The sequence below is a fragment of the Cornus florida genome, unplaced genomic scaffold (assembly GCF_030987335.1).
Source record: "Cornus florida cultivar Cherokee Brave unplaced genomic scaffold, ASM3098733v1 CherokeeBrave_3.0.0_Hap2_Chr05, whole genome shotgun sequence".
Classification (NCBI taxonomy): Eukaryota; Viridiplantae; Streptophyta; class Magnoliopsida; order Cornales; family Cornaceae; genus Cornus; species Cornus florida.
In genome coordinates this window covers 87,467,469-87,611,647 of record NW_026775575.1, presented here as the reverse complement: position 1 = coordinate 87,611,647, position 144,179 = coordinate 87,467,469, and the positions used below count along the sequence as shown (strand labels likewise).

Below are 144,179 nucleotides of genomic sequence, written 5' to 3'. Positions count from 1 at the left end.
AAATACACCAATTTAAATTAAAACACATAACCTATTACAATTAAATAATTAAAGTAAAACAAATAAATAATTCACAATTAATCAATTACGCAAATAATAAAATAAATAACAATTTCAAATGCACACAAATCAAATAATCAATTAATCAATTAAAATGCATATAAAATAAATAAATAAATTCCAGTTATATCCTTTTGAGAATTAGGGATATTACACAAATGACCCTAAAAATCTTATTTTTTTTTTCCATTTCAGGCAATATCCATCAAATCTATTAATTGTCATAAAAGATCAATAGAATTAATTAGCTTGTGTTTAACCTTTGGAATGCCAAACTGTAACGACCCTGAATTTTACAAACCCAGTGTGTCATGTGATGACCCGAGACGGATTCAAAAAAGATGCGGAAGCTAAAAAGAACCACGGCCTCTAGAGATGTACATCCACCCAAAGACACAAAAATGGCTTCTCGAGGAGTCCCATGACTCAATGGAAGTAAGAAGGAAACAAGAGTTTTAAAATCCTACAAGGAATGAACCAAGGGTAAAATGATCATTTTACCCAGAAATGGGTGCCATCGTGCACATCATTGGATAGACAATGAAAAATTAATCAAGATGGACTCAAAAATTCTCTACACTAGTTTTTTTATATTAATTGCATGTCTATGTGTGGTTAATTGAGAATCTAGTGATGGCTAGACATTAGTACTTAATGGAATGCTCTTGTTATGTCTCTTAATGGTTCATACTTATTCCTTGATAGATTGTGCCTCTCCTTTAGTTTATTTTCATGCTAGTAGTGTAGTTGTAGTGTAGTGTTAGATGGGAAGACAATTCATGCTTGTTCTTTGATGTTCCATGTTTTTGAATGCAAGAAGCATATGCTCTAATATTGTGGTGTAATGGAATTTTGAGCTTAATGAAGGATTAATGACTTGTTATGATGTATTGTATCTTTCACATGTGTTTAGACAATATATTCCTCTCCCAATAGATATATTGTGGCCTCTCACATGATGTTTAGACAATACATGTTTAACTAAGTCATCCTTGTGAATTATTTGGACTATGAGCTTAATGAAATGTTTAATGATTTGATTTGATATTTTGTTCTCTTCACATGTTGTCTAGACAATATATTCCTCTTCCAATAGATATATTGTGGCCTTTCACATGTTGTTTAGACATTATACACTTGTTGAGTCACCTTTGCTAGTCGAACCAATTTTGTTCACGATAATGTATTCCCCATTAATGGAAAACAAGTGGTTAATTACATGAGCTTAGTGGTGATTCCAACACCCTAAGTCCTCTCTTCTCATCTCTTAAATCCCTATCTCTACTTAGTTTTATTTTTATTGCATTTTAATTAATTCTTTTCTAGAAGTAATCAACCAACCCAACTCTCTTTTGCAATCATTTGGTACGCTAAAGTCGAAGTTGAAATTCCAACACGTATAATCCCTTGGGACGATCCCTACTCACTCTTGCTACGTTAGTAGTGGTGTTGGTAGTGGTTTTTATAAATTTAAATTTGACATAAAAGGCTTTTCTTGAACCACACATTCACTACATTCAGTTTGGTGTATTGGAACGGCCGTCGTCAAGTTTTTGGCGCCGTTGCCGGGGATTAACGGTTTTGTTGGAATTAAACTAGACAATAGTGTTCATTAGATTGCTTCTATTTTTATTTTATTTTCCATTGTATATTCTTTTCTCTTGATTCTCATTATTATTTGTTCAATTAGGTACTTGACTACAAGGAAGGCGAACTTTAGAACTTAAAGCAATCATTGGAGCTTAAAAACTAAATTTGGAATTGAAGTGCTAAAGGACCATTGTGACCAATTCTTGGCTCTCTTGTATTTTAATTGTTTCACTTCTTTGTATGCTTGTGATAGCCCTTGTTGAGGCTCATTTTATTGCTAAATTTTTGTCCAAGCATAGGCCCTTGTTGAGGCCAATTTTTTCTTGCATTTGGGTTTTAATTGTGAATAGAGGAATTGGTTGATCCAAGTTTGGGGGGGAATTACATCCCTTCACCTTATGCTCCTCCATCACATTTTAATCCTTATGAGATTGAGTCCAATTCATTTCATGCATCATCTTATCATGGATTTGATCACTCATTTAATCCTTCTTATGACTATTGCCCTCCACCACCATTTTATGATGAATCAATTCCACCACCTTCTAAGTACTCACCCGGATTTGAAGAAAAAATGTTAGCTTTACTTGATGTGCATATTTCACACACTTCACTTATTAATTCTCATTCTCAAGCTTTAGCTAACTTAGAAGCTCAAGTTGAGCAAATTGCAAGTACTCTTTCTCATCAAGAGGAGGAGGAAGAGGCAAATGAAAAAATGGCAAGAACTTCAATGTATATAGATGAGGATGATGAGAGTGAGGAGAATGAAATAAGTGAGCTAATGCCTAGCACTCTATCTTGTATAGAGGAGGAAGTGGCAAGTGAATTAATGGCTAATCCAATAGAACATAACATGATTAATGAGGACTTTCCTTGTTTTGATTATGATTTTATCTCGGACATGGCTACTCTAGAGAGTGAGGAGATGTTGACCACACTTGAGGTAGGAGAGAAGGAGGAGGAACTTGTTGAAGAGGGCCTTCCTTCTATTATCTCTAATGACCCTCTTGAGGAGTGTCTTTTGGAAATGTATAAAAATTATGGTTTTGACTTTAAAAGCTCTAAAAATGAAATAAACTCTCTAATGGACTCCTTAGCTTACTTAGAATGTGAGGAAATGGTAATTTATGAGGAGGAGAAGAGGGATGAAGAGAGGGTGTTTCTTATTAATCCAAATAAGTCTTTGAAAGACAATGCCTCACCAATTATCAATATGGATGATCATTTGAATGTGTTTCAAGAACATAACAAAGAGGCAAGCCTAACTATGATTGATTTTGTTTTCAAGACCGTGGATGAAAGGAACAATATCATCTCTTTTATTTCTTTTCAAGTCATTCTTTTGGAGGATGATTTTATTGTCATAAGTGGGACATTAAATGAGAAAAGTGAAAAGAGGGTCAATAAGGATGTTTCATATCCAGTTTTTGATTCATTTGATTAGTGAGTTGACCTAACGTCTTGCTAGAGACGTTAAACACTAAAATTCGTAGAGTTTCACAACTCTATTCCTCCCTCATTTCTTTTTATTTTTCATTCTTGTGTACATTCTTCCATCTATTTTTCAAATTTTCATTCTTGTTACCATCATTAGGGCTTAGCATATGATTTTCTGCACTTTCAGTTCAAAATTAGGCATTTGGTGCCAGTTTGATCGATCACAAGAGCACCTTCGATCGATCGAACATTGGTTCGATCGATCCAGCTCTCATTTTGCACCCAACACTTAGAAAAATTTTGGACCTGCATCCAAATTCCAAAATGCATGCTCTCGGGATCTCCAAATTTTCAAAAGTTCGATCGATCGTAAACCATTTCGATCGATCGAACTACCTTTCGATCGATCCAACATGTGGTTCGATCGATCATGAGTCCCAACACTTAGAAAAATTTTCAGGCCTCATCCATTTTTCAAAAATACATGCTCTCGGGATCTCCAAAATTTTACATGTTCGATCGATCGAATTTCATCTCGGATCGATCACAGCTATGTTCGATCGATCGAACTTCATCTTCGATCGATCACAACTTTGCCCCTTTGACCCTTTCACTTTTTGACTTTTTCCTATTTCTATTTTTATTTTATTTTATTTTATTTTATTTCATTTAGTTACCTCTCTCTCTTGACTAAAAAAACAAAAAAAAAAAAAAGTTTTTGGAAATTTGTTAAAAACACAAAAATATTTTTGTTAATTTTATTTTATTTTCAAAAATTCCAAAAAGATTTTTATTTTATTTTCATTTTTACTTTTATTTCCAAGCTTTATTTTTATTTTTATTTCAAATATTTAAAATTAAAAAAAAAAATCAAATCCCAAAAACATTTTTCTTTTATTTTATTTTATTTCCTTTTATCTTATTTCCAAAAATCCAAAAATATTTTGTTTAACTTTAATTTTTAATTCTTCTAACTTGTGAAAAAAAAAAAAAAAAAAATGAAAAAAAAAAGTAAGAAAATTTTGTATATACTTGCATTGTACATATTCTTTCCATTTTTTTTTGCATTGTACATATTCCTTTTCATTTCTTGCATTGCACATATTGTTTTTCATTTCTTACATTGAACATATTCTTTCATTACATTTTACCTTATTTAATTTTCTTTTTATATTTTGTTCATGCATTTTATTCTTTGTTTTTCTTGCATTTTGTATATACTTGCTTTCATTAAATGAAAAATATAAAAGATTCATCATTGTGCCCTTATGTGTAGTCATATATACTTTATGCTTTAGTTAGGGCTTGATCTTATATCTCTCTTGCATCATGTGTTACATTGCCTTAGAATGCTTGATTTGATTATTCTTATCCCATTTGATATTTGATGTGAGTTTGCTAGCATGGTTATTCAAGTAGGTTGTTGATTCCAAGTTTGGGGGAGACGTCTTTCGAATTGGATCATGACCGGGCTTCATGTCTACACCACCACGGTATACTCTTTCCACTTTTTTTCCATTGTTCTCATTGCACATTGAGGACAATGTGCGGTTTAAGTTTGGGGGTAAGGTGTCTTGTTGCATTCTACTTAAGATTTGAGCTTTAAATGCATGATTGAGATTTGAGATTGATGTTAGCTATGATTTTGATCTTTTGAGGACTATATTGCTTAAAATTTAAAAATTACTTGATTTGAGAGTCCAATACTCCTTGTATGCCTTGTGAATGCCATTTAGGAGTAAATTTTTCAAAAGATTGATATCTTGCTTGCATTTGTGGTCCACATCATCCTGAATTTGTGATTGTTTTAAGATTCATTCTAGGATTCTACACTAGCACCGGTGCACACTAGCATTCATTTGTGGGGTACATGCTTTGTTGATTATTGAATTGGTTATATCCCAATTGGGCTAGTAGTGCATTGAAAGCTTTCATTCTTGATAAAGGTGGATAACAACCCCTTTTCATCGAGTAGCCGGGATTCTTGCCTCATTAAGCAGTGAACTTCTCGCGCCGAAAGGTGGAGGGCCCAAACTCTAGGTTAATAATTGATTAAAAAAAAAAGAAAAAAAAAAAAGAGAAAAAATTGCAAAAGTAATAAAAGTGAGGACTTCTCCCAAAAGGTGAGAAGTAGGAAATGATTAGATGGTTGTTGTCTTGATTTGTAGCCTAGTTGATTTGAGTTTGTAAGTCCGTTGGGGTGTCTTAACACCTAATGCCCTAAAGCCATCTGGTTTGGGAGTCATTGACCTAACGCTCGCTACATGAATCTTCTAGAAAGTTTAAGAGATCAACACATTGCACCATACTTCCATCTTTGATCCTAAAAAAAAAATAAAATAAAATAAAATATTTTTGAGTGAAAAGAATAAGCGCACCTAGAACAATAAAGTTTTAATAAAAGGTCCACTTTTTTCTTGATGATTGGGACTAGATTTGTATGCTAGTTTGAGGGTAAGGATGTGATTACTTCTCTAGTTGGCTAAGATAGCAACACACTTGATGCCGGACCTCTCACATGGATTCTAGACTTGTTTCGATTTTCATGATCATTTTCTTGATATGTGGAGGACCATACTTGCTTGCTTGATATTGAAATTTTGGGAGATTGCTTAGAAACGGTTGAAAAATTGCATACTTGAGGTAGTTTTCTCCCAATGCTTGTTTGTAATATTGGTGCCTCTCTTGAAAGAATGAGCTTAATGTTTGTGGGTATCATTTCTGGAAACCCTCACGAGACTTCACTCGTCCACTAGGGGTAACCTAGGGGTTTAAAAGGCTTGTTGCATATGCTAAATGCAATCATGTTCCCTACGAAAGTGGCGCTATCATTTTATTGCTTTCTAGTTCATAGTTGTTTAGTTGTTCATTTCATTCCTTACTTCATAGTTCATTGCTAGGGACTAGCAATATTTAAGTTTAGGGGTGTGATGAGCGCTGAAAAGTACACATTTAAACCCCTTAAGCTTGAGTATTCTAGGACCTTTATCTATCTTATTTACCCGTGTTAGTAATTATTTGTGTTTTTGTCTATTTCAGGTCAATAATGTTAAAATGGGCTAAAAATGAGTTCTTAAGGCCTTTTTGGAGTCAAACTAAGTCTTAGCGATGATCCGGAGCAAAAAGAGGCTGATTTAGAGCAAAAAGAAGCTGATACTGAAAAGCTGAAAAGTTGGATGGATCGCAGAAAATTTGGATCGATTGAACTTTTAGTTGGATCGATCAGAAAAGTTGGATCGATCGAAAAATAAGTTGGATCGATCGAAAAAGTTGGATCGATCGAAAATAAGTTGGATCAATCGAACTGGACATTCTGGCAGCAAGCTGTCATTTTTTCCGTGCGCGCCCAAAAGTTCACCTACCAAAAAGTTGCAGGATTAGATATTTTGGGCATATATTCTAGACTTAGTGACTAAGAAAAGGACCTTCTATATAAAGGGAAGCAACCCATTTGTAAAAAGGGGATTCTTTAGGCTTTTTATCATTTTTATTTTTTACATTGTAATTTTATTTCTCTCTCTAGAAAAATTAAAGATTAGGGTTAGACGAAAAGAGAGAAGTGGAGGCACATCTCAAGAACACATCTCTAAATCCACTATCTCTCCATCTCTAGAGCTTCAAAGAAGAAGAAGAAGAAGAAGATGGAGCCATGTTTGGAGCTTGATTCCATGACTACATCCACCTCCTCCATGATTGACTAGATCTACACTTAGGGCTTGGATGAGTCCTAAGTCTTGTGTAATCTAAACCCTTGTATTTCTATTTTTGGGGATTTTTATATATATTGTTGTGATTAGTGCTCTAGCCTTGTGAATGTCATGAATCTTGGTATATATCTATGATTTCCATGGTCTAATTCTTCCTATTAATTCTCTAGTTTATTTACATGTCTATGTGTGATTAAATTAGGAATTATGTATCACATGATTCATATGAGTTAATTCTTCCATTGATTCTCTATTTTAATTACATGTTGTCTTATGTGTGATTATTTGGGGAATTGATCGCTACACTAGTTTTTCTATATTAATTGCATGTCTATGTGTGGTTAATTGAGAATCTAGTGATGGCTAGACATTAGTGCTTAATGGAATGCTCTTGTTATGTCTCTTAATGGTTCATACTTATTCCTTGATGGATTGTGCCTCTCCTTTAGTTTATTTTCATGCTAGTAGTGTAGTTGTAGTGTAGTGTTAGATGGGAAGACAATTCATGCTTGTTCTTTGATGTTCCATGTTTTTGAATGCAAGAAGCATATGCTCTAATATTGTGGTGTAATGGAATTTTGAGCTTAATGAAGGATTAATGACTTGTTATGATGTATTGTATCTTTCACATGTGTTTAGACAATATATTCCTCTCCCAATAGATATATTGTGGCCTGTCACATGATGTTTAGACAATACATGTTTAACTAAGTCATCCTTGTGAATTATTTGGACTATGAGCTTAATGAAATGTTTAATGACTTGATTTAATATTTTGTTCTCTTCACATGTTGTCTAGACAATATATTCCTCTTCCAATAGATATATTGTGGCCTTTCACATGTTGTTCAGACATTATACACTTGTTGAGTCTAGTCGAACCAATTTTGTTCACAACAATGTATTCCCCATTAATGGAAAGCAGGTGGTTAATTACATGAGCTTAGTGGTGATTCCAACACCCTAAGTCCTCTCTTCTCATCTCTTAAATCCCTATCTCTACTTAGTTTTATTTTTATTGCATTTTAATTAATTCTTTTCTAGAAGTAATCAACCAACCCAACTCTCTTTTGCAATCATTTGGTACGCTAAAGTCGAAGTTGAAATTCCAACACGTATAATCCCTTGGGACGATCCCTACTCACTCTTGCTACGTTAGTAGTGGTGTTGGTAGTGGTTTTTATAAATTTAAATTTGACATAAAAGGCTTTTCTTGAACCACACATTCACTACATTCAGTTTGGCGTATTGGAACGGCCGTCGTCAGCGTGCTTACAAGTTCTATATGCTCATATAACAATCAATACAACATTAATATAACCCTAAGACATCCCCTACCTCATTTTGAGATGAAATCTCAAATCCCCACCGAAATGAAACCGCTCCGAATCTGACGAAACTTCTAGGTTTTGTCGGGGAAAACACGATAATCATGAACCCCAAGGAAGCCCCATCAAAATCATAAATTGACTTTAAACCCGAACTCAAAAATTGGCCAAAAACGGGTTCTAATAAAAGGGAAAGATGTGCGTCGTCAAGGCGAGCATTAAACATTAAGGCCGAAGAATTTTTACCAAGGAAAAGTGGTTCAAAGGAGAAGAGAGAAGGTGGCAGCCCCATGGTCTTCCATGGCTGCCGACCAAGAGAGGAAGAAGAAGAGAAAAATCTGATGTTTCTTCTTAAGTCACCCTATTTATAGAAAAACCTTAAAAGTGCCCCGAAAGGGCCCCGCCGGGTCCGGAAAAGTGAAATTTGAGCAAACGCGCTCAAACGATGAAACTCCGTGAACAAAAAAGATTCAAAATGAGAAAATATGAATGAAGAAAGAAACGGCGTCAAAAACTAAGCCCCGAGCAGAGAGATATGCCCCAAACAAGTTCGGCGGCAACTAGGTCCAAAAACCCTGAAACTGGAGAAAAATGACCAGAAGAAAATTCTATGAGTACACGACTCAACGAAATATGAAAATGAATCCCGTACGAGGATCCAGGCTCAAAATAAGGTATTTTGCAATAACTTTCGTTAATTGCGCAATGGCCCCTACAAAAAGGGTTAACTGTAAAACTGCTCAAGAATGAAAATATCTTCCAAAAGATATTTTCTTAGATACCCCTAAAATAAAATATCTTCAAAAAATATTTATGAAAAATACCCCAAGAAAAGAAAAAGATTCTAAAGAACTGTGCATCCATACCCCTATGGATACCAAGAGCAATTAGAATACTTTTACTCTGCAAAAATAAAGATACGTATTTCATGGAAACCACTTAGAATGAAGGTACGTGAAGTCAAAAACCAACTCTGAACACAAGGAGTGAGGTTATGCCGACAAAGTGACAAACCGGGAAAAGACAAAATAGGGAAAATGATGAAAAGTGAATAGTGTCAAAAACGAAAAATGTGGAAATGACTTGGTCCTCAAAGGAAGTTGTCAATCCAAAGTAAAGAGTCTTAGAAACCATTTTTGAGCACTCGAGACGACATTAAGCGACGAGAAACTGAACTCAGAAAAGAAATTTCAATGAAAAAAATTCATCCGTAAAATTCTGAGGAAAAAGGAAAGGAAGGAAATGACCGGATCATTACACAAACTGCCTCAATTAATGGTTACAAATTAAAGGTTGTAACGATTGCCGACTTCAACTTAGGGAGGCAGGTCACTCAATCAACATTAAGTGAAATCGTGACAAGATGTTGACACTTACATTTATTATATTCCTACTGTAAATTTTAGAATAAATTGTTAAAAAAAAAAAAAAAAAAGGCAAAGTACAAAAAACCCCCCTCGACTTGTAACTTTTTCCAATAAACCCCCCTTATCTATTTTTTTACCAAAGAATCTCCCTCGACTTGTAACTCTTTTCCAATAAATCATCCTTATCTAATTTTTTACCAAAGAACCTCTCTCACCTATCTTAAGAGGGTAAAAGAGTTAATATTTGGACCAAAATGCTCTTTTATCTAAATCTTAATTCTTCTGAATTACAAAAATTCATATCTCACAAACCATACATTTAAAAATTATAAATAATATATGCACAGAAAGCTTATGAAATAAGGATTCCAGAAATATAAGATTTGTACAGCAAACCTTCATAACCAGGGAGAAATAGGCAATCCAAAAATCTACTCCAATAATCTTATTTTATTTATTAAAAAAATAAAATAATCGAGATATTTGCAAGAAAATTTTCAGAATTATCCATTTACATATGGAGCCGACTATATAAAAAAGTTAGCACCAACAGAGATCAATTTCATTAGATATCATATTTTGCGTCAAAGTATTTTCATTCTTTTATAGACTCACCATTTAAAAAATAAATAAAAATGAATATTCGGTCTCCATTAGGGCTAATTTTTTTTTTTTTTTTTTTTGTTAATAACCTGAGTATTTTATAAAAATTAAGATAAAATAAGATTGTTACAGTAGATTTTTAGATTATCTATTTTTCTCTGGTTATTAAGTTTTGTTAAATAAATCTTATATTTCTAGAATCCTTGTTTTATAAGCTTTCCGTTCATATATTATTTGTAATATTTGGATGTACGGTTTCTGAGATATGAATTTTTGAACTTCGAAAAAATTAAGATTTAAATAAAAAGGTATTTTAGTCCAAATATTTACTCTTTTATCCCCTTAGATAGTTAAGGGGGGTTATTTGGTAAAAAATTAGGTAAGGGGGATTTATTGGAAAAGGGTTACAAGTCGAGGGGGTTCTTTGGTAAAAATTAGACGAGGTGTGTTTACTGGAAAAGGCTACAAGTCGAGGAGGATTTTTTGTAAAAAAAAATTGACTGAAATTCCTTTAAAGACATACTCGGCTAATTTATAGAATGCATGTTCACATCAAATTTTTTATTCACATAAAATTAGTTGGCTAAATCAGATCCTATCATTACTCAATAAAAAGAAAAATTAAAATTTCACACTTTTATGAAATACCACCTTAGGAAAAAATAGCTCCTCAATGTTTTAAAAATCACTATATAATTCTCAGCCGAGATTATGAAATTACAAAAGTACTCTTATATGTGAAAACAATTTCTAACACTTAAAAATATAGATTATGAAATTACTAAAGTACCTATATATATGAAAACTTAAAAAGAAGTAAAATGCAATAATCTCCCCTACACTATTGACATATTACAACAAATTCCCTTAACTACAAGAAAGTTGAGAAACCCCCCTAAACTAATAATTTGTTACAAGAAATTCCCTAAACTATTAATTTATTGCATTCTGACAGATGACTTGGTCGGAAATATTAAAAGACAAATTTACCCTTATTTAATACTACGTAGTTTTGAGAGTTATACTCTTAACTTGATGACGTGACATTTGATAATTTTAGAAATCAATCAAAATGCGACAATAAAGCCAATCTTATATTCAACAACAACAACAACAATAATAATAATAATAAGGGTTAAAATCATAAAACCCCCACTACAATCAAATTTTGATCATAAAACTTCAATCTATTTTAGAAAATTCCTACACTTTTAAAAAGTGATCACATAATCAGTTAATAAGGCGGTGAAATGTCGAATTTGACCTTGCTATTTAATATTAAATTAAAAATTTTAATTATCATTTTTGAAGTTACAAAAATACCCCCATAAGCAGTTAACCGAGGGTGAAGAGGAGGATGAATATGGGAATATTTTTGTAACTCAAAATTAATAATTATATTTTTAATTTAATATTAAATAGTAAGGTCAAATTTGGCATTTCACAGCTCGATTAACGAGTTGGATATGAATATCGGGACAATGTGATCACTTTAAAATTAAAGAGTAATATGTAAGACTTAAATTACAAAAGTATATATTTTACAACTTGACTAGTAGAGAAAAAAAGGGGCCTTTGTTAGCACTTGATAGCTCAAATCGTGAATGGCCTTCTACCCTTTTCATTAGTACCATCACTATGTGTTTGTATATCATATCTATGTATTGTAATATCCGTAAAAATATCTCTGTAACAGTGGCATTCTTTAACACATTTAAATCATGTTACATTTTCAACTTTCAACACATTTGTTTTATATTTTAATACAATTTCAACAAATATATATATATATATATATATATATATATATATATATATATATATATATGTTGAAACACTGTTTAAGTAAGTTAAAAGTAGAAATAATTTTGTTAAAAAGAATATTTAAACAAAATTAAAAAAAACATGTTTCAACACGTTTATTTTACATTTAAACGCATAAAATATATATTGAAATTTAGAACAAATGTATTAAAAAATAAATTTAAGCATGTTAATCTTTATTTTATTCATGAGAAGAACAGAGATGCTGATGGAAATGATTAAAAAAACAAAGGCAATCATTACAAAATTTTCCATTACGAAATTTATTAGTAGTAATATGTTGACTTAAATTAGAAAAGTATCTATTTCACAACTTGGCTAGGAGAGAAAAAGAGGGGCTTGTTAACAGCTCAAATCATGAACGGCCTTCTACCTTTTTCACTAGTACCGTCACTGTGAGTTTGTATATTTTGACTTTCAACACATTTGTTTTATATTTCAATACTATTGTAAATATAAGACAGAATATGTAAAGTGAGAAGAGGGAGAGAACTTTATTAATTCACTAAAAGATACAATTTACAGAATACTTAATCACATATATATATAGTAAAAGTCACAGCCTAATGGAGCAATCAATTCTATTGCATACACATCACTAAGTTAATGGGATGTAAACACATCAATGGACCAATGTCACTTCATTATCTGCATCACCAAACCAATCACAATTGTTTACTTCATGTAAACACTGTTTGGCATCATCATTGCAATTGCAAATTGTATGCCACAATTTGCATAGTGGGCCCTAATATATAACACGCCCCTTTGAATCCTTAATACTACATTAAGAATATGCCTCATTAAAACCTTACTAGGAAAAACCCTGTGGGAAAAAACTATAGCGAAAGAAAAAGAATACAATATTTATGTGTGTCAAAAAAGAGTATTGCATAGGTTAGAACTGCCTCATTAAAACCTTGTCAGGAAAACCCATTAGGACAAAACCTGTGTGAAGGAAAAAGAGTACAGTATATGTCAATACCTTTTCAATGAAGAACTCCCCCTCATCAGTACCAAAGATCTTTAAGTTATCGCATCCCAGCGTTGTGTACCAATTTCTTAAACGTCGTGTTTAGCAGTGCCTTAGTGAACAGGTCTGGTAAATTTTCACATGAACGTATTTGCTGAATATCAATTTCACCATTCTTTTGGCGTTCATGTGCGTAAAAGAATTTTGGTGAGATGTGTTTCAACCTGATAAATGTTCAATTTGCAATCCAAGACAAAAAGTTCTCTTTCCGAGATCTTTCATCTCGAATTATTTCTTTAAATAAGTAGCCTTACTTTCAAGCTATTTATGATTTAGATTTATCAACAAATAATGTAATAATAGCAAAACCAGATTATGATAAAAATGCATGGATAAATTAGATTATTCACATATCTTTCTTTGAGTAATTATTCACTAAGACGATTGTACCACATTCGCCCAGATTGCTTCAATCCATATAAGGATCGTTGTAATTTTATCATGTACATATTATGTGGTTTTGTTTCAAGCATTTTGAATCCTTTTGGGATTTTCATATAAATATCATTATTTAGTGATCCATACAAACATGTCATAACCACGTTCATTAGATGCATATGCAGTTTTTTTGTGACTTCCAAATTGATTATAAAGTCGAATGAGATTTCACCTATCATAGAAGAGTATCTCCTTATAAGCAATATCAGGTTTTTGTGAAAACCTTGAGCTTCCAGTCGGGCTTTAAATCTTATAATTTCATTATTCTCATTTTATCTTTGTACAAATACCCATTTATACACAACAGGCTTTACACCCTCAGGTGTCTGGACCACAGATCCAAAGACTTTTCATCTAGATAATACAGTTAGCTCTGCCTGTATTGCTCTTTTCCATGATGGCCAATCATGTCTCTGTCAATTTTTTTTTTTTTTTTGACATTCTAAGGTTTCGGATCCTCGATATTTATATTAAGAGCAATTGTATAAGAAAATATAGTGTCCATGACAATTTTATTTTTATTCCATTTCTTTTCATAATTCATTGAGATCTCAATATTTCTAGGTACCTTTACAACATTGTTACAGTTAGATAACTTAACCTCGTCAGGTCCCTCTACCATATAAAAGGGTATATGTTTTATCAAAAGCAACTTTATCATTGTTAGCTAATTGGGTCTCTACACGAGCACCCATTTCATTATGCACTTCTTTCTAGTGCTTTTTGCTTTTATGGAATAGAATCTTTTATACCGACTAGTCTGTCACGCTTCATGCGTACTTTAGATGCATTTGTAACGCTGACAAACTATCCCATCGGGATGTCAATTCATGGTGACATTGCTTTTTCAGTTGGCACATATGATATTATTACTTTCTTTATGTCAATCATACATTTTGTAATTGATTTACAATAATTTAATGAATAATCCTTTGATCTTCTTGTTCATATAGATAATTTCAAAGCATTCCAATAATACCATTTTGCATTTCTGATCTTAGCTTTTCTCCTCCTTAAGGTGGGAAAAACACTCTTATTCAAAGGATAATCAATATTACCTCTTCTTTTTCTTTTTTTTTTTTCCTAGTTGGGACTCACACACACTGCCTCCACTAAGGTTCGAATCCCTGACCTTCTTTTGGAAAGTAGGAGCCCTGTACCGCTAGGCCACAGGCCTGTTGGTTCAATATTACCTTTTCTCCCCCTCAAAGTGGGATAACACTCTTATTCAAATGATAATCAGCACATCATGCTATAAAGACGTTGCATATCAGGGGTTCAACTTATTTCGTAAACAAATAAAAGAAAAAATTTAGCAAATGAAATATTATGAGTATAAAATAAGTAAATATACTTTTGACAGTATAATAATACCCGTAAGATAATAAAGTTTTTCTAGTAAATATTTCTTATATTAGGTAATAGAAGTGAGATAGATATATTCTACATTACCTTCATCTTGTTGGGGAAAATAATTTCAATAACGAAGGATTGTGTGTGATGGTTTTATTGTCCACAAGACATATATCTTTACCTTTAGTTATAGTTCTGCCTACTTAAATATGCAAACTTCATATTTGGATAACTTAAAATAAACTTTGGCATATGAAATAAAACATGCTTAACAACAGAGATGATAAAAGGAAATATAAATAAGATGTATGTATATTACTAATTAATTAAAAGATTAGTTTACCTCATAAATACTAAGATATTCACAAGCATCATATAAAATTTATTTTTATCTTTGTCTCCTTTTCTTGGATTATGACTTGGTAAAAATCAGATAAAAGCTTTGAAGCATACGGTAAGAATCAGATGAATGCTTAGAAGCATATTGTGCAACCTTTTTCTCTTCGATGTTACACTGATAATAAGTAATTTCACATTGATCAAATTTATCATCGACACACTAATCAATTTCGAATTGATAACAAGCAACATGTGCCATAGGGGTTGAGACAAATTCTCCCCCTTTGCTTGTTTCATATTATTTTGGTCCCACCTTTAAGGATATAGTGTAAAATTCGAAAAATAATCCCCATGATGTTGGTAGTTAATTCTACCATGACTATACCCACAACCACATCCATGATCGCGAAATGAGACACTATTCGCTTAAGGGATCTTTTTCGATCCGGTCGGATTGAAAATTTCTCAATAAAAATTATTTATTTTGTTCTACCATAAACATACATGATATCAGTTTTAAATATTTTATAAATCTATGCACTTAGCGTGATTAATGGAATATCACTTGTTCAATATATATCTTTTTCACATAAAATATTTCATCAATTTACGCCCTCGGCGTGATAAGTGAATGATATTCTTTTCAGCATATACTCATTAGTAATTATTTCTCCACATTATTGCAATATAGCTGATTATAAATAAGGGTAAATTATATTCGCCAATAATTTCATAATCCTACAACCATAGTTGCATTCATTCATACTGAGCTTTTTAAAAAGATCACAATACTCTGTGAATAAGTGAGTCTTACGCCGTGAGATATTCAATTTTCAAGTTATCATATACTTGATGCAGTTCCAAAGGACGCTGAAATTTATATATTTATTTTTATTTAGTTGTAATCTCAATATCCATAAAATGAATCTCATCAAGGATTTATGAGAAATAAATTGTGTCCACCACAATTTATTGATCCTGTAGTGATATTATAATTATATATTACTCAACAAACAAACTGAAATTTAGATAATGAAAGGTACATAGTGATATATATATATATATATATATATATATATATATATATATATATATATGTATGTATGTATATAAATGATTGTATGAAACCAAAAAGACGGAATGGGCGTGAGTAAATTAAGAGACAGAAAACAATTCTACTTTCCTCTTTACACAGAACATATAATATACCAAAGTTGCAAGTTGATTAAGAAAGTCATATAGAATAAATATAATAAAGGTGGTTAAACTATGAACCAGTCATACCACATATAGCGGTTAAATCATAAATCAGTCATATTCAATAAATTGTTCAATAATAAACAATAGAGGTGGTAGAATCGACCTTTATGAAATAAACAATAAACAATAAAGGTGGTAGAACCTACTCTTATAATTATGTGTAATATCACTAAAATAAAAATAATATTAATATAAGGAGTGCTTACCCTTTGGAGTGGGAAATAAATTTTCTTCAGCAAAGCAAGCAAACCCATCAATCTATCAAAACTAATATCACAAGTACGATATATGAGTTGAGATAGAGAGAGGGAGTGAGAGCTTCTCGTTCAAGTCTCAGTTGGTTAAAGTCTCGTGCTGATAACGTGTTGTAAATATAGGACAAAATATGTAAAGTGAGAAGAGAGGGAGAACTTTATTAATTCACTGAAAGATACAATTTACAGAATACTCAATCACATATTAGGGATGTTTAAAAAATCCGATAAATTGAAAAATCGAACAGGACCGGACTGAACTTGGCGGTTTGGGCTAGTTGTATAGCGGGTTGGTTCGGTCCTGGTTTGGGGTCTGGACTAGCCTGGCCCAGACCGAACCGTTATATAACTTATATATATATATATTCCTTTCAACTTCATAGTGATTAGTGAACTAAGTCTATATACTTTTAGCCATGACAATAAATAAATATGATAGTTGAGGACTTCAAACATTAGCTATTCCATACTTGATATCTCTTGTTTTTTGAAATTTTGAGATTGTTGTTGTTGTTGTTGTTTTTTTTTTTTTTTTTTTTTTCCCCAATACCTCATAAATGATAAACAGGGAATGCTGTATTTTTTTCCTTGTGGTCATCTGGTCACTCTCTGTTTATTTCTTCCACAAATACCTGATATTATTAACAATGCAAATGTGATTGCCATCTGGTCACCGTTGGTTCCCTGATGTATCATATATACGGAAAATAAGATATTTTGTTTTAAAAAAAATAAAATAAAAAGGAAATCAACATAAACCGACAAACCAAACCGAACCGAACTAGTTTTTCGCGGTTTGGTTTGGTTTGGTTTAGTTCCATGAACATTATGGTTCGGTCTAGTTTCAAAAATAGCGGAACTATTATAAATGGTTTGGTTCCAAAAAAACTCCCAATCCGATCCAAACCTGACCGTGTGCACCCCTATCACATATATATATAGTAAGAGTCGCCGCCTAATGGAGCAATCAATTCTATTGCATACACATCACTAAGCTAATGGGATGTAAACACATCAATAGACCAATGGCACTTCATTATCTGCATCACCAAACTAATCACAATTGTTTACTTCATGTATAAACTGTTTGGCATCATCATTGCAATTGCAAATTGTATGCCACAATTTGCATAGTGGGCCCCAATATATAACAAATACAATTTTAACATATAAAAGAAATTTGTTGAAACTTGGTTAAAATTAGAAATAATTATGCTGTAAGGAGATTCAAACATAATTAAAAAAGTATTATAGTGACACTTTCTGATATTTGCCTTATTAACATGCAAATTAAACTTGGCCAATTTTTGGACATTCACACCCTCCGTCAACTTTTTGATTTAAAAGGGATTGTTAAATGTCTAAATTGTCCCTTGATATTTAATAATTTTAAATACAAATATTAGAGTTACTAAATGACCTAAATGCCCTATTATTAAAGTTTGGGAAAGACAAACACGTTTCCCCTTTATTTCCAACATCCTCTATCTTCCATGCCGGTGATGGATTTTTTTTCTGGTGGGAGGTAAACTGCTGAGGGCGAGGAGTATGTGGGGTGCAGAGGGGTAGTGTTGAGGAGAAATTGGAAGAAAGTGAGAATCTAGGTTATTGTGGCCTCCACGAGAGGCGGTGGCTAGTGGCAGTGATGGGTTGATTATCAATCACGTGTTAGGGTTGTCAAGAATTCAAGCTTCTCATCGTTAATCTCTCGTATCAGGATTCGGTAATTTGATATATCGAATGGTCTTATATCTTTAAATGAATTCCTAATATCTTCAATGATGCTACAATCACAAAAATTCCCAATCAATGATCTGTTTTGTGAGTTGCTGATGTATTATTATTTATAGAGAAAAGTGCAAAAAAAAAACCCCCTGAACTATTGAGAAATCAGCAATTAACCCCCTAAACTACTAAAGTTGCAACTAACCCCCTAAACTATGCATTTTTATTGCAGATTACCCCATCCGGCAAGGCTCCAGTCGGTTCTTACTGTTCACATGGCACACCCTATGATTTAATGACCATAATGCCCTTATGAGAATGAAAAGACACTAACACCCCTTACTGTTCATCTTCTTCATCTTCTACTCTTTTTTCATCTTTTTCTAGTACGTGTCTATTCTGAAACTTTTTCTACTCTTTCTTTTCTGTTCGGCGAAGGATTGAGGATGGATTTTTTTTTTTTTTTTTTTTTTTTTTGGCAGTGAATGTTGCGATATAGGCCGATGGGTATTGATTTGGGGCTGTTGGAAGGCTCTTGTGAGGGTGAAGCAGTGGTAAGTATAGGGTTCTAATGGGTGTAGCCAAACACTCTACAACAAATTCTCATACCGCTCAATCGTCAATACTCACCATTATATATACACACCCAAAATCCTCAGAACCCTAACCCAATTTTATAAAAATACTAAATAATCTCCCAAATCAACTTCATACCTCTCAATCGCTCTCAATATCTGAACCCGGTGACGATAGATCCACCATTGACGGGCACCACGTCGACCTTGGTCAGATTCATTGTTTCCTCTGGGTTTTGTATCTCCATGGCCACTGTAAACCCATTTAGAAAACAACAACACACAACCTTATATCCACACACATACATAATGTAAGGATGTGTTTCGAAGTAAGAGTTTTTTAAAGATGTGTATTCAATTTATATTCAATCATACATCATCGGACCCAATTAAACCTATAATCGGAGAGATTGATTTTTTTGGATGTCATCAATTGACCACAAAGATACAGAAAGAAGAAAATCCTAAAAAGAAACCCTATATCAACAACACAACCCACATATCCTTCACAAATTCTCACCACAGACCACACCTTGAACACCACGTTCGTCGTGCGTACGAACGCGCAGGTCACAGCCGAGCTCTCCACTATCTGAGCCGCCGCAGCCGAGCCCGTCGCCCACCGCTGCACCAACCATCGCCCACCGCTGCGCCAATCACGCCGTCGTGAACCACCATCAGTTCCGTCCTCGCTACCTTACCCGCCGCAGTTCCTCATCACAGCCGACCACCACCGCTGCCACCACTTCAGCCAGCGAGCTCACCGCCTCAGTTCTTCCATGGCCGATTCAATCCATCATCCACTGAATTGCTTTCTCTCCTCGTCTTTCCCTTCTTCTGTCTATATATATATATATCACTGTTTGTATAATGCTTCAAACTATGTCGTTTTAATCATGGGTAATGTTATCTTTTGGCTTTTCCGGCACCCTCTTGTTGAACTGATGGGATTAAATGCAACAATTTGTTAGCTCAGGAGGGTTTGTTGTAGTTCAAGGGGGGTTTGTTGCAAAACCTCAATAGTTGAAGATGGTTTATTGCATTTTTCTCTTATTTATAATATAGCTTGAATTTGAATGAATTAATTATTATTTTTGTTAAAATTGAAGAACATGCATGGAGGAGATTTATTTATTTTCTCTCTCTCTATTCTCACTTTGCATATGAATTCAATTGTAAACCCTTGGTTTTTTTGCCCATTAGCCCTAAAACAGACACTAAAGATCAACATATATATAATTGATTGTTATGCTTTAACATGAACATATTCATTGGAGAACAAAATACATCAATGTGTGTGTATATACATCAAGAGCCGGCTCCAACATTAGGGAGCCGGCTCTAAGGGTTACAGAGCCAGCTCTGTCCCCTTTTTTGAGCCCGCTCTCACTCCTTTAGACGCCGTCGACTGTTTCTGTATTTTCTTCTCCAATTCCGGTGATTAACGAAGCTTCTATGATGCTTTTAAATCTCTGTTCTAGGTTTAACCCCAGTCATAGATAAATTTTAAATCACTTATACGCAATGATAGCATGCATAGAAAAATAGGTTTAGAATCTCTGATCATAAAAACTTAGTCTGAAATTTATAAGCAACCCACAACAGAGTATTTTGGTGAATTCAAACTCTGTTTTAAGTACTTATTTTAAAGCTCATTTAATGTCTCAGACTAATCCTCCAACATTAATATACGATCCCAATAGGCATCTAACACCAGATTTGAAAGCAATCGGCAACAAGTATCCAGTTAATACTTTTAAGCAACAATGAGGCAGAGTACTACGATGGAACTAGAAACTGGTTTAAACATGCATACAGAATTAGTTTCATCTATTTTAAATCTTTGATTAATCCCTGCAGTCTTAACTAGACATGCACAGAACACGAATTAAAGGGAAAGAGTAAGAACAAGACTTGCCTTTGAAACCCAAACTTGCAAAGCTAATTCCACGTCCCTGAGTGTTAAACCACCCTTGCTGCTCCTACTACAGTCCAGTAATACACACCAAACTTCCGTCCTTGATTCTGTTTTGTGAACCACCCAAACTCCCACTCCGGTTCTCTCTGTATCTTTCTGGTTTTCACTACCAATTTAGGGCTCTGTTTGTAGTTTACAGAACATACGTTTATTCTGTTCTCCAAACCCTAAACCATGTATTGCTTTATATTTATAGGTGTATACTAATACCCTAGTCCACGAATAATCAAAGACTAAGCCCTAATCCTTATCCTAACCGGCCCATGAAACTATCTCAGTTCTAACATACGGCGGCTCACCTATACGTGAATTATTAGCCAAAAAATATAACTGTAACCCAAAGTTACCATACAGAAAATAAATAAACATTACATTAATTAAATAAAACAATTCAATAAGTATAGTAATTAAACAGGTAATAAATCCAAGTTACATATTATTAAGGCAATCAATTTAAATAAATTCAAATAATATAATTAAATCAAACTCAATTAACATGTAAATTAAATACACACAAATATTAATTAAATTAATTAAACAGACACAATTAATCACTTAAGAAAAACAAAACAACTAAGTCACATAACAAAATCAATTAATCAATGAAAAATAAAATTAAATTTCCAATCCTATCAATTAATCAATGAAAAATTAAATTAAATTTCCAATCCTATTCTTTTGAAAATTAGGGGTATTACAGGGAATGACCCTAGGCCTACAGTGGCTCTATCAAAAATGATGATGTTCCCTCTCTCAAATACAGAATTATATGTTATATATAATGTATGAACAACACATTATACCAAATTATATAACTTTTTTGATAGAAAAATCTAATAGATCTATTTTTATTGTTTTTATTTGGTGATAATCATTTTTAAACAATTAAATTTAGATACAAAAGAAAAGAAGATGCACATGGAATGTTTTGTAATTTAGGAGAGATTAAGATGATAAAAGAAAAGAAAAGAAAAAGAAAGGAAGATGAGCATGAAAAGTTTTAAAATTTATATATAACGGAAAAAAAAAAAAAAAAGGGAAAATTTTAATTTCTATATCAATGAAAAAATCTAGAAAAACAAAATTACTCACGATTGGTATCATAAAAATAAATATATATATATATATATATATATATATATATATATAAAATATTTTTCATGAATTTATAGTGATTATTTGTCTCAACTCTCTTATATGACTGAAAAATGCCAATTTAATATTTATATATTTTCTTCAGAACAATGTTTGATTTTAGATTCAAAACACAAAAATGATATATATATCGTTGCGTGAGAGAAAAAAAGGTACGGGTCAGTTTCTATTGTCTGTAGTTATCATTTTCTTTTCTTTTAAAATTTAAACACCTGTTGATATTTTATTGGGCCACCTCACCATAAGGAGGAGGTTCCTTCCTATGCGGCCTAAGGCAATCATTATTTTATAGTATATATATATATACACACACACCCATTAACAGTGAATAAAATCCTAATACACACACAAATAGGTCAATTCACACCGATACACACACAAATAGGTCAATTCACATTGATACACACGCGTATAGGAAGTTATCCTAAGCTGAATTTGCTAAAGATTGACACTGACATTTAAAATCTATCTAGGTGTTAAACCACGTCAACTAATTTAAAAAAAGTTTGAAAACTGCACTGTTTTGAGATAAGGAAAATTTACCAAAGGTTAAAAACTACACTGTTTTGAATTAAGGAAAATTCACCATACTCATTTGAGATAAGAAAAATTTACCAAAGTTTAAAAATTTCACTGTTTTGAATTAAGGAAAATTCATATCTCTCCCTCATCTTTTCCAAAAAAATATCCTCTTTCTCCTCTTGCTCATTCCCATTATTGGCGGAATTTTTTTATCGTTTTTTTCCTGAATGCAGTTTTTTATAAAAGAAAAATATGAACAATACAAGTGCATAAGGAGGTATACATGATTGGGGGAATATTTCGCGCCAAAAATGAATGTTCATCGCTACTGTTGAGGCTGAAATTCGCGCAGTCCGATACGATACTGCTTTCCTGCAAGGAAGAGAAGAGAAGATTGATGAACCTTGACGGCACCGGTGTGGTGCCTGCCAAGAGCTCTCTGACGATCGAATTAGTCACGGAAGTCTAAAAAGAAGGTAGGGATTAATAATAGTTTTTACGTCGTACCTTCTTTAATGGCTTGATGCCCTATTTATGGCTGTCGATTGGAATCAAAATCGTTCTGCTGATATCGATGGTTAACCTTATCTTCCGCTTGTGCGAAATCATAGGAGATTTATTACCAGATTTGTCGGGATATGATTTAATCCATTTGACCTCCTCTAGTTATAGTAGGATTATTCTTACTTGTTGAACCACGTCAGATTTGATTTCATTATCCTTGATAATGAAATCTAATCAATCTTATCGAGGGTAGGGTAGGTTTATATTTTTCCCTATCAGTTGCCCCCCATTCCCAAGCTTGCACGTCTAGCTTTGGGAATATAATAAATAATAATAATACTTTTTCTTTTTCTTTTTCTTTTTCTCTTCTTTTTTTTTTTTTCCAACCCCGGTGAACAGTACCCGCTGGTACTATTCCTGCGGGTACTATTCACATAAATAATAACTTAGGGAATTTTTTTTTTTTAATACCCCTGTGAACAGTACACGCGGGTACTATTCCAGGGGGCACTATTCATGTGAATAGTAACTCAGGGTTTTTTTTTTGCACCCGAGGGAACGGTACCCTCGGGGTACTGTTCCTGAATAGTTTTTTTTTTTTTTTTTGCACCCGAGGGAACAGTACCCTCGGGTACTGTGCATGAACAGTACCCGCGGGTACTGTTCATGAATAGTAATAATAATAATTTTTTTTTTCAACCCTAGTGAACAGTACCCGCGGGCACTATTCATGTGAATAGTAACTCAGGGTTTTTTTTTTTTTTTTTCCCCCGAGGGAACAATACCCTTCCTTTTATAAGGGAATAAATTATACGAGTTTCGTCCCTTTAGTAAGGGAATTGAACTTTACGAGTTTTACTCAGCTCACCTCTTTAATAAAGGATTTTTATTTACTATCCCTTATTGTAAGGGGATATTAATTATGGGATTCATCTAACCCAGGTCCTTGTAATACAGGACATTCATTTATTATCCTTATATTACAGGGATATGGATTACGGGATTCATTCAACCCGGGTCCTGATAATACAAGATACTTATCCCCTATAGTCCAGGGATATGGATGACAGAATTCATTCAACCCGGGTCCTTATAATACAGGACACTCATTTACTATTCCCTTATAGTACGGGGATATGGATTACGGGATTCATTCAGCCCGGGTCCTTGTAATACAGGACACTCATTTACTATCTCCTTTGAGTACGGGGATACGGATTACAGGATTTATTCAGCCCTGGTCCTTGTAATACAGGACACTCATTTACTATCCCTTATAGTACGGGGATACTGCACGTATAAACTAAAAGGAATTTTATTAAAGACCATCATTATTAAAAACAAAATAACACGTGATGGAGCTACCCTCCATTTAAAATGATTAACTAAGATGCCCCCAGTCTTTATTGTGAATGACTTGATAAGGCTAATTCCAGCCGCGAGACAATTTCTAGTCGATATACTCATCTGAGTCATTCTCATGATATGTGCTGTCACTCTGGCTGAAGAACGATTTCTTATATTTGGTATTATTTTCATCCCTGGCGAGAGCGGCTGGCCTGTTCTTGTCCTCTCCTTCCTTTCGTGCACTCATGGTGTCTTCAGCGTTAATATGTTTTTGCGCTCTGACTAGCAACTCTATCATGCTGGTGGGAGGTTCTTTTGATAAGGAGAACAAGAATCTGGAGGTTTGGAGTCCTCCTATGAAAGCGGTCAAAGCTACCTTGTCGTCCGCCTCTTCTACCTGCAACATCTCTGCGTTGAATCGGGTGATGTATTCCCAAATCGACTCTTCCTTTTGTTGCTCCACGGTAAACAGGTAGGTAGCCGGCCTCCTATGCCTCTGACCTGCAATGAAGTGGCTCACAAACTACTTACTCAATTCTTCGAAGGTGTTGATGGTTCCTGGCTTCAACTTGTTGAACCAAACTCTTGCTGATCCCTTAAGTGTAGTCGGCACATGATTTCATCTGGCACAACGTGTAAATGCATAAGAGCTTGAAAAGTTTCCAGGTGATCGAGGGGATCTTTGGTCCCATCGAAGCTTTCGAACAAGGGCATCCTGAACTTGCTAGGTAGTGGACATTTCATAACGGTGGGGCTGAAAGGCAAGTTGGTCCTTTGTACCAGATTATCTACAGCGGCAGGATCTTTCCCTTTCATAGCCTGTATTACATCTTCCATTTTCCCCTTGAGATCCTTGATCTGCAAGTCGAGATGGGTAACTTTCTTTGTCTTTTCCTTAAGACAGAAAACTATGCTTTCAGGAGATAGGTGAACCACCTCTCTATGTCGGGTTCCCACCTGGCTTTGTTCCACTTCAGTCTCATTTTGGGGGGAATGATTATCCCTCTCTTCAAGATTTTCATTACCTCCATTTGGACTTGAGAGATCTTGTCCTGGAAAGTTTTGTTGAGCCGGTGGAACAAGGTGTTGCAAGAGCGTTGCATTTTGCTGGATCAACTGGTTCATACCCTGACTCAGAGTTTGAACCTGTAGTTCCAACGCTGCAAGCCGTGCTTGGTCGTTTGGGACGTCCAGGTTTTCACTCGACTCTACCCTTTGACCAGATCCCTGCGACGGTGTTCCTTCGGTAACCATACCGGACTGCAAACGTATATACCCAAAGAGTAATTAATTGATTCAAGGGAATCGTGATTCCCACAGACGGCGCCAACTGTTGAGGCTGAAATTCACGCAGTCCGATACGATACCGCTTTCCTGCAAGGAAGAGAGGAGAAGATCGATGAACCTTGACGGCACCGGTGTGGTGCCTGCCAAGAGCTCTCCGACGATCAAATTAGTCACGGAGGTCTAAAAAGAAGGTAGGGATTAATAATAGTTTTTACGTCGTACCTTCTTTAATGGCTTGATGCCCTATTTATGGCTGTCGATTGGAATCAAAATCGTTCCGCTGATATCGATGGTTGACCTTATCTTCCGCTTGTGCGAAATCATAGGAGATTTATTACCAGATTTGTCGGGATATGATTTAATCCTTTTGACCTCCTCTAGTTATAGTAGGATTATTCTTACTTGTTGAACCACGTCAGATTTGATTTCATTATCCTTGATAATGAAATCTAATCAATCTTATCGAGGGTAGGGTAGGTTTATATTTTTCCCTATCAGCTACGAAATTAAGATGGATGAAAATGTGATCGAAAAACATACAACTTAATGATTGGAAAAGATATATATATATATATATAAGCATGGATATTGATGGAGTTAGGAAAATATAAAGTGAGGTTAAAAGAGAAACAGAGACCATCGCAACTTGTTTAAGATAAGAACAAAGAGGAGAGACATGAATGATCTTTTTTTTGGAAAAGATGAGGGAAAGAGAACGACGTTAAATGTCGTTAGAGTATGGTGAATTCAAAACGGTGCAGTTTTTAAACTTTGGTAAATTATTCTTATCTCAAAATAGTGCAGTTTTTAAATTTTTTTTTAATTAGTTATCATGGTTTAACAAGGGCAGTAGATAGATTTTAAATGTCACGTGCCAAATCTATAGCAAATTCAACTCAAGATAACTTAAAGAATATTTAACTTAAAGGATCTAAGTCCCGCATATAATGCCCCAATTTAATTCTTTTATTGCAAGAACTATGTCTGTATATATTTTTGGCAGTAATAAGTGGCCTTGGTTTGGCCACGTTTTACTCCACTTAATAGACAGTAAGAGTGTGTTTGGCAATTGTACCACTGTTTATAACTAACATTTCACCATCATTTATAAGTAACATCATAGAAATCTAAAAGTAATATCACATAGTCTAAAAAGTAACATCACCACCATTTATAAGTATCTTTACCCTCAAAACGTGGTGATGTTACTTTTTAGACTGTGATATTAATTTTAGACTTCTGTGATGTTACTTATAAATGGTGGTGAAATATAAAAATAGTCATCACTACCATTTATAAGTAACATTTCACCGTCATTTATAAGTAACATCACAGAAGTCTAAAAGTAATATCACATAGTCTAAAAAGTAACATCACCACCATTTAAAAATTTCAGAATCTGGGAATTGTATATTGTCATTAATTCTTTCTGTTAAAACAAGTAGTACTCCTTTATTGAATTATTATAGTTAACGCCTCTAAAAAAAATTGTATTTTTTGAAAATGCAAGCACTACAAGTAATTTCATAATTTGTTGAATATATGCTTAATTTGATTAATTTATTTGTGGAAATGCTAAAAATTATTCTAACCCTGGTTGATTTCTTAATTTTATTTGAATTTTCTTAGTTGAGTGCTCAAAATAATGTCCAGTATTAAAATTGCACAATTAGATCGATTTTTTCAATGGGTGTCTAAAATTTAGGCCAAAACTTGAATTTGCTGAACTGGGAGTTACATATTTAGATTTATATATATTTTTACATTTCACCACAATTTATAAGTAACATCACAGAAGTCTAAAACTATTATCACATAGTCTAAAAAGTAACATCACCACGTTTTGAGGGTGAAGATACTTATAAATGGTTGTGATGTTACTTTTTAGACTATGTGATATTACTTTTAGACTTTTGTAATGTTACTTATAAATGGTTATAAATGGTGGTGATGTTACTTTTTAGATTATGTGATATTACTTTTAGACTTCTGTGATTTTACTTATAAATGGTGGTAAAATGTTACTTACAAAAAGTGGTACAATTGCCAAATACAATCTTAGTGCCTATTATATGGAGTAAAACAAGGCCAAACCTAGGCCACTTACCTCTCACTGTAGGAAATATCATGGGAATTGCATTGCAGATGATGTGCGTCCCTTTAAAACCTTCCCCTGGTCCAACTCAGCCGAAGCCTCCTCCTTCCATGACGCGGTCGACGAATTGCTCACCACCAATCGTGGCGGCCGAGAAGTCCGTCGCCGCCTGGCCGGTGGATCAAAACGTCAACGTAATAGACCTTCAAGTCTCTATCTTCTCTCTCTAAAACCCTCTCCATCTGGTCCGATTCAGCCAACGCCTCCTCCTCCTTCCTCCACGAGGTCGACGAATTGCTCCGCTATTCGTGGCCGCTGAGAAGCCAATTGTAACCTGCGCCTCATACAGTGAGGGAGAAAATTCTTTTGAGGGGGATTTTTACCCAGTTTGAGAAGCATTTTAGGAAGACAATGAATGGGGATATTTGGGCCCACTTACTCACTTCTTCAAGCTCTCTCTGCTTGCTATCAATTCATTCTCCTTACTGCGTGAACCCCTTGACTCTTTGTTTTGTGGGTCGTATGCGCTGTCACTTTAATGAAAGGAGATCTTAGGAAAACGACTGAACCCTGGTCTGCAGATCAGTACTGTTTGGGATTCAGTTAGGGATTTAATGCCTGGAATAGAAGTTCTGTTTTCAGATCAGTACTGTTTGGTTCTCAGAAATGAAGCGATGGCAATTTGGAAAAGATTAGGAAAAGCCATTAGAAGGATTTTTAAGGAGTTAGATAATTCAATCTGCCGTGACCCGACAAAAGGAGACGTGATGAATTACCCTTAGAATAGGTCGTTGTCTGTTGAAATGGCTTTGATTTTGGAGTTGTTGGAGAGCTGGGTAGTTGGGTCATTTTGCAATAATATGGAAGGGCAGTTTGAGAATTAAAAGATAATCTAAAATTCCAACGCTTTTTTCTTTTTCTTTTTTTAACCCTGGTAAGAAAATATGCCATACGCCATACGGCAACTACAACAAGATCATCGGGCAGATACAGAAGATCAAAAACACATAAAACACCATTCCAAACTAACTAACACCTCTTATAGTCAAGATCAACAATCTTGACAAGCTAAAGAAAAGGTGCCAGCTATAGAAGGAAAACCATCACAACAAAAGAAAAAAACCACCAGCGAGAGAACAAAACAAACCAGCGCAGGCACTAGATACGACGTAATCCAACAACGGACGCAGATGCATCAGATCTACTTCCAGCCCAAAACACCAAAAAGCTCCATAAAGGAGCAGACAAACAAACCCAACTCTGGCGACCCAGCAAACATCTACCCTCGGAAACGACGCAAATCAGGAAATCGGGAACAAAAACTCACGATGAAACGTGAGAGACGCTGCTTAAAGCGAAATCTCGACGACAACAAGGAAAAACAACAAAAGACGGCATGATTCACTCACCAAAGAAGCTATGTACAGCACGCCAATATTATTAATTAGTGGGTGGTCGAGATCGAAACCTCCCCACTCCCATGGAAGGGAGTAGGGAGGAAGCAGGGGATGAAGGCAAGGAGTGGTGGCCTACCGCTTAAAAAAAAAGTCTATTAATTTAAAAACCTAGAATTTGACTTAATTTAGACCTTCAAGACGCGAAATTTTTTTTTAAATTATCCATAACAACAATCTGTGGGTCCTCTTGTCCTTGACTAGAAACCATGGCCGTAAGTTCATCACGCGTTGTATTGAGGCGCTATTGGATCAGTTGTCATGTTTAATTATTACGAATATAATGGTTTTCACTAGTCAACTTCTAATGCTAATGACTTTCTAATAAGTCTAGTATGGTAATTATTATTATTATTCTCCCCATAAGGGTCCATTATATAATTTTAAAACTGTTCACTGGTCTACGTGGAAAGAATTAATCCACAATTAATTCCTCACAACTGGATACAAAACACACAGACGAGGGCTGCTATCTATTTTAGGCCCACTGATATTTGTTTCTGTGGATCATCCCGTTTCCTTGTTTTATAACTACAATACATATATACGTTCAGAAAACTATGGCAGGGTCAAACACAGGCTGAAAAGTAATAGCATTAGTGTTTCAAATAGCTTATATATATGCATTTGGAATGTACAACTAAAGTCATAACCACCATAACTATATTTGAGCACATAATCATCTAAGCTTCCTTTTTATCATCATATAAGCCTCAGGTGAGAAGCAGATTAAAGAAAATGAGTGTAGAAGTGTTAGATGGTGCCACCATTGTTAGCTTTGTGGAAGATGAAGAAGCATTCAACGGTTCAATCCATGACCGCTTCACCTGCCTTGACACAGACCATGACGGACTCCTCTCCTATGCAGAGTTGTTGAAGGAGCTGCAGAGTCTCAGGGTGTTCGAGACCCACTTCGGTATTGATGTTAAGACCGAACAAGATGAGCTCTCCCGCGTGTACACTTCCCTCGTCGTGCAGTTCGATCACGACTCGAATGGATCGGTGGATTTTGAGGAGTTCAAGGCAGAGACGAAGCAGATGATGCTCGCCATGCCAAACGGGCTAGGATTCTTGCCCGTCCAAATGGTCCTGGAAGAAGACAGCTTCCTCAAAAAGGCAGTTGAACGCGAGTCCTCCAGGATAGTTGCTGCTGAACTTGTTTAAATCATCTGAAGTGACCTGTTTTCCTTGCCTTTGTATTTTGAATTTTACATGAATAAGAAATGACTTCCGTGTTAATTTCCAGAGAAGCATGAGAATTTTTTCTTTATTTCGTAAAATACTAAAACTAATTCTTACAACTGCTGTTTTCTCCAACTAAAGTCATAATATCTTAAATGAATTTGATTCGGTAATTTGATATATCGAATGGCTTTATAACTTAAATGAATTCCTAATGCCTTCAATGATCTACAATCACAGAAATTCCCAATCAATGATCTGTTTTGTGAGTTGCTGATGTATTATTATTTATAATATAGCTTGAATTTGAATGAATGAATTATTATTTTTGTTTAAATTGAAGAACATGCATGGAGGAGATTTATTTATTTTCCCTCTCTCTATTCTCACTTTGCATATGATTTCAATTTTAAACCCTTGTTTTTTTTGCCCATTAGCCCTAAAACAGACACTAAAAAAACCCTAATCAGCATATATATAATTGATTGTTGTGCTTTAACATGAACATATTCATTGGAGAACAAATTATTTCAATGTATGGGGACTTTCTCTCTCTACCCAACTTTTCTCTCGCCTCTCTCTACCGCTCCTCGCCTTCATCCCCCTGCTTCCTCCCACTCCCTCCCATGGGAGTGGGGAGGTCCCGATCCCAGCCACCCACTGATTAATAATATTAGCGTGTTGTACATAGCTTGTTTGGTGGGTGGATTCACGCCGTCTTTTGTTGTTTTTCCTCGCTGTCGTTGATGTTTCACTGTAAGCAGCATCTCTTACGTTTCATTGTGAGTTTTTATTCCCGATCTCCTGCTCTGCGCCATTTTTGAGGGTAGATGGTTGTTGGATCGCCGGAGTTAGGTTTGTTTGTCTGCTGCTTTACGGAGCTTTTTGGTGTTTTGTGCTGGGAGTGGATCTAATGCATTTACGTCCTTTGCAGACGTACGATGTATCTGGTGCCTGCGCTGGTGTGTTTGGTTCTCTTGCCAGTGGTTTTTTTCTTTTGTTGTGGTGATTTCCAGAGGTGAAGATGTTTCAATTTTTTTTTTTTGGAGTAATTACTTTTTATTATTGTAATTAGTAATATTGATAAATATTAAATTTAGAAACTATAAATGGTAACAATGGTTTTGTATTAAAAGGAAATGATGTAAGTAGGTTTCTATAATGACTGTTAGATTAGATCTAATGATCACTATAGAAAGTGCGGATGAATTTTCATGCTCCATATGGAGCAAGAGATTATTACTCTCTCTCTCTCTCTATATATATATATATATATATATATATATATGAATATTGATGGAGTTAGGAAAATACAACATGAGGTTAAAAGAAAAACAAACTTGTTTAAGATAGGAATAAAGAGGAGAGAGATGAAGGATCTTTTTTTAGAAAAGATGAAGGAGAGAGAACAACGTTATAGTATAGTGAATTCAAAACGGTGTAGTTTTAAACTTTGGTAAATTTTTCTTATATCAAAACAGTGCAGTTTTTAAATTTTCTTTGAATTAGTTGACCTGATTTAACACGAGCAGTAGATATATTTTAAATGTCATATGTCAAATCTATATTAAATTCAACTCAGAATAACTTAGGGAATATTTAACTTAAATGATCCAAGTCCCGCATATAATGCCCCCATTTAATTCTTTTATTGCAAGAACTATGTATGTATATATTTTTGGCAGCAATAGGCGATTTTTCTAGAGATTGATTCACATTTTAAATGCTAATCAATTGTTGGCCAGTATATGTGTTTGTCTATCTATGTGTGTGTGTGTATATATATATATTTATCTATGAATATATAAAGGTTAAAATAGTAATTTTAGAAGTCAAATAAGTTAATTCACAAATCAAAAGGTATAAAAGTCCATTAACATTATTAGGGTGTCAATGTTAACTTTAGCAAACTAAATGGGTGTAATTGTCAAAAAAAAATGGCCAAGTTTCATCTAATTGTCAATAGGGCAAATCACAGGGGGTGTCACATTAATTAACCCTAATTAAAAATATATATTTTAACCTAAGGCTCCGTTTGTTTAGACGTAAAATATTTTTCAAAAAATATTTTTTATTTTCTGTTTGGTTGTTGTAAAATATTTACAAAGAAAATAAATATTAAAATTTAACAAAAATAGCTTATCTATCAATTTTCGCCAAATTATTTTACATGTTCGGTTTGATGGACTCGATCTCAATCTCGATATAGACCTTTGTCAAACACTGAAAAAATAAAAATAAAAAAATATTTTACCTGAAAAAAATATATATTTTCTAAAAAGAATATTTTATGTCGCTCAAATTCTCATTGCTTAAAACTTAATTGTGCCGCTCAAATTCTCAGACTTAATTGTGCCGCTCTCACGCTCCCGCTATTAAATTTCCTTTCGCTCCAGTTTTATGTGACTTAGATTTTAACACATTTATTTTAGATTTAAACGCATTAAATATATATTAAAATTTAGAACAAATGTACTAAAAAAATAAATTTAAGCATGTTTAAAAAAATAATTAATGTACATTGGAGTGAAATTCTAATTTTTCAAATTAATGGAGTTTTCCCGAATGAGATATGGAATTTTACTGTAAATTATCTTTTTATTCCTTAACGGCCCGGCAGACCCTTAAGTCTCTTTCTCTTCTCTCTCTATCTCTCTCTCAAAGAAAGAATAGTATTAGTCATAAGAGAAAAGAAAAGTAAAGATAGTAATAATTTCTATTTAGTGTTTGGATAAATAGTAGAGAAAATAAAAAAAATGATAGTTATTCTTGTTTGGATAAGATAAATGAGAGAAAAGAAAAGAAAGGATAGTTTTTATCCTTTCATAACCATGTGACTTGAATGAAATAATAAATCTGTATATTGATTTATGGAGGCTAATTTTGATATTATCAAAATATTACTTAAAATCACTATACTTTCTCTCCCTATCTCCTCATACGTTCTCTCCCTATCTCCTCAAAATTGAAGAAAAACGCAAATAAGAGAAAGGAGGAATAGCTATCCCTCTCTATCTCTCCCTATCCCTCCACTTAACTTACTCAAACACAAACTTACACTATCATCTCTTTTCTTTTCTCTCCCTATCCCTCCAAATCAACCCTACCAAACACACCCCCTGTCTATCCAAACACACCCTAAAACCTTCCCCTGGTCCAACCCAGCCGACGCCTCCTCCTTCCTTGACGCGGTCGACGAATTGCTCACCGCCATTCGTGGCCGCTGAGAAGTCCGTCGCCGCCTGGCCGGTGGATCAAAACGTCGACGTAACAGACCCTCAAGTCTCTGTCTTCTCTCTCTAAAACCCTCTCCATCTGGTCCGATTCCGCCGACGCCTCCTCCTCCTTGCTCCACGCGATCGACGAATTGCTCCGCCATTCGTGGCCCCTGAGAAGCCAATCGTAACCTGCGCCTCATACCGTGAGGGAGAAAATTCTTTTGAGGGGGATTTCTACCCAGTTTGAGAAGCATTTTAGGAAGACTTGAGAAGCATTTTAGGAAGACAATGAATGGGGATATTTGGGCCCACTTAACTCACTTCTTAAAGCTCTCTCTGCTTGCTATCAATTCATTCTCCTTACTGCGTGAACCCCTTGACTCTTTGCTTTGTGGGTCGTATGCGCTGTCCCTTTAATGAAAGGAGATCTTAGGAAAACGACTGAACCCTTGTCTGCATATCAGTACTGTTTGGGATTCGGTTAGGGATTTAATGCCTGAAATCGAAGTTCTGTTTTCAGATCAGTACTGTTTGGTTCTCAGAAATGAAGCGATGGCAATTTGGAGAAGATTAGGAAAAGCCATTAGAGGGATTTTTATGGAGTTAGATAATTCAATCTGCCGTGACCCGGCAAAAGGCGACGTGATGAATTAACCTTAGAACAGGTCGTTGTCTGTTGAATGGCTTTGATTATGGAAGGGCACTTTGAGAATTAAAAGATAATCTAAAATTACAGCGCTTTTTTTTATTTTTATTTTTATTTATTTATTTTTTTAACCTTGGTAAGAAAACATGCCATACGGCATCTACAACAAGGTCATCGAACAGATACAGAAGATCAAAAACACATAAAACATCATTTCAAACTTATTAACACCTCTTATAGTCAAGATCAACAGTCTTGACATGCTAAAAAAAAGGTGCTAGCTATAGAAGGAAAACTATCACAACAAAAGAAAAAAAACTACCGGTGAGAGAACAAAACACACCAGCACAGGCACCAAATACGGCGTAGGTCAGCAAAGGACACAGATGCATCTGATCCAATCCCAGCACAAAACACGAAAAAGCTCCATAAAGGAGCAGACAAACAAACCTAACTCCGGCGACCCAGCAACCATCTATCTTCGGAAAAGGCACAGATCAGGAAATTGAGAACAAAAAAAACTCACGATTAAACGTGAGAGACGCTGCTTACAGCGAAATCTCAACGACAGCGAGGAAAAACAACAAAAGACGGCATGAATCCACCCACCAAACAAGGTATGTACAGCACACCAATATTATTAATCAGTGAGTGGCCGGGATCGAAACCTCCCCACTCCCATGGGAGGGAGTGGGGAGGAAGCAAGGGATGAAGGCGAGGAGCGGTGGCCTAGCGCTTAAAAAAACCTCCATTAATTTAAGAAACTAGAATTTGACTTAATTTAGACCTTCAAGACGAGAATATTTTTTGTAAATTATCCATAACAATAATCTATGGGTCCTCTTGTCCTTGACTAGAAACCATGGCGGTAAGTTCATCAGGCGTTGTATTGAGGCGCTATTGGATCAGTTGTCTTGTTTAATTATTACGAATATAATGGTTTTCGCTAGTCAACTTCTAATGCTAATGACTTTCTAATAAGTCTAGTATAGTAATTATTATTATTATTCTCCCCATAAGGGTCTATTATATAATTTTAAAACTGTTCACTGGTCCACGTGAGAAGAATTAATCCACAATTAATTCCTCACAACTGGATAACAGAAACACACACAGACGAGGGCTGCAATCTATTTTAGGCCCACTGATATTTGTTTATGTGGATCATCCCGTTTCCATGTTTTATAACTATAATACATATATACGTTCAGAAAACTATGGCAGGGTCAAACACAGGCTGAAAACTAATAGCATTAGTGTTTCAAATTGCTAATATATATATGCATTTGGAATGTACAACTAAAGTCATAACCACCATAACTATATTTAAGCACATAATCATCTAAGCTTCCTTTTTATCATCATATAAGCCTCAGGTGAGAAGCAGATTAAAGAAAATGAGTGTAGTCTGTGTCGAAGTGTTAGATGGTGCCACCATTGTTAGCTTTGTGGAAGATGAAGAAGCATTCAACGGTTCAATCCATGACCGCTTCACCTGTCTTGACACAGACCATGACGGACTCCTCTCCTATGCAGAGTTGTTGAAGGAGCTGCAGAGTCTCAGGGTGTTCGAGACCCACTTCGGTATTGATGTTAAGACCGAACAAGATGAGCTCTCCCGCGTGTAGACTTCCCTCTTCGTGCAGTTCGATCACGACTTGAATGGATCGGTGGATTTTGAGGAGTTCAAGGCAGAGACGAAGCAGATGATGCTCGCCATGCCAAACGGGCTAGGATTCTTGCCCGTCCAAATGGTCCTGGAAGAAGACAGCTTCCTCAAAAAGGCAGTTGAACGCAAGTGCTCCAGGATAGTTGCTGCTGAACTTGTTTAAATCAACTGAAGTGACCTGTTTTCCTTGCCTTTGTATTTTGAATTTTACATGAATAAGAAATGACTTCCGTGTTAATTTCCAGAGAAGCATGAAAAGTTGTTTACTCCAACTAAAGTCATAATATCTTAAATGAATTCGATTCGGTAATTTGATATATCGAATGGCCTTATATCTTAAATGAATTCCTAGTATCTTCAATGATGCTACAATCACAGAAATTCCCAATCAATAATCTGTTTTGTGAGTTGCTGATGTATTATTATTTATAATATAGCTTGAATTTGAATGAATTAATTATTATTTTTGTTTAAATTGAAGAACATGCATGGAGGAGATTTATTTATTTTCCCTCTCTCCATTCTCACTTTGCATATGATTTCAATTGTAAACCCTTGATTTTTTTTGCCCATTTGCCCTAAAACAGACACTAAAAAAAACCCTAATCAGCATATATATAATTGATTGTTGTGCTTTAACATTAACATATTCATTGGAGAACAAATTACGTCAATGTGTGTATATATGGGGACTTTCTCTCTCTACCCAACTTTTCTCTCGCCTCTCTCTGCCCTAGTAGCCGCCACTCCTCACCTTCACCCCCCTGCTTCCTCCCCACTCCCTCCCATGGGAGTGGGGAGGTCCCGATCCCGGCCACCCACTGATTAATAATATTGGTGTGCTGTACATAGCCTGTTTGGTGGGTGGATTCACGCCGTCTTTTGTTGTTTTTCCTCGCTGTCGTCGAAGTTTCATTGTAAGCAGCGTCTCTCACGTTTCATTGTGAGTTTTTGTTCTCAATCTCCTGATCTGCACCGTTTTCGAGGTTAAATGGTTGCTGGGTCGCCGGAGTTGGGTTTGTTTGTCTGCTCCTTTATGGAGCTTTTTGATATTTTGCGCTGGGAGTGGATCTGATGCATCTGTGTCCCTTGCCGATGTACGCCATATTTGGTTCTCTCGCCGGTGTGTTTGGTTCTCTCGCCGGTGTTTTTTTCTTTTGTTGTGGTGGTTTTCCTTCTATAGCTGCCACCTTTTCTTTGGCTTGTCAAGATTATTGATCTTGACTATAAGAGGTGTTAGTTAGTTTGGAATGGTGTTTTATGTGTTTTTTATCTTCTGTATCTGCCCGATGATCTTATTGTAAATGTCGTATGGCGTATGACATGTTTTCTTGCCAGGGTTAAAAAAAAAAAATGTGTATATATATATATACACACACCCATTAATAGTGAACAAAATCCTAATACACACACAAATACACACAAATAGGTCAATTCACACTGATACACACACAAATAAGTCCATTCACATTGGTACACATATGCGTATAGGACTTGGATCTCTAAGTTAAATATTCTCTAAGTTATCCTAAATTGAATTCGCTAAAGATTGATACGTGACATTTAAAATCAATCTAGGTATTAAACCACGTCAACTAATTTAAAGAAAGTTTCAAAACTGCACTGTTTTGAGATAAGAAAAATTTATCAAAGTTTAAAAACTACACTGTTTTGAATTCACCATACTCGGTTGAGATAACGAAAATTTACCAAAGTTTAAAAATTTCACTCGTAAAATTCATATATCTCCCTCATCTTTTCCAAAAAAATATCCTCTCTCTCCTCTTGCTCATTCTCACTATTGGGGGAATTTTTTTATTATCTTTTTTTCCTGAATGCGGTCTTTTATAAAAGAAAAATATGAACAATACAAGTGCATAAGGAGGTATACACGATTGGGGGAATATTTTGCGCCAAAAATGAATGGTCTTCGCTATGGAATTAAAATGGATAAAAATGTGATCAGAAAACATGCAACTTAATGATTGGAAATTAAATTCAAAACGGTACAATTTTTAAACATTGGTAAATTTTTCTTATTTCTAAAGAGTGCAGTTTTTAAATTTTCTTTGAATTTGTTGACGTGGAGCAGCAGATAGATTTTAAATGTCAAATCTGTAGCAAATTTAACTCAGAATAACTTAGAGAATATTTAACTTAAATGATCCAAGTCCCGCATATAATGCCCCGTTTAATTCTTTTATTGCAAGAACTATGTATGTACATATTTTTGGTAGCAATAGGCGATTTTTCTGGAGATTGATTCACATTTTAAATGCTGATCAATTGTTGGCTAGTATGTGTTTGTCTATCTATATGTGTGTGTATGTATATATATATTTATCTATGAATATATAAAGGTTAAAATAGTAATTTTAGAATTCAAATAAGCTAATTCACAAATCAAAAGGTATAAAAGTCCATTAACATTGTTAGGGTGTCAATGTTAACTTTAGCAAACTAAATGGGTGTAATTGTCCAAAAAATGGCCAAGTTTCATCTAATTGTCAATAAGGCAAATCACAGGGGGTGTCACTGTAATTAACTCTAATTAAAAGTATATATTTTAACCTAAGGCTCCGTATGTTTGGATGTAAAATATTTTTAAAAAAAATATTTTTTTTATTTTCTGGTTGTCGTAAAATATTTACAAAGAAAATAAATATTAAAATTTAACAAAAATAGCTTATCTAATCAATTTTCGGCAAGTTATTTTACATGTTCGGTTCGATGGATTCGACCTCAATCTCGATATAGACCTTTACCAAATACTGACAAAGTAAAAATAAATGAATATTTTACTATCCTTAAGATATAGACCTTTACCAAATACTGACAAAGTAAAAATAAATGAATATTTTACTATCCTTAACAGTGTCGCTCTCACACCCCGAGCGCGTTCCGGCTTTCAAGCTCCGCGCTCGCTTTCGATCAAATTCTCATTCGATCAAATTATCACTGCTTAAGACTTAATTATGTCGCTCTTATGCTTCCGCTATTAAATTTCTTTTCGCTCCCGTTTTATGTGACTTAAGTTTTAACGTATTTATTTTAGATTTAAATGCATTAAATATATATTGAAATATAGAACAAATGTACTAAAATAAATAAATTTAAGCATGTTTTAAAAAACTAATTAATGTACATTGATGGAGTGAAATTCTAATTTTTCAAATTAAAGGAGTTTTCCCGAATGAGATATGGAATTTTACTGTAAATTATCTTTTTATTCCTTAACTGCCCAGCAGACCTTCAAGTCTCTCTCTCCTCTCTCTCTCTCTCTCTCTCTCTAAAGCCTGCCCCTGGTCCGACTCAGCCGACGCCTCCTCCTTCCTTGACGCGGTCGACGAATTGGTCACCGCCAATCGTGGCCGCTGAGAAGTCCGTCGCCGCCTGGCCATTGGATCAAAACGTCGACGTAACAGACCCTCAAGTCTCTGTCTTCTCTCTCTAAAACCCTCTCCATCTGGTCCGATTCCGCCGACGCCTCCTTCTCCTTCCTCCACGCGGTCGACGAATTGCTCCGCCATTCGTGGCCGCTGAGAAGCCAATCGTAACCTGCGCCTCATACCGTGAGGGAGAAAATTCTTTTGAGGGGGATTTCTACCCAGTTTGAGAAGCATTTTAGGAAGACAATGAATGGGGATATTTGGGCCCACTTACTCACTTCCTCAAGCTCTCTCTGCTTGCTATCAATTCATTCTCCTTGCTGCGTGAACCCCTTGACTCTTTGCTTTGTGGGTCGTATGTGCTGTCCCTTTAATGAAAGGAGATCTTAGGAAAACGACTGAACCCTGGTCTGCAGATCAGTACTGTTTGGGATCGGTTAGGGATTTAATGCCTGAAATCGAAGTTCTGTTTTCAGATCAGTACTGTTTGGTTCTCAGAAATGAAGCGATGGCAATTTGGAGAAGATTAGGAAAAGCCATTAGAGGGATTTTATGGAGTTAGAGAATTCAATCCGCCGTGACCGGCAAAAGGCGACGTGATGAATTACCCTTGGAACAGGTCGTTGTCTGTTGAAATGGCTTTGATTATGGAGTTGTTGGAGAGCTGGGTAGTTGGGTCATTTTGCAACAATATAGAAGGGCAGTTTGAGGATTAAAAGATTGATGATCTAAAATTCCATGCCTAGCGCTTAAAAAAAACTCAATTAATTTAAAAAACTAGAATTTGACTTAATTTAGACCTTTAAAACGCTAATTTTTTTAAAATTATCCATAACAACAATCTATGGGTCCTCTTGTCCTTGACTAGAAACCATGGCGGTGAGCCCTTCACGCGTTGTATTGAGGAACTATTGGATCAGTTGTCTCGTTTTAATTATTACGAATATAATGGTTTTCACTAGTCAACTTCTAATGCAAATGACTTTCTAATAAGTCTAGTATTCTATACGGAGTAATTATTATTATTATTCTCCCCATAAGGGTCTATTATATAATTTTAAAACTATTCACTGGTCAACGTGGAAAGAATTATTCCACAATTAATTCCTCACAACTGGATAACAGAAACACGCACGGACGAGGGCTGCAATCTATTTTAGGCCCACTGATATTTGTTTCTGTGGATCATCCCGTTACCTTGTTTTATACCCATATACATGTTCAGAAAACTATGGCAGGGTCAAACACAAGCTGAAAAGTAGTAGCATTAGTGTTTCAAACAGCATACACATATGCAGTTGGAATGTATAACTAAAGTGAACCACCATAACTATATATATATATATATATATGAGCTTCCTTTTGATCATCATCATATAAGCCTCAGGTGAGAAGCAGGTTAAAGAAAATGAGTGTAGAAGTGTTAGATGGTGCCACCATTGTTAGCTTTGTGGAAGATGAAGAAGCATTCAACGGTTCAATCTATGACCGATTCACCTGCCTCGACACAGACCATGACGGCCTCCTCTCCTATGCAGAGTTGTTGAAGGAGCTGCAGAGTCTCAGGGTGTTCGAGACCCACTTCGGTATTGATGTTAAGACCGAACAAGATGAGCTCTCCCGCGTGTACACTTCCCTCTTCGTGCAGTTCGATCACGACTCGAATGGATCGGTGGATTTTGAGGAGTTCAAGGCAGAGACGAAGCAGATGATGCTCGCCATGGCAAACGGGCTAGGATTCTTGCCCGTCCAAATGGTCCTGGAAGAAGACAGCTTCCTCAAAAAGGCAGTTGAACGCGAGTCCTCCAAGATAGTTGCTGCTGAACTTGTTTAAATGACCTATATACATTCCTCTACATTGAATTCAATCTACTGCAAATGTTTGAATTTAAGTTTTACATGAATAAGAAATGACGTGTTAATTTCCAGAGAAGAATGCGAATTTTTTCGTTATTTCGTCAAATATTAAAACTAATCCTTACAACGGCTGTTTACTCCAAATTGTCACAAAAGCAATGACATCTCAGAAGTTGGAATGAATGAGAAAATGCTTTCACCAAATAGCTCAAACAAGGACGACAAAAGATGGCCAGAGTTCAGGTCATCCTTCCAAGCCTGAGCAAGGAAAGCCGACATCTTCAAAGACTGGTTGTCCCCCTTGTCTCTTCTACCTCTGCTACTAGAAATGTTGTCGTTCGGGTATTGTCGAAAAGATGAAGATGGCCCCACATCAGAATCAGATAAAGAAGCAGGAACACTTGTTTCTATCTGCATGTCAGATGTTGAGGAGTTGTTTGACAATGCAACCATTGGGCCATCCGTTGCAACTTTCTTCAAGGGAGGCTGCTGCTCCAACTGCTCGTCGCTTGCCTTGCGTTTATCTTGATGAATTAAAAAGAAAAAATAAGGACCGACCTGAATAAATTCTTTCTATTCCTTAGAAGGTATCATAATAAATCTCATTTAAACAATAATAACGAAGCCACCAAACATTGGTTAAATACTTCAATGTCTAAACTGCTGTAAGGCATATGAACAAAGTAAAATTGTACGTGTAGATGGTTTAACAGTTCATGAAACTCTTACCCAGTCTTCTGGTTATAACCCTTCCATTAACCCTCCAGACAGCATCTGTGGATGGGGGTGGTAAAGGGGGAAACATCTTGAGCCGATCATATACACATTGACCGGAAGCACGCTGAAAAGTGAGCAGCCTCGTCGTATCAATCACATACCTAGAAGACATCATACCATAAATTAATACAAGCAGTGTACTAATAGTATACTCACCAGCAAGGCCCCATAAACACGCCAAGCTTCATGCCGTTTCATCTCATTTTTTTGCTTCTCAAGAAGCATCTCTGGTTCAAGAAATTGCAGGTATGTTTCAAGATTTGGCAGTATAAGAAGGCGGACCTGCTCATGACTTGAGAAGCATCAGAAACTGCTTAAAATTTTATGTACAAATGAAAAAGATGTCACCACTTTCCTCCCCCAAGAAAAATTTGAACAAAAAGCACATATACTGATGTTAATCAGTACTTTATTCATGAGAACAAAGATACTGATGGAAATGATAGGAAACAAAGGCAATCATTACAAAATTTTCCATTACAAAATTTTCCATTCTTATTTCTGTAATTTGATGGTGGCAAAAGGAAAAGAGGAGAAGATACAGAAGAATTTTTTTTTTTAAGATATTCTCCTTTCAGGTTAAAATTATATTCCAAAGCTAGAGAGTTTTTGAGAGAAAAGAAGGAAGAAGGAAAAACACTTCAAAGTTTTAGAGTTGTACAAAATCTTGCACTATTGTTTTCCTTGGTACAACATGGGAGAAATTCAAAAACCACTTCCCTTCCTCTCTTCTTTCTCTCTATTATTACTCTTCTCCTCTTCTTCACTTGAATTGAAAATGGGTTCACTTAATATTAATGAATATCACAAGCAGGTTTGAACAATGTTCCTTACAACTAGCTTCCAAATAGACATTAACAGTTAGAATTATTATTCATGACAAGAGTATGAAAGCAGAAAATACCACATTAGGTCCTAGAGCCGCTAATCCTTGAATAGCACCATAGTGTTGTGTCAATGCCCGTTTTGGGTCCAAGAAAGCATGAAGCAATGTTTTTGTCAAACGTGTCTGGAGATTATTATAAACGTGTCCAAATCTGCAAAATGATAGAAATTAAATTCCAAGAGCAAAACATCAAATCTAAAGATAAGATTTCTGAATAGACACGAATGGCAAGTATATTTTCTTTCTTTTATAAGTAAAAGACATGTACCTGTGTTTTAAATGTGACAAACCCTAAATTTCCACTTTGGGGTGGCAGGAGATACCACTCAAGCTATGAAACACAGATATGAACACAAGACACAGGTATGACACAATATGTCACGGCGATACGCCAAGTCCCAAAAAAATAGGACACGGCCACAAAAGGGATCTAACAAGAAAATAATATTGTATATATATATATATATAATGATTTTCTCTTCTTTTTTTTCTTTTGATAAGTAAAAATCATTAATCCAATAACTAAGTTGGAGCTTAGAGTTGGATGGGTGTTGTTTCTAATTTCTAAATTTTATATTATTTTTAATTAACCCATTATATGTTCTAAAATTGCATTGGAACTCTATTACTTTTAAAATAATTACAAAATTGCCTCGTCATGTCCAACTATAAAATAAATACATAAATAAACAAATTCAAACTCAAAAACACTCCAAGCATTATCTGAATCCGCCACAGCACCCACTAGAGGAGTGCCTTTGCTTCCTAAGCTAACAGCTGATGGTACAAATGGCAAATATATATTAGAGCGCTATTTTTTTTTTTTTCTCTTTTTCGTTTTTCCCAAATCTCTCAAGGCTAATTTATGCAGTAGTCAGTAAACCAGTTAGGGAAGCATGTTGGTTGACTGAGTTTTGTCGGGTCAATTAAAGCATTTGTCTAATTCAGTCTTAACATATTTAGACAGTGGCATAAAGACCTCGAGTTGGTTCACCATTTGAACAAATTTTATTGTTTGGGTCACAAAAAGCAGTGTAGTTGCGCCAGATTTATTTGAACCGATCATGGCATAGGACAATTGACGGTTCAACGATCTGTTCATTCTGGAATTATATCACTGACAAAGATAAAATTTAAAATCTTGGCAAGTGAAGAAGTTCTTAAAACTTATGGACATTTGCACAAGGTCAAAAGCGAAATCACAATCAAGTATACTATATTAGATCTGTTATATTAAACTAATGCCCCGTTTGGTAGGAAGGAAGGACAAGGGGTATAGGAAAGATAGAAACAAAGGAACAGGCTTCCATAGTTTGGAAGAGTGGAGATCGGGTGGGAAGAAATGATGGATGAGCCATCGTTCCTAGCCCACCAAATTTGATCCATCCAAGAGTGGACGGAAGAGAGGAGAGGAGTAGCAAATCTATTATAAATTTATTTATTGACATTACTACCCTTCATAATTATCTGATATAACTAACCCCTATTACTACCTCGTACCTTCAAATGAGTACCATAGATATTGATGGATGTAATGGTAAATAGATTTTAAAACTCTCTCTTCCCTTCTCTCCTAACAAAGAAAGTAAGTTATTACCTTCCCTTTCCTTCCATTCAACCAAACAAAAAGAGGGAAAGTCACTATCCCTTCCCTAGGGATGCCTCGTGCATCCCTCTTTCTCTCCCTTCCATCCATGTCTTTCTTTCCTACCAAATGGAGCATAAGGCACTCACTTCCTCTGTATGCACAAAATAAAACAAATAGTCTCACCTTTTGCATATTGAAGCAACAAGGTTTGCCGTGAAGTCTCTAAGTTCCCAGTGGTTGTCTGCAAATCGATTCCCTAATCTTTTTGCAACAAGGCAGGTAACAACTGAAGGCATCAACTGGTGAAGCTGATAAAGAAAAGAATGCCTGATAAGATAGATATGGTAATTGGTGACAGAGTATATCAATTTTCTATTTTGTTTATTTATTATTTTTTAATGCTCTTATAGTTGGTATGTGAACTTTACTACTAAATTTGTTCACTTAAGCACATCTAGCTTGATCAAGCTTTAAAGTCAGGTATTGCTCACTGACTTGAGCCCTGAAGTTGACTCAGTTGAGCAGTATCAGATCGGCATCAGGAGATGCGCAAAGTTAAACTACATAAAAGGCAATTATAGAAGAGAAATTATGAAAATTTCATCAATATTACAGAACAGTTGAATAATCAATTACAAATGCAATCCCAAACTACAAAAAATGTGATGAGCTAAATAAATACAAATTAGTAACCATCCACATAATCTTCAATCCTCTGACCATCCTCATTATTCCCCTCAACCCCACTCTCATCTTCAATTCCCTTTTCAGAACATAACACCATGCTCGCATCCAATGTCAATTTTGAAGCCATTTTATAATATTGATTACAAATGAAAACCAACTATGAGAAATAATTGTCAACATTTGTTCACACTTCACAAACATAAGTTATAAACATTTTTCAACAAATATTACATTTATTCAACTTTATTTTAGTCTTATTTACCTTTATTTAATTTTTCTAAATAAACAAAAAATAATTCAAAAGATCAAATTCTCTAGGAAATACTAAACCAGAAAAGAAATTTGCTAGCGATTGATGCGCGTGTGTGTTTTCCTAAGTGATTGATGTGTGCTTTAAATAATATATTTTTTATATTTAATTAAAAAAATTGAACAAAGAAAATCATAAGTTAGGAAAAATTTAACATTTTTTTGAAAAGATTACAAATTGAAATTTGAAACTTGGTTCCATATCTTTATTACATAAACATATCATAGATCTATAATATTAATTGAAATTTAGTATAGCTTTTACTTATAAATGGATGGAAATTTCAACAATATATATATACACACATGCGCGCGCAGAGAGAGAGAGGGAGAGAGAGAGAACTTCAATAATCTACCTAAATCAAAATTAGACTACTAGGTTATACCTAGATCTAAGATTATAATTTCACATAATGATATTAGGTAAAAAAAAGTTGAAACAAAATCTTACCTGCACGTTTGATGGAAGAGAGTAGTAAAACCTAACCTAAAAGAAGGTTGATCAAAGCTTCAATCAAGATTTGGACTCAATGAATGAAAACAGAACCTTTATTTGGTTCTCAGCCTTATACAGTAAAAGAGAAAAGAAAGAGAATAGTGAAGAGAGAAACCAAAAAGGGTGTTTGGGTGGCTGACCAATCAGGATTTTGTGTCTAGTGAAAGACTTCCAATGCTGCAAATACATATCACAAGTCTCAGCTACGTCATTTGATATAAGCTATAAGTATCATTAGTTACTAAATTATTGGGAGAACATCGCACCAAATCATGATACTGTGTCAAAGTACAAGAATTTTTTTTTTTTTTGATTAGTATTGTACAAGATTTAAATTCCTCTATTATTCTCACTTATATATACAACAATACAGAGCAACTCTTTTTTGGTGTTCTCCACAGTACTCTTAAAACAACCATTCTTCTTTTCTTTAAATAAGTAAGAGGTAAATTTCACTTTCTGGCACGTCATCCATAACTAACATTACCAACATAATTCTGTCTTCAAAAACAAGAGACTGACAGAAGCTGATAATAATTAAAACAAAACCAAAGATTATGTAAGGTAATGAGAACAAATATGGCTGCATGCCAATCTCACCATCTAAAACTCAAAAATTTGGAAATCGGTAGTGAGTGCAAAAAATTATCAAATTGTTCCCAAGAGTACTTGCCTTTCTTTTTCTTTTTGATTAAAAAAAAAAAAAGTATGTCATATGCAAGAACAAAAGCAAATTTTTCCCTTTGGTTCTAGCACTCATAAACAATCGTGAGAAACCTTTTCAAATTCTTTTTAGCATTTTCAACTTGGTCACCAGATTCTCATTGAAATTCATTGTCACTCAAACTCCCAGCTTTGTATAGCATCTGTCAAATGAATTTCCTAGATTCCAAATCACAAACATCCAATATTCCAAATCATTATGAGCAGCTAATGACTAAAGTCACTGAACCATCCAATAGTGGTTAAAGTCAGAAATCCCAACCTGATGTGTGACATGCACACTCTAGTGTAGAACAGAACCTACTGATGGTCATCATAGACATGTTGCTTCAGGAACTAACATGTCAATATAGAACCTTCTGTATATGCACATAAAAAGATAAACCAAACAAATGACCAACGGACTTACATATGGTTCTATGTGTATGTGAGGATTCTGGAGAAGACTCAAAACAATACGCATCAAAGCAAACAGCAGAGGAAAATCACTCAAACCACGAGAAACCTGATATCATCGGGAAACAAAAATGTGAATGAACAAATAACTAAAAGAATTCAAATCTCAAATTTGTTTATGTTCAAAATGTAGCCTCAAAATACCTCATCTGCAATAAAGCATGTGAAATAAGGAATTAAAGGATGAAGTCCTGAGTCTGTGGCCAAGCTCACTAAAGCTTCTTTGAAAAGGTCTTCATTCGACCTACTCATAGTAAGCTCAGTGATTTTTTCAAAGTATAGCTGCATGGATAAAAGTAAGAATAATAGAATTAAATAGCAGAATGAAAGGGGGAAAAAATGTATTTAGGAAAAGAATGGTAAATCATATACCTGGAGCTCCCTAGATAACACGTGTTTAATGGGCAATTTAATGTCAAGAGGAAGTCCATCGTCCTTTTGCTCAGTTTTTTGGCTATCAGGAGGAGCAACAATAACTGTAAAATATGCACAATCAATTTAGCCCTCCAGCATTGGTGCTAGAGAAGGTAAAACTAAAGGTTTTCAAGTAGAGAATATTTCACTCAGATCTATCACTGGTGCTTGAAGATTAGAGCCATTTTTAAATTTGCGAATAAAAAGTCAATAATCATGATATTGAAGCCCAAATTTATTGTTTAATTTTCTCTTTCTTCTGATATTATTTCCAAAAAGAATTTAAAACTAAAAGTTTCTGATGCAAAATTTAGCATTGGAAATTCGGTCCTGCAGAAGAAAAAGGTATAATTTGTTTAATTCCAAAACCAAACACTTCACACAACTCAGACTGATCCCTGAACATCTTTTTTTTTTGTTTTTTTAATAGGGCCCTATACTAGTTTAATTAAAATATATTAAAAAGATTTACTTACCAAAAAAAAAAAATTATATTAACAAGTAAACTTCACAAAGCTAAAAAATAATCTCAATTTGGAATCTTTTAAGGTTTAATTTTGAAAATCCACATTTATAAATATATAATAAAAAGATATATATAACCCATATTTATTTTCTCTCTGTTTTACTATTTTGTAACTTTATAATTTTTTGTCCATTTATATCTTTATATTATATTTGCCCAATTAGACAAATTTATGCATGGATTATGAAATACTTTTTATTTATACATTTTTTATCATAGTCTTTTTTGTTATTATTATTATTATTATTATTATGAAGAATCAAAGATACAGAAGGCTTCTATCTAAAGAATAATATATTATAATTTATTTCTATATTTTCTAAATTTTATTTTCATCCATTAGTTCGGCCCCGCAATTATAAGTTTCTGGATCCACCCCGGCACCCTACCACACATACTTACATAAACCTTAAGTGGGGCCAAAAACCATCAGAATGACTTAACTTCTATTCCATCATTACTTGTATATAAGCAGATTATTAAAATTTCGGACTATTCTACATACTACGTCTGCATGAGTTGAAGTATTAAACTATGCAGAATCTGAATGTGAGCAAACTAATGTTGGTAATACTCCTAACATTATAGACAGACCTTCAACAGGAGCATTTTCAGGAATCGCTGGTTGTACACCTTCAATAGCTAGCCAGTGACAAACAATTGAAGTATCAAGTGGTGCTTTTGGTAGAGGAGTTTCAATCACCTAGATATCAATAAATAAATATAAAAACAATGAAGTGCTCAAATTTAATAAGATGGAGCATTGGCATAATAAGCAATTTCTTACATCTTTAAAATCTACATCTTTGTCATCAACATAAAACAAATCCTTGTGTCCGACAGCTCTTCTGAACCGCAAAGGATCCCCAGAGGTGAAGCCATAAATTGGCTGAGGTGACAAAGTTACTGAATTAGATTAGAAAAGATGAACTTTACTAAATCAACAAAACTGGAACTGGAAGTGTATCTTTTGTTCTTTTTTGGTAACTATCAGAAAGAAGTACTACGCATCTTTTTTATTTTTTTTCCCCAACAAAAAAAAAAAATATATATATATATATATATATATAAAGAAACAAAGAGAGAGAGAGAGAGAAGACACTTCCAGAGTTCCACATAAGAAGTTCATTTTATTACATAGGATTCATCAATCAACCTTCTCTATTGATGCATAAAGCAGTGGCAAAGCAGAATTTTTTTTTTTGTTTCATTTGTCCATATTCTTAATCATGCACTCGGAGAAGAGCCATGCACAGATGAAAATAAAATAATCAACATTGCTCTCATAACCAATGGCTGCCTAAAATTTAAGTACAGAAAATACCTGACAAATAAACAAGACATTCGTTAAACAGTTTTTCCGAACCAAACGCCTCTCCAACTGCTTACTTGCTAACAAGACTTCTTATTTTCTATGGAAGCCTATTTTATAGACAAATTATTAATAATAAACGTGTTTCATTCTCTTCGGTTGCACATACCAACATGTTACAAAATCGAAGGAGTAACGAGTGAAATATCATAGACGCTAAATTTTTTTTATTGTGACATATTCTTCTTTTCGTTTCTTTTGCTAGGTGAGCATTGTGTTGTTAGGAACACAAAAATACAATTCTTTGAGGGCACATCTCCTCAATAGACAAAAATAATGAAATATGAACAAGACCTCAACCCACAAACCCCTTATATGATGTTGTCAGTGATATTTTTCTTGCTTCTTGATTTGCTTTTCACATGGTTCTTTGCAACTTATTGATCCACAATCTGTCATTCAAATTTGCGAGTGATTGTTAAGTTTCCTCTACATTTGCTTCAATGTGAAATAGTTCCTAAAAGGTTAAATGGGAAATTTTCTTATGTCGGTTGGTCCAATTATATTGAAGAAAGATCTTTTACAGTGCGGATTAGAAAAAACAGATCAAAATTCTTCAACTATCTTCCAGAAATTCTCTTGACATCTGAAATTTACAATTTTTCCCTATAAACATCAGAATTTAACTTAATTACTTTGCTAATTACAAAGACTTTATGCTTAATAAAATCGAGGAATAAACTTGTTTCATTAACATGTCAACACCTCCAACTATGCCTTGTTTCAGTCAATCTTCTTAGAACATGGTTTGTGTCAGGATTCATGAAGTGAATTACAACCAGAAAATATGGTTATATTACAAGTCTCATTGGTCATTAGCCAAATGATTAGAAGATTCACATGTTAATTTAGCACATTTGACAAAGAGGCTTTTCTCGGGAACAATGCATAAAAAATGTATATAAGAATTTTCACTTTTAATCAGTATCTGAAGATTAATCCAAAATACTATCGTCCTTGTATTTCCTTGACCCTGCAATACCAAGGTCAAATGAACTATATATGGAAAATCCTTCACAATGTACCAAATCGTTATATAACGAAAAAATATATATGTCCTCGCATTGGAAGTTTACACTACACATAAGTAACTGTAAGGCCATACCATTAAATGTTCTTGAATTGGAAGTATACCTCAACATTTCTTAGGCTGAGTGCACTATCAACATCATCTGTTGTCAATGTAGTTCTCTTTGAATGACGCATGCATTTGATTGCTTCCTGTAGTTTCATAACAAGAGCTCCTATTAGGTCATTAATTATCTTGATCTCCTTAAAAATACTCTGCTTCTACTTCAGAAAAACTCCTCATTATCATACCAGAAATTAAAAGAGAAAACAAAAAAAAAAAAACTCTCATCATCCCACTACCGTACCCAGTAATTTGATCTAGAAACTTATTCCAGACAGCATAGCAATACAACATAAAAGAAATAAACAATTAAGCAGGCCCATATTTTACAATATTTCACAAACTAGTTTTACCTGCATTATCTCACGCATACGATATTCCACATCAGAAGCAAGAGCAAGTGCAACATCTGAAGACAAGTTATTAATCCCGATGCTTTGTGCTATGACCTCGACCGTCTCCTTAGGCACAATACTCATTTTCTTCTCTCTAGCAATATTCATGAACACAGCGCATCAAATATCAACACAATTCTATTATGGAATACAACAATCTTTAAAAAAAACCACAAATTTATGCAAATCCAAAAACTATCCATCCTCCCTTCTTTTGACTTCTCTTAATTATAAATGAATTCCACTACGCATGAGTTACAACTCCCCAGGCTTTGAGTATTGAGTTACCATTAGTTTGTGACATAACTCCACTACATCTAAGGAGGTCACCAAACTTCATCCTTTTATATGAATGGGAAAATGTTTGAAAATGAAAGCCAAGAAAAGTATTTTATAGGGTAAAATGGAAACAAAAAAATTCACATTCAATCTTATATCTCCAAAGTAAAAGTTACATTTGAACTTGCACTTCTATTTATGGACGGGGCTTAAATCTAATTACAGTCGTATTTGTCATATATCCGATGCAGTAAGAGAATCTCATTACATCCCAGGGTCCATAAAGTTTCTTTCAAATAGAAGATCCAATTTGTCAGAAATGTGCACTTGCAAAGAGACTAGGATAGCTAGAATATGAATAACTAAGATGAGTAAGAATGTACCTTTTTGCAGTAAAAGATTATCTCACTTTAATAATGCTTTTAGAATATTTATATCTAGTGGAACCCATTAGTGTTGACTTTCAGTGTTAAACACAGCATGCGCTTAGGAAACTTAAATAATCCAAATTTTAATATAATCTATAAAAAATAAAAAAATAAATTGAAAAAAAGAAGACGGTAGGTCTATTTAAAACTAGATCCCCAAAAAAAACCTTCAAATCAAGATAAACATTTCAAAAGAATTCCACATCAATTTTCAATATTCGGGGGTCTAGAATTATCTTACACTTGTGTTTCCCTGTACAACCAACTAACTCAACAACACTGGCAGAAAAGCAATTATTTGGTGAAGTTATGGCAAAAAAAAGTATAAATTGAAAAGACAATGAACCAATATTAAACAAAAAAATCAATTTTAAACCAAAATCAAAAGCAAGATATATCAACTTGGTACATATGAAACATAAAGTAAAACTTGAAAGCTTAAAATACAAAACCATTTAACCTTCTAATATTTTAAATTATGAGTATAATGTAAAGCACGTCTATATAGGGCCTTGTTTCTCTAGCCGAAAACAATATATCTGAAAATTTACTTTTTATTTTATTTTTTTTAATAGAAGTACATTGAAAAGGGCCAAAGGACCCAAACATAAGGACACAAAAAATATAGAAGAGAGATCCCCAAAGACAAAGAAACAAATGTCTAGAAGACATATCGTATACAAGTAGAGCCAAAACTCCTCCTCGAGATCAGTAAGGACAAAGAGCTAATTACAACATGCTTCAATTTACAAGGGAAGTTCCTCTCTTTCAAACATGTCTCTGTTCTTCTCCTTCCAAACAAACCACCCAGACATAAAGGGGAGCCCACCACATGGGTTTAGCCTTTACTATCCTAGCCCCCACCCAGGTCTCCAAATACCATTCTCTGACCTTGGGACTAGCCACTGCTACACAAGCACACTAAAAGAGAGGCCATAGCTCTCTAGCCACTAGATGATGCACCAAAAATGGTTGTCTGTCCTTTGTGTTCTTGTACAAACACCACCAAGTTAGGAGCATTTACCCCTCTTGTTCATGTTATGAATGATCAGAAATCAATAACAGACCAATGTCCCAGCAACAATGCCTGTCTTGGAAGAAACTTTTGCTAAATAAAAAAAAAATACTTTTCCTAAAAAGAAGCTATCACCTCCCCCCCTCTTCTCCCAGCACCTAATAAAAAGAGTTCGCCTCAATCTCCCACTCCTCGAGGCCATCCACCGAAACTAGTCATACCCATTACTTATGCTCTGAAGCCATACAAAAGCTCAAAGAAAGTGGAAACAGCTTCAAGCTCCCAATTCTACATAGTTCTATGAAAATATATATATTCCTGAATGCACCAATGTCTTTCATACAACACCCCTCACAAATGTGAAATGCTTGTGCAGAGAAAACTTGAAGAGTTCGGGTAAACATTCCTTAAGGGGATATTCTCTGCACCAAACATCATTGCTGAATCTAGCACTGCTTTTATAATATAACTACCATGTTTGGGAAACCCATCTCGCACGCTTTCTTGATGACTCTGCATACACCCATCCCATAATAGCTCCTCACTTGTGAAGAGCTCCACCTTCCCCTGGCAACTCCATACTTCCTATACCACTCATATCCAAAAAAACATCTCCATTATTTGAAACTATCCATAACCACTTTCCCAATACCACCAGATTGAACAAACCCCAGATCCTTTTTTCCTTTTTTTTACCTTAATTGCTCAAAATCAGCAGAGACGAAAGCTAACATACAAGTCCTTATCTTTTATCGGTTTGTTCCTCAATAAAACAAAAGAAATAATAAATAAAATGCAAAAAATCAGTTTTAAATTAGGGATGTACAATTCATTGAATGAGTGAAGAAAGTGAACTTTCTCGTTTTCCAGAGAACATCAGATTGTAAGACTTCAAACCCGATTTTTCTTTACTTCTCCTAAAAAATTCTCGTAACCAAACAGCTCCAAAGGTCTCATGAGTAAAAAAATTTAGAGGAAGCATTTTGTCGAACAATAGTGGGTTGTTTCATGTTACACCATATCTAGACATATTTCTAAATTTTAGAAAAATTTAGAGAGAGAGAGATTTACCTCAACTGTGTTTATTCGCCGGAGAAAGTCGTCACCAAGTGGTGGCTGAACTCTGTGACTGAAGAAGTACTGATTCGAAGACACCCAATACCACAAAAGAGGGCTTATTCAATCATTATTGGAATTATTATTATTAACTAAACCAATTACGCCATGTAATTGATCCGGTCCGATAATAAATAGGGCTCCAACATAATATAATATCATAATATAATTATAGTATCAAATTGTTTGAACATAACATTCAAAAAAAAATTGTTTTTTCAACATCATTTTTCTTCTTATTTCTTTTGTATATTCTTTCTTACTCTTTTTTTTCAATTATTATTATTTTTTTTTTTATAAGTCAATTATTTTTTTATTTTTTAATCATTATTTTGGTGATCTGATATTAAATTAATTTAATAAAAATTTACACCCTTAACAAAATCGATTATCAGATTGGATATCTAAATAGAAACAAATTGGATGTATGAATATAAAGAAATTGAGTATGAATTATTAATAAATAATATGCCAAGTAATTAGATTGGATCCTCGTCCCAACATTATTCGTCATGTAATTATACTTATATTATAATATAATTATAATTACTTAGTATATTATAAGTACTTTTATTTATTTTATTCTGAAAAAAATCATCTCTGAGATTATTTTGCAAAGACAATTACTAAAATACCCACCAACTCAAGGGGTTGCATATTTTATCTTTTGCATTTTTGTTTACTTATATTATTTATATCTTATATATACCATATTTATATTATATATTATTGATTTTATAATTATATGAGATGGACATTGATCAAACAATTAGCAAATCTTAATTACAAAAAGTAATTAAATGACATGCAATGGTTATTAATGTTATATAATGCAATTTTTTTGATATTTTTTTAAAATTAAAAGTTTGATTATGAATGTAACATAATTATAAGTTCAAATCTTATTATTCAAAAAAGGAATTTTTTTTTTTTTTTTTTTTAAAACTAAATTTATGAAACGGACAAATTGAATAAATAACTGGGTTTGTATTTGTCCCTCCCTCTAAGTCGCAACTTTTCGCAATAATAATAAAAATAAATTAATGCAAAACTTTACAAGTCGACAAGAGTTTAATGCAATTCACACTAACTACAATGATTTCCAATGAATTGAAGAGAATTGCCGGTCAATAGTTCAAATATTCCTTCCTCAAATTTTTCTTTCCCTTACAAATTGGAATCGAAAATCAGTATCAACCTCAGCTTACTGGTCGTGTATTATTTGAACATGTTTACCTTCAACAATATGGATGTACAACTCCCACCAAAGAAAATAAATATATGGATGTACAACAAAATGCCAGCATATATCTTTTGATAGTAGATGACACAAATCAAAGTCAGCCACTTCAACCTTAAAAAAAATAAATAAAAATAAAAAAATGGGGTTGATAGGAAGAGGGTCACTCCCAAAATTGATCACCATATCATGAAAATTATCCCAAGATGTCCCTTGTCAAAGACATCCCAACTGGATAAGGCCTATGAATTCTCATTTTCACAGTTGAGACACTCTTGGCAGGAACGTCAACAAGATCATTCTTTTTTGTGCTTACTATTGATTTCTCTGTTGCGCTCAACTCGTTGGTATCAGCAATGAACTGAAGCCCCTGAAACATCATTTACGGACAATGTCAGCTGTAAAATGGGGATAAAATTTGAGGCAAGAAAATGAGTGGAGACTCCAGGCCACTCAACCTACCTTCAGGAAATTATCTTCATATGCCACAGTTGAATGGTTTATTAGCTTAGCAGCCTCAACATCCTGTCAAAGTCACAAGAAAGACGAGCTCAATATGCAAAAGATAGATGAAGATCCACGACAATCTAAATTCTGGTCCATCATAACTTCACGAAACAAGAATAACACCAGTATCTCTAATATGCACATTTTGGGCAAACAAGTAGTGAGATCGGGCTCAAACTGATGCCTAAAACATCTTTTGAGCAAGGTCCATCCTGATTTGATGAACAAAAATATTTATCCAATTAAACATTATTTATACACCGGATCTCCTGGTCAGATAGAAAGAAGACAAGTGCTGGAGTGAAATGATTGAGGAAATGTAACCAGATATTCTTGCTGTTTGATATATTCTGTTGCTTTTTTTTTACTAAATCAAAATATAGAACCAGAAGGGGATTGTTTGGGGTAAAAAAAGCCAAGCAACCTAAAAAAAATAAGCTTCATTATTGTTGACAATTAGAATCTACCAAGGCCCATTCATCAGTAATCCCTGAACCAGTGTGCAAGGGATTACTCTCCCCCAATGAGGCATAAAATAAAAGTATATAGTAGAATAAATTACCTGAAAAAGTTTGGCGTTTAGACCATCCTTAATGCCTCCAGCTATTTGACATAGACGCCACACATTTGAATTAGTCACATCCTGTAAAGCATAGGGAACAAAAGAACTTCGTAATTAATAATGCAATCAATAACATAGCATAGAGGAGGTATGCATGTTTATCACAGAATCAAAGATTTGACCTGCTTGCTTTCAAGAAGATCAATTTTTCCTTCCTGTTTAATAGATTAACAGTACAAAATCAGTAAAACACTCGTCCCAATTTAGAATGTTAAGCAAAAAATAAATATTTTAATGACTCACCAACCCAGATACCATCTGATGGATTATGTCAATGTCATACCCAATTTGATTAAGATTTGACTTCACATCATTTACCTGCATACAAGCCAAGGCAAATGGATATAAAGTATAAAATAGTAATACCAACAAAAAGAGAGGTGCACCAAGGCAAGTTATTCCATCATCAATTTCCTCTTCTCTTGAGTAATGTTGAATGCTAACCCAATTTCAGCTGGCATTGGTGATATAAATGCATTTAAGAAACACATATAAGAATGCTAATGACTTTTAAACTCAATATGAAAAGAAAAGGAAAAAAACAAGAAATATGGGAAATTTTAGTTTCCCTCCAGTTCATTCCACATTAACACAGCCAAATCATTTCTTGTCCACTATTCATGTCAATCTTCGTAACTTATCTTTTGATTGGGGGATCCACAAAAGTCATCTGTTTTCTGTTTCTCTTTTTCTTTTTCTTTTACATAAATACAAAATACATAAAGAAAAGAGCCAAAAGGGGAGCACTCTAGCACAGGTCTTGTGTTAGAGGTTTGTTCCACATCGGATCAGGATGGGAAATGTAATGGGTATAAATGGGGTGGTGTTAGCCCCATCTAGCAGCTTAAGCTTTTGGGTGTTACAATTGGAATCAGAACCAGACCCAATCCTTGATCCGATGTCACACCAAGCGCCCGGCCAGAAGGTGTTCGGGCCCCCCAACAAAGCAAAAGAAGATGATTCAGTCTCCTCCAATCTCCTATACATGCAACACCAACCGGACAAATTTTATCCCCCCTTATCAAATTATCAATTCTAACCATCTTCTCCAAGAGGCCATTCTAGAATACAACAAAAAAACAACCACCAAAACCTTTGGAAGGCACTTTGGACCTTCAAATGCCTATCAAAGTAATAGATCTGGCTTACTTGGAACAGTCTTTCATGAAATGATTTACCAGAAAGACACCACTACCATTAGCCAGTTACCTCATAGTATCCTGCTGTTCTCCAGGATACTTTTTAACAGTAACACTATAGAGAACTTGAAATACACCTCCAAAAGGGGGTATCCCGACACCACATATCATGCCAAAAAATGGATATTGACCATTCCCCCACTAAAATGCACATCAAAATCCAAGAACCCCTGGCATTCCTATACTTGCCAGTAACTACATGCCTCCACAACTTTCCTCTAGCCAGATAGAATATTCATAACTCCTTCTATATTATATATATATATATATATATATATATATATATATTATATAAACCCTGATTAAACACCCTCAACTTTTTCACACCCAATACCCTCTTTTAATTGGACTACAGTTCTACAAACAATTTTCCAATCCAACAAAGGGTACTCATGCTCATCCTCCAACCCACCCACCCCATAATGCACCTTGCAACTTTTTCAGCCTCTTTGCGATAGAGGGCTAGAGGCTGAGATAGAAAGAAAAAAAAAAAAGTCATTAAATAAGTTGGTAAGCTAGAGAGGGTACTTGTTAAAAGGTCAACTTTCCCATTCACCAAAGATTGCCACTCCCAACCTACCAGAGTCACCAGACTCTTCTGAAACCTGTCTCTCACCAAGTCTAGTTCATGAAAGTAATATGTGACAAAATTAACGCGACTCATCGAAGAAAAAAGACCTTTTTCTTTTTTATAAGGTCCCAAATTACATTTTTTCAGCCCTTTTCGCTGAACGTAATGTATCTAAGCATAAACACAAAATGAATCCCTATAAAAAGAAAACAAAAGAATCTATTGGAATAGAAAGGTAAACGGCGTGACCCAAAAATATTGACAAAGGTTGAGTCAACAAAGTCTTTCCCCAACTGGTTAGGTCAATCTCCAAGTCTGAAAGCAGTTAATTTGTATTTTGAAAAAAAAAAAAAAGAGGCAAAAGTGAAGTCTATCTACCATCTTCCTCTCCCAGTACTCCACGTAGGTGGAACAAGTAATAGATAAAATAAAGGATATTAAGTGTGATTCCATTAATCAAGGGTGCTATTGGGGGTATACTATTCAAACCTAACCTTTGACATCTTTTGCACAAAGTAGCTACTCTCAAGATTAAAAACTGTGCTTTCATAATAGTAAATGGCCTATTTTGATTTGTCACGTGTGTGTGTGTGTGTGTGTGTGAGAGAGAGAGAGAGAGAGAGAGAGAGATTGAGCACATGTAGGATAACAAAATAGAAACTAAGGAGTTCAACCTTCCACGTTAAAAACTTCACAAGTAATCAAATCTGTGGTATGGAAATTGAAAAAAAAAAATATAAGACTTTCATATGGACAGGTTTAATACGAGATTAAGACCACGCTCGTAGGACATGCCAATGACAATAACTAATGCAAAAAAATTCACCCATTTTCATCTCTTAGCTTCCCGTTGCATGTTCTGACATCCCTTTTATGATTATCCAAAATATCCCTTGTCAAGGTCTCTCTTCTTATGTTCTTTTGTATATAATTATTTCTTTTTGGAGGAATATATTGAGATATCTTTCCACTTCTCTCAAAATTTTGTTTCAAATTCCATGTAAAGAATAAGATATACAACTCTAAGGGATCTTAACAAAGCGATATTCTTCCTGTAATGAGAGGTAATTCTATCCTGTATTGATCCTAATGCTTCATCCAAAGGAAAGAGGAAAAAACTTATGCTCACATGATAATAAGATCCTCTCATTCAGGGGTTCTATCCTGTATTGATCCTAATCCTAATGCTTCATCCAAAGGAAAGAGGAAAAAACTTATGCCCACATGATAATAAGATCCTCTCATTCAGGGGGAAAGCATATCATTGTGTGCTGACTATGTAAAACATGTGCTTAGCTCAGAACCAAGAAAATGCTCTTTACATCATTTGCAATAAGCTTAGATGTTTCCATCTGCTCATCCATCTTCCAATCCAAGTTTTCCAGCCTCTTTGATAAATGTCTCCTTGTTGACTGCAGAAATTAATAGAAAATAAAAAATCAAGAGCACTGCATATACAAGTGAAGAACTTTCATAAGTATAGAGAGAGAGAGAGAGAGAGAGAGAAGAAAAAAGTGATTACATATTAGCTCGATAAAACTTACAGCCAATGTAACTTTCAAAAAAAAAAACTTACAGCCAATGCTTCAGATACATTCTCTAACTGTTTTGACACAGTTGCAACAGCATTTGCCATATTATGCTTTGTCACGAACATTACATCAGAGAACGACCAACCCTGTAGAACACGAATATAGCCATGTTCACCAAACATGTATGTGCTTACAATCGTAACATGAAGTAGAACAGGATTTGTCACCAAAAAAGGTTACATGTTAAGAGTCACTAGTAAAATCTTGCCTTCCACCACATGTAACAATATCCCATTGCTCCGAGTGCTGCAGCTGGCATTAAGTACGAAGAATAATTCCCTGTGTGCATAAACAAAAGAGGGAGCGGGGAAGCAGGTGAGACTCTGAACTTCTCGAGTAGAAATTTATAACTGATTGATATGGTACATAAGAACTTTTGAAACTTTGAACGCTAAACGAAAAACTAAATGCAAATGGTGTCAATTGAAGCTTGATGTTTCCATTACCAAATGTGATAATCTGGAATAGAAGTAAATAGCACACATTTGAAATGGCATTCAACCCTAATTTTAGACAGTCTAAAAATTGCTGGACTGAGAACTAACAGCATTTGTAATAAAGCTATCAGGAGGAGGGGAAAGAAAAGATGATAGATGTGTGTTTTACAAACAGTGAGAGAAAGGAGAATACATGGAGGGAGAAGAAAATAGAGTTAGTGATTACCTGTTTTGCTCCTATTTTTTGCTACCTTCCATTTTTATATTTTCTCTCCACTACTTTTCACCAAGCAGAACAAAGGATTACCACTCCTCTCCTTTCTTTTCCCACTTAAGTGATCCAAACCTCTTTTTTTGGCTGATTATTGTGGTGACGAGCCTCTTAAGAGCACCCTCATAATCCAACACCGGGCACATGCAGTTGTCACGTCCCACATGCACTGGGAAAATTCCCTAGGGTTATCTTCTAGGGTTAATTATTCAAAAATTAGGAGAGGTTAATACTATCCTTCCTTTTACTTAACTTTTCTTGTCCAACTAATCCCATCTTTTTCTTTTCTTTCCCGCTGTAAATTATGTATTTAATAAAGAAAGCATTCAGATGGGGATAGAAAATGTGGATCCACGGATGTGCATCATCTGTAAATTATAACTTCTCAATCAATGGAGCAACTAAACTTGCTTTGAGGTTTTGAAATTTAGTGTTTACACACACACAAAAAAAATAAAAAAATAAAAAATCATTGTCTTTACTTTTAGTCCTGTGTGTGCATTGTTATGGAAAGTGAAGATTCAGTGAAAAATCTCAGTGGGTCAGAAAATCAGAATAGTCAGATTTTTCCATTACCAGTTTGCTTATGACAATTTATTTTTTTCCAAATCTTATTAGTTGAACTTCAGATATTGGAGGTTAATTATAGTATAAAATCACAGCCGAATTTAGCACACTCCTTGCTTCATGGAAGAGAAGTAGCACTTGCTTGATACACTATCCAGTTTACTGTGCACCCTTTTATTGAAGTCAATCCAAGTGGCAAATAAAGACAACAAAGGCGGTATCTATTTTGCTCAAGTTTAGTGAGGCAAAGATAAACCATTTGAAAGACTAAGTAGCAATATCTTGTCGCAAATTACCATGGGAAGATAAGTGTTGGTAATATGGTACACAGGGCAGAGTTACTGCATCTAGATACTCATTAACTACAGCTTCCCTCTTTTGGTACTTCTGTTAATCCTGGTTTCAAATGAAGTTTAGCAACAATACTCGGTGGTTTGTTATTTTATTAAATCAAAAGCTTCATATAAATTCTCTTTCAAAAAACAGAAATGTATCCATTGCAAACCTTCTCATCTCCTCTCCTGCCAAAAGTAGACACCAATTTTCACCTCAACATAAATAAAGTAGATATGGATTTATCCATGAATTAATTTTCTCTTCTTTCTGAATTCTTAAAAAAAGGTGGGGGGGAGAGAGAGAGAAGGAGAAGGATGCGTTGTCAAGCTCCCTCGGATTCCTTCTCCTAAAGCCAATGGCAAGTCCAATACAACTACCATCGCACATCTATGGTGTCCAATAATCAATCTCCATTGTCTACAAAGGATGTTTTCAAAATATCCCTCACTGTGTAAACCATCACTTAGCTATTTGGTCAAAAAGAAGTGAACACTGGCTTAGGCAATGAGTCACAAGTGATTATTGGCAATATAGTCCAAAGAAAGAAAAATTCTTTGTCCTCTCTCATAATTCATCTGGTTCAAAAAGGTGATCATGATGATGGTTGTCGCCTATGGAGTTCTGTGTATTCTTTTGGGAGAGCTCCCCTCTTGAAGTTTAATAAAATCTTACTTATCAAAAAAACAAAAATGTTCATGAGGGTTTTCTCTGTCATGGACCTCAAGGTTGCCAAAAAGGCTGCAAAAAGGAACACTACTAACATTCATATACAAGGTTCATCCAATCTCATGGATTTTGAAGCCCTTTTTTTTTTAACACACACATTGTCACCAATTTAGGGGAATCCGATGAGGACTGATAGGTTTACATGTACTTCAGTAGTACTCGGCCTTATTCTCAATATTCAACTTCATCAGCCTACATTTAGCCAATGGCATTTCTAACTGAATCCCTTTGAAGAGTGGTACACAACCCATAGGGTTTTATATCAGTAGTTAGATTAAATTAAGGAAGCAAGCAAAGAGGAACGATTGACAATCCAAAGACGGAAAATAAAAAAGAAGAACGTACATAATAAACCCATACACAGATATATATACGCACATGCACATGCACACACACACACACACACATAGAGAGAGAGAGAGAGAGAGTACATCTGGAAATAAGAATTTGAAAGAACACAAAAAAATAAGTCATTCCAATTGGCCAACACTCCCAAGCAACATCATTCAGGAAGATAATGAACAATGTATGAACAAAGAGTTGGTGGAAACAAAGTTGGGATAATAACATGTGTGTGCTTTCGTGGTCCTATATTAAAACATAAACATAAACATACATGAGATGTCAATTTACATACCACTGGAAGTAGAATTTCCATTGAAAATGGTTATAGGACTGGCTACTGTTAACTCCTTGATCTCTTGTGCCAATTGTCGAATCTGAATATAAGGGCAAATAACTAAAAATAAATATGATTTCATGAAGTTAATTCGTATAAATGGCCTACAACTACAACCGCATCCTTTGCAGCATTTTAGTAATGAAAAAGCAAGTATAAATTTTTTTAAAAAATATTTCACTGTCAGCTTATGTTGCTTCTCTGGGAAAACATAAAAAAGAAAAGAACATAAAAGAAAAAGTCGAGTGCCTCCTGCATGCCCAACTTAAGCGTTCCTCCCTCAACAGATAGTTCTTACTTATTCACATGTCAGATTTTTTTCACTAATTTAACTATACTCAATGTCAATGTTGTCAAATGCTCTGGCTGGAAGCAGGAGTGGCCGAGTAACTGAATAACTTAAGAAAATTTTCTTGACAGAAGTTCAAGAGTTACCAACTCATCATTTGGGAACTTTCAGTCTCGACTCGGTACCTTAGATCCTCTTACATTCTTTTTATTTAAAAACAATAAATATGCCTTGGCATGCAATGAAGGCAATTTATGAGATCAATATTATAAATCAAGGATACAAAAATAATAAAATTGTAGAGGGAAGTTTGAATTAGAACCAGTCGACTAGCAACAATTGTAACCATTTCCAGAACACATGGCAGACCACACAGCTTCAAAATTTTCATTTCTTAATTAAAAACATATATAATTTTGCATGAAAAACTTTCCAGAATGCAAAAATCTTACAGGATGGGAAGAAAAGGAAAAATTATAAGTCTGCCAGTGTATACATGTGGAAGAGAGAGATCTTTATGGCATTGTTCTTTCTCTTTGGTACTCTGGAAAAACTATATATATTCCAAGAGAAAAAGAATGAACAACAAAAACCTTTTTTCATTCAAACTATAAGTCAAATTGTAAAAATAATAATAAAGAAAGCAATAGGTTGACAAAACTAGCACCTAAATACATAGGCGCTTTAAGTTGCATCCTTTTTTTACCAACTAAAAGAATTGAATCCTAAATCGCACACCTTCCTTTTAGATGCAATGACAGTACTTAACCACCATGCTACAATGGCTTTGACGATTGACAATACATAAAATACATCTAGATGTGGTGCTTTGTTTTTTTATCATCTGATTGTTCCATGAAATGCAGCTGTCAAGACCAAGAAATACTTAAGTAAAAGCAATACCTGGGTTGCAAGAAGCACACTGTCATACTTGCCAGACGAAATTTCAGTTTCATTCACACCTTTTATTAACTCTTGAAGCTGTGAAATGATATCAGATAATCGTCCGCTCCTCAAAACAACAGAACTAGTCAGCCCTAAAAAATAAAAAAATAAAAAAAATAAAAAATAAAAAAAAATAAAAAAAGGATGAAGACAAACAGAAATGTAAATGGGAAAAAGATTATTCCATATGGTTAAACTGGAACAATTTGAAAATTTCACATAATCTTTTTTCTTTAAATATTGGATTAAAAATAATTTGACAGACAATAAAATTTTAACCCTTTCGTCCCACCCCTACGATTTCCATACCATGCCATCACTTCACCAGTCACCACTGTGTCCATTTCATTCAAATACACACACATATCACACAGAGAGAGATATATAAACTAAAGTAGACTGAATTTATGGACGAAATAGCAAATAATTAAGGAGGAATATAATAATACATATAACATGAAACTATATGAATGAAAACAATATCGTGCTTATTAGGAATTGAATTTGTCTAAAATACTGACAGCTAGTATGATAGCATCCACACTGAACTTTAAATTTTTTTTTTTGATAAGTAAAACTTTAAATTAACTAACTGTAACAATTATATTTACTATCTATACTAAGCTATTAAAAAATAATAATAATAATAAAAATAAATAAAAAATTTACGTGCGCGGAAGAAAATTTAATCTTGTAACAGGAAAAAAAAAAAAGGAAAAATAAAACTAAATCAAAAGTAAGTTCATCAACAATAGGTTTTGTTCGTGTATTATATAGTTTTTGAGGTGTGGTGGTTACAGAATTCATCCTAATCCATGCGAATAAAACTGAATTGGGTATTCAAATAGGTTTGAGCTACATGGATGAGCAGTCAGCACATATAACAAATCAAAGAAGCAAATTTTAAGACTCGAACGACTGAAACTGTAAGTAATCCGATCAGACGGTAACAATAAATTGATCAAACAGGGATGAGAGAAAGAGAGAGAGAGGAATCACCGGCTCCGACGAGGATTAGAACTTTGGATGTCGATACCCCAGCCTGCATCGCCATGGTTGCGTGAATCGGATGCAGCGATCTTCTTCGCCGAAAGCAGTATATGACCGTAATATAGGCAGTGTTTGGGAAAATTCTTGCAGCCTTGGAAAGGACTTCTAAACCAGGAAAGTTTTTTCCTAATATTTAGGTTTTTCCTAATATTTAGGTTATATAAAATAAATGTAAGAAATGCTCGAGTAAATGAGAATTCACTTGCGCGACTAGCGCAGTTAATGGTAGGATCAAGTTCAGGCAAATTGTATTTAATGGGGGCCGGGCCGGGCGGGGCGGGGCTGGGCGGGGCGGGGCGGGACCAGAACGGATTCACTCATTTCGATTACTAATTGAGTTCCATCTGTTACCATTCATGTCACCCTGGCTCCACTTTCCCCGTCACCCTGGCTCAAGGAATCAAGCGCGTCAAGATTACTCTTTGAAATTGTTAAGTGCACGGCTTATATATTGTAGTTTTCTCGTAATTTTTTATTTTTATTTTATTTTTTTTATATTTTGGTAACTTGGCCGGTTTGAGCTATCGCAGCTAAATTTTTGTCCGAGTCCATAACTTCCGGTCCCCTCCGACCACTCTCTCTCTCTCCTATGCTCTCTCTCTCAACACAGAACCCATCCTCCACAATTCCATGCCAACCACGATATATCTCCTCCTCATATTCTCTATACTCGTTCCTTCACATACCCATGTTCAATCCACAGACGAATCATTCATATCCATTCTCATATCCCAAAATGGTCTGGATTTCATCAAAGACTTGCTTATAACCTACGCAATTTCTTCTCTCACTTCTCTCCAATTGCCCCAAATTTCCAAAAATGTTAAAATCCCAGTTGTGGGTAGCGTTCACATCGCCCTATCCAACATCACAATCTATGAAATCAATGTTTCTTCATCCTATGTTAAACCCGGCAACACCGGTGTTGCGATCGTCGCATCGGATGCAAGGTGCAACTTGAGTATGAATTGGCGCTATTCTTACCGTACTTGGCTTGTCCCCATCGAGATTACAGATAATGGGCACGCTTCTGTCGAGGTAAAAAACTTTTAGTTATTTTAGGGTTTTCTTAAATTTTGCGCAGATATATGTTTATTGAATATGTTGGTTTGATTTATTTCTAACTTAGAGAAGATTGAATGGTTAATTCTTGCACGAGATTCATTCCTTTTCAGTTTAGTTATGCTTTTATTTGTGTAATATTTAAACTAAACGGATAAATTAATTCCAAAGTTTGGTTTTTTAGGCTCAGTTAAGAAGTTTAACTCATGCTCAATGATGGGCATTAATTAAATTCTTGGAAGCATTACGCACTACATGGTTTCTCACAATTGCTCCTTTATATTTCCCCCAAGTACTAATCTGCATAGTGTATTTTGGCATTTGGAGTGTCAATTTAATCATATTCTTGAAAAAATAGTTTTTATTTGATTTTTCATTTGTATAAAGAGATTGCTTCATAGATTTTACCATACACGAATTTGGCAATATTACATTGAAGTTTATTATCCATTTCAGTCTCTTAAGAATACGTCTGGTAAAAAACATAGTTTCAAAAACACACTCATGTTGTGTTTGGAAGCACTTAATTGGAGCCTTCGATTTGGAATTGAAGAAAATTTAGTTCAAAGTTTAAACTTTATTTCCTCCAATTCCAAATCCAAGGTGCCGGTGCTCCCAAACACAATGTCAAGTAAATTAGGGAGCTTTTGTAACTACCATATGCCATGCATGTGTTGAGACTGAAAAGAAGAGACAGGGAAGATTCTTACATGGAAGTCAGTCCAATTATTGTGTAGGATTACTCTCACGTTTCTCCTGGCATATAATGATTATTTTTTTGATAAGTATCTCCTGGCATATAATTAAATAGAAGTAGTTTTGGCTATTATCTGTTGGGGGTAGTTTTGGGAACTAGGAAGTGATTTAGCTTTCTATATCAAATAATTTTTGTATTGCATTTATATGTGCATATATATTTTTCTATGGGTCTTTGGAAAGTATGATTAGTTCTGTTTCTGTATAAGGTTGAAGGCATGGAAGTTGGGCTTACTCTAAGATTGGAGAACCAAGAAGGAGCTCTGAAGCTGTCCCTTCTGGAATGCGGTTGTTATGTGAAAGACATCTCCTTTATATTGGAAGGAGGAGCGTCTTGGCTTTATCAAGGGTATGTAATCCCGCAACAAAATGGATTTCCCCCCTCCCCCTCCCCCTCCCTTTTGGTGTATGTGTGTTTGGGGGGAGTGACTCGTTTATTTTTCTTGATTGTTGCTTACATCTAGTGTTGTATTGGTTTAAATTTAACATTTGTTACTTGGGGATTACTTCAATCTCAAGACACCAAATGGGCTTAAAACATGATTTTGGTCAGGAAGAGAAGTAATTTTAATAAAGTTGTTCATTTCTCCTCTATCCATTCCATCAAGGTTGGCCTTTTGCCTTTTTATGAGTTTTTCTTTGACCCAATACTCTACGTTGCTTCTTGTCCATATATTCTATTTGAGGTTGCTTCTTGATTTAAGATAGGAAATTGTTTATAAGGGGCCATGAGATATTTCCATTCGAAAAAGGCTTGTGACTATATGCCCAAAGATGATGTGATATACCAATCTTATGATTGGATAGAGACCATATAAGATCAGTGTAAGTCAATTTTTTGTTAACTAAAGCATCCTTCTTGTAAACAAATTCGTATCGATTATTTTAGAGATTAACAAGTTTGAAGCAATTTTAGCTGATTCAGAAAAATAATCACAAAATCTCAAGGAGTAAAAACTATAATCAAACTAGACTCTAGTTAAGATTATTAAATCCCCCCAAAGGAAAAGAAGAAGAAAAAAAAAATGAGAGAAGCAGCAATATTCATTAGCAACTCTTGAACAGTAAAGCAGCTTGGGATTCATAACCCAAAGCCCTAGATTTGATTCGTGTGATGTGTGCAAGGAATTAGTTTCAAGAGAGAGAAATGGCAATAGAGAGACAACATGGCCCCAGTATGGTGATGATTCCAGGTTTAAGCATAGTTATCCCCTTGCCTTATCCACCCTTCCAAAGCACAACCACTAGATATTTGAAGTGAACCGCTACTGTCCAAATTATATACATTTTTGACAATTGCATTGCTTGGTTCTATGTATCTTTGTAATTGAAGATTAAGATCAATGTTAGTATTATTATTTTTTAATGTAGTTTTGTTGTGTTAATTTTCTAGAATGTTCGATGCTTTTGAAGGGCAAATAAGGTCTGCAGTAGAAAATGCTATTACGAAGAAAGTTGCAGAAGGAGTCTCAAAGCTTGATTCCTTATTACAAGGTCTTCCAAAAGAACTCTCAGTGGATGATATTGCCTCCTTAAATGTCACTTTCATGAATAACCCTTCATTGACTAATTCTTCTATTGGGTTTGAGATCAATGGATTATTCACCAAAACAAAGAAAGATGCATTTTCAAATCACTACTACAAGAGTTCACAACCTTCAGTTTCTTGCATGAAGCCATCTAAAATGCTTGGAATTTCATTAGATGAGGCTGTTTTTAACTCTGCATCAGCCCTGTACTTCAATGTAAGTGATGAAATTTAATTTATTTTTTCCATTGATAGTTCCCCCCCTAAATAACAAAATAAATAAAAATAATGGAAGTGTTTTTCTTATCTATATTCTTTTACTTGTTGAAGACATGAATTGTATTGTCATCACCATCCTTACCTTTATCCCATATGGATGGGGTTGGCCACATAAACCCTCTTTTCCCATTCTTTCTTACTGTATGTATACATGTCTTCTCTAATATTTATCTTATAAAATCTTTTTTAATTACGTCATCCATGTAAGTTTTGGTCGTCCCCTTTGTTGCTTACCTTCTAGGCAAACAACTCTCTCTTTTAACCGATGCATATTCGGATATATGTTGTGACCATACAGCCCCAGGTCTACTTTCTCTTATTTTATTATTAATAGGTGTTATTCCTATTGTTTCTCCACTCATTCATTACTAATCTTCTCTCTTCTATTCACTCCTATTATCCATTGTAGTATCCTCATTTCCACTTCATGGATGCGTTGGAGCTATTTGTTCTTGAATGAAGTCTATCCGAACCCTTCCATGGACCTCAAAGAAGAGGTCCAAACAAGTTGTGAAAAGCGTCGATCATTAAGATGAACTCCATCCGAGTGCTTTTGTCAAATTGACAGTCATGTTATTTTTGTTGACTGGAATGATTTCCACAAATTTCTTGTGAGTTGGATGTTCTCATTTCTGTTTCAACACCCAACACTCTGATCCATATAATATAGCTGGTGTAATAACCATCCTATATAAATTTCCTTTTAATTGATTTGATATTCTTTTGTCACATAGGATCCAACTAGGTTGTTGTCCACCCTACACCATCCTACTTACTAGATCGCCATCTTTCTCCCTATTTTTTTTTCTTAATGTTGACCCTAAATAATGAAAGAAGTTATTTTGAGCAGCTCTTTGGTCTTAAATTGCAATACTTATATTGTTATCTTCTACTACTTTATCAAATTTACATTCCATGGCACAAATCTAAAAAGTTGAATGCTCATGTTTTGCTGCTGATGGTAATATTCTCTATACTCAAAGGCTGGAATTTTGAAACCTGCACAATTTTTTTTTGTCATTCTGAATTTTATCCATAATTACGAGTGTCATAGCGGGCATTAGGTAGAGCGGAATGACAATACAAGATTTATGTAGCCGGCCTCAAATAGTTGGAAAAAAAGGTTTCTTTCATTGAGTTTTCTGAAGCGCTATAGTGAAATGGTATATCATTGAATGGAGTGATCTAAGTTTTGACTTCTATTTTCAGCATAATGAACATTAATGTTTTTGACACATTTTGTGTGAATGAATTTGATTTGTGCAGTCTGTATTGGGGCTCCTTTAAAACGTTCAAAGATACTGTTTTCTTTTCTTTTTTCAAAGGTTCAAGTTTTTTTCCCCTTTTCTGGAACTCTTTCTAGAAAAGCAGAACCCTTATCGTCTCCCTTGGTTCTGAGTACCTCGAATCAATGTACTTATTTAACTTCCCTTGTCTTTAGTTTTGTTAGATTCTCTGAAATTAGAGATGTTTAAAACATTTTCCGGAATGGTGGTGGAGAAGACAAATTCAAAATCCATTTTCTGGGGTGTGAGAGCATGGCCGCAACAAGTGATGTGGTTTTGCTTAGAATTTGATAGCTTATGATACTGTGCTGCGTTATTAGAACAAATAGGAAGTTTCAAATGTATTATAGTGACCTTTGTTTGTGAAAGGATATTATTCTAATAGAGAGGGAGTACACTCTGTCTTGTTTCTAAGTAAACAGTGGAGGAGAGAGTTTATTGTTGGTTGGATCATTGGTGGTGGTGAGTGTTTCTCAATGATGAATTATCATATTTGCTATTCTTGAAAACAGAGGGGCCAAAGTGGCTCACTAATTATTTCTGGACATTTGTTCTCATTGTTGATATTTTAGGTTAGAAGGATGATTGTGAAATCTTAGAATTGGCTGAATACTTAGAAATGCTTGCTGGATTTCTACTAGATGTTAAAGAGAAGTACAACCACTGGATGTTTCCAGATGTGGAGGACTATTTCTCCACTTGTATGTAAGATCTGGTTCTTCCGTCACGTCTAAGGTTGTCCCCATCTTTTATTTTTGTATGAAGTACTATTTGTTTAGAGTTCTCCATCGTCAATCGACATATGTGGGGAGTTTAATCTTTTTCAACATGTGTTTCCGCATCTGCCTAGAGGACTAAAGGGACCGCCTTTGTTTACTGTGACTCTCTTTTGGGGTCTCTTGTCTGCTGGTCATTTGGAATACTTTGGACATTCTCTATTTCCTTGGGCAATGTCTTCCTAGGTTGTTGCATAAGGGCGATTTGCTGCAAAGTATAGCTACTTTGAAACCTTGTTCTCTTAGCTGTCATCCACTGTATTTAGGATAAGAAACTGTGTGAGTTTTTTGAAGAGAGGAATCTGATGCTCCGTTGTTGTTTAAAGAGTAGTGTTACCAGTTTAACAGAGTCTAAGATATTTTTTGGACCTTTGTAAAATTTCGGCTATTGTTTGGCCCAACCGATTGCCTTTCCCTTTCAAGCGAATAGCTATCTTAAGATTTGGCATTTTTGCACATATATTCCAACTCTTTCCTTTTTATTTAAAATGAAGATTGCCTTTCTGTATGCAAGACTTAATCCACAAAATTTTATGCGTGCTGTAATTCATTATCTAATTACCATGCTTCATTGTATTTGCCTTTAACGATTGTCCTTTTATACTATCTAAATTTCGTTTTTCAGGCAGATATCATGCAATGGATTGTGGATGAAGTACCAGAGCAGTCTCTCTTAAACACTGCTGGATGGAGATTTATTGTTCCCCAACTGTACAAGAAATACCCGAATGATGATATGAATATGAATATTTCTCTATCTTCTCCTCCCGGCATAAGGATTTCATCACATGATATCGACACTACTGTTTATGCAGACTTGATCATTGATGTTTTAGAAGCTGGTGATGTAATACCAGTTGTCTGTATTTCATTGGTAAGTTTATTGACCTAAAATAGAGAATGTTTAAGAACTGTCATGCCACCTTAACCAATTAATTAGGTTTAGAACGCAAGAAAAAATAATGTTTTCTAGTATCATGAAGCGTGAGTAGATGACTAGAAGTACTTAAATACAAAGAAACTCAGGTAAGCTATGGCACACTTGAATATTAATATTTAGTTTCTGATATTGAACCTTGTTTTAGCTCGTAAAATGTGTTTGTAGTTTAGAAGTTCTCATTTCTGTCTTTCCTTTTTGTCGCAAACACTACCTTCTCTGGTCGTGCTTAATTCAAAAGTTGGACGTGGTCATGATGTTCTATTCAATGAAAAGTTGACATTCTTCCATTCAGTGTGACTCTGTCTCTTTCTTGGTACAGGTAATTCGTGCCTCTGGTTGGGTTAAAATATCAAGGAATAACCTTGCTGGTGCTGTGAAGTTGAATGATTTCACTATGTCACTGAAGTGGAGTAAAATTGGTAACTTGCACATGTCTCTAATTCAGGTAATTTTGATGGCCTCTCAAATTAAGTTGACATTTTCATGCTGCAAGTGATATTTATCATGTTATAGTTTCCTGTTGTTCTTTTGGTGAAATATATGTCCGGTGCTGAATGTGTTTCCAAGTTGCTTTTTCTTTTTCTTTTTCCTTTTAAAGTCACAAATTCTAATAGCCTTCAAAGGAAAATCACTAAGAAACCCCTTAATAACTTTGAAATTATGAGAAAGTGAGAAAAGTGATTTCATTATGCATTTCAAGCCTGGGATAATGCCTGACAGAATATGGGCTATGTTTTGCATATATGAGAAATTCTCTTTCTTATTGACGAGGAGGGTAGGGAGCGAGGGTTTTATATTTCTTGCTGAAATAGGCTCCGAGAATCAGTAATTCATCAGCTGTTGACAAGTCTAAGTAACCATAACTTTCTGATGATTGCAAACTGCCTTCCAAGTTTGTATTGGTTGATGAAGAATGAATATAGTTGGTATTAATTGCTGTGAATTACAAGTCTTTCAGCTTATCTAGGTCGACTCAGATCATCTTATGCCCGCTATGGTATTTTTTGAGACTCTATCAAAGCTTAAATTGTTTAGTGGAAAATAGAAGTGGAAAGTATGTCAATGTTGTTAGTTGAAATTTTACTGTTAATGGTTATGCTCTCATCATAGAAAGAATGCACTTTGTAGCAATTTTACTTAAGAAGGTATTTCTCTCAAAAGGTAAACAAAATAAATTCACTCACTCTAGGGGAACATAATATATATATATATATATAGATTGGGAAAAGGTTTGGCTGATTCAGTAGGAGTAAATCCTGGGAAAAGGAGACCATCAAGGTGATTGATGAGGGTTTTTTGTAATGTTGGTATGCTAATGTTGTTAAATTATATGCTTAAAACAGGGTAAATATGAAGCAAATAGCAAGTTATGTATCCTTGAAACTAGAGAACAGCCTCCCATTTTTAATAATTTTATTTTTCGAAGAAGGGAAAGGAAGAAACTTTCATTTTTTTTTGGAGTTACAGCTTTGAGTTGATTTAGTATCAACAATTGTGTGTTGTGAAGCACATGGTAGTATGGCAATATGGGAAATTCCCGGATTTAGTTTTCAAAAGTTACGAACCAAATTATCCACCTGCTCCAAACACATGTAGCCAGAGTTTCCAAGCAACTATAGTTTTCCTTAATAAGTGAAAATTTCCAAATACAAGCCAGTTTCTTCATATATGTGCTCCAAACACATGCAGCTGGAGTTCTCAACCATATTTGGGATAAGCCTATCCTTACTACAGGATACAGGCAAAAGCGAAGTATAAAATGTTATAATTTGTCCAAAATGTTTGTTAGAAGTGCCAAGGATTCTTATTTTGGATATGGATATTATTGTATTATATCTAGATTATCGAGTTTCAGTAATATATCTTTTATTCAACTTCTCTGTAATCGAGGCAGCTGGTGAAGAAATATGGGATTAAACCTTCAAGATTTGGTTATTTTTGCATTGCATTGGCTGCTGTCGGCATAGGGGAAATATTGTTTATGAGATCATAAGAACTTTTTAAACTTGATCCTTTTTCTAAGCTCCATAATACTTTTTAATGCTTGGGTGAATTAGGGAAAGTAAAGGATTACCTTTTGAACTCTTGATAAGTTGCTAGAGAATTTGTTTTTGCAGCCGGTGATATGGACCCTCATCGAAACAGTGTTCTTGCCATATGCAAACTTACACCTCGCAAAAGGATTCCCATTGCCCATCATCCATGGTTTTACCCTTCGGGATGCTGAAATAATCTGTTCAAATTCTAAAGTTACAGTTTGCAGTGATGTTGCTTATACGGAATCATACAGGCCTGGTCAGCTTCTGACTTACTGATGTACATTTGATCTTAAGTTTTCAAGGTTGTATTTGAAAATAGTTGTAGGGAAGAACATGCAACAATGTCATCTCATGTATATTTTATACATGTAGGGTTCATTTTTCACCCATGTACAGTATTGTTTCGTATGTACGGTTTGGTTGCAAGCCTCACACCACTTGGATGTGCAATTTGTATCAAGTCCTATCATGGTTATATATATAAGTTATGTCTTGAAACTGATAGTCTTTATTCAATTTTTAAATAACAAAAAGATTTGGTTTTAGGACCTATTCAACTTTCTGCACTGTGTATTACAACCAAATGGAATTTTGCAGTTATCTATGTTCAAGTATAAGATATGTGTGTGTGTTTTATATGTATATATTTGGTAATAAACATCTTGGATCTTTGGTTAGAATTAATGTTTTTAACCTTTATGTTCACAAAAAAAATTTATGCCAAAAAAAACGTATGAACTCTTAAAAAAATGATTATCCAAACTAGAATCGATTTTATCCTGTTAAATCGCCACACTAAATAGACTATTAGTAAGGCGTCTGCGGCATTGCAGTCCATAATAAATATATATTATTCTCGCAATATAAACCTGAACAATTGAACTTTTAATCTTTTAAAAGATATCCTAAATATGTTGTTAATATGAACAATTGTAAAAAATGATTTCACTTGGTGCATTGAAATTGAAAATAATTTAATTTTTAAAAGCATTTTTTTTCCAAAACATATGGAGACGTAAAATATTATTTTTAAATTTTAGCCCTTTTTTGGACACGAATTGTTCCGTGTAGAAAACATTCGTTACATTACCAAACATGTCGAAGCCAAACAGGGCTTAGTGTGTGTGAATGCGCTTCAAATATCAACTCAACTGAGTCGACCCCATCCGAGTTGCTTAAAAAATATCACCATTTCGGATTAGACAAGAGTACAGAGAGACAGACACACAAAAACCTCACTAAAACCCATCTCTCTCTCTCTGAGCAAGTTGGATAACTCCATGTGTAGTACAGCTCTGGTGTGAATTGTGATGGACCAAGAAACTCCTTTGCCCAAGTAGAGTTTTCTCTCTCTGTTAGAATATAATATATATGTGTGTGTTCATCTTTCGCCAACAAAGATGCAAATATCTCCGACTATATCAACCTCTCACTTCCCTTCTCTGCTGCCATTTCACCAACCCACCTCACACCTTACTCACAAATTCCCTCCAACCATTCAAAACCCCAACCCCAAACTATTGGTGAACAACCATGTCGGACCTCAACATGCCGTAAAAGGGTCTGGGTTTTTATCGGCAATTGGCCGAGCAATCGAAGAAGAAGAAGAGTACAGAAAAGCTAGGGCTGAGGTCAACCGTAAAGGGGTCGACCTAGAAGGGTATTCAATTGAGGGAGTTTCGATTGGCGGGCACGAAACGTGCATAATTGTACCTGAACTGAAATCTGCATTTGATATTGGGAGGTGCCCATTGAAGGCTGTTCATCAGAATTTTCTTTTTATTACTCATGCCCATCTCGATCACATTGTAAGTTTCCACAAATTATTTCAGTGTGTACCCCTTGTAGACGTTATTTTGTTTTCAGTAATTGGTGTCATTAGTAACACCAGTTTTCTGTTTTAGGCTTTGAATATTTAGTCACAGTTTGAATGCAGATCATAATCTATGCTTCTTCAGAGTAATCACAGGAGTATATACAAAATACAAATTTGGTCTTACTATTGACATAAAATGTTGAATATTTGATGTCAATACTAAGACCAAATTTGTTATTTTTTGTTTCCAAGTTACTGTGAAAGTTTGAACGAAATTGTTTTTGTATATATGATTATTCTGGGGCGTATTTCGTTTTTTTTGTTATTCATGTTCACTTGATTGATATGAGCTCTCTTCCCATATTAATGAACACCCAAACTAGATTTTTCATTTTATCAACTGGAACTGTTGTGGGTGGTAAGACCAATTTTGTGACGTTACTTGAAATGTTTCAGTCACAAATCACAATGCCAGTGAAGCTGCTTTGTCGATATGGCTATTTTCTAGGTTGGCGAATCAAGTTTACAGATCGATATGCATGCTGTATATCTGCATAAATACAATGAACAACTGTGCTAATTTCTTTAATTAAGCTTAAGTACGATTAAGTTATGTAGTTTGATTTAATCAAAATGGCATGCGTTAACTCCATGCTTTGGCATTATATGAAGATAAGGGTTCTGCTGTCAGTTTTATTACTCAATAAGTTCCAATTCTTATTTTGCGATGGTCTGCATGATTTGAATCACGTTGTTTACCTTAATTTCATTATTGTGTAGTTTAGTTTTTCCCTTAAAATATGAATGTAAAAGTTGTGATGAGCTTTTGATATGTCTATTGGTTCAGGGTGGACTGCCAATGTATGTAGCAACTCGTGCCTTGTACAGCTTGAAACCTCCAACCGTGTTTGTGCCTCCTTGCATCAAAGAGGATGTGGAGAAGTTATTTGATGTTCATAGGGCCTTGAGTCAAGTGGAACTGAAGCTTGATTTGGTTCCACTTGGTGTAGGTAGGTGGTTTTCACTACTTGATATGTCTTTTTAGTTATTTTTTATCTCCTCATGCAAATATGATCTAATAAGTTTTTAATTCAGGGGAAACATACGAAATGCGGAACGACATTGTCGTACGACCATTTAAAACTCACCATGTTATACCCAGCCAGGTGTGTCTCTGTCAAACTAATGTTTATTATATATTTTTTTTTTTTTGATAAGTAAAATGAATTAAAAAGCGTTCAAAAGGGGAACGCGTCCCAAGCTATACAAAGACAAAATGAAACCTATGAGCTCAAAGAGCCCATGAAGTCAACAATATCCTCAAGGGAAGAGTAGTCTTTCCCCTGACCCCAACAAAAAAGGGTACAAATAATAGAAAATTTAAGCACTCCAATGGAAGACTCCTTCCCATCAAAAGATCTACCATTCCGCTCTTTCCAAAGGCTCCACCAAATGCAAAAAGGGGCCACCCTCCAGAAAACTCTCGCCTGAGCCCCCACCCATTGGCCCCTCCAAATATCCAATAACTCCCGAGAGGTCCGAGGCATGACCCAATGAATACCAAACAAGCCAAAAATCAAACTCCAACAATCTTGAGTCACAGGACAATGCAACAGAAGATGACCCACTGACTCCCCATTAGTCTTACAAAGACAACACCAATTAACAATGATATGACTTCACTTCCTCAAGTTATCCAAAGTCAAGATCTTACTCTAAGATGCAGTCCACACAAAAAGGCCACCCTAAGGGGCGCCTTAGACAACCACACCGTCTTCCATGGGAATGAGGTGCCATGAAAACCAGAGAGGCACACAAAAAAGGATCGAACCTGGAACATCCCCTAAGAAGAAGGCACCCAAATCAAAGAGTCTGCACCAGAACCCTCCACCTCCTGCCTGTAAAGGAGAGCCAAAAACCCCGTGATGTCATCCAACTCCCAGTCCTGAAAAGCTCGCCGGAAGCGCACATCCCAAGACAACCTTCCGCTATCAAGGCGATAGCAGTCAGCAACCATAGCATGTTTGTCAACAGCGATCCTGAAAAGCCTAGGGAACAAAAGAGCCAATGGCCTATCCTCACACCATGAATCCTCCCAAAACTGGACATTCCTTCCATCCCGAACTTTGAATCTAATATGTTTGGAAAAGGCATCCCAACCCTTTCCAATGGCCCTCCACACCCCCACTCCTCTAGCAAACCTGACTGGTCTAACTAACCACCCTCCTCTCTCTTCCCCAAAGCGACACGAAATAACCCTTCTCCATAATCTGTGTCTTTCACTACCAAATCTCCAAAGCCACTTGCCAAGAAAAGCACTATTGAAAGGGGCCAATCTCCTAATACCAAGCCCTCCCAACCGAAAAGGCCTGCAAACCTGCAAACCTGACTGGTTTATTATATATTTATTCATAGAAACACTTATAAAAAAATAAAAATAAAAAACGAAAAACAATTCATTAAGAGAAATAATCTGGTAATTGAGTTCTTAAGTTCTATAAACGCCACCCGGATTCTTTATAAAATCAACTTCCAATCAAAATATAAGACCCAGTGATGAATGAGTCTAGCTTTCAATGTCCATGCTGTAAGAGATTGAATAGATAAAACTAGGTATAAGGATTTACCCAATTTAGACTTGAAATTTTACCTTGGTAGAACACTAGAACATAGAAAGCCTTACACCCACAGATTCAGAATCATATTATTGTGATGATTTTTTAAATTGACAATGGTCTTTGCAAGGCCATCTAGTTGGTTGGGCTTGCTTTACTAAGTGCATGCCTTGCTTTACGTTTTTCAATTACAGTACTATGCATCTCCACTTGCACTGTGGGGCTTGGATGTGGATAATTACCTAAATAATAGACTCTCTTCACAAGTGTTTTCGAGCTGGAGGTTCTCACATTTCCGAGCTATGTGTTTATGTGTTCCTTTCAGGGGTATGTCATTTATTCAGTCAGAAAGAAGCTGAAGAAGCAGTACATTCACCTGAAAGGAAAACAAATTGAGAAATTGAAGAATTCTGGTGTGGAGGTTTGTGATTTTCTACAAACTAACTTTCTGTTAAAATTCTGTGTTTAAGTTTTTGTTTGACTTCAAAATTAATTTGTTAGATCACAGACACTATATTGTCTCCAGAGGTGGCCTTCACTGGAGATACAATGTCAGATTTTTTGCTCGATCCACGCAGTTCTGATGCCTTAAGGTCAAAAATTCTTATAACTGAGGTAATGTGTTTTTATTCCATGTAAAGTTGCTCGCTGTCTATGTTTCATAATCTATTGTTTTTTTCCCCCCTGTTTCATAATCTAGTAACGTGTCTTTATTCCATGTAATTTTGGGTGTTCTCTATGTTTCATAATCTTGAGAATATGTTTTAGGGTGGTGCGTGGGTGTACAGAAAGAACATGGCTGAATTGTCAAAGGGTCCATTTTGCATAATCTATTGTCTCTACTAACATACCCCATCTTTTTCTTTTTTTTCTTAGTTGGTACTCACACACCCATATATGCCTCCATTGAAGCTTGAACCCCTGACCTTCTTTTGAAAAGTAGGGGCTTGATACCGCTGGGCCACTGGCCCATTGGTAACATACCCCATCTTTTCTCTCTCTCTCTCGCCCAAGGGGAAAATAAAAAAGTCTCTCGCCAAAGTATTTGCTTTGAAAAATTATGTGATGAAGGCATGTATTTAGCAAGTATCCATATAATTTCAAGTTCTCTTGAAACAACTTCTTTTCCAACCTTATTGACACATGCCTATAGGGTGAAATGTCCATGTCGCATTGTGCATGATGCTCATTCTTCATATATTTCGAAGTATCTATACAGTAGATTTCTTATGAAAAACAATATTTGCAATTAACGTTTCTATGTGGAATTATTTTTCTTGGCATACCTTAGCATTTTGTTTAATTATCATTTGGCAGTATTTAGGATCTGTAAATAGTATTGGCTATTGTAGTTACTAAATGCTTGCTCCATAGTTATTAGTTTGAGTGTGAAGGGAATATTTGACTGTCAGATGTCAATCACTCACCACTCAACTTGTGACAAAAGCAAAATAGAATTGCATCCAGGAATAACAATGTTCATAATTCATTTGGTACGGTAGGAGATGCTAAAACGGTAGGGACATTCTGGTGTAGAATGAGAATGCTCTGGTATCAATTGATGTAAAACCAAAATGCTGTGATACCAAGTTGATGCATGATGGGTGGGGCTGCTCTGATACTAACTGATGTAGTACCATTATGTTTTGATACCGACTGATGTAGGACCAAAAAGAAAACAGGGGATGAGAAGACAAAAGAAGAGGTGAGAAGAAAAGAAGAGAGGGGGTGAAAAGATGGAGGAAAAGAAATAGGGAGAATAAAAGCTGTAATCTCTGTAATCAATGGTCAATAATCATCAAGAGTTATCCAACTCAATGTATCGCACCCTATATAGGCAGTGAAATAAACCCTATCAAACACTACCACTAAATAGATATCCCAAAATAAATATTTAACCACCTAATTTTATGTATCCTTGCCCCTTCTCGAAAAGTAAAGGCGAGTCATGTGTGACCCATGCTTTTGAGTCAGATCTGGTTCTCCATTACCTTCTTTTTTTAATTGTCATAGTATTGTGCAAGTAATTAGTCTTAAAATTATCAAGTGAGGTCATTCCAACGCTAATTAGATTGGGTTTCTTATGCCCTGCGATGGACACCTTCCTTCAACATTTTTTACTCATCTATTTCCAATTGTTATCTAGTTCTTAATGCCCTTCAATGTTGCAGTTAAACAAAGTTTCCAGTGGTTAAAAACTTAAAGTGAATCCAGCTATAGTACTTGCTATTCTAGATTTAAGCTATATATATATAAATGAATTGGACATTTCCTGAGAAAAATGCTCCACTTAATTTTTTCAACTTTATGCAAGTTTTATGAATAATGGTCTAGCTTCATGAGCCATTCTGAAACTTGTGAATTCTTGTTTCTAATCAGTCAACCTCATTTTTGATAGGCTACCTTTTTGGATGAAGGGGTCAGCATTGAGCATGCACGGCAGCATGGCCATACTCATTTATTTGAGGTTTGTGAAATGTTGAAATACTCATGCTAGGATATAAATCCATATGTTTCCAATAAGATGATGCAGCTGATGTCTTTCTAAAATTTATCTCATTAGATCCGTTGGGCATCAAGGTTCATCATACTTTCTTACCATCATCTCCACCAATGGATTTTTAGGGTTTTTAAGTATCTTTTTCTTTTTGTCTATTCTGCAGTAATGAATTGTTAAATCTGCAGATTATAGAGCATGCTGAGTGGATCCGGAACAAAGCCATTATGTTGACTCATTTCTCTTCTCGTTACCACATTGAGGTAATCAGCTTGAACTAAGTCCTTTATAATGAAGCTAGAACTAGGTGTTATGATCTTCCATAAAAATGGCAATGTTCATTATAACTTTGTTATCTTTAGCGTACAGTGTTTCAATTTTGCATTTTCAGGAGCTTCCTTCCCACCTTTTGATTGCCCATCCTAAAAAAAAAAAATCACCCATAACCCTAAATGGACAATCACCTGGGATGTTGAACATGCTAACCACTAGGAAGCACACACTCCTTTAGGGGTGCTGTAGCTGTGTCGGACACGTGCCTGACACGCATTGGACATGGTCTGACACGTGTTCGACACAGACACACATGGGACCTGACCGAGCATGTGTCCGTCATGGCTGAAAGTGTCTTGGAAGTTGAATGTTTTATTTTCTTGGTTGTACATGGGTGGGACACATCATAGTGGGGACACGGTGGGAACATGTTGGGGACACGACAGACACTTTCAGGTCCTGGTGGGGTAACTTTGCTTTCTAAACAAATTATGGGTTAATTAGAAAAATAGTAGTATTAAGTTAAGAAAACAAAAACATGTATATAGCTCTAAGCCGCAAATTAGTGATTATATTCATGATTATGTCGATAAAATGAGTAAAAATCATTTTTTGTTATAAATAATAATATGTATATGTTATATTGTTACTTCCCTGAAGAATCTTTGCAGTGTCCGTGTGTTTTTTGTTCTTTTATTTTTATTTTTTATTATAGTTTTGTCATATCACCACGTCTGTATCATATTGTACCCACTACCTGTGTCTATCCCCGCATCATAGGCTTTCATAAGCTAAAGATGAGTTTAGTAGGAATTTTATCCCACCTAACATGAAGGCTTGCTGCCTCATTCTATTCATTTATGGCTGCTTAAAGGGACCTTGTATAATCAGATGTCCAAAGGTATTTGGTTATCCCGATGATTTATTATGTGGAGGTTTCTTAGCAAGTCACAGTACCGCATATGAGGTGCGTAGAGAGGTTAAATAACTGGGTTGAAGGTTAAGGCAGAGTTTCTGTATGTATGTTTCTATTTTTTATAGAGTGCTTCAGATTGTGGTCACATCATACATGAATTTCGATGTAATGCATAACAACAGCCTAATGGATGGGCATAGGGATGGCAAATTCTCCATCCCCGCCAGGGCCCCGCCCCGTTTATAACGGGGATGGGGATCCTTTTAGCTAAACGGGGATGGGAATGGGGGCAAATTATGAATCCCCGCCGGGGGCCGGGGCCGGGGGCGGGGATAGGGTAAACCCATCCCGCCCCGATTAAGTGAGAGGTTACTAATATATCCTTACATATAATAATTTATTATATATATGAAAATAAGAAAAAATGTGCTTTTTTTTAATTAAAAAAATTATGAGGCCGGGGCCGGAGACGGGGATAAGGTGTCGGTGTCGGGGGCGGGGGCGGGGGCGGGGGCGGGGGCGGGTATGGGGATTCTGGCAAAATTTTAAACAGGGATGGGAGCGGGGATGGGGAATGAAAAATGCATCGGGGATGGGGATGGGGAATCCCCGCCCCACCCCGCCCCGTTGCCATCCCTAGATCATGGGCATATCAGATGACAATTCGAAACTCACTTGCTCGGCAGTACTCATTTAGCTAATACAAAATTATTTTATCTAGGGATAAGCCTTAGTTCTTCAGGGATCCCATAATGAGTTTCTCTTCAATTACTGCAGGACATTCGTCAAGCTGTATCAAAGCTACAGCCCAAGGTATCGGCCAAAGTGTTCGCTCTCACAGAAGGCTTTAAATCTATATACACACAATGAGGTTCTAGAGTTCTATTGTAGTTCATTTTGTTGGCCTCTGCCATCAGTTTTTTGTAACTAAAACATGTTTTCCATTAAAAATGTTGAATCTTCCAATGGCGTGTTTATCTATAGTTACTATGCAAAACCCTGTTATTTGTTCTTAGGCTCTCAATGAAGTCCTTTTTTCGTAAAGGTAATGCCATGGAAGTACCTTCAATTATCCTCATAAATTCAAGTGTTGTGCGATAGTTTGTTTTCAAACTGCTGCTGATTTAATCATTCTTGCTAGCTTTACCAGAAAATCTACCATGAAGAAGAGAATATACTGAAGGCCCATGGAAGGCATGCTTCAACAATATGATTTATCCAATGAGATTATTTCTTGAAACATAGGTGCACCAAACCAAATTCATAGCGACATTTTTATTCAATTTTCTGCTAACAGCTATTTTGTTTTCTGAGAACCAAAAGAGAGAATAGGTTGAAATTTCGGTTAGTCAATGGGTTTTTGAAGAATTGGGTTAAAAAAAAAGACCTGAATTTTAGATAACTATGCTTTGTCCCGCTCTATAAAATATTTTCTGTTTTTTTAGAGTTCTTAAAAAATGTATTCAAAAAATTGAATCAAACAAGCCTTGATATTTAGAACAAGTCACAAGTCACAACTGGTATAAATGATTGTCCTCTCATGAAAGCTTGCATTTCACAACATCAACATCCATACACGAGTCGAACCACAAGTCCAGAGAGAAGATACTGGACTCTGAAAAGGTGCAATAGGCATCCTTCATACTTTCATAAGAAAATATATATAATTAACTTTATTATTACAATCGCATTTTACAATAATGGCAGCTCAAGCCACATCAAAAAGATGCATTGCAAATTATTCAATGTAAATGCTTGTCCACTCATGTGGTCGAGTATGTAAGAAAGTATGGTCTCCATCTTTGAGAGGTTTCATCAAAATTACATTGTACCTCACATGAAAGTAACAAAAATTCACCTAGTGCCGGAATAATTTCTCCTATGACATTGCTCATCTGGAAAGCTCTCTTCTAACAAGCTAAATACATCAAAGTTTCTAATTCAAATAAATGAGTTTTCCATTTTAAACTACTCAAATTAAAAAACATAAAACAATTGAATTATGAAAAGAAAGTAAAACTGCAAGTGGTGATCATCTCACTTGTTAGTTTACTAGCATCCTTTCTGAAAACTTCAATTCGAAGGCAATGGATAGTTATATAACCCTCGAAAAGGACATCCCTTCGAGGACGTAACTGTCCATCAGTTTAAGCAGCGGAGGTGAACAGCAAGGATGCATTTGTTCCTCCAAAGCCAAAAGAGTTTGACAGGGCCGCTTTAATTGGCATCTCCTTCGAAGCAGTCAAAGGCATGAAACTGTTACTAAAAACGGGATCTGGTTTAGTGAGATTAAGTGTCAAAGGAGCAATTCCCTGTAATGACACAATAAACCGACAATTAGGTCATTGAAGCAAACTTTTTAGAAGTTACATATGGCGACTTTTGAAAGAAGTTGTGAACACAGACTGAAGAGTAGTAGTAATCAGTTGTCATTTAAGATTGATAGCTGTCAATTAAGAAGATGAAACTCATGGATGCAAAGTTCTTCTGAGAACACATCAAAATCTTTGTCAATCCAAGTCCATGCTCATGTTGGCATTCTCAGTATGCTTTTAAATTAATATTGCAGTCTAATAAATAATTTGTTAGGTAAGAGGTAATTTCACTATGCTCATATATATATTCAAAGTGACTCAACCAAAAAAGAAGATTCCATCAAACACGTATAAATGCGGAGTGAAATTTGAGAGCTTGAGAAAATTTCATCATTAAAAGAGAAATTTCTTCACACCACAATAACAGGAGGGAATTCCAGCAGGTATGACAGAACAAAGGGATATCCCTTACGTGGTGTATGGCTAGAACTGCAAAAATTGCTTCCACCGCTCCAGATGCTCCAAGAAGATGACCAATAGCACCCTAAACCATAAACCATAATCATAATTACAAAAAATCAACAATCAACTTATTTTAGAAAATAAATTAGGGACAAACAAAAGCATTCTGCATCTCCTTAAGAGAAATTCCAAAAATTTTATGAATCCTTTTTTCTAAAATTTCTTTCAGACATGTTTTTCTTTTACTCTCTTCGATATATTTTGTTACCCAAATCATTACTAAATTAACTTCTAAAATCTCTCTCCACAATATTTCTCACGTAGAAATTTCTTTTTAAGCTCTCCCTTCTCCCATGATCATAACTTAGTTTCTTCAAAATCTCCCTCATAAGGTCTCTCCTTATTGTGGTTTCAATTAATTGACTTAGACAACAAGCATCCATATCTATGAAACATTTTTTACTAAGATATCATCAAAAAGGCATACCTCTTGAATCAGTATACATATATATGAAACAACACACTTGTAACATATTTACTATTCTTTTAACTTTACAAATCCTTTCTTATCTACTTTTTATATATCTTCGGGAAAGTGCATTTATCTTTGAACCAGTGATCAATGAAGTTTTTGGGGATAAACTTTAACAATAAAGCAGTCGCTTTACAATTCTTTTCCATGATAAGTACAATGAAAAATAATGTGTTACTTTTAATTATATAAATGATTCTGTTTGAAATAGCTTATATCCACCATTTGACTATTTTAATTCTATTTGAATGTTACCGTTAAACTTTATTTCTATTTTCATTTAATTAAAATCGCCAAATTCTTATACCCACCATTTCTATTTTCATTTAAATGTTGCATCCATTCTAATTTTATTTCATTTTCAAAGTCATGTTTGATGATCTAAGCTGTATGAGCCATAAGCTAAATACTTTCTACTCACAAACACATCCACATTTACCTTCGTGGATGACAAGGCCAAACCACCTGATGCTGCATGCTCAGAGAATACAGATTTGATAGCGTTGGCTTCTACCATGTCACCTGAATAAGAAGTTTCAGAAACTTGAGCCAAATTCACTCCAATTTCAGCACACGCTAGCACTACTGATTCCAGCAACCCAAACCATTACAATGCAACTTATAAAGTTCAAAATGGTTTACCTAAAGGAGTAGATGTAGCATGGGCATTTATGTAATCCACTTGAGTTGGATGAAGACCGGACTGCAAAACACAGGGAAAAAGAGAAACATATGTTATGAAACAACAACCATGTCCATGTGCAAATTGAAATCTGAAAATGAAAACTATCTGCAAGATGTTTTAATGGCTAGTGGACTGAAACCATAGACAAGGCACCATCTACCGATGTCAAAATATGAAGAAAATAAATAGGTAAATGGAGCGAGACTAACTTTTTGAAAGAAAAAAAAAAAAGGTGCGAGACTGCATCTAATTGCTGACAAGTTAAGCCATGTAATCATCAGAAAAAAAAAGGTGCGTGCCAGTTTATTTTCTTCTTTTTTAATATTCTTAGGCACAACAAATTGCATAAAACCAGAAAAGTTCAAGGTTCAGATGGTCAAAATTATCTCCTGTTGACATTTTTTGCGGCAGCCAGTGACAGACCCAGAAACTTTATTGAGAGGGGGTGCCATTGAAGTTTTTTCATAATTTCAGTGGGGGCATTGTCAAAATTTAACAAAATTTATAGGTACATAATGCAAAAAAAAAAAAATCAGTGGGGGCAACTGCCCCCACTGGTCTCTCCATGGGTCCATGCCTGGAGGCAGCATGTAAAAGTCTGAATTGTCACCAAGTATACAACACCCAAGATAGGTGCTACTACAACCTAAACATAATCAAATTACATATTAACCTAGAAGACCGTGTACCCCGAAATATAATAAATTCATCTGAGATACACCTGCAAATCAGGTAAAAGGATGTGCAAATAGTGTAGGAAACATGATATGATCAGTGTAAGATGGATAAACAGTCAAAACACCAATGTGAGTTTATGACCTGCTTTAAAGCACGTGTCATGGCCAAAACGGCACCTCTTCCATCAGTATGTGGTTGAGTAATGTGATATGCATCACCTAATCAGCACCACCAAATTAGAAATCAATAAGAAAAGCTAAAGCATTAGTAAGAAAACAGTTGCAGTAATATGTAATTTAAAAAACAGACCTGACATCCCGTAACCACGAATTTCTGCATAAATTTTTGCTCCTCTCTTTTTTGCATGCTCCAGTTCCTTAAAATCCAAAAAAGGAAGAGAAAGTAAAAGAGTAAGGAAGATTAGTCTAAAAAGGATGTGTTGTTGAGGCATTTAGAAATCCAGCCAGACTCAATGCTAGTTAATGGAGTTCTCTCTACTTCTTTAACTGATATTCCACTTTGACATTAAATTTAGTTTTTACCACAATGCACTTGTCAATCTGTAATCATATGTATCAAAATATCTTACACATACGAACACTGCAATCTTTGGATTTACAATAGTACATGACTAGGTGTAACAGTAATGCTACTTTCCATCATTTAATTGGTGAAATTTCTAGCATAAAGCTTAATTAAGCTGGCAAGAATAAAGCCAATATAAGAAAGTAACCAGTAGACATTGTGGCGGAAGCTTTCCGTCATAGATACAACAAAAAGCAAGATTCCTGTGGGGGTCACCACTGAAACACCTATTCTGTATATGTGGCCCAACTTTAGTGCTAGGCAGCTCTACCTCTGATCTCACTCATGTAAAAAATCAGCCAATATGGCATCATGGCCATTTACAAAAAAAAAATGATTTTTAATTTATGGGAAGATTAGGTAATGGACAAGCTTCAGAAGGCAGGTATGAATATGTGTCATGTATCAGCCAATGGTAACATATGCCAAAATGCCCATACATCGAACATTCATGACATGCTCTGCCATTAGCACGGTACATGATTTTAACCAAAAAGGTTGAATAACCAACATGCACAGTTAGGAAATTATAGGACAAAAATGGTACAGGACATTTAACTTCCATGCAATTTTAATTGAAATATAGAATATATAGATCGAAATAGTTTCCCAAAAGTCTAAAACATGTCTAAGCTCACCTCCAACACCAAGATACCAGAGCCTTCACCGATCCTGAATTTTAAATGTGTTAGATTGATGACAGGGAATTACACCAAAACAAATTAAGAATAATATATGTAAATTCATCATGTTACAAAAATTTCCATACACAAATCCATCTCGACCAGAATCAAAAGGTCTTGAGGCTTCTTGAGGGGATGAATTGTACTTTGTAGTCAAAGCTCTTGACCTGTATATTAAAACAATTGGCTGTCAACATACAAGTTCAATAGAGGCAAACAAAATAAGATAAACTAATCATTCACATATTGCTCGACTAAATCTCAATTGTTGGACATTGTTTCCCTTTTGGAGTTTCTCCCCTAATCAATTTTTAGTATTTCTCCAGATAATAACATACATTAACAATAACAACACGGAAGAACCAGATCAACCTTTATTCATGCTAATCTTATAAGTACTATATACATATAGACATATATGTGTGTGTGTGCCTATTGGTAAACAAGTAGGTGAGAGAGAGAGAGTCAGATACACCAGGTGGCACCTTAGTGCACAAGCAAGGTGCTAGTAGTTCAGAGGCTGCCTAATGTGCAAAATCACACAGTTGACCAAGTCAAAGTCAACTGACTATATGAAGTTTTAAATTTTCGACATACATTCTCATTATGCACAGGCCTTTTCCCATACCATGTGATTCCCCATTTCACATACAAAAATTATCATTCAATGCTCATAGCACAAAGTTCCGTTCTTTATTGGCTTGCCTAGGGATCAGAGATTTGCCACACTATCCACCAGTGCCTCAAAATTTCAGTACAGTTTGGTGCTGCCAAAGGTTAGTAGGCCAAACTAGACTATATGAGGAAGTGATCTATGTATGTCATTTATTAGGGACATAGATAAGGATTGTGGATGAGGGCATATAGGTAGCGATTTTGAATATGATTGTAAATTTGTACCATATGCTTTCTATAACCCACCAATGTGTATGCAATTCCAACAAAGATAAAGCTCAAGAATGAATCAAATTATTAAGACCCAGATGCCCCCCATTCTTTCAAAATATTGCTCCTTTAAGAAACACATTTGAGAATTTAATGGTCACAAAGATACTGAAAATGAACCTGGGACCCATCCAGCCCAAAAGGGTCCCCACCACTTTTTAAATGACAGATTAACACTATTAAGCACATGCAAGAGACATCTCTGAGTTGTCCATTGAAAAGGCACCCAAAAGCATTATTTAGCAATGTTGCTTCGCAGATTAAGTATCTATTTTCTTTTCCTTTTAGGCTTTTACCAATGAAGAAAATGGCAAGAGCACAACTTAGTCAAGAGGTAGAACTGTAGAAGGTAACAAAGCATATAAGTTGGTTGATGAGAAGTACCTACAAAATCCTGCTATAGATAAAGCATCGATGCTGGACTCTGTTCCTCCAGCCACCATAACATCAGCATCTCCAAATTGAATCATCCTGGCAGCATCACCAACTGAATGTGCACCCGTTGCACAAGCTGTCACTGCAGCATGGTTTGGTCCCTAGATTCAAAATCAAGACTAGAAAATGCAACTAATCTTATAATTAAAGGATAATGATGAGAACATCCCTTAATCAGGAAAAATGATATGGATACAGAAACTGAAGCAGTGAATGATGCATGACAAGTCAAAAGCTTAATGGGCACCAGAATGTTCAAGTCCTGGAGTTGGGGTTGGGTACTTGAGTTGGGATTATGGGGAGAAGAAGTGCTACTCCAGTTGTGTTTTCCATGCCATTAGACAGAAAAAAGAGTACTATTCTACTGTTCATTCCATCTTAATGAACACCATATTGATTTGTATAGCTAACTCCAACTGATATCCATCTCAAACAGTTAATTTTTCCAAAATAATCTGACTATTGAGCTACAACCGCTAGATTGAATGTTGAAAATCTTGCATGAGATATCAATGATATCTCAAATATCGGGTGTGGTCGAGACATGAATAAGGTGGGTTTTGGATGCTCATGTTCTTGGTCAAAATGTTGTGCTTTTGAACTTATCAATCATCTTGTCATCCAAGTTGATATGTTGAGCTGTTTCATATTTAAATGCAGAATTCAGTATTGCTATTTTTGAGATACTTCTACACATATCACTTCGTATTAACGAAATTATAAAATGTCCTTTCTGTTGAAGGATTTAAATATTTAAGTTACACCCTCTCTAATAGCTTAAGCTTTTGGAGTAGATGGTTGTTACCATGGTATTAGAGCCAAATGTCTCGAGTTCAAACGCACCGTCACCCTAATTAAAAATTGAAAAACACGTGTTGGACCAAAAAGAAGGCCACACGTGAGGGGGCATGTTGAAGGATTTAAATATTTAAGTTACAAGCTCTCTAATAGCTTAAGCTTTTGGAGTAGATGGTTGTTAACACTTTTGACTTCCCTTGGATTTTGAGAAATGATAGGACCTTCTCTCTTCCAACAATTACATACCTATACTACAGAAAATAACAATTAAACACTACTAATAATTTTGTTGTCCTCTTTTTTCCCCAATTTTGAAGAAAGAAGAAAGGCATCAATGTATAGCTTCGTTTCTGTCCTATACTCCTATTGACAAGTTCTTTTATATTATTACCTAACCAAGTACCATTAAGAGGTGAAAGATGAGAAAATATGACAATATTCTTTATAATTTAGGATCCCAACCACTAATCTCAAATCTCAACTCCACAGAACGAAATAGTAATTCGGATCCCAAAAGACAAAAAGAATATTCCAACTGCCATTCTACCTATCATTTTATATGGTTACTTAAGTATGAATGTCATTTTATTGACTAATAATGTTCAATATGTCTACTACGTGACATATGTTTCTCGCACCTTATATTTTATATAATTGGTAAATATTTTTTATTTTTTGATAAGTAAGATTTTATTAAAAACGCTCAAAAAGGGGAGCGAAACCCAAAGGAACAAAAGGAACACAAGGGCCAGAGGGCGCCTTAGACCTTCAGAGAGGCCAAAAAAACAATAATTTCCTCCACAGATCTATAATATCTCCCTGAAACCCAACAAAAAAGAGTAGAAATAACATATAACTTAAGCATAGAAACAGGCTTCTTTTCCCGTCAAAATATCTCCTATTTCTCTCAAGCCAAATATTTTTTATTTTTAATATTATTGCTCGAATATATTCACTATAGTCCAATTGAATTTTCCAAAGTTCTATAAACAAAATTGATGTTTTGATACTAATTTTATTTGTTTTTTGTAACAATTTTGATATTTCAGTATTTCCATCAAAATTTATTTTGAAACCTCAATAGTCGAGATGTTTTATTCCTTGACTGCAACCAGTATGAAGATGAATTACCAGACAAGAAATCCTAATCAGTGTGCTGAAGGCCACATGAGAAATCAAATAGAATGTAAGGCCATCTGTCCTCATAAGCCCTCATATAGATCCCTTCAATTAGAATACAAAAAAAATATATATATATATATACATACATAATATATCAGAGATGTTATCTACGCACCTTGAATCCATATTTTATGCTTGCATGACCAGCTGCCATATTGATCAAAATCCGTGGGATGAAAAATGGACTAAGCCGACGAATGCGCTGGGTCAGGAAAGTAGACAACTGTCATTTATTCATGATAGATTGTTTTGAGAGCCTTACAGGTCATTCAGAGTCATCCATAAAACTGACCAAGAGGGGGAAAGAATGATATCTAAGATGTTCCGCTAGGTAGAATGAACCAACCTTCTCACAAATCAATTGTGATGCATCCAACATATCACTAACGCTTCCAGTTCCCCCACCAATGGAAACCCCCTGATGAATCTCAAGTTAGAAAATGTACCACCAAAGAACAAAGAAATGACATCTCCACTTTGAATCATTACCGTCATTTCCTTCTCGTCCTGCTCAGTGGGTGCCCAATTGGCATCTCTGAGAGCTTCATCAGTGGCACATAGTGCATAGGCTATAAACCTTGCCATTGATCTATGCTCCTGAAAAGCACAGATTTTACAATAAAGTACCACAATAAAATCATAATAGAACAAAAGAAGCTCTTGCATGAACTTGTGGACAGAGAGGTATTAATTCTTTTGATATGAAATTCAGAAAATATTAAAAGAAAAAAAGAGTGCAATTTGTGGAGGATGAAAGATCCTTCTCAATATAAGTTTTGTTTTTTTTTTTGTTTTCCCGGTAATTAACAGAAAGCCAACATTCTCCAAGAGAACTCGAAGCAAATAAAAATGACCCCTCAATGTCAACAAGGAAGCGTCCTTTTAGCCAAACCCATCACATTAGGGCCCCAAAACACAATCCCAAGTCTGAGTGCGTATTGTTCTTCATAATCAAATGGGCAACAAGAAGAAAAGAGAAACAAAAATCGCCAATCATCATAAGCAAACAGCTGCAGAATTAGTTGAAAAGAAAGGAAGCAAAATGGAACAAAACAATGAAAGCAACTGCTAATTAAGATGTCATTGTCATGATATTAAGCACATCAAGACAGTGCTCCTTTTTCACTCACAACCTCTTTTCCGACAAAATACCCCAACCCAACCTCTAGCTCCCAGGTCTACCCAGTCAACAAACCTTCCTCCCCACAAGACCCCCATAATTTCCTTTGCAACAACCTCCATTCTGTTCCTGCAAGTAGACAATGGTCTCTTGCCACTCTTTCAAAAACCGCCTTCACTACTGCTCTTTATCTGGTCCACTCGATGCCTATCCATTCCTCCCTTTCTTTGTATAAGAACTCCCACTCCCCTTTCCTCCCCTACTCTTTAAACTCTTTTACGACACCATTAAGAAACTATTCAAGCTTTCCCAGTCGCCTCTATTTCCAAATTCAAAAACCATCATAGCTCAACATGTGCCATTAAAGATTTCCCATTAACCCCCAAAAATATATATAGAATGCAAATACAGGGCATCAATCAGAACTGAAATTGTACAATTGAAAAAAAAAAAAAAAAAAAAACTTTTACCTTGGAATTAAGCCATAATTCTTCATTGAATTCACCAGGGCTGTTACCACAAGGAACAGTCGCAGCAACTTTTGAAGTGAGCTGATCAAATGTATACAACTGCGTTTCTCTATCAAATCCATTCATCTTGAGATCGTCAGGAGACAATGCCCTAATTGCACATTCCCCCTCTATCACACGCTTCCATGTAGTTTCCACGCCGCAACCAAGCGGTGTGACCATGCCTAGACCTGCAAAACAACTCAAAACCACAAAAATCAACACAATTCGAGAATCAATATGACAAAAGCATCTTCTTATACAGTTAAATATACGGATAGACACAGAGACATATGAGAAGTAGATGGAATGCAATTGAAGTTGAAAATTGAAGCATAAAAAAAGTGAACCATACATGAACATACGTACTAAACACACACATACATGTGTGCGCGCTTATATGTGTGTGTGTGCGCTCGCATAAGAAAATATAGAGAAAGGGATAGGGGTACCGGTGACGACAACCCTACGATGAGGTAAGACTGGAGGAGGGTCGAAGAGTTGAAATCCAGAGGAAGAAGAAGAAGAAATGAAACGATTGAGTTGGAAACGAGAAGAGAAGAGTCGAGAAAAAGAGCGCCTCGCCATCACTTCACTTGGAAACCCTAGCAATGGCCTAAGCTCCTCTTTGGCCGTTCATCAATGTTTGGATTCAGCTACAGAGTTCACTGTGAAATCACGTTCGTTTTTTGTTTGATTTGAAAAGTGAAACAAAGAACGAAAGCACAAGTCCAACAAGTTTTAGGCTTTTAGCTGTTTTGAGTCTTTCCTCCCTCTCGACTGCTTGCTTGAATGAGTTTGAATAATATTGTTAAATAAAGGGTTAATTACAACGATACCTCTAAAGTTTGACATATTAACTGTCATATATAACTTAGCCATTTTTTAAACAAAGACACCTCCTGTGAGAATTTTAATCCAAACAAACCCTTAAAACGATAGAAAAGACGAGATTGCCCTTCAATATTTAATTCTTTTTAATAATAAAATATCAGAATTCATGAAAAGTCAAATTTGCCCTTATATATATACGCTATTACATCCGCACCATCATATATAAATAAATAAATATATATATATATATAACCTAGTCTAACAAAAAATCTGTTGGGAAACGTGCAAGTTTTAAAAACTTTTCGAGGGATTTTGATTCATAAATCTTGATTCATCACATAGAGACAAGTTTTATGCAAAAATAAAAATATGATGTACCATTCAATTAATGGATTGAATACTTACATCAAAGGTCTGAGTAAACCTTTAAAACTTTCCTCTAAAGTGAATGTTCTCACTTATTGTAGATCCCTTAGCAAGATGCCTTCTACTTGAATCTCCATCTTCTTGGTAATTATTTTGCCTTTAGGAATCACTCATAAGCCTCCATGAATTACCTTAGAAAACTAGGCTTGTGGGAGCCTCTATTAGATGAGAACATAAACCCTAATTTTCTAGAGAGAGAAAATTTATTCCTTTTTCCTTCTCATAAAAATCACCCCTAAAATATACATAGACCATGTATATTTATATACATAGACATAAAGGTAAAGAAAAGGAAACAACTAATCCTTCTCAATCTCTAATTCACATGTCTCAAATCTAATATGATTCCAATATCAAGTTGGGCTATGAGTGAGAATCCATTGGGCCTGTTATTTTATTGGCTACAATGAATTAATGATTGGCCCGGTCCATGGACCCAATTAAATTAATTCATAAATTAATTTCTACTCCACTAAAAGAAATTAATTGAACTCCAATTAAATAATAAATAACCTCTAAGTCAATGTTGCACTTTGACCCCTCTATGCATAATTAGTTATCGGATAAATAATGCCATCAATCCGACTACTTAATTAATATATTTATTTTGGTACCTTTGATTATTTCTGGCTCGATCACAATAAAACATTTGTTTGACAAAAATAATAATTTAATAAATAAATATATAATAAATCATTTTGTCTAAAATTATACGAAGGCCTTCGAATTTACTTTGTGATCAACCATAATCAATACAAAATAAATACAAGTAGCAATGATGCAAATATTGAAAATATAACCCTCTAACTATTAATTACGTAACTACCCGAAGTGTCGGTCTAAGGATCCCGAAGAATCCGCCGAACAAATCAAAGTAATTATTAATTAATAAAAGAGTCTATACTTTTCTCATGCTTAAGAGTCAAATGCCATGACGGTGATAGGGAGTAATTGCATACGACGGCTCTCGCAATATATCTCAACCTAACGCGGATCCAGTTCAAGTCTTAATTAATTATGAGTCCATCCATAATTACCGACTATGAACAATTTATAATTACTATTTATATATCATGCATTGATTGCCATCACATACATATACATAAATATTTCTTGTAATTACATGAACACTATCAATTTCATAGTGAATCGAAATATAATACATTGAATTCACCAATTGTATAAAACATAAATATTTCAGAAACGTCAGGAACATATGTCAATTAATCCAAACAGGAATTTGCTATGCCAGGGCATATAAATCCCAACAGCTCCCACTTGCCCTCATAGCCAATTCAAATTGCACCTAACTCCAATGTTATCCAGATGATGATCAAAATTATTGATCAATGACACCTTTGATAATGGATCAACAAAGTTGTGTTCCAATGCAATGTTCTAGCTACAAGTACATTTTCTTACCGGATAATATCATGTAGAACATGATACTTCCTATCAGTGTATTTTGTTCATCTATGGAACCTTGGGTCATTGGTTTGGACTACTTCTGCACTATTGTCGCAATATAGCTCGATAGGCAGGCTAGTATGCTCCACAACCTCTAAATCAGTGAGATCAAACCAATAGGCTTATATTGCCACCTTTAAGGCTGCAATATATTCCACCTGCAGGTTTGAGTCAACAGTTGAAATCTGCTTGACAATTTACCAACTGATTTCCCTTCCATTAAGTGAACATACACTAAGTCATGAACCTCATAGTATCTACTTCTGATTGAAAATCAGAACTAGCATACCTGACTAGGACCATATCATCACATCCATAAATGAGTATGATATCATTGATTCTCCTTAGGTACTTAATGATATTTTTCACAATAGACCAGTTGTCAAGTCCAATATTGGACTGATCTCTACTGACTATCCCTACTATGTAGCGGATGTCCTGTTTGGTATAGACCATGGCATATATGAGACTCTCATATGCCGAAACATATTGTTCCAGTCTCATTTGCTCAATCTCCTCTGCTACTCTTGAAAAACTACTTACTAGAGAGAGCGATCCATATCAATAAAGTAAGAACTCATTCTTTGAGTTATGCATACCAAACCTGGTCAAAACTTTATCAATGTAGGATTATTAAGATAAGCCTATTTTCCTTTTAACCTGATCTTGCAAAAGCTTGATCCTAGGAATATAGCTTACATCTTGAAAATCCTTCATTTAAAAGTAATTGAACAATTACCTTTTAATTGATGACAAAACTTCCACGTCATTATAAATGAGTAGGATGTCATCAATATATAGAATTAAGAAAAATAATGACATTCCCTTGTACACTCATGATTTATTCACTAAGAAATCTTCTGGTATCTTTTTGTAGATTAACTTGCCTTCCATAGGAATCACCCTACTAGAAAGTTCTACATGATCCCAGAATTTATTAGAATACATAGATTCCAACTCTGATTTCATAGTAACTCACCAAAACGATCTGTATCCACATCGGTTCACGCTTCCGTGTAGCTTACTGGGTCCAACTCATGTTTAACAGGGATGTCCATAATGGTCTCACCTAAAAACATGATTCTGTCGAATTGGATGATAATCCTCCCACTACATCAATGTACCGATGCAAGAATCTGTGTAGTAGATGATGCTAACGCATCAATAGGGAATTCATATATTATTATCAATCTCTATAATAAGTGTGTTCACATGTGGTACATCTGGTACTCAAACCAAATTCTCTAACATTATGCTACTAGGTATGTGATTCATAATATGATTCTCCTATAGATAAACAGTGAGTGAAAACAACCAACTTTTATCTTTGAGATCATAAAATAATCCATCCTAGTGACATTTAGAGTAGCTATCAAATCTAGCATGCCTATGATCTGATTCCAACTTACTTGTCCATATCAAACGCACGTGTGCAAGACTACCCCATATGTGCATATGATTCAAACTAATATTTAGTCAAAAACACAGCTCAACGGTATCCTTGAGACAGACTAAGATGGAATGCAGTTCATAATGCGCATCGATGTCATTAACGCTAAACTCTTAAATGAAAGAGATAATGTGGCATTACTGATCATAGATCTAACCATGTTAAGTGGAATTCTGTTATTCCTATTTGACACCTAAATTAATTTAGCGTCAATTGCGGAAAACTGGTACACAACACCCTCATTGACCATATAGTCTTTGCACTATCCCAAGAAATACTCAAATACTCGATCAGATCGAAGTGTCTTGATAAGTTTACCTAATATGTGCTCCACATCAGTCTTGACCCTCTTGGAATATACCAAAAGTATAAGACTTGTGTCGCAACAGGTAAATTTATCCAAAACGTGAGTAATCTTGATTGGATGTTCATAAGATTACACGTGTACGTGTGTACCGACTCCAATTGTTCTTTATGTCTATTTCATTTGGCTGATTAAGCCCTTAGAGTTATCTATCCTTCAAAACAAGATTCACAAGTTTGGTTTAGGCTCCTCTGCCTCACTAGGTAATAAACCTTCTATAACCAATCTTTAAATCTCATTTTGATTGATTACAACCCAAAAATAGACACCAAAAATACAATGAGTCAGGAATAACAAATTTTCTCTTAACATTCAATCTAGAAGATGCAACATTAGTTTCTACATCCTGCAAATCTTAAGAGCTTGTGATTATAGTATATTAACCATCTTTCAATGCACCAGAAGCAATCACATATCTATTCAATTTTATAAAACCAGTTTTACAAAATAACGATCTAGTTTTTATAAGCCAAAAGTGAAATAAGAATGAGATTGCGTTTCACTTCTGTGCATAAAGATAGTTCTCTAATACTAATATCCTCATACTCTCTAATTTCAGATGTAATACTCCCACTGACTTAGCTACAACCTTGACATCAGGTTAAGTACAAATATATTCCATATCATCGAGGCTTCTGGAATCCTGAAATCCTTACAATAAATTGCAAACATGTTTAGTGGCTCCAGAATCTATCCATCAGGAATTAATAGACACAACCACATAACATGGCTCAATGATTAAATATATATTTTCCTATGCCACGTCATTGCTTAAACAGTTCGTCCTTTAGTGTTTTAGTTAGCGACAAAAGAAACAGTTTTCTTCGCCCTCAACATACACTGCCTTATTCCCTTTAACCTTTTTGAATACCCATGTTTTGTGCTAGTCTAGTCCTATTATCATCCTTCTTCTTTGCTTTGCCCGTCCACTTGGGCCTAGAAGAAGATGGTTTAGACTAGGTTAGATTGATAGGAACGCCCATACTCTTGATTATCCCTTCATCTGTTACCAATTCTATAAGAATATCAGCGAGTGTGAACTCAAACTGATTCCTTATTTAGTTCACTCTAACAGAGTCGAATGAGTTTGGTAACAAGACAATAATCATGTCAACTTGAAACTTACCACCCAAGTCAGCCTTATTGATCTCCAGCTAATATTTAAATAATAAACAATCATTTTCCAAAATTTAATTTCAAACTGGAGTTCATGAGGCTATCTTGATGGTATTTAAATTTGACACAGTACTTAGGCATATGCTCTATCTAATCTCACCAAAATATCTCATTGACATTTAATATGATGCTTGAAGAAAATAAAATAATACAAATGTTAGCTTTGGAGTATATTCGAGCTAAACTCTAGAATATTGCACCAAGTCATATCATTTGCCTTATCTAATTTATTAAAAGCATTAATGTCAAATTTGGTATCTCAAAATAAAAGAGATAGGTATAGGAGTAATAAACACATTTTGTACCCTTACGTTGTGAATAAAATATTTAAGTTCATTTTCCAGTCATTATAAATAAGGTCCAATATCATAGAATATGTAAGCAAGCAGATAAACTAGATTAGACATAATTAATCTGAATATAAATGCATTCATACAATATGCAAGGTGAACTATTAATAATGTCATGCATATTTAAAATTAAAATGAGCTTGTTAACCACATAATACAATAAATCTCAATCGAACAAGAGATCATTATCATTATTGGTGAACAATCCCTTTTAATTAATGCGGGTCCCTCAACTCTGTAGCATAATAAATCAACCAATCAATATGTCAATAACTTATCCTGTTGGAGGAGTTCATTATTACTATTGTTGAGATTCATTTACTATTAGGTGAGCACTTCCATTAAAATAATAATATGTGGGTCCCTTAACCACTGCATGAAAAATCGAATAACCAATACGCCAATAACTTATTCGGTTGGCGAAGTTCATTATTGCTATTGGCGGGCAAATCCCATCATTTCCATATCTCTTAAGACAATGCCTTGTCTATCATATGAAATGATTCCTAATTTAATTTAGCCTTTCTAAAATCACCTAGTATAGACCACTTCGTTGGGAAGCTAACACTATTGATTTTAGATTGAATGTATAACGTTATTAAACATTAAATATGTTGTCATTATAATCTAGACTCTTTAAATCATGCGTAGGGCCTTATTTTTAAAGATCTAATTACAATGAACATTTAATATTTGTATTTTCATGAGACAACCATTCTTGTAATATTAAGACTCTTCAAATCATGTGTGGGGCCTTATTTTTGAAGATCTAATTACAATGGTGTTAATAACAAAGGCCATGGGACAATGTATAAAAATTCCCGCTCCCACTCAATTTTTAATCATTCATAATTAGGGTTTTCATTTTATTCATTTACATGATATAATGCATGCAAAACGTCTTGATTTTAATCCAATTAAATTTAGAAAATATTTGTACTTTAAACGATTCACTAATATTTAATTTGAAGCACACTTTAAAAATAATTTACAAAAAAAATAATTTTGCGTTTCCCAATAAGTGCCCTCAAATTAATTAGTAATCAAATCCAATTAATTTTCATAACTTAATTAATATAAATCAAGCCATTTAAATAAATATCATGGATCCAATGCATGAATAATAATTAATTAACAATTATATATTCCATGCATTTCATACATCGCATAAATAAACAAATAACAGATAAAACAAATAAAACGGCCAATGGAATCAGCTTTTAACATTTAATTGCTCTAATCACTGCGCGAAGATCTTCCATCAGCTTGCAAACACCTACAGGAAGCTGGTAGGCATCTGGAAAAGCAAAACAGTGCTTGGAACGCGCCCGTAGAGTGTCCAGCATGTCCCCACGCGCTAGGGGAGTGGACAGGAAGTCTCCACGCGCTACTGGAAAGTTCCAGCGCGTGGCACGCGCTCCCACGCGCCTGCACACGCTGGAGGGATGATACAGCGTGTGCCACGCGCCGGCACGCGCGCGTGTGATGTACTTGCTTGGCCTGGCGCGTGCTCCTCACGCGCCAGCAAGCAGCTGATCTGGCGCGTGTGGAACACGCGCTAGTTGCATGTAAGGTGCGCTGCACCTGATTCCTCTCTCCAATCCAACCGTTGTGGATCTGTGCGCACGATACTAAGGTGTACCTTACCGCACTTGATCCTCCTTAATCCCTCCGGCTCTACAGTCGTTGCCGACGGCGCTCCGGTCGCCGGGAAGTCGCCGGAAAACCGCCGAAAATAATTAAAAATTCCAGAAAAATTAAATTTAAGCCCAAAATATTTCAGAAAAATTCCAAAAAATTCCGGAAAAATTCCAGAAAATTCCTGAAGCCTAATTTAATCCTCTTGAACCTTCTTGAAGCTTCATAACATCCTTTGATGAAAATTACATGGCTTTAAAAATATTTACAATTTGAAATACAATGGAAAAAATTAAATTACATCATTGAACTTTCAAACGGCTAAATCAAAGCCTTAATTACATTCATCCAAAGATAAAATTACATTCAATATTCCTATAAGCTTCATCCTTGGCCCATACATACATCATCATTCATTCACAATTATTCATACATCATCATGTATCAATCTATATCAACATATTAAATTATACATCAACATACATCAATAAAAATATATATGAATATAATTTTGGATCCATGAATGATGATTTTCATAAAATCATGATCTCTAGTAATGAATCAAACCATGCTCTGATACCACTGTTGGGAAACGTGCAAATTTTAAAAACTTTTCGAGGGACTTAAATTCATAGATCTTGATTCATCACATAGAGACGAGTTTTATGCAAAAATAAAAATATGATGTATCATTCAATTAATAGATTGAATACTTACATCAAAGGTCTGAGTAAACCTTTAAAACTTTCCTCTAAAGTGAATGTTCTCACTTATTGTAGATCCCTTAGCAAGATGCCTTCTCCTTGGATCTCAATCTTCTTGGTAATTATTTTGCCTTTAGGAATCACTCATAAGCCTCCATGAATTACCTTAGAAAACTAGGCTTGTGGGAGCCTCTATTAGATGAGAACATAAACCCTAATTTTCTAGAGAGAGAAAATTTATTCCTTTTTCCTTCTCATAAAAATCACCCCTAAAATATACATAGACCATGTATATTTATAGGCAACATAAAGGTAAAGAAAAGGAAACAACTAATCCTTCTCAATCTCTAATTCACATGTCTCAAATCTAATATGATTCCAATATCAAGTTGGGCTATGAGTGAGAATCCATTGGGCCTGTTATTTTATTGGCTACAATGAATTAATGATTGGCCCGGTCCATGGACCCAATTAAATTAATTCATAAATTAATTTCTACTCCACTAAAAGAAATTAATTGAACTCCAATTAAATAATAAATAACCTCTAAGTCAATGTTGCACTTTGACCCCTCTATGCATAATTAGTTATCGGATAAATAATGCCATCAATCCGACTACTTAATTAATATATTTATTTTGGTACCTTTGATTATTTCTGGCTCGATCATAATAAAACATTTGTTTGACAAAAATAATAATTTAATAAATAAATATATAATAAATCATTTTGTCTAAAATCATAAGAAGGCCTTCGAATTTACTTTGTGATCAACCATAATCAATACAAAATAAATACAAGCAGCAATGATGCAAATATTGAAAATATAACCCTCTAACTATTAATTACATAACTACCCGAAGTGTCGGTCTAAGGATCCCGAAGAATCCGCCGAACAAATCAAAGTAATTATTAATTAATAAAAGAGTCTATACTTTTCTCATGCTTAAGAGTCAAATGCCATGACGGTGATAGGGAGTAATTGCATACGACGGCTCTCGCAATATATCTCAACCTAACGCGGATCCAGTTCAAGTCTTAATTAATTATGAGTCCATCCATAATTACCGACTATGAACAATTTATAATTACTATTTATATATCATGCATTGATTGCCATCACATACATATACATAAATATTTCTTGTAATTACATGAACACTATCAATTTCATAGTGAATCGAAATATAATACATTGAATTCACCAATTGTATAAAACATAAATATTTCAGAAACGTCAGGAACATATGTCAATTAATCCAAACAGGAATTTGCTATGCCAGGGCATATAAATCCCAACAAAATCATCGGCGGGGAAGAACAGCGGCGGGCACCATCGCCACCCACCTACGATCCGGCACCGTCACCTCCCATCTACGGTCCGGCACCGTCGCACCACCGTAACTTCCACCCTCTTTCCACTGCAACGTCCACCACCTCTCTCCACTTCCACAATCTCACCGCTTCCTTCCTCCACCTCTGCCACCACCCCCACCCACATCAGCCCACAATCTTGATTCGTCGTCGCCACCTCTCCCCAACCACATCCATCATCGCTGTCTTTCCCCAACCACATCTGCCAGAGGCAAAGAACAACCATGGATCCAAAATGTAAAGAAGACATTCACTATACGAAATTCCTAATTTCTCTCGAGGTGGAAGATAAATTGGTTTGGGGCAAATAAATTCGCATTCGGCAGTGAAAGATTAGGATTCTTAACATGTAGATCGGAAGCTCAGATCAGCGAGGGGGTCTGGATTTGCCACAGCTCGGTGTCAGGCAAAAGAAGCAAAACATAGTCCAATCCATTTGCAAATCTGAAAATCTCACCAAACCCAAATGAAGGTGGATTAGACCAGGCTTCTTTCCTTGAGAAACCTCCATTTTTCTTCTCTCTCAAATCACTTTACTTGTTCTTCTGTGCCGTTGATAATCGGCAGTGGAAATAAACGCTGCCAGACCACCATCGCCGGCGCAATCCTCCCTCGTCTTCAAGGTCGACTTCATAGCCAAGCCGTCGCCGAAGGAGTCAGTTATCGACAAGCCCAAGAAGATGGGTTTGCAAAGTTAGAGAAATTCACATATATATATAACTTCAATTATTCTTCATGTTATTTTGTTGTCTGAGAATCAAATTATATGATATGATATAGGAAGTGATGATTATTTCCCCAAGTTACTGAGCGCTTTTTGTAGTTCTCTTTTTGAGAATCCAAGCCAGGATTCGGATCCATCTCTATACTTATATTATAAATTACTTTCCCCAAAAAAAATAAGTTTAGAGAGAGAAAAATGGAAGAATACAATCTTGATATTGATTGAAGGGCAAAATCGTCACTTTATAAAAATAGAGAATACAATCTTGATATTGATTGAATGGCAAATTGGTAATTGAATATGTCAAAGGACAATAATGTCAATTCACTATGTGTAAGGACGATTCGGGTGTCTTTGCTAACTTTAGCAAACCTCAAGGGATGTCATCGTTCAAAAATGGCTCAACTTGTATATAGTTGTCATTAGAGTAAACCTTAGGGGGTGTCATTATAATTAACCCTTAAATAAATTGTTTTACTTTGTTTAGTAGTACTAATATTGCTAGTATTTTTCTTTTTATAATGAGCTAAAATTATAAAACCACCGCAACTTTTAATTTTTTATAATAAAACTTGAATCTGTATCTAAAACTCTAATACTATTACAAAGTTATAACATTGCCCCCAATTAGTTTGGGACTTAAAGTAGTGCTGCTAACTTGCATTTATAAAATATTTTTATTAACAAAATTACCCTTGCAAAACCATATGTTGTTACACTTATTTGTTATTTAAAAAATGCCGAGCATCTCCAATACAAAATCTATATTTTAAGAGAAGTTACAGTATTAAAATGTTATATCTTTGCAATTATGTTTCAATGGTGTATTTCATTCAAAATGTTATTTTTTGACACAACAACCATTCAATGTTTTGAGAGTCCATTGGAGTGCCTTATTTTTATTTTAGTAACTTTGACAATCTCAAAATATGATAGGTCTTTTAAGAGTCCATTGAAATGCCTTATTTTCATCCACTTGCTATGTTTGAGTTTGAGAGGTCATTTGAGAGCTACTATATTTTAGCAATACCTTTGACAATCTCAAAATATGAGAGGCCTTTTGAGAGGCCATTGGAGTGTATTATTTTCATCCACTTGCTATATTTTGATTTTGAGAGGCTATTTGAGAGGGCATTGGAGATGTTTAGACCATCTCTAATGTAAAATGCTATTTTTGCATGTCAAATCTATATTTTGAGAGTAGTTATAATGTCAAAATATTATATTTTAACAATTATGCTCTAATGGTGCATTTAATCCAAAATACTAATTTTTGACACAACTATCATTATTTTTCAACTACCAATTTTCAACAATCATTTTTTTTATTATTTTTTGATTTTTAGTGTTTGTATTTTATTTAGTTTATTTGCCTTATTAAAAATAAATAAAAATAATAATCATCAAATCCAATACACACACATATACCAACAATGACATATATACACACACATATATATTAACACTGACATATCTATATATACACAAGCACAACACCAAACTACAAAATCTACAAGAATTAGAAGTTCAAAACCCATTTGGCAAAGCAATAGTTATAGTTTGTACTGTATTTGGCACAAGATTTGGCAAAGCTATATTTTAGCAGCTCATTTAATAACCCATTAGAGAATCCATGTTAAATCCACCTGCTATATTTTGAAATTGACAGCCCATTTAGCATTGCATTGGAGTTGGTCTAAGCATGTTAAATAATAGAAGTTACCGCTTACTCATCCACTAAAAATGATTGAATTTTAATATTTGAATTAAAATTTTAAATAATTTATGGCCGAAGATATTAAAAGAATATTTAAAAAAAATTACCATCAAATTATACATTTCTTTTTTAAACATTGATGTGGCCTTTCATTTTATTTATTTTTTTCGAAATACAACGAATCTAACTTTGAAAATCTTCTTCCAATTGAGTTTTGAATCAATCATTTTTTTATATATACCATTTTTCAAAATAAGAATTAAACTTTTGTAATTAGAATTTTATTCAAATTTTAGTGATTATCCAAATTTCTATTAGTTTACCATTTAAACATAATTGAAAAAAATTATTAGTTATCCTAATTGTTGTCAACTTTTATATTTAAATTGTGCAGTAATTAGAAAAAAATTTTGAAGCATGAAAATGATTCAATTTATTTTAAAATATAAAATAAATAATGATATTTTAATGACTTATTTAGTTTTCTATTTACCAAATTGTGAATTATAGAAAAGATTTTTTTATTTAAATTAAATGAACTAAATTATAATTGAATACATAATGTAATATTCATAAATAGACTTTTTAGGTCTGGCAGAACGGAAGACCAGCCTAATTGAGAATCAAAAAAGAAAAGAATAATGAGAAAGTAAAAATCAAGACCATAGAGTCGTACAGATACAATTAGAGATTCCAATTTCTTTTTTGTTTGGTCGTGACTTTTGGTGGTCTTTCCTTTTGGCGGACTCCTCTTCCTGTTCTATTGATCAGAAGCATCCAGCAGCGCCACGCTAGTATAAAGAGTAGAGCAAAATTATAATGTTCAGGTTTGTGCTTGAGGGTAATTTTGTAATTCGCAGAAAATATCGATTTTTGCATTACTCTCGAGTAAACTTTAAATGGTAAGAAATAGTAAGAATTGAACGAGTGTAACATCAAGTTTAGATAGAATACAAGAGGAGGTACAAAACCTAGTTGAGTTTAAAACTTCAAATATATCAAAGGTATCCCAGGACTATCATAAAGTCCTACATAACCAAAGCAAAACACTAGAGCTACATCAATTTTAATTTAGCGTAAATGCACACATAAATTCCACAATCTGGTGTACATGTTATGGAGCCATTTCTGCAAAGCGTGCATAGATAAGTTGACAGCATTTATTCGTTGACTGGTGCTACCATTCCGATCATCAACAACATCAAAAATAATATTCTTCACAAAAAACGATCACTTGTACATTTTGATCATCGAAATAGTTGTCCAGAAGGCATAAGCTTTAAAATGAGAAACTAGCCTTTAGAGCTCCAAAGCATCGTTCGAGTACATTAAGAAGTGATGAATTCCGATAGTAAACAATTCCTTTGGAACATGAGGTTGCATATTCTGTCCCTACATTCTTGTAAATGATACCTCTCGCCACGATATAGAGAGAGATCTAGTCATGCATGGGTGGGTATCCAAAATCAACCACATAGTACTTCCCTGCAAAATACATAATATTTAAATCTAAATGAGGTGATTATCTGTAAGATGCTACCATGAATTTAAAATGTCGTGTAAATTAAATGAGCAAAATTTAACCAAAAAAACAAAGAAATAATAGCAGATTTAAAGGTGGAATTGGGAGTGCAATTGAAAGGAGTCAAATTATAGTTCTAGCTGGCCTTGCATATTCTTTCTACTCATCTTAAACGATTCTCTGCAAGCAAGCTACAGAAAGTAACAAGCAATGATATGCATATATTTGTAAAGCTGTAGATCACTAAATTAGTTAACTGAAATTAGACACTCCATATGGACTACATACATACCCTATATCCATCTGATCCCAAGTTCGTTGAGTAATTTTAGCAATAAACCAAAGACATTTACCATTGGGATCAAAGGAGTACCATAAATGTCAAAGTCCGGTGATGGCCAAAAACTAAACTCAATCAAAGGTGATGAATTCAAGAGGTAAAGACAAAAACTATTGTTGTTTGTGAAACACGAAGCAATGCAATAAAAATGAACTGAAATATGATAAAGATAAAAACTATAAAATATAAAAAGAAAAAGAAAAGAAAAAGAATAACAGATTCCAATAAACAGTCCAACAATTGAGGAACTTATCCTTTTATTTTTGTCTTTCATCTTTCTTTCTTGTATTTCGAGAAGGGGGAAACAAGAGGGAATGTGGGTGAAACACACAAGAACTTGCAACATTAAAGAAAATTTATCCAACTTTAGTAATATACTAATTTTTGTCATATCGTCAACTCAAAATAGCTTCAAACTTTGAATAGACGAGATTCAGTATGGGGTTAGGCTACTTCTTTCCATCTAGACAATTTCTCAAATCTATGCATGCATACAAGAGACACTGCACCATTTTCTTCTTTGGTCTAGTTTCAACAAAAAGTCCAAAACTGGAGGTGAACTTTCAGTTTAATGGAGTTAATCTTTATGCAAATTATGCAAAATTTACTAAAAAAGGCAAACCCAGTGCGCGAGGCTCCCGCCATTGCAAAGTCGGGGGGCGAAGAGGTTGTTTCCGTGTTTCGAACCAGTGACCTCCAAGTCACAATGGAGCAATCTAACCGTTGCACAAAGGCTCGCCCCTAGATATGTAAAATTTACTACTAAAAAAAATTATATATCATGACTAGACAAAACCTCAACATACTCTAGTACGAAAAATCTAGCCAAGTCCCAACAAAATATACCATAAATAATGATCTTACTCAGGATAAAAAAAACAACTCACCAGATCTACCACAAAGTTTAAACAAAATTAAAAGATTTTTTTACACCAAAAAGAAAATTAGATCTTACCCCTAACTTGAATCTATTGAAGCTCCTTGTATTTCTTGACTCCGGATGAGTTGCTGTCTTCGATTATGAGAGAGAAGCTTTTTAATTTAACAGGATATGACCGGAAGAGGGGACGTGCATGTGTGTTGGCGGGGGCTGAGATAGGAGATAAGATATGACCTATGGGATAACATGTTATCAATGAGGCGACACATTCCGTCTTTTTTCGATTTCATACAGTTCTCTCCCTCAGATCTCCGTGTTTCTGACTTTTTAGTGTGTGGTTTCTGGAATATGTAATTCAAAAACTCAGAGAACTTTTTGTAGTTCTCTAAAAAGGCTCAGTTTTGTAACTCAGTTAATAGATCCAAAGTCCAAACAGTTATCAGTTTTCTATTTTTTTTTAATTCAAAAAATAGAAAACTGTTTATAGAGTGACAAACCGGATAATCCCAATGTTATCTGGTTTGGGTCTTTCATGTGTTGATGTAAGAATAATCAATGACACTGTCCTGGAGAGTATAGTACAGTAGATGCTGCAATCATACTAGGGGTATAATCAGGAGAAACAAGTTCAAATTCCAGCTGTTTTGAGTTGATGATGGTTCTTTTCGAAGGGCAGAGTAATGCCATAACCTTGTCAGCAGCAACAATCTGTTCCTCTCGAAGGCCTTCATTCTGTATTAATTTCCTGCAGCACCATCACCCTTAAAGTTATGCAATATATTTTGAAAGAATTTCATCTTTAAGTTTCATGGAAAGCATAACTTCTAATTTCAGAATATTAAATAATTCACAGATCATTTGATTTACATCTTCTGACAGAGGATATAATATTAGATGATTCTCACGTAAGGAGACATCCTATATATCAAGAAACATAAGCAAGGCCCATTTAAAGATAAAATGTAGGCAGCATTGCATCAAGTTACTGGAAATAAACAAAATCATCGTAATGCAATGTTTCATGTAATATCATGTAAAGAGCTTTGACCAGAGTATACTTCATCAAGAACTGAAAACCAGGGAAAAAAAAAAAAAAATTTTAAAATTCCACATTTCAATATTGCAAAAAATATTCTTACATGAGAAGTGATGCCAGTTTTGAAGGTGTGCATGCTTGAAAGAGTGCTTCAGGAATTATAGCTGAATTCAAAAGAATGTTGGGAATGGAGATGTATGGTACTTTTGCTTTATAACATATGAACCATTCAGTCAGGATATGGGCTCGATAGGCAACGACACATGGTAAGCGTGCAAGTTGCAACTCCATAGCCACCGTCCCCGAAGTACATAATGCGACCCTGCTTGCCTGAATGGTAGTTCAGCTTGGTGAGAGTCATGATACTCACCAAAACTACAAACACAATAAGCAAGTCCAGTGCTGTCAAAGGTTATGGATGCCAACCATTATTTGCACTGGGCCTAAGTGTAAGACTCAGTTACATGCCTCAATTATGTATTAAGAGAGAAATGAAATAACTAAATTTAGATCTTTCCCATTATAGATTGGCCCCAATAGAGGTATCCAATATCCCACATTTCAAATGTAGACAAAAGATGTAAGCTAACAACTAAAACCCTAAGAGTTTCAATAAACATATAATAAATATATTAACACACTAGAACCTCACATATTCATAAACTTCTAGACACCCTTATGAAGTGAATACCTACTAATGGATAGAAGTTGGGCCTGAATCGCAATGACAGAGATCTTTTAGTGAAACCAATCAAAGCATAGAGGAATAGGAATCACTCACCGCTAATCAGGACCAGATATAATCTGTAAGACATTACCATTGAATCCTGGTAAATAACGTCTAGACATAGTTCAGCCGAATGGTCTTCTAGATATGACCAGGTCAAATCTACTGAACGGACATGGGAATTCATATGGAAGAATTCAAAGAATCAGGCACCTTAACCACTAATCAAACACAGAGGGATGAACTATTTGACTGGACCTAGGACGAGATCCTCCACAAAAGAAAACCACTATGATGCAAGGTCCCTCACGTAATGGATTTTATAATGTTACATTTGAGGACAGAGATTAAGATTCCTTACACCAAATGCATCATATTTCATGCGTGGTGATCCCCCTGAAATCAATATGACAGATACAGGCCACTGATGAACAACTCTGCTAATATAATCTTTAACATGTTGATTAGGTGCCACATGGACCACCACAGTCAACTCTGGGAGAGAATCTTTCAGTAGCTTCATAGTGTTCGAGAAGATGGATAGCATGCGGGTCACTTCTTGCATTCTGCTTCCAGGAAGCAGGGAAATGATCGTGGCTCCTTTGAAAGAAAAAGATCCATAAATTAAAAAGATATATAAAAATCAAATGAAATATTAAAATGAATATTGCTCAAAATTCATAGTATGAGATATTGCAAAGACAAGAAACTAATAGTTGAAAGTAAGAAAAAGCACCCAAAAAATAAAGGAAAAGCATATAGTATAGGCGGAGGCCATTTAATACTGAAAAAATAAGTTTGGATATTATTGCAAGTATAAATAATAGAAAGATGGTTAAGGAGAAATTCCAAGCCTCTTTAGAATTGTTGTGAATAAGGAGGCCCACGTTGAGAATTGTTTCAGATGATGGATGATGGTAAGTTGTTTGACATCCAATTTTTTAGGGCACTGCATAATATAGAGGGTCAGGCGATAAAGGCATTCCTTGCACTATTGTGCCGGCAGCTGTTTGGTTGCAAGTGAAGACTCTCTAAGTTAGTTTGTGTCCAAGGGTGGAAAGTTTGAGGTCTAATCATTTTATTGGATACTTTGAGGGGAATCCTGACTTCCCATGCAAGGCTATCTAGAAGATGGTAATCCCTCCTAGAGCTTTCTTTGGTTGGACAGCAGCACTAGGGAAATTTATTATCATTGACAATTAGATTAAGATGCAATAGTATCGTCAACTAATTATGTACGTGTAGGAGAGCTGAAATTCTTTTTTGCTTGTCTAGCAATCACTGAGTGAGGCCTCAAATGTATCTGAGACCTAGCTAGTTGGGGAAGAGGACAAGTCAAAAGCGAATCAATGATGTCCAATAGTCATTTTTTCTATGCCTTTGGTGGTATTTTTGGAGGGATAGAAATCTGGGCTCCATAAAAGGGGGTGGAGGTGCCAGTACGGAATCTGAAAAGGCGTATTGAGTTCTTTGAGCAGATCCTCAAAAAAATAAGAGGAAAACCCCCCTCCCCCTCCTCAATAAAATAAGAGGAAATTTTCTTTGAGCAGTTCCTTTTGTAGACTTTTGGGGGAATATGAGGGTACAAGATTTGCATATGTCCTTTCCACATCCCACTTTCATGGTTAGATGTTTACAATTAGATGTTTGCTTGAAGAAAAAAAAAGGTAGATGTACAGAGTCAGTTGATAAATTATTATAGATGGCTGACACAAAAGCTAAAGTTTATATCAATTAAGTTCATTTAGTACAACCTTGATATATTGAAATATTCTTATAAGAAATAATGAAGGTGCTCAAGTACCCTTAATCTACAGAGACAAAAAAATAAAAAATCTGTTCTTTAGAGAAAAAAAAGCTAGTAGAATTATATTAGATTTACCTGAAGGTATGCCATACTGCATTCGAAATTTTTCACAATTTCCTTGAACCTTCCATCCATTTTCTGCTGTATCCTTTTCCTAGAGATATCATCCCCACAGCATTTAAGTATTAAAACAATTATACTAACCAAATCAACAGGAACATAATGGATATTAGTACAAATCCAAACTTGACTATTTATGTTTCTCATAATAAAGCAACTGTGTTGTATCCTTCAAACAACTATACTAAACAAGTCAACTGGAACAGAATGGATATTATTAAAAATTCAATGTCGACTACATAATTATGTGTCCATAATAAAGCAACTGTACGCCATCTGAAGTAGCAGACCCACTAGAATGAAAGGAAAAACAAACAAAAGAAATTAGTAGATAGTAGATAGAGCCGTACCAAATTCAAATCCAACACATCTTCTAGTGTGGGGTGGCCCACAAAGGTTGCACCCAATCCATTCGATCTGCAAACTTCTTCCTCACCTGGAAGTATACACAAGACATGGTCCACAAATTCGGAAAGTCCTTTGAGTCTTGCTTCACCCCCTTTCCACGCCCAAAACGATGGTGCTACATAATGGAAGTGTGCCGGGCTACCCAATCCTTGCTGAACAAATCTAGCTGCAAAAGGCATTCAACCAATTTCCTCCATACTTTTTTAGCAAGATGAGCAAAATTCAAGCATTTTGAACTCCAAGAAGGTGGTTTGAGATTACCCCGTAGCTGCCTTAGGAGACGGAATGAGAACCCCTTGGAGTCTACAGTCACTACAACATGAGGCCGGAACAATAGTGCAGCCTCTATTGTTTCCTTCAACTTAACCTGCCATTTCAAAGTTCAATATATAAATCAATTCCAAATCAGATGCAATGGTGCACAGCAAATCTTAATTTACTAAAAGATAAATATATAACTAAAACATAAAAAGATAAAAAACTACAAAGAACATATTGCTGTGGATTGCCGAAATGCAGACTATAAAGCGTTCCTTGCTACTCACTCTGAACTTATTCAGATGTGGCAACAACTCCCAAATTCCCATTACTGCAATATCCTCCATAGGAAACAGAGATTTCAATCGTTGCTTGGACATCATGGACCTGAATAGATGAAAAAATAAAAAAGTACACTAATAAATGCAAACTCATACAGAATCTGAATAAGGTGAGAGATCATTGATAATAATCTCACATAACTACAATGCTTAGAAAGAAGAAGCAGACATGTTGCATAACAAGTGTACACATCAGGCAAGGGCAATGTCCCATATCTGGTATCTGAGAAAACGAAGTAAAAGGAAGAGAAAGCAAAATCTAAAAGCTCATACTTCATGTCAAATAACAAGTGTACAAATCCTAGCATATACTGACTCGTATCCGGTAGCTGGGAAGATGAAATAAAGGAAGAGAAATTAATTTTAAAAAACTCAGTTAATGTGAATAACAAGTATAAACAATCCTTGAACAGATGATGTCTTGTATCTGTAGCTCAGAAAATGAAGGGGTAAAAAGGGAAAGATCAAAATTTAAAACTCATAGTTCTCAATTTTTAAGACATCGAAGAACAGAAACCTCCATTAAACTGTTATGCAGTAGTTGGCTAATCTAAAAATAATTTAAAAGACAGAAACTACAGTAGGAATTAGGATGCCAAAATAACGAAAACGAAAAAAACAATCCATTCCTCTAAATCATTCTAACTTCACAACTGGATTTGCAGAGACAAAACAGTAGACATACTAGCAATGTAGATATTTATGATACAGATACAAAGAAAACAGCTGAAATAAATGTTCATTTCATGCAATAGCTAGGTAGAAGATAGCTTACCCTCCAACACCTGCAAAATGGACAGGAAAAGGAGAAACCTTCTTCAGAGACATCATAAGACGAGAACCAATGGTGTCACCAGAAACCTCTCCTGAAACTATAAAGACCCTTAGTTCCCCATCTTTAGCAGCCATATCTATCGCTGCTCTGCTTGAGACTGATATATATCTTCTCACTAGCCACAAGAAATCTGCACTAACCCCACTCTTCAAATTCCTGGTTCTTCCTAGCAACATTCTCACGATTCCTAGCATTATGAGCATAAGAGGATTCCTAGCCGTCTTAACAAACTTTAGTCCACCTAATGCTTAATAAGAAAGGAAAAAAGTCAATAAACTGTAGTCCACAAACATAAGTTTTCACATAACCCCAAAGCAGGAAAAAGGAAAAGCAAACTTAGCAACAAAAATTGAAAACTTTTATCCGGGAGTCTATAAGTCAATCGTTTCGGAACTGAGTGACTCAGGTTATCTTACATAGTGTTCTGTCATGCTATGTATCAGTTATGCATTGTAAAACTCACATAAATTAGCATTATCAACATGCATTATATAATTGCCTTAGAATTGCAATATTACACTACCATAGTCCATATCATAACAATGTCAAGTACATAGTTCTTATGCTGAAAAATTAAACCATGATGAGATTGAAGTCTTAAACCATACATACATAAGTTATGCAAGCTTTAGAGAGAGAAAACTAGACGAAGGTAGAAGCCAAACCAAACTCATAGAGTTAGAAAAATATTAGAAATATCCAGAAAGCTCCAATTCGGCACCCACTAGAACCTAATAACGAAAAAGCAAGTTACAATAAATTTTTGTTTAATCTACGAAAAGTATATGATATGTATATAACCACCATTTGTGCAATTACACAGTCCAAATCAAACGGAAAACACAATTGAACACCAATATATGTGTTGTACACACATGTCTAGTGTGTTTTCCTACTGATTGCAGTGTAAAATGGTGAAGCAATTCTTTGATAAAAGATATCTTCATATAATTATTTGTATTGTATTGACATTGAATCCACGGAAAAGCATTAATTGGAGGAGAAAAACCAAAACCCTAAAATGAAGAATGAGGAGGAAAAGGACTTACAATACAATCGAAGAGCAGAAACAACTTGCGATAGGCGACAATGAGCGGGTGCTCGAATGGCGAAACCAGTGGATGATTTGCAGGTTTGTTCGTTCATGCGCATAAAACATACTCATTGAAAACAAATAGAAAATACAGTACATGCCTTTATTTTTTATTTTGGTAATCGTTTCATTTTGTGTATCAATTTTTTAAATTAAGAAACAAAAAAAAAAAAAACCCCACTTTTAATTTTTGATGCCCCTTAATTTTTAATTATTTTATTCTTTAAAGAGCAAAACTCCTTTGAACCATCCAGTAGTTATAATAAGAATAATGATTTATAGATTGAATTTGGTAATTATTGAATTCAATTTAAATGAATAGGATGGTAAACTTGATTGTATGATATTACTATTATATCAAATTGAATTTTTTTTTTTCTTAATAATATAATTAAATTCGATAACCGTTAAATTCAGTCTCCAAACCACTACTCGTGACTCTAAATTGTTGCAATAGGCCCAAACCTTTTCAGGGACAAAAAAATAATAATAATAAATAAATCACTAAACTCAGTCAAACCAAATTCTATTGAGATTTATCATAATTACACATACATCCTTTATAATTTTTAAAATTACTTTAACTTATCCTAAAAATGAACCGAGACAAACTTCTCTTTTTAATCCGTGTCAATGAGGGTAATAGCTAATGTCATATACTTAATATTTAAAAAATTCAGTATTGCCCTTGATTTGAACATTTTAAACTTTATAAAATAATGTACAATTACAAAACTGTCATCCAATATAATTGCTACACTGTCTTTCAACCTCAATTTCAATTCAGGGCACTTATCTGATTGATTCTATCAAGTTATTCAATAGAGCAAACTTAGAAGTTAAGAGAAGAAGATGAATATGTTTCCAAAGCCTTGGGCAAGGAATTTGAAGAAGAATAAAAGGCTTGCAATGCTTACACATAAATCAACACACGCTATCTATCTATATATATATATATATAGATATATCATTTCATTGAAATTTGAGGCTTGAAGTAGGGTTCATCTATAAAAATCTAAGAAGAAGAAGATGAAATTGTCAAATGGGTAATTGACATTAGATATGAAAATCGAGTTTATGCCTACGTTAGAGTAGACCCCATTGAAGAAATTAGAACTGATAAAATGAACAGAATAGGCACGTGAAAATCTGATTTTGTAACATCACAAAATTAAATGTTCTTACAAACCACAATTAAAAGTCCAATGCTAAAAACACATTCACACTAAATAGGTAAAGAAAACACCATATAAAAGGGAAAAGGGAAAAAATATTCTACAGACAGAGAGAAGAGACTGAAAATCAAATTTTAGCAGTTAATACAAGTAGATAAAACTATTCACGTCAACATCTTCAATTTTTTTTCTTTAATTCAACATAAATTCACCATTACAAGATTAACGAGGATTCAATGTTTCTAAAATAAATAAATGAAATAAAATAAATAAAGAAGCCAATTCATGAACATTAAGCTGATAAGAACAAGTCCAATGGTGTAAGTTTTTTGAGATTTTGGATGCAATTTAGAGATGCCAGTAGTCTAATGGAGTCTCCAATTGGTGGGCTCAAAATTTTGGGTCGCGTAATAGGTTGCCAAAAACGGCGACCCAGTTGGCGATCACGGCTTGCCTTGTGTGGGCCCATCTAATTTTTTAAAACTGTTTTAAGCCCTAATCACTGTAGCCCTTAGCCATGCTTGGCCCTTTTTTTTTTTTTTTTTTCCTTAAAAAGTAAAAAAAGAAATGAAGAAAAGAGATAAGTGCTTTTTAAATAGGAAAAAAATTATTGTATATGATTGTGTGGGATAATGTTTAACTACTCACCAATGAGGGTGAAACTAATCACCCTTATGTGGTCTAATAATAAAATAACACATCACATTTAATAATAAAATAATCCGCACCTAAAAACAAAGCAGAGAAATGTGTGAATTATTTTATTATTAAAGGTAATGTGTTATTTTGTTATTGGACCACATAGGGGTAAGTAGGTTTACCCTACTCACCAGTGATTAGCTAAGCATTATCCATGATTGTACTTATGATTATTCTTTAAAAAAAGGAAAAAAAAAATAAGTGTCATATAGCTGTTATTTTTTATAGTTCATTTTAATAATGGTATTGTATTGTTTATTTAAAAAAAATAAAATAAAATCATATAGCATTGTATTGTTTTAATTTTTCTAATCCATAATAAATATTGTATTGTTTAATAGTTTTTGTATGATATAGCCGTTTTAGCAATTAGGAAAATGTTTTTTTTAAAAAAAAAAAACAATTTATTAAAAAATTAAAAAATTTCAATTGTTGGAGAGCGAAAATGCATCATTGGAGCACCGGTACGTTATAGCTAAAATTTAGATAGTAAAAAATGCTGAAGTGACTATTGAAAATGCTGACGGATCTATTGAAAAATGCTGACATGACAAATTTGGAATTGGAGACCAAAATTTTTTAGATACCATTGTAGATACTCTAAACATAGAAGAATTGACTACAATTGGAACACCAAATGGTTTTCCTCTTTCCCAATTTCCCTTCCAAAAATTGGTTTAACTGACATAGTCAAGTCCGATCAATAGGACATGGGTATTGGAAATATTTGTATATTTCTAAATTGACATTTGTAGGTTTGAACCGATAAAGATTACAAGATACTGTAAAAATTGAGTGCACAAAATTTATATATATATATATGTATATATGTTATTCTTTATTACATAGTATTATTTTCTTTTCGGGAAGGTTTTATTTTTGATAATATGTACACAACATGCAAAAATGCCAAGTTGAAAGTCAATTAAAAAATCTTGTTTTTCTAAATTTTATGAATGAAAGAATTATTTGATTTAGGAAGGATATTTTGATATTTTGAATAGTATGAATTGTATTTTGGATTTAAATAATAGTTTTCAATGTATAAGTAATAATTTTACCAAACTCCACCAAACTGAAAAATTAACTTGGTAGTTTGCAATTACAATCATATTCTCTTGCTGTTTTGCAACTATCAAAGCTTAAACGTTAACAACTCCATGAGATATTGGGTAGTTCGGACATGCTATATTATAGACATGTTGTATCCCTAAAAATCCATCTTACCATCAAAACTAATTAATTTGTTAAATTTTAATTTGATGGAAATAGAATACTCAGTCTAATATCACCGCATCAACTTACACGTAAGAATTATGTGTCTACCATCAGACTTATACGGTTGTAAGCACCGATTAAATTGTCTACTACCTGATAAACTTCCGCGTCTACTATCGTTAGCAGTATACTGTTTACAACTTCCACGTACATTAACGACGCATGAATTATGTGTCTACCATCAGACTTGTACCATTGTAACCACCGATCAAATGGTCTACTACTTGATAAACTTTCACGTCTATTATCGTTAGTAGTGTACTGTTTATAATTTTCACGTGAACGACGCATTATGTTTACAACTTCCACGTCAACCATGTTACATGTCAATTATCGTTAGCAGCTCACTAAAATTTTAATTGTTTTCGTTTTTAACCGCACATCCTTATCCATATTCTCTTTCTAGATACAGATTATATATTTCTGATAACATATATTATCTTTTAATATACAAAAAAAAAAAAATGATTTTTAAACTACTATTTTAGGTGAAATTTAAAATAACTTCAAATCGGCCTGGAGACACTCACAAGTTTCATATTTTTCCCACACTTCTGCGTGTTCTGACACTACCTATATATCCTACCTATATATAGGCATCTCCTCCTCAAAGGAGCGTCTTCAAAAGTGTATCTCTCACACTTTTGTACCTTGTTTACAATTAACTCTTCATTTAAATATCTATATATTTACTAAACTTTCTCCTCTAACATTCTAAAATAGAGTAGAGTGCAAAAATAAACCCTTCAACTATATCTGAATTTACAAGCAACCCTCTTAAACTATATTTTGTTCATAATATCCCATAAACTATCACATTTTATTATAAAATGCCTGAATGTCTAGACTATTTTTTATTAAATAACCATAATATCCTTTCCTTTTGAATTACACTTAATTTATTTTTCTTATTAAAATAAATTATGAAAAGAACTCGTACTATATTGATAAAATATTCCCTATTAAATTTGCATATATTTACCTTTAATTTTTTATATTAATTGTTTGAATAAAAATCTTAAGTAAATTTTTTAAAAACAATTTAAGAAAATTTTTTTTTTTTTTTTTTCATTTAAGTAATTTATTAAATTTTCGTGAATATATTGTATAGTTTAATTATAGGTAGGAGTTTAATTAAATTTAAACTATACTATTTAAGTTATTTATTAAATTTATAAATAGTATAGTTTAATTATAAGTTAATCATATCAAAAAATATAATTACAATTCTATTTCTTTTTCCATTTTTATGATAAATTGACACTAATAATAAAATTAAGCTAAATGGTATAATTAATATTTAGATAAAAGAAAAGATAATAAAAAAAATTTAATAGGAAATGACAAATTTAATGAGAAAGGGTAAAATAGTCTTTGGTGATGTGTTTGTCCTTAATTACAACAAATCAATAGTTGAGGAGGATAATATTTAGTTCAAGGAATTATATGCAAAAGGGCAATAATTTAGGGGAGGTTTTGCACTCTACCCTCTAAAATATTCCATTCTTCTCTTCAAAACTCCATAATTTGCAGAAATGGTGAAAGACCAAAAGCAACCTCTTCTGCTCTGGAATTGATTGTCATACAGAAGCTGCAATCTCTGATTTTGTTGGTATTGGAGTTGGGGCTCTACCAGTGAGATATCTTGGGGTTCCTTTGATTTCCACAAATCTAAGGTCTGTTCACTGCAGTTTTCTTATTGATAAGTTAACACATAGAGTATCTCATTGGAGTTTAATTCCCGCCTTATGTTGGGAGGCTGCAACTCATCAAATCTATGCTAGTATCAACCCAAATCTACTGGTCCAGTATCTTCTTACTACCTAAGGCAGTTATCAATGACTTGAACAAGATCTTAAGATCCTTCATGTGGTCAGGACCTGAAATGAAGACATCTGGTGCTAAGGTCTCTTGGGATAGAGGTTACAAACCAAAAGAATATAGTGGTCTTGGTATTCCAAATTCGGAATTGGCTAACAAAGTTGGAATACTTCGTCACATTTGGGAGCTGCAGACTGGAGATAAGGATAGATTATGGATATCATGGTGCAATACATACTTGATCAAGTCCAGGAATATGAGATAAGGATAGATTATGGATATCATGGTGCAATACATACTTGATCAAGTCCAGGAATATTTGGACTCTCAACATCCCTCAGTCATGTTCTTGGAGCTGGAGGAAAATCCTTCAGCTAAGGCACTCTGCTAGGCTGTTGATCAAACACAGCATTGGCAATGGCAATGATACATTCTTCTGGTGGGATAATTGGAGCAATGGTGGCCCTCTATGCACATGATTTCCACTAACTATTCTCACTGAGGCTGGTTACAATGCCAACATCACAGTCAACATCGATCTTCATTGTCAATTCCATTTGGTCCTTCCCTGAATGTTTACCAACAGCAATCTCTGAGCTACTTTCACTGCCTCCACCATGCTATAATTTAAAGCATTCTTGCTAGTCCATCTCCATTAGTCCATTGGTGTAACTTGGTCTGGATGGCTCCAACAATTCCTCGCATGAAATTCAATATGTGGCTAGCAGTCCAGTGCAGATTACTAACTTTTGATGTCATAACAATGGCTCAGCATCAAAGCATCTGTGCTCTATGCCATAGCAGCCAAGAATCGCATGATCATCTTTTTTTCAAGTGTTCTTTTGTGTCCCCAATTTGGAGATTCATCAAAGACAGATGTAACTTATTTACCCCAAATATAAATTGGGAAAACCTAATTCAGTGGCTATCTACACGATGGAAAAGAAATTCGACATCCAACCTTTTACGGAAAGTGTGCCTTTCAGCAATGGTATACCATACATGGGAAGAGAGGAACGAAAGGATCTTTAAGGGCAAAAAATCTTCCACAAGAAACAGAGTATGCTCCACCATCAAAGCAACATTTTCTGAAGCTGGGTTTCCTCCGTGAATCCTCAAGCTCTAGGAAGATTCTTTGTGATTGGAATCTATCGCCTTCTTGTTGCCGTCTGTCGCCGCGCCCACCGGATTGACCAGTTAGAGTTGCAGGGTTGCAACTCTACTTTCTTTTCTCACCGGAATTGGTGCTCTGATAACCACCATTAACGGTTATTTAATCCGTTAATCGTGTTTTTTTAGTTGATTCTCTAGGTTGGGTCAGTGCGCTGCATTGTTTGGGCTATGTTTCCCATTAAGTTGGGTTGGTTTTTGGCTAAGCCATTCTTGTAATTATCTTTCATATATATTCAGTTGCTTAAAATTCCCAAAAAAAAAAAAAAAAAAAGAAAAAAAAGAAGAAGAAATGAGAGGCTGTAAAACCAAGTACATTACCTAGTAAGTGGAGGTGTTAAAGTAGCACAATATATTTAAATCATAAAATATAAAATATTGATATTTTGTTAATCATGTCTTGACATATAAGTAGTATTATTAAGAGCATGTTAGGTAAATACTCGGTAAACTTTCTCGTGTATCATGTTGACAGAAGACACTCTCACAATAACTTTTTCTTATTCTTAATATATATATATATATATAACCTAAATGGTGAGGGACATATAATCTAAAAATTTAGAAAAAGAAAATAACTTAAATAAATAAGATGAGTAAACTAATACGAAAGCACAAATAAATAGGGAAAAGAACAAGTAGAAAGCCAGATAAATGAGATTGTCAATTTAGTGCCGAGCATTCAATTTTTTTATTTTTTTTTTATTTTTTTTTTGACTGTAGCAAGGATAGGACTACCATTGTTATAGAATTACATATTTTTTCACTTGATTTGATTTTTTTAAGAGTAAGAATAAAAAACTTTTAATGAACTTTGGACCTAAATTATTTAAACTCAATATTAATTATTAAGAGACTTGTAAATAAGGTTTTTAATTAATTTAGAAGGGCCAATGTAAGTATTTTTTTCAAACTATTAATGATTATTAAAAGAGACATATAAACAAAAAAAAAACTTAAAATATTTAGGGGAGCCACGGCCCTAATAGCTTCTCCACCTATGTTAAAAACTCAACTCATATTCATGTCATATTTACGCCATGCAAGTGATTAAAACTTACCTATTTTTTTTGCAACGTAAATAGTTAAATTTTAAACAAGTCAAAATATGAGGAGATTAAGTCTTTGTTTGCGACCCAGAAATATTTTTGAGGGGGGCATCGTTGAAGAATAAAAAAAGTTGGAGAAAAATATTTTTACAATGAAATAATAAATATGAGAATTCAATTTTTTGTGACTTGTTCGGCACGTGCCTAGCCATCTCCAACTTGTGTCGGGTCTGGGAATTAGATTTTTCTAACGTTCTAATCGTGCCCAACAAGAGGGCTGATTTACTTTATTTTTTTTTTTTTTACTACAAATATCAATGGATGCATGAATATTTAGTGGGCATTTTCAAAAGTTGAGTGAAAATATGAGAGTGTGTGAAGTAGAATTGATTATCACAAATGTGGGGGGTGGTAGAGGGTGAAAAGGAGAGACAACTATTTTTTGGATTAAAAAAAATAATAATAAAAAAATAAAACAGTGAGGACAAGAATGTGAAGTGTAATATAGAGTGGGGGCAAAAATGTTAAGTGTAATATTGAGTGGGGGCACTTTTAAAGTTTTAACAAAATATATAACTAATAATATAAATAAAAAAAATTCTAGTGGGGGCCACTGGTCCCTAACTAGGTCCGTGATTGTCCTTTTGTTTCAGAATCCTAACAAATATAATTTACTCGTCAATTTTTAGTATAGTAAGTTATTTTATCATGCCTGGTCCGCTAGACTCGACCTCAATCTCGATCTAGACCTATGTCAGAATAAAAAAATATTTTACCTGAAAAAAAAAAATCTTTTCCAAACAAAAATTTAACAAACTTACCTATTTTTTTTTGGAAAGTAAATAAAATTTATTGAATAAAAGAGAGATTACAACTAAGCTAAATATTTGCAACAGATAAAAAAAATCTAAAAACACAAAAGCAAACAACAGTAAAGGCCTAATCTATATCTAATTAACTCTCTCTCCCACCTAAATATTTACATGATACTGATTATTTTGGGCTAGCCTTGGCCCGGTTGATAAGTTCCCATACCAAGTTGAGCTGATAGCGTCTGAGTCTTCAACAACTTGAGATATTCAATTGCTTCATCTAATACAGAAGCTTCATCCATCTTGTTTGTTCCACCAGGGATCAGTCTCTGAAGTACCCTTACTCTTTGGCTTATTGTTTTTCTCTTCGTTCTCATCCTTTCCGGCTTCATATATAGCTGCATCCCTGATCCTTTGGCTAATAATATTTCTGTTCGCGTTCCTCCTCCTACGCCTCATGGCTACCATCGATGTAGAAAAAGAAATAGGCGCGGCAGGCGCCCTATTACTCCGGTTACTGCTTTCACCCACGACTTCGGGGTTGTGTCCTGCGCTGAAGTTGGGAAGATTCTCCATGAGATAAGAGATGAGTGATTGGAAGCTGAGAATTGAGGGAACTAATATTTCGCAGAGGTATGGCAGTAGGGTAGGGTAAAAAGAAGGGTGTGTAGAATTGTGGAGTTTTATCAGTGGTAGGATGTGCAGTGATAGAGATAATAGAGTTGCTTATGGGTAATATATGGAGTGTAGACTGCACTGTTATAGGCTTGAGTTTCTGAGAATATGAAATTACAGAGTGGAGAAGATATTTATGGTGACAAGAGACCGACACAATATATTATATGTTTTACACAGTCATGAGTCACCCCTCTCACTTTCATGTATATCATGTTAAAATTAGTCAAACTGTTAACAATTAACTACTACTATAAATTTAACATCACTAATTTAATTATTTAAATTATAGAGAATATAACTAAAGTTATTTAATTTTCTAAAAGTATTTATTTGTCCCTCTTCATATATATGTGGATTAAAATGGATGAGTATAGCTGCGTCCCTCGAATGATTCTCACCGTCGTCGAACTCTCACCGGAGTAGAAATATTCATTGCTAATGGCCTCAAATATCTGTTATCAATGACAAATTGTGATCATAATTGTATCTGTGTATTGTTTTGTTGGGCTGCTGTTTGGGCCTAATTGTTACTTGTGTTCCAAATTTATTGATGGGATGGCCCATAGCCCTGTATATATATATATATATATATATATATATATATATATACACTATTAGTAAATGTGCAAAGTATTTCAGTATTTCAGTAATTATTTATTAATATAAAAAAATCTTTATTAATTGATATAAAACTCTAAAAATTGCTTCATAAAATTCAAATTACCTAATAAAATTCAAATTACAAATTACCTAATAATATTAAAAGAGTTTTTATAAAATAAAATAAAATCTAATTAGACAAGAATAAGTCTACCACAAATTACTTATTTTATTTTCAATAAAACTCTATCATATTAGACAAAGATATATTTAAAGAGTTTCTATAAAACTCTAACACAAATTACCTATTTATCTATTTATTATGAGTTTTTAATAAAAGGAAATCTAATTATATGAGTATTATTAATATAAAAAATTATTTATATTAATTATTAATTGATATAATAAAAGAAAATCTAATTAGAGGAGGATATATTTGAAGAAAATAAAATAATTTATATAAAACTTTACCACAAATTATCTATTTTATTTTCAATAAAACTCCATCACATTAGACAAATATATATTTAAAGAGTTTATACCTAATAAATCTATACTATTATTAAAAGAGTTTCTATAAAATAAAATAAAATCTAACTAGATAAGAATAAGTCTACCACAAACATTAGACAAAGATATATTTAAAGAGTTTCTATAAAACTCTAACACAAATTACCTATTTATTTATTTATTATGAGTTTTTAATAAAAAGAAATCCAATTATACGAGTATTATTAATATAAAAAATTATTTATATTATTTATTAATTGATATAATAAAAGAAAATCTAATTAGAGAATGATATATCTGAAGAAAATAAAATAATTTGTATAAAACTCTATCACAAATTATCTATTTTATTTTCAATAAAACTCTATCACATTAGACAAAGATATATTTAAAGAGTTTCTATAAAACTTTACACAAATTACTAATTTATCTATTTATTATGAGTTTTTTAATAAAAGGATATCTAATTATACGAGTGTTATTAATATCTATTTAGACAAAGATATACTTAAAAGTTTCTATAAAATTCTAACACAAATTACCGAGCACATGTCATCAAGCTTATAAATAGAGGTATGGAGGAAGGAGGAAAGGACACAGAAATTAAGAATTCTAGAACTAGAATATCAAATCATCTTTGATACGGAAGAACTCTATGTTATTGTTAATACAATTGAGTTGTGTATGGTTGTGATTTGTATTATTGAGTTGTGTATGGTTGTGATTTATATTATTGGATTTTGATATATGTTGTTTCATCAGGCAGGTTTGAGTTTTGTATGGTTGTGATTTGTATTATTGGATTTTGAGATGGATTGTTGACAATTCAAAATATGGATTGCCATTCTTCCAAACTTTTGAGATTGGAACTGTGAACGAGTGAGAAGTGAGATAATTGTCTTTCTGTACGAAGCCTCTTATTGATTGATCATAGACCTTTGATTATCAAAGGGAAGGGGGCTGGTTAGAGGCGCAGTCTGCAGTCTATCTCAACAAATTACCTAATAAAATTTAAATTACAAAAAGAGTTTTTATTAAAAGAGTTTCTATAAAACTATAAAATATTTATTACTTATTATAAAAAAATCTATACTATTATTAAAAGAGTTTCTATAAAACTCTAACACAAATTACAAAAAAAATATTTATTAATTAACATAAAAATATTTTTATAAAAATAGTTTCTATGAAATATTTATAAATTATTTTTTAATATCACTATAACAGAGTTTTTATAAAAATAGTTTCTATAAAACTCTAAAAATTACCAAATAAAATCAATCACCATTTTCAAATTACCTAATAAAATTCAAATTACAAATTATCTAATAAATCTAATTTCTATAAAACTCTAATAAAATTTAAATTACAAAGATAGTTTTTATAAATGAGTTTCTATAAAACTATAAAATAATTATTAATTAATATAAAAAGAGTTTTTATAAAAAGAGTTTTTATAAAACTTTAAAAACTAGCTAATAAAATCAATCACCACTTTTAAGTTACCTAATAAAATTCAAATTAAAAATTACCTAATAAATCTATACTATTATTAAAAGGGTTTCTATAAAATTTCAACACAAAATATATATAAAAAAATTATCACCATTTTAAATTACCTAATAAAATTCAAACGACAAAAATAGTTTTTATAAAAATAGTTTCTATGAAACTATAAAATATTTATTAATTAGTATTAAAAAATCTATACTATTATTAAAAGAGTTTCTATAAAACTCTAAAAAAAAATAATAATAAATAAAAAAAATTAATTAATTTAAAAAGAGTTTCTATAAAACTATAAAATATTTATTATTTAATATAAAATATTTATTAATTGATATAAAAAGAGTTTTTATATATAGGGTTTATGAAAATAGTTTCTATAAAATTCTAAAAATTACGTAATAAAATTAATCACCATTTTCAAATTACCTAATAAAATCAAATTACAAGTTACCTAATAAATCTATTTTTTATAAAATTCTAACACATCGGATTTTCTAATATATCATACTTAGATGATTCATCCATCAATGGAAAACCTTATTTTGTTTCTTTTGTGGTGATCATTATTACTCTTTAAACATTGTTAATATGAATTCATTTAATATATGACAATATCATATAACGAAAACTATAAACAATTAAAACTATAAACAATTAAAAAAATATATGAACAAAAATATTCACCACGTGCAACGCACGTGTCTTTTCCTAATATATATATATATATATATATATATATATATATATATATATATATATATAAGCTAGTAAAATATACATGCGATGCATGTAAACAGAAATGTGTATATAACTATAAAGTAAAAAAATTGTAAATGATCAAAAATATATATAGGAATAATTTTTTTGTTATTATTTATTATATATAAATAATATTATAAAAATATATTATTTATTAAAATAAATAACATTATAAAAATATAAAATAAATTATAGAAAATTAAATATAAAATTAATTTTGTATATAGAATTCTTAATTTAGGATTTTATTGATATATATATATTGATATAGAATTATTGTTATATATTTATTGAAATAAATTATATATTTCCTTCTCTAATTAGATTTTTTTTAATTTAATTTCAATTATTAGTATTACTATTTCTCTTCTAATTAGATTTTATTTTATTGAATTAAATAAATAAATTTTTTAATATTATATATTTCATTCCCTAATTAGATTAATTTATATCTAAATATTTCCTTCTCTATATTTCCTTTTACTGATTTTCAGTATTTTGAAATAAATAACATTATAAAAATTTAAAATAAATTACACAAAATTAAAGATAAAAATAATTTCGTATATTGATTTATTTTGAAGATTATATTGGTATATTTTGGTATAGAATTATTATTTTGTATTTATTGAAATAAATTATATATTTCATTCTCTAATTAGTTTTTCTTTTATTTAATTTCAGCGTTTTCTACTGTTGTATTTTTATTATTAGTATTTCTCCTCTAATTAGATTTCCTTTTATTAAATTAAATAAATAAATTTTTAAATATTATATATTTCATTCCCTAATTAGATTTATCTATACCTATATATATTTTTCTCTAATTAGTATTATATATTTCATTCTCTAATTAGATTTATCTATACCTATATATATTTTTCTCTAATTAGTATTATATATTTTATTCTATAATTAGATTGTTTTATTTAATTTAAATAGTATATATATATTTTTAATATTATATATTTAATTCTCTTATTAGATTTCCTTTTATTGAATTTAGTAATTTTATTTTTTGATATTTTATATTTCCTTCTCTAGTTAGATTTTCTTTTATTGAATTTCAATAGTATAATTTTTTAATATTGTATATTTCCTTCTCTTATTAGATTTCCTTTCATTGAATTTGAGTACAAATTTTTAGTTTTATATATTTCAGTAGTATAATTTACAGCTCGGTTCGATTGATATCACTATTTGTTTCCAAATTTATGTAACCGAAAGGACCAATTCGGTTCCAAAATACTCTAAAATAGGTTCAATCCGAATCGCATGCACCCTACTAACCTCACTTAGCCATTAGAATTATGTTATAAGACTGACGATAAATAACTTTTTATAAAAAATTTAAGTTTTTCTTTATTTTTAATTTTAAAAATAAATATTAACAAAATTACGCGCTATTAAAGTGATATTATAATGACAAAAATGCCCTTTAATATAAATTTTTAGTTTTCCTCTTAACCGGGTCTACAGATTATTCATTTATTTTACATGTCATGAAAATAAAAATTCAAGAAAAGATATTATTTTCTTAATTTATATCATCCATCCACTTTAAGTTACATGTCATTAAAATAAGATCATAAATACTTACCAAAATATTTGCTCCGTACAATTTTTTATTTTTGTAACACTACCTTGAGGCTTGAGTTACTCATTATTGAGGTGCCAAATGAGTATCAATTTTGATGCTCAAATATACTAATTGAAACAATACCATGGTCAACTCATAAGAGACTTTATGAAGCCATCATCTACCACCGTAAGTAGCAAAAATAGGCTCACCAACCTCGCATTATCCTACCACCACACTGTGTACTGTGCAGTATATATACTGTCTATGTTACACATCAGAATGTACTTTAATGTACCTGATTCTATTTAAGTTTTCATCAACATTTTTTCTTCCTTCGCAAACTCAAAATAGTCCCAAAAATTAGGTGAAATCACATCATCATGTACTTTAATGTACTATTCTATTTTAAGTTTTCATTTTTTATTTTATTTTATTTTATTTTAGTGCAAACTCAAAATAAACCCCAAAATTAGTGTAACCCCAGGTGTGAGAGAGATTCACATCAACATATATAAATTTCTTGAAATTTCTTTTTAAAGTGACTAAACAATGCAAAACATACCCAACCAATTACCAATGACAACATACATAACTAATTAACAATCATAAGATGACAACAAGTGAGATTCACGTCAACTAGTTATTTTTGTTTTAATTGTTTAGATGTCTAATTTAATAAGCATCAATAATTCAGTTTAATTCTTTTTCAGATAATTGCTCGATGCATATAAAGGGTGACTACATTTAGGAACAGAGCTAGAAATTTGTAAAATTTGTTTCGGGTGGAGCACACAATGAGAGATCTTTAAAGGAGAAAAAAAATTGAATTTGATTGAAAAGTATAATTTTTTTTTTTTTGGAAGGGAACTAAAGGAATTAGAAGAAGAGGAGGAGGGGCAAAAGAGAAAAGAAAAATAAATAGAGAAATAAATTCCAGCTTGTGGGGCCCAGCCTAGGAGGGGTACCTGCCCAATCATAATTGACTCCCTCCCTCACTACACTTACCTAACGGTGGATTATGAGACGGTCTAACGTTTCACAACCATCAATGTCCCAACCCGAAAAAACGAAAAAACACGTATCTTAACTTTCGGGTCGCAGAATTAGCTGGGACCATAATGGAGAGAGGGGCAACAAAATGAATTTCCAAGAATGAAAGAACATATAGGGCCTAGGATACCAAAATGGTGGATACATTTGTCATAGTTGTGGGTTAGGGGTGTTGAGCTGTGTTTGGAATTGGGATGTTCAACCAAATAATAGAACTCCACATTAAAAGATGTGGACTTCTACCGAAGAACAATAAGGGACACTAAATACCCGCCTCAATTTCAGGTGAGAAGCTTTCAATGCCTCAAACCACCTAGGAAGACCTTCTCACTTACTTACACCCACACATCTCTCCTCTCTGTGTGTGTGTCTGTGTGTGTGTGACTGGTATCTCCACAGGTCTTGTCCTTTCAGCAAAGGGGTAGTTGGAAGTCAATGAGATTATCACCTCTCCTGATCTGCTCATCACTGCCTTAAAATTTGTGACTAGTGATTATTCATATTAAAACATGTACCAAGAATTATACACTAATTAATTCTTGCTCTTATCTCAATTATCATTATCAATAACAATCATCCAGCGCTTCTGACCCATGCTTTTAAACGAAAGCTAGTTCTGTGCATGAGATTTTTGCATGATCTGGAGGGACTGTTGTTTTTAAATTTTAAACAGTTGAGCAACTTTATGGTTACGGTAGACTACAATACCCATCATACTCTTAACGATGTATTTCAAAAATAATTAAGGACATTAATGACCTAAAATGAGACCCGTGAAAAGACTCGTTAAAGTTTCGATTCAACAAATAAGTTAGACTAATCGGTTATATAACGGTACCCATGATGTTATGATGAATAGTAATACTCCAGAATAGTACATATTTGTGATGCATGCATATGTAACATTACCCAAAAGTTAATGCATTTATTATCACAACACAGAAAACATTTAAAATATCTGTCAGTTTGCCTACTTAATTAATTGTTTCCATCTCAGGACTCGTTACCGTAAAACCTCTCTTATTAGCTGACTCTGTACTCCTACACACCACAGAGTTTAAATGTGCAATGACTTTGGCCATTAATGACCTCAACGAACTTCCTCCCCCACAACCTCTTTCATATCTAAACTTTACCAATATATATTTATTTGACTAGTCCCTCACTCCATATCTCCAATTAAGCTTCCCATTCAGCTCATAAAAAACACACACACAAACAAAACATGGCTTACATATATATGCCATGGCTCATGATGTCCCAACTCTTCATACTGGTCACTACTAGTGCAGCCAAAGTTCCCGCCATCATCGTGTTCGGAGACTCCTCCGTTGATGCCGGCAACAACAACCAGATTTCGACGCCTCTCAAGAGCAATTTCGAGCCTTATGGCCGGGATTTCTTTGGCGGTAGGCCCACCGGAAGGTTCTCCAATGGTCGCATTCCGCCGGATTTCATTTCGGAGGGTTTTGGGCTCAAGCCTAGTGTGCCGGCATACTTGGATCCAATGTATAGTATCAAAGATTTTGCTACTGGAGTCTGCTTTGCCTCTGCTGGTACTGGCTATGACAATGCTACCTCTAATGTGCTAGTAAGTCACTTGTCATTTTATTACACACTTGTGAAAGTTTTTATTAGTCAAACACTATTTGATCAAATAGCTCATCATTATAAAATTGTATAAATCATTATCTTTCTTGTCTTAATCTGGTATAAATGGAATCGATCACATGAATACTGATTTTTTCATTTTTTTTTTTTATTACAAGTAATTTTTCCTATTATTTTTAATTTTTTGAAATCATTTTTATATATAATACCCTTTGGTTTCATTGAATCCAAAAAGGGTTCATGTTTTTCTTTTTGTTTATTTATTTTATTTGGGGCTAAATTGGGTAAATAGTATAAATGAGAAAAAGCTGTACAGGTTCTCTGAAAGAGAAACTTACAAGACCTTCAAGGTCCAAACAAAAGAATAAGAGGGACAACCAGAAAAGTGATAATTGAAACAGTCACTAAGAGCAAATGAAACACAATAAAACCAACAACTTCTTCAATTTATTATAGTACACATGTTTGATGCCACACATGTTGGACAATTTTGTGTGTGTGTGTGTGTGTTTTTGGTTAAATTTTGTACCTACTGATGCATTTTGGATCATATATTGTTTGGCTTGCAGAGAGTGATACCTCTATGGAAGGAAGTGGAGTACTATAAGGACTACCAGAAGAAGCTGAGAGCCTACATGGGTGAGAAGAAGGCGAGTGAAGTAATAAGTGAGTCTCTGTATCTGATAAGCATAGGAACAAATGACTTTCTTGAGAACTACTATACTCTTCCGAGCACACAGTCTCGATACTCCGTTGACCAGTACCAAAATTTTCTGGTTGGAACTGCGGAGAGTTTCGTCAAGGAAATATATGGTCTCGGAGCTAGGAAAATTTCCCTCGGAGGGCTTCCGCCAATGGGGTGTTTGCCATTGGAGAGAACAACAAATTTCATGGGCGGAAATGGAAATGGATGCGTGGAAAGATACAACATTGTGGCAGCGAATTTCAACGGAAAGCTCAGCGGTTTGGTGCAGAAGTTAAACAATGAGCTTCCTGGGATGCAAATGGTGTTCTCCAATCCTTACTATGTTTTCCAGCAAATTGTCCGAAAACCTTCTGCATATGGTACGTTATTATTTTTAATTGATTTATTGATTTTGATGATAATGACTTTACATGATCTCACATATGTTACCATCACAATAGGTTTAAAACATTTTTTTTTTTTTTTTTTTTTTTATTTTCTTTAAAAAATCAAAAAATAAATATAGAAAGCATAATCACTAGAATTTCAGTTTAATTTGGTTGGTGAAACTCTTATGGGATGACACACACACACATGTTTTGAGTGGTTGTCACCGATGTCATTACTCATCATTTTTATTTTCAGCACTAACCTCCTGAACCTTGATTTGGACATTCTTCAAGTGTACTTAATGCAATGTTTGGACATTTTATTTTTATTTTTTTTTTCCTGAATTACAGGGTTCGAAGTTACAGCAGTGGCATGCTGTGCCACAGGGATGTTCGAGATGAGTTATATGTGCGATCGATACAATCCATTTACATGCACGGATGCAAGCAAGTATGTGTTCTGGGATTCGTTCCATCCCACGGAGAAAACAAACCAGATCATCACTGATCATTTGATGAAACATGTCCTGCGCAAGTTCCTTTGATTTCCTACAAAAAGCATATGATGTAAAATTATAGGACCTACTATATATAAGTGGCTTTGTTGAAGTACTTCATTTGTATAATTATTAATGATGTTATGTCATTACCACTGCTATTATATTCATTATTAGCTTTAGTGAGGTGTTTAGTTTGTTTCTTCAGGCTGCACAAAGTCTCTTCATTCAGTTTGATGTTGATCATATAACAGTGCCTGAAAAAGATTGAATGATATGATTATGCAATGTTGAAATAAATTTTTTGTGTTTGAGGGTATAAGACGTCCAAGAGATTGTTCATGTATATTTTCTTGTATGTTGATCTTGTACTCTCTGATCTTCTGAGGAAGAAGATAGCATTTCGTAGGATGTTGGAACATTGGACAGCATCACACGGAAGTTGGGTGGGTCTCAACTTGGTCCAACCTGAACCCGAACCAAAAAAATTTGGGCCTGAGTTCGCTAATCCATAAATTGGGTTGGGACCGAGTTGATCATTCTTGGACCGAAGCACATTTCGGATTGGTGCTTGGGTTACGATAGTTCTAATCCGAGCCCAACCCGGAACCTGAATTTACACACATCCCTAATCCTAACCTGAAATTCCACACACCCCTAATCCTACCGTTAAATGATCTGATCCAACGGTTGACTAGAGACACTCAAATCCCAACCCTTAATGCAGATTGGGCCTGCCCAACTTGGACTCCTATGTTTAATTGCCTCTTCTTAGCATTATCAAGGAAAAAGATTTGGATTTGCTGTGAAGTGCTATCCTCATTCCTCTTTGTGCTCTATGTGGGAAAATGAGTTCCAATTTATTTCTTAAGGTTTGAGTCACTTTTTATTTGTCAATTTGAGAGTCTTGCTACCTCCCCCCCACCCCCCCCCCCCCCCCCCAAACCCCAACTGTTTGGGGCAATGGTTTTTCATGGTTGATCGGTAAATGTGAAATATAAAATGTGAGTGGCATATTTTGGTGATCAAAACAAAATCCGAATTGAGTTATAATTTTTTATTTATTTGAGTCTCGGTTTCGGAAGCGAAAAATTCAAGTGACGCTGCTCACGACAACTCTAGTTTGACATTGAACAACCAATAATCAAGGTAATTGTGTGACGATCACTTAGAGTAGGTTTGAAGTTGGAATAGAGTATTTAAGATTTTTCAGAAATAGAAAAACCGGTTGCACTTCATATTAGAACCGGTTTAATTACCTTATCAAAACTGTACTCAGTAAAAGTCCAACCGATTGCATTTTCAAGTAGAACCGGTTGAACTTGCAGAAAATGAAAGTTTTGTTTTAGCCAACTTCTAATACCCTTTAAAGTTTGAATTAGAAAATTATTTTAGCATGAAATTGGACGTGTTTTCTAACCCTAATAGATCTTTCTAATATATTACATAAAATCTCATTCACACAATTGATTACGGATTTTTTCATTGAAGATTTCAAAGTCTTTTGTTTGAATTTTTAGAGTTTGATATTTTTATGTTTTTGAGAGCTTACACTTGTGCACTTGAGTGAATCAGGTTGTTATTCAACGTTCGATCTGTGTTTGTGTGATTGAAATTTTATTACTACCGGTCGTCAACCAGAAATGTTTTTCTACTTCAAAAATCCTATTTTAAAGAAAATGATGAGAATATCACACTTTAAAGGGATCAAGACATTCATTGAGTATTGGTTAATCTACCCGCGATCAGAGATCAAGAGTAAGTCTTAAGTCGAGTACTGTTGAACGAGGGAGTTGCAAAGCCAAAGATGGTCAGCAATTGATTTTTGGTAAAGTGACATGGTGTGAGCTTGAGTCGAAGTGTATTGTACTTTGCTTCATACATGCACAGTGAATTTTTTTACTCGAGACCGCATGACAATCTGCAAGGATTTTTCAGTGTTTGGATGATTTCTTCAATTAGGTTTTCTCGCTAAAAATCTGGTATCTCTCTAACTCTACTTTTTTACTTTACTTCTACTAAGTTATTGCTTTGTGGTGATAAATTTACTTTTGTTTCAGTAAATTTAATTCAAGCAAAAATAAGATAAAATGGCAAGTTCAACTTATTCATCCTCTCTAGATTGCTTATCTATACTATTATTTTACACAACCATTTTGCATTGTGGAATTCATACTAAACAGTGAGGAAAAAAAGGGGAGAGGTGTGACAATTTTTACATTGGTGACCATTCTCCAGCTTCCCATTGTGGATGGAGATTTTTCTCTATTTGGGACAACTTTTGGATCCTGTGCTTAACAAATTTGCTCTTTATTAATCCGTATTCGTATTTATCTGAATTTTGAAAATTTGAAACACCAAAAAGTCTACAGTTATGTTTGGAGCATCATTGGATTGAGTTCTTAAAATTGAAAAATAATTAATTGAAAGTTTGAATTAATTTTTTTTTAATTTTAATTCAAATTTCCGATTTTAATTCGAACAAGTTGATTCATTGCTTCCCAATGCAATATGTATATTGTTACAAGGGAATATTTGTCTCACATCGGATCTAGATGAGAGAGTGATTGGATATAAATGAGTGATTATTGAGCACTATCCAACTAGGGGTACAAAAAAATCCTGTCAAACCAAAAATTCAAACCGGACCGGACAGTTTGGTTTGGTTCGGTCACGGTTTTAAATTTGTGAAACCGTAAAGATACGGTTTGAAGTCCTTTAGGACCGAACTGAACCGTTATGTTTATATATATATATATATACAATATATATAATACAATATAATCTTACAATTCAAATCACTTAAAGTTTGTAGCAACTATCAATCATACGGTCCACTCTTAATTTTTTTATGTTTTATCAATTTATTAAATGATTCTTATTATTTTATATATATTTTTTTATAGTGGTTGGATTTTGAATTGTGACTGAATGTTTATTGTTGAATTAATAATTCTAAATGTACTAGGTTATTAACAATTATGAATTTATTCACTTCAGTTTCAGAAGTGATAGACAATAATGAATTAAAAGTTCTGAATATATTAGTAACTTAATTTATTATTTTGCATGTGGATTTTGAAATACGAATACTTCTGTTAATAAAAATAAAAAATAAAAAAAGGAAACCGTGGAACCGAACCGAACCGAACCAAACCGAATTTTCACGATTTGGTTTGGTCCTTTTGATCAAATAGTTCAGTTTGGTTTCAAATTTTATGAAATGTACCATTAGAATTGGTTTAGTTTAAAAAAAATTTTAAACCGGTCCAAACCAAATTATGTGCACCTCTATACTCAACAATTTAAACTTTTGAATAAATATTCACTCATTATATATATATATATATATATATTTATGCACGTGCGCTCGCGCACTTAGTATAAGCTGGTGAGACAATAAATTGAGATGGGAGGTAGATATTGATATGGGTCAATGGCAAAATGACACGTGGCAAAAAAGGCGAATTGTGTGGGTGCAATTATGCAACGTGGCAGCAATTAAGAGGAAGAAATTAATATGGTTCGGTTATGAAATGCAAAAATGCAACCACTTTGACATGTGAGTTTAGTTGCAACGTTGGTTGGAACAAGGGAGTGAATAGTTAGCATAAAATTTCAAACCTGTCTCTCTCAACACAACAGGTTGCAACATATTTTCAATCCATTAAAGCTTTTTACATTGTTTTCCAAGTTTAGCTTTAATTGTCTCTAGTTTTAGTTGTACCACTTATTGATTTCAGAGTGTTCCATTTCATTTTCATCAAATTTAGGCGTCAATGAGTCAGAAATTAGGAATTCATTGTTTGACTTTAGGTGCAAGTGTCTCAATTACCATAACTGACCTTCTTAATTGACTCTGACCTACACGCCCCTATGGTTTAAATGTAACTTTAGCCATAAATTTATGACCCCAACAAACTTATTCCGCTAAATGTCCATTAGTTCCTCAATTCACCTCCAAGCTTGTTATTCAGATTAATAAAACACAGAAAGAAAATCATGGTTTACAAATATATTATTCCATGGCTCATACTAGTCCTGACTGCTACTAGTGCAGCCACAGTTGCCGGCAATGTTCCGGCCATCATCGTGTTCGGAGACTCCTCTGTTGATGCAGGCAACAACAACCAGATTCTGACGATTGCCAGAGCCAATTTCCCGCCTTATGGTCGTGATTTTCCCGGTGGTACGGCCACCGGAAGGTTCTCCAACGGTAAAATTCCTCCAGATTTCATTTCGGAGGCATTCGGTCTAAATCCAATTGTGCCAGCATACTTGGATCCAATGTATAATATATCAGATTTTGCTGTCGGAGTCAGCTTTGCCTCTGCTGGTACTGGCTATGACACTGCCACCTCCAATGTGCTAGTAAGCCCCTTGTCAATGTATATTCAAATTTTATTTTTTTATTTTTTATTCAATGTAAACTTAATTGCATATACTATATTACATATAAATATAACGGTAATTATGTCTTGCTCATCAACCTTAATTTTATCCACACCAAACATGATTACAGTTGAATATAATAACTAAAAATAAAATCATACTAAAATTTACGAAAAGGTTATGATCACTGCAAAATAATAACCGAAAAAATATCATTGTTCTCTCACAATGGTGTTTGAAGCATACAACATCTGACGTGTGAAGCATAACATAAGATGAAATTATTAGTCGTGACCATAACCATGATAAAATTTTCGTAATCTCTAGTATGATTATGTATATATATATATATTTTATGTACAATATTGCTACATATAATAGTTTAGCTAACCGATTAATTTTCATCTTGGATGAATAATAGTCTAGTCGAGAATTCTAAACGAGGGCCTTGCCTTGCAGAAAACAATACCTCTATGGAAGGAAATGGAGTACTACAAGGAGTATCAGAAGAGGCTGAGAGACTATCTTGGAGACGATAAGGCCAACTACATAATTAGCGAGGCTTTATATCTGATAAGCATGGGAACAAATGACTTTCTTGAGAACTACTATCTTCTTCCCATTACTCAAGCTAGATACTCTGTTGACCAGTACCAAGATGTTCTGATTGGAATGGCGGAAAATTTCCTTAGGGAGCTGCATGAACTCGGAGCTAGAAAAATTTCCCTCGGGGGGATTCCGCCAATGGGGTGTTTGCCATTGCAGAGAAGTACAAATCTTATGACTGGAAAAGGAGATACATGTGTGGAGGAATATAACGTGGTGTCTGTGAGTTTCAATGCCAAGCTGAATGGTTTGGTGCAAAAGCTAAACAAGGAGCTTCCTGGTGCTCAGTTGGTGTACTCGAATGTTTACGACCTTTTCTGGGAATATATCCATAATCCTTCTCCATATGGTAAGTTTTATTTTCAATTCATTTAATTTCGTTCTGATTTTCAATTCATCTGTTACTCTGATATTGATAGCTTTTTGGACCTTACATGATTTTCAATTCATTGATATGGAATTCATAAAAAGAATTTTGTTAGAAGAAATTCATTATAAAAAAAAACATTTTGCGAATGCATTTCTTAAGAAGACTATATATATATTTTTTTAATTATATATATATTTTTCGATAATAATATCCCTTATCATTAACAACTATTGCAAGTCTCTAATAAAAAGTGTGAAAGGAAAGGTGGAACAAGTCTCTAATAAAAAGTGTGAAAGGAAAGGTGGAAGTGGAGGTGGAGGTGGAAGGAGGTGCCGCTGGTAGTTTTGGAACATGATGAGGCGGTGGATATATGTAGAAGGTGGCGGTTACAGTGGCAGTGAAAAGTACATAGATAAATTAGTAAAATAATGCAAACGATTTCATAGCCAAGTGGAGTTGCTTCCCGTTGTCTTAAGAAACCTGCCTTTGAGTCTTTGAAAAAAATTTGACTTCTAAAGAGGTTTTAAAAGTGACACCAGTGGCTGAGTTGCACCCGATGTCTTAAAGAGCTTGACTTTGAACCTTTGAAAAAAAATTGACTCATAGAGGTTTTAAAAGTGACATTTTTTTCCGTCTCTGAAACGGACTTCCTAACCATAGACTTGCTGGAAAGGCATTTATATGTGTAACCAAACATCATATTTTTTAGGACTTTTGAAGCTTGATATAGGACTTTTTGAGACCACAAAAAGCTCCTCCAAATTATTATGTTTTAAAATAAAATCAAAATGGCATGATGACCAGAAGTCTAGAATTTTAGTTGAGTTTGATTTGATTTGTGAAACTCTTATGGTTGTAGGGCGGGCAGATATATATATATATATATATATATATATATATATATATAGATTTATATGTTGATCTTGAGGACCTATTTGGTATATTAGGAAAGTTTTGAAGTTTTTTTTTTTTGGTAAATAGTTGTTGTTGTTGTTGTTGGTTAAATTACAGGTTTCGAGGATGGTGGAAGGGCATGTTGTGCCACTGGGATGTACGAGATGAGTTACTTATGCAACAAAATGAATCCATTAACATGTAAAGATGCAAGTAAGTTTTTGTTCTGGGATGCCTTTCATCCTTCCGAGCAAACAAGTCGTATCATCTCGGAGCACGTCGTTAAAAATGAATTGCATCAGTTCAGGGCCGAAGACGGAACCGGAGCCGGAGGGAGTTCACACCTAGGGGGAGGGAGTTCAGACCTAGGGGGTGCAAGTGCCCCCCGTGGATTCTCTCCCTCCCTTATATTATATATATACTTCCCTATAATCTATATATATATTTTTGGAAATATGTAAAGTGCCCCTCCTGTATCAGTTCCTTTGATTTCTTACAAAGCATGACGTACATATAATTTACAAGAAGTAGCTTTGCTGATATATTTTTAGTAAATAACTCCTACAGTACTTTTGGGAGAGTTGAATCTTATACCTTTTGTTGAGATACTATTAGGCCGCAGACATTAAATCACTTTGTTGATTTATATATATATTATTAATTAGTTTTGTTATTTATTTTCTGTTGGGTAAATTAGTTATTTTTATTATTAACACTGCCAATATATTCAATATAAACTTTGGTTAGGTACTTGGGTGTTTTTTCAAAGAATAAATACATAAATTCTGTTCATTCAGTTTGATGTTGATAACACAACAGAATGCTGCCTAAATAAGATTGGATGGAGAAAAAGAAAGATTGGATGATTAGGGCATGTTAGAACAAAATTTTGGGGTTTTTTGGTATCCTCAAAGTGGGAAAATGTGTTCCAACTAATTTTTAAACTTCGACACACTTTTTCTTTGTCAATTGAAAATCTTGCTAATATTGATGAAGGTTGTTTTAATTTTTCTCATCACAAATGTTTTGCCTAATGGATTTTCTTGGTTCAATGGTAGTTAGTGAAGAAAAAAGGGAAGAAATCACAATATATATTACTCGAGACGCTCTCTGCTTGCATAGCGTTTCAAGACCATTGGTCTGAACTAATCATGTACTAATACATTATAAGCAAATATGATCGGCTGGGATCAATGATCCTGGGATCAATGATCCTAGGATCATAAAATAATTTCTTATTGGTTAGACAATAAATTGACAAGGACCAATAGTTAAATGACTCTTGCCAAATAAAGCTAATTGTTGAATGGAATTATGCAATGGCACAGAGAGTTTTGCTTTAGTTAATCTCTAATTTATATAGTTGTAAAATATTAATCTCACCATTATGATTTCATAAATAAATGTGTGGGTGCTTGTCTTTTGATTAAAAAATTTAAGTGCGAATTTCATAAATAAACGTGTGGGTGCTTGTCTTTTGATTAAAAAATTTAAGTCCCAACTTCAACGCCTTCGTTGTGTTCATTATTTGGCAGGTGTGGCAAGAGAGAAATATGAGATTACATGAACCTATATATAGTACATTCCCTTTTCATATGGGATTGTACACCTATAGTTAAGCAACTAGTATCCCATTTTTTACTAAGCCGACGCGGAATTGTACATTTGTAGCTCGCCCCGCCCACACACACCAGCCCATTGATACCATTCAATCAACTTCACCACCCGAGTCTGCACGATTTTGGATTTAGCCAAAAGGCCTCATACTAATCGAAGTATACTAATCACATATATATAACATTGTCCCTTTTGCACACCAAAGTGATGTTGAATTGTGTACCCGTAACCTGTCAGAATAATAGCTTACCAATGTCTCTTGCACCCATTCACAATACACCCACTCATAAGATCGCTGCATACTTGCTTATTGATTTTCCTGTATCAGATACGTTTTTGTTGATTTTATCTTTTTTATGGATCATTGCTGCTAGCAATGTTTCTTGTTATCCTATGGGTTTGAGTTCTACCACATGTCTTATATGTATAAAACATATTTTCACATTTATGGGTGTTTGTTTTGAGTGTTAATGTCACCAATGTCATGTTCAACCAGGTGTAAAGGTCTCCCACACCTTTCTTTCAAAGTGTTCCATTTCATTTTCATTAATCTCAGCATACTCTAATCGCAATGTGGGACATGAACTGCATTTGTTTATTGGTAAATCATCTTGATTGGGTTAGGGTCGAATTTGAAAAAAGAATTTAAAACCCCAAACCCATCCCAATTTATGATTAATACTAGTAAATATTTTTTTATTAATTATATTTTTTCCTTTTACATTATTTCTTCTCATAATTTTAAATTTTAATAACATTTTTGTTATTATGATTGTTAAATATTTGAATATATTATTAAAAAAAATTACAAAATTGATCTTAAATTTATTCACATTTGAATTATTTTTCTTAAAAAACATGTACATTGAGACGCTTGAACTTGGCTTAGAAAAATATTTTCATTTGAGAGACGGGTTTGAGAAAAGGGCTATCCCGTCCCATTAACATTCTTAGTTATAGAATGCTGTAAGAGGTTTGACACTAGCCAAAGATAAGGATTTTATTGTTTTACTTCTTCCGCAAGTGTCTCATTACCACAAGTCACCTTCTTAATACACTGTCCTACACCTTTTTTATTTTTTATTTTTCGGTAAGTCACTCTGTCCTACAGGCTATACAAACTTAATTTAAATGTAACTTTATCTAATAAATGACCCAATAAATTAACTTCGACCTCCATCTAGTTCCTCATTTCATCTCCAAGTCCAAGTCTGTTTTATTCAGGTTAATAAAACATGGCTTACAAATGTATAATTCCATGGGTCATGATGGCCCAATGCTTCATACTAGTCAATAATATAAATGCAGGCAAAGTTCCGGCCATCATCGTGTTCGGAGACTCCTCGGTTGATTCAGGAAACAACAACCATGTTCGGACGATTGTCAAAGCAAATTTTCCGCCTTATGGTCGTGACTTTCCTGGTGGTAATCCCACCGGAAGGTTCTGCAATGGTCGCATTCCTCCTGATTTCATTTCGGAGGCATTTGGGCTTAAGAAAATTGTGCCACCATACTTGCATCCATCGTATGATATAAAAGAGTTTGCTACTGGTGTCTGCTTTGCCTCTGCTGGTACTGGCTATGACCCTGCCACCTCCAATATCCTAGTAAGCCCCTTGTCAATGTTAACTCAATTGCGCGCATGTACACCCTTTATTATATTATTATTACCATTAGGGTAAAGAGAAAAAAAAATAAATAAATAAAAACCTTTAAAATATTGTTTTTTTTTTTTTGCAAATAAACCTCTGAACTACAAATTGCCTCATGAAGTATTGGTTTGTTGTAATTAAGTACAAACCTATTAAAGAAGACTATTTTACTCTTTCTCATTAAAGTTTGTCATTTCTTATTAATTTATTATCTTTTGTCTTATCTAAATATTAATTATACAATTTGACTTAATTTTATTATTAGATAGTATCAATTTATCTAAAAAAATAATAATAAATAGATTGTTACTACCATTTTCTAAAATAATATTTTTTATTAAAATTTTATTATTTAAATTAAAATTTATTATACTCAATTTAAACTTTTTTACAATAAAAAAATACATTTTTTCATACAATATATTCATAAAAAATTAATAAATTACTTAAATAAAAACACCTTCTCTTTAATGCAATATATTGGTGAAAATTTAAGATATTACTTAAATTGTTTTAAATTTTTCTACTTCAGATTTTCATTTAAACAGTTAATTAAAAAATTAAAGGTAAATTTAAGGGAGAATATGTCATCAAATTAATATGAAATTTTTTCATAATTTATTTCTATAAGAAAATTAGATTAAATGCAATCCAATAAGAAATGATATTATGATCATTTAATAAAAAATAGTAGTATTGGAGCAATTTGCAACATGTGATCATTTAGGAAGTATTATGCACAAAATATGCTTTAAGGGGGTTATTGCAAATTCAGGAATAGTTCAAGGGATTTTTTACACTTTACCTTTATTATTATTCCGATCACTCAAGTACTAACACATAATGTCTAACTCCAACGTTCGAACACCTCCCCTCCTCTTTGAAAAAGTAGTGCGGTTAGGAAAATGATCCTTTCCAGCCATTGGCTCGTGAACTCTGCAGACTTCAATACCGGTCTCCCTTAAGCCACATCATCATCTCGTCAAAGTAAATTATGTTACAATTGAATTTATAAGCGGTAAATTTTGACCAAATGATAACGTGGCTGAAGACAGGCAGTAGGATTAAAGTCTGCGGAGTTCAGGAGAAAGATTTGGCGAAGAGGATCCAAATATGTGAGGAGGGTTTATACCATTGGTGCTGAATTCTGTTGCCATTAAAGCTTTATAAATATATATTGACCTACAATGTAAACTTTACATGAGATCATTGAATTCAGAACATTGGCCAATGTTAACTTGACTGTTTTATGTTAACCAACCTTTGATCATTGTTTGGCTTGCAGAAAACCGTACCTCTATCGAAGGAAGTGGACAACTATAAGGAGTATCAGAAGAAGCTGAGAGCCCATCTAGGCGAGAAGAAGGCCAACGAAGTAATAAGCGAGGCTTTGTATGTTATAAGCATGGGAACGAATGACTTTCTTGAGAACTACTATCTTCATCCCATCACGCGTGGTAAATACTCCAACTCTGTTGACAAGTATATAGATTTTCTGGTTGGAATTGCCGAAAAATTCGTCAAGGAACTACATAGCCTCGGAGCTAGGAAGATTTCCCTCGGAGGGCTTCTACCAATGGGGTGTTTGCCCATGCAGAGAACTAAAAATATTGTCGGAGGAAAAGGAGATAAATGTGTGGATGATCTAAACACAGTGTCTAAGAATTTCAATTCCAAGCTGAGTAATACGGTGCAAAAGCTAAACAAGGAGCTTTCTGGGATAAAATTGGTGTACGCAAATGTTTACGACCTTTTCTATGAATATATCCATAATTCTTCAAAATATGGTAAGTTATATTTTCCATTAATTCTTGATTTTTTTTTTTTTTTTTTTTTTTTTTTTTTTTTTTTTTCATGCAACAGAACCAATTGATTTTTTTTTTTTTTTTAAATTTGGGGTTAAATTTCAGGGTTCCAGGATGGTGGAAAGGCATGTTGTGCCACTGGAAGGTTCGAGCTTGGATACTTGTGCAACAAAATCAGTCCATTTACATGTAAAGATGCAAAAAAGTTTGTGTTCTGGGATGCTTTCCATCCTTCTGAGGAAACAAACCGTATCATCTCGGATGCTTTGGTTAAAAATGGATTACGTCAGTTCCTTTGATTTCTTACAAATCATGATGCAACAAGATTGTGGGCCTTTGATGGCAATGACGGAGATGTAATTAGTATTTGTTTATAAATTGAATCTGAGTTTTCATTAATTGCTAGCTCAACGGTAAATGTTTGTACGGACACAGGGACGGATTCAGAAAATAATGTGTGGGGAGGCAATAATGAATTTTTTTTAATAATTTCAGAGGGGGCAATGGCCACCCCTCAGCTTGCGGTAGGTCCGTCCCTGATTGGACGATCCATGTGATGGACCGTGGCTATTCTTTTGACTAATTATGTGATTTATTTGAGTTATCACGAGTGTTCATGGAAATATGAATTACGAATAGTGCATTATCATATAGTGTTCACATTCGATGATATAAGATTGACTCTCTATCTGCAAAGAATGGAAGTAGATGAATGATAAGTTGAAATGATTGCAAGAGCCATCGTAGCAATTGCTTCTTATCTATGAGTATCATATCGTAAATTGACTTAGTTGTTTAACTATCTAGCCCCGCCAAAAGAGTCACAGTCTCTGCCTC

General features: G+C 34.1%; 11 protein-coding genes and 2 pseudogenes across 17 annotated transcripts; 9 read left to right on the top strand and 4 right to left on the bottom strand.

Moving 5' to 3' along the window:
- Nucleotides 1–29,944: 29,944 nt before the first annotated feature.
- LOC132309638 (uncharacterized) lies at nt 29,945–30,402 on the top strand. The gene has a single exon (XM_059807927.1). The coding sequence runs from the start codon at nt 29,977–29,979 to the stop codon at nt 30,400–30,402; it is 426 nt and encodes a 141-aa protein (XP_059663910.1). The 5' UTR covers nt 29,945–29,976.
- Nucleotides 30,403–35,681: 5,279 nt separating this feature from the next.
- Nucleotides 35,682–36,116, top strand: LOC132309637 (uncharacterized; annotated as a pseudogene).
- A 4,406-nt stretch (nt 36,117–40,522) lies between these two features.
- Nucleotides 40,523–41,278, top strand: LOC132307426 (uncharacterized). The gene has a single exon (XM_059805178.1). It carries the CDS (start codon nt 40,751–40,753, stop codon nt 41,174–41,176), a length of 426 nt encoding a protein of 141 aa, XP_059661161.1. The 5' UTR covers nt 40,523–40,750; the 3' UTR covers nt 41,177–41,278.
- Nucleotides 41,265–53,892, bottom strand: LOC132307424 (transcription initiation factor TFIID subunit 6). Its single transcript, XM_059805176.1, has 13 exons — nt 53,754–53,892; nt 50,919–51,054; nt 50,568–50,654; nt 48,849–48,950; nt 48,656–48,764; nt 47,494–47,597; nt 47,266–47,403; nt 47,075–47,170; nt 44,634–44,758; nt 42,881–43,013; nt 42,133–42,258; nt 41,929–42,040; nt 41,265–41,723 (listed from the first exon to the last, which is right to left on the bottom strand). Exons 2-13 carry the CDS (start codon nt 51,042–51,044, stop codon nt 41,347–41,349), a joined length of 1,635 nt encoding a protein of 544 aa, XP_059661159.1. The 5' UTR covers nt 51,045–51,054; nt 53,754–53,892; the 3' UTR covers nt 41,265–41,346.
- Nucleotides 53,893–54,858: 966 nt separating this feature from the next.
- Nucleotides 54,859–64,959, bottom strand: LOC132307425 (uncharacterized). Its single transcript, XM_059805177.1, has 11 exons — nt 64,779–64,959; nt 63,738–63,871; nt 62,504–62,585; nt 59,738–59,808; nt 59,514–59,615; nt 59,260–59,349; nt 56,411–56,485; nt 56,290–56,322; nt 56,108–56,188; nt 55,501–55,563; nt 54,859–55,408 (listed from the first exon to the last, which is right to left on the bottom strand). The coding sequence occupies exons 1-11, from the start codon at nt 64,831–64,833 to the stop codon at nt 55,235–55,237; spliced, it is 960 nt and encodes a 319-aa protein (XP_059661160.1). The 5' UTR covers nt 64,834–64,959; the 3' UTR covers nt 54,859–55,234.
- Nucleotides 64,960–65,293: 334 nt separating this feature from the next.
- On the top strand, nt 65,294–74,057 carry LOC132307422 (putative BPI/LBP family protein At1g04970). The gene is made up of 6 exons (XM_059805175.1): nt 65,294–65,867; nt 66,857–66,996; nt 68,041–68,392; nt 71,142–71,390; nt 71,776–71,901; nt 73,574–74,057. The coding sequence occupies exons 1-6, from the start codon at nt 65,460–65,462 to the stop codon at nt 73,769–73,771; spliced, it is 1,473 nt and encodes a 490-aa protein (XP_059661158.1). The 5' UTR covers nt 65,294–65,459; the 3' UTR covers nt 73,772–74,057.
- A 632-nt stretch (nt 74,058–74,689) lies between these two features.
- LOC132307421 (tRNase Z TRZ2, chloroplastic) lies at nt 74,690–82,725 on the top strand. The gene is made up of 8 exons (XM_059805174.1): nt 74,690–75,303; nt 76,159–76,321; nt 76,407–76,477; nt 78,252–78,347; nt 78,428–78,541; nt 80,325–80,393; nt 80,612–80,686; nt 82,390–82,725. Exons 1-8 carry the CDS (start codon nt 74,896–74,898, stop codon nt 82,480–82,482), a joined length of 1,089 nt encoding a protein of 362 aa, XP_059661157.1. The 5' UTR covers nt 74,690–74,895; the 3' UTR covers nt 82,483–82,725.
- Nucleotides 82,726–83,228: 503 nt separating this feature from the next.
- On the bottom strand, nt 83,229–93,334 carry LOC132307420 (3-oxoacyl-[acyl-carrier-protein] synthase, mitochondrial). 3 transcript variants are annotated; one of them, XM_059805171.1, is made up of 14 exons: nt 92,994–93,334; nt 92,503–92,732; nt 91,402–91,509; nt 91,259–91,330; nt 91,028–91,135; nt 88,882–89,033; nt 87,639–87,719; nt 87,508–87,541; nt 86,594–86,660; nt 86,426–86,502; nt 85,564–85,624; nt 85,361–85,443; nt 84,400–84,471; nt 83,229–83,924 (listed from the first exon to the last, which is right to left on the bottom strand). In XM_059805171.1, exons 1-14 carry the CDS (start codon nt 93,127–93,129, stop codon nt 83,760–83,762), a joined length of 1,446 nt encoding a protein of 481 aa, XP_059661154.1. In that variant the 5' UTR covers nt 93,130–93,334; the 3' UTR covers nt 83,229–83,759. The 3 variants fall into 3 exon arrangements, with proteins under 3 accessions (XP_059661154.1, XP_059661155.1, XP_059661156.1); XM_059805172.1 differs by having other exon boundaries at nt 91,028–91,114; XM_059805173.1 differs by lacking the exon at nt 92,994–93,334 and adding an exon at nt 92,897–92,993.
- Nucleotides 93,335–103,101: 9,767 nt separating this feature from the next.
- Nucleotides 103,102–103,185, top strand: LOC132310912 (small nucleolar RNA Z103; annotated as a pseudogene).
- A 2,471-nt stretch (nt 103,186–105,656) lies between these two features.
- On the bottom strand, nt 105,657–114,250 carry LOC132307419 (probable lipid-A-disaccharide synthase, mitochondrial). 5 transcript variants are annotated; one of them, XM_059805168.1, is made up of 11 exons: nt 114,089–114,242; nt 113,652–113,770; nt 112,980–113,286; nt 112,151–112,250; nt 111,867–111,972; nt 111,548–111,771; nt 111,153–111,231; nt 109,632–109,870; nt 108,647–108,873; nt 107,583–108,252; nt 105,657–106,250 (listed from the first exon to the last, which is right to left on the bottom strand). In XM_059805168.1, the coding sequence occupies exons 3-10, from the start codon at nt 113,240–113,242 to the stop codon at nt 108,060–108,062; spliced, it is 1,431 nt and encodes a 476-aa protein (XP_059661151.1). In that variant the 5' UTR covers nt 113,243–113,286; nt 113,652–113,770; nt 114,089–114,242; the 3' UTR covers nt 105,657–106,250; nt 107,583–108,059. The 5 variants fall into 5 exon arrangements, with proteins under 5 accessions (XP_059661151.1, XP_059661152.1, XP_059661148.1 ...); XM_059805169.1 differs by having other exon boundaries at nt 113,705–113,770; XM_059805165.1 differs by lacking the exon at nt 113,652–113,770 and having other exon boundaries at nt 114,089–114,244.
- A 15,696-nt stretch (nt 114,251–129,946) lies between these two features.
- LOC132307418 (GDSL esterase/lipase At4g26790-like) lies at nt 129,947–132,188 on the top strand. The gene is made up of 3 exons (XM_059805164.1): nt 129,947–130,415; nt 131,005–131,500; nt 131,861–132,188. The coding sequence occupies exons 1-3, from the start codon at nt 130,050–130,052 to the stop codon at nt 132,052–132,054; spliced, it is 1,056 nt and encodes a 351-aa protein (XP_059661147.1). The 5' UTR covers nt 129,947–130,049; the 3' UTR covers nt 132,055–132,188.
- A 3,575-nt stretch (nt 132,189–135,763) lies between these two features.
- LOC132307417 (GDSL esterase/lipase At4g26790-like) lies at nt 135,764–138,941 on the top strand. Its single transcript, XM_059805163.1, has 3 exons — nt 135,764–136,377; nt 136,858–137,353; nt 138,386–138,941. Exons 1-3 carry the CDS (start codon nt 136,009–136,011, stop codon nt 138,727–138,729), a joined length of 1,209 nt encoding a protein of 402 aa, XP_059661146.1. The 5' UTR covers nt 135,764–136,008; the 3' UTR covers nt 138,730–138,941.
- Nucleotides 138,942–140,959: 2,018 nt separating this feature from the next.
- On the top strand, nt 140,960–143,641 carry LOC132310323 (GDSL esterase/lipase At2g04570-like). Its single transcript, XM_059808508.1, has 3 exons — nt 140,960–141,492; nt 142,823–143,324; nt 143,448–143,641. Exons 1-3 carry the CDS (start codon nt 141,121–141,123, stop codon nt 143,639–143,641), a joined length of 1,068 nt encoding a protein of 355 aa, XP_059664491.1. The 5' UTR covers nt 140,960–141,120.
- The last annotated feature ends 538 nt before the right edge of the window (nt 143,642–144,179 follow it).

Bases quoted from the DNA above. Each gene is read 5' to 3' on its own strand.
- LOC132309638 (XM_059807927.1), top strand. From the start codon at position 29,977: ATGAGTGTAGAAGTGTTAGATGGTGCCACCATTGTTAGCTTTGTGGAA.
- LOC132307426 (XM_059805178.1), top strand. From the start codon at position 40,751: ATGAGTGTAGAAGTGTTAGATGGTGCCACCATTGTTAGCTTTGTGGAA.
- LOC132307424 (XM_059805176.1), bottom strand. From the start codon at position 51,044: ATGAGTATTGTGCCTAAGGAGACGGTCGAGGTCATAGCACAAAGCATC. The intron at 48,765-48,848 runs GTAAGAAATTGC...ATTGATATCTAG, and splicing joins AAGATGTAGATTTTAAAGAT to GTGATTGAAACTCCTCTACC. The intron at 47,404-47,493 runs GTATATGATTTA...TTATCCATGCAG, and splicing joins TGTTATCTAGGGAGCTCCAG to CTATACTTTGAAAAAATCAC.
- LOC132307425 (XM_059805177.1), bottom strand. From the start codon at position 64,833: ATGGCGATGCAGGCTGGGGTATCGACATCCAAAGTTCTAATCCTCGTC. The intron at 56,486-59,259 runs GTAAAGAGCATT...GCTTGTATGCAG, and splicing joins CTAAGCTTATTGCAAATGAT to GTAAATGATGTGAAGTCAAA. The intron at 56,189-56,289 runs GTCAAATCTTTG...TATGCTTTACAG, and splicing joins ATCTTCTTGAAAGCAAGCAG to GATGTGACTAATTCAAATGT.
- LOC132307422 (XM_059805175.1), top strand. From the start codon at position 65,460: ATGCCAACCACGATATATCTCCTCCTCATATTCTCTATACTCGTTCCT. The intron at 65,868-66,856 runs GTAAAAAACTTT...TTTCTGTATAAG, and splicing joins ATGGGCACGCTTCTGTCGAG to GTTGAAGGCATGGAAGTTGG. The intron at 66,997-68,040 runs GTATGTAATCCC...TTAATTTTCTAG, and splicing joins GCGTCTTGGCTTTATCAAGG to AATGTTCGATGCTTTTGAAG.
- LOC132307421 (XM_059805174.1), top strand. From the start codon at position 74,896: ATGCAAATATCTCCGACTATATCAACCTCTCACTTCCCTTCTCTGCTG. The intron at 78,348-78,427 runs GTTTGTGATTTT...TTAATTTGTTAG, and splicing joins TGAAGAATTCTGGTGTGGAG to ATCACAGACACTATATTGTC. The intron at 78,542-80,324 runs GTAATGTGTTTT...CATTTTTGATAG, and splicing joins CAAAAATTCTTATAACTGAG to GCTACCTTTTTGGATGAAGG.
- LOC132307420 (XM_059805171.1), bottom strand. From the start codon at position 93,129: ATGGCGAGGCGCTCTTTTTCTCGACTCTTCTCTTCTCGTTTCCAACTC. The intron at 89,034-91,027 runs GTGCGTAGATAA...TTTTGAATCTAG, and splicing joins GCATAAAATATGGATTCAAG to GGACCAAACCATGCTGCAGT. The intron at 84,472-85,360 runs GTAAATGTGGAT...TTTATGGTTTAG, and splicing joins TGGCCTTGTCATCCACGAAG to GGTGCTATTGGTCATCTTCT.
- LOC132307419 (XM_059805165.1), bottom strand. From the start codon at position 114,191: ATGCGCATGAACGAACAAACCTGCAAATCATCCACTGGTTTCGCCATT. The intron at 113,287-114,088 runs GTAAGTCCTTTT...TTTCTTATTAAG, and splicing joins TTCTGCTCTTCGATTGTATT to CATTAGGTGGACTAAAGTTT. The intron at 111,973-112,150 runs GTGAGTAGCAAG...TTGAAATGGCAG, and splicing joins CACATCTGAATAAGTTCAGA to GTTAAGTTGAAGGAAACAAT.
- LOC132307418 (XM_059805164.1), top strand. From the start codon at position 130,050: ATGGCTTACATATATATGCCATGGCTCATGATGTCCCAACTCTTCATA. The intron at 130,416-131,004 runs GTAAGTCACTTG...TTTGGCTTGCAG, and splicing joins ATGCTACCTCTAATGTGCTA to AGAGTGATACCTCTATGGAA. The intron at 131,501-131,860 runs GTACGTTATTAT...CCTGAATTACAG, and splicing joins CCGAAAACCTTCTGCATATG to GGTTCGAAGTTACAGCAGTG.
- LOC132307417 (XM_059805163.1), top strand. From the start codon at position 136,009: ATGGTTTACAAATATATTATTCCATGGCTCATACTAGTCCTGACTGCT. The intron at 136,378-136,857 runs GTAAGCCCCTTG...CTTGCCTTGCAG, and splicing joins CTGCCACCTCCAATGTGCTA to AAAACAATACCTCTATGGAA. The intron at 137,354-138,385 runs GTAAGTTTTATT...GTTAAATTACAG, and splicing joins CCATAATCCTTCTCCATATG to GTTTCGAGGATGGTGGAAGG.
- LOC132310323 (XM_059808508.1), top strand. From the start codon at position 141,121: ATGGCTTACAAATGTATAATTCCATGGGTCATGATGGCCCAATGCTTC. The intron at 141,493-142,822 runs GTAAGCCCCTTG...TTTGGCTTGCAG, and splicing joins CTGCCACCTCCAATATCCTA to AAAACCGTACCTCTATCGAA. The intron at 143,325-143,447 runs GTAAGTTATATT...GTTAAATTTCAG, and splicing joins CCATAATTCTTCAAAATATG to GGTTCCAGGATGGTGGAAAG.